Raw genomic sequence first — 144,179 nt, 5'->3', positions numbered from 1 at the left:
TGAAAGTGGGTATAGTGAGGTCTACTAATTTATTGTATTGCTGTCAATTTCTCCTTTCAAATCTATCAATATTTGTTTTATATATTAGATTCTCTGACATTGAGTGCATATATATTTGTAATTGTTATGTATTCCTATTAAATTGACCTTTTTGTCAATATAAAATTACCATAAAATTACCTTTTTTCTTTAGAGAATGTTTTTTACTCAGCTAACTTTTTTTTTTTCTTTTGAGACGGAGTTTTGTTCTTGTTGCCCAGGCTCGAGTGCAGTAGCATGCATTTTGGCTCACTGCAACCTCTGCCTTATGGGTTCAAGTGCTTTTCCTGCCTCAGCCTCCTAAGTAGCTGGGATTATAGACATGTACCACCACGCCTGGCTAATTTGTTGTATTTTTTTTTAGTAGAGACAGGGTTTCACCATGTTGGTCAGGCTGGTCTTGAACGCCTGACCTCAGGTGATCTACCCGCCTGGGCCTCCCAAAGTGCTGGGATTACAGGCAAGAGCCACTGCACCCAGCCTCAAAGTTTAATTTTTTTCTCATGTTAAGTATAGCCACTTCTGCTCTCTTTTGGTTACTTTTTGCATGGAATATCTTTTTTTATCCCTTCATTTTCAGTCTATGTGTGTTCTTAAGTCTAAAATGAGTTTCTTGTAGACATTATATCACTAGATCTTGATTTTTTTTTTTTTTTTTTTTTTGAGACGGAGTCTCACTCTGTCGTCCAGGCTGGGGTGCAGCGGCACGATCTTGGCTCATTTCAAGCTCCACCTCCCGGGTTCACACCATTCTCCTGCCTCAGCCTCCCGAGTAGCTGGGACTACAGGCGCCTGCTACCACGCCTGACTAATTTTTTTTTTTTTTTGTATTTTTAGTATAGATGGGGTTTCACTGTGTTAGCCGGGATGGTCTCGATCTTCTGACCTTGTGATCCGCCCACCTCAGCCTCCCAAAGTGCTGGGATTACAGGCGTGAGCCACCACGCCCAGTCTAGATCTTGATTTTTTAAATCTAATCAGCCTATATGCCTTTTGATTGGGGATTTTATTTTATTTACATTTAAAGTAACTCTTACTGAGGACTTACTATTGCCATTTTGTTGTTTTTTTGTTTTATAGTTCTTTTGTTCTTCTCTTCCTCTTTTGCTATCTTCCTTTTTTTTAATTTGATGATTTTTATAGTGAATTGCTTTGATTCTTTTCTGTAACACTTTGTGGTTACTTTGAGTCTTGAATAAAATAACTTATAGTTAGAATAATCTATTTAGAGTTGATAATTTAATTGCATACAAATCTGTACAGTGTTACTTCCTCTGCCTGAATTTTGTGTTTCTGTATTAAGAGTTTCATTCTCATTCTTTCAAGACAGTATCTCACTTTGTTCCCAGGCTGGAGTGTAGTGGCCTGATCTCAGCTCACACTGCAGTCTCTGCCTCTTGGGTTCAAGCAATTCTCCTGCCTCAGCTACCTGAGTAGCTGGGATTACAGGTTGCACCACCATGCCCGGCAAATTTTTGTATTAAGAATTTCATTCTTTTCATAGTGTGCATTGGTTAACAAATCTTTTTTTTTTTTTTAACCTTTATGTTAGGATTAAAACTGTATGTACCACTATTACAGTGTTACATGATTCTGTATTTGTCTGTACACCTTCACCAGGAGGTGTAGGCTTTCACATTACTAGTTAGCATGCTTCACGTTGCTGTTTAGCATGTTTCAATTTGAAGAACTTCCTTGAGTATCTCTTGTAAGGCAAGTCTAGTGGTGATGAACTCCCTCAAGTTTTGTTTATCCAGAAAAATGTAATTTGTCCTTCATTAACATTTTTGAAAATGTTAAAATTATTTTTACACTTTTAGTAGAGATGAATTCTCACTATGTTGCCCAGATGTGGGGCTCAAATGATCCTACTTCCTCGGTCTCCCAGAGTCCTGGGATTATAGACATGAACCACTGCACCTAGCCTGTCCTTCATTTTTAAACAATAATTTTTCTAGGTATATCTTGGTTGGCTGTTTTCTCTTTCAGTACTTTGAATATTTTATCCCTTCATCTTGGTCGATGAGGTTTAGGCTGAGAAATCTACTGATAGTCTTATATGTGAGAGTCTCTCTCTCTCTCTCTCTCTCTCTCTCTCTTTCTTTCTTTCTCTTTTCTTTCTCTTTCTTTCTTTTTCTTTCTCTCTCTCTTTCTTTCTTCTTTCTTTTTTTTGGAGTCTCACTCTTTCACCCAGGCTGGAGTGCAGTGACACATTCCTGGCTCACTGCAACCTCTGCCTCCTGGGCTCAAACGATTCTCCCACCTCAGCCTCCTGAGTACCTGGGGCTACAGGTATGTGCACTGCACTGGGCTAATTTTTGTAGTTTCAGGAGAGACAGGGTTTCACCATGTTGGCCAGGCTGATCTTGAACTCCTGACCTCAAGTGATCCACTTGCCTCAGCTTCCCAAAGTGCTGGAATTACAGGTGTGAGCCACTTCACCTGGCCTGTCTTTTTTTTTTTTAGACAAGTCTTGCTCTGTCACCCAGGCTGGAGTGCAATGGTGTGATCTCAGCTTACTGCAACCTCTGCCTCCTGGATTCAAGTGATTCTCCTGCCTTAGCCTCCTGAGTAGCTGTGATTACAGGTGCCCATCACCATGCCTGGGTAATTTTTTTTTTTTTTTTTTGTATTTTTAGTAGAGACAGTGTATCACCATGTTGGTCAGGCTGGCCTCAAACTTCTGACCTCAGGTGATCCATCTGCCTCGGTCTCCCAAATTGCTGGGATCACAGGTGTGAGCCACTGCACCTGGCCTCTCCTTCATTTTTAAAAGATAATTTTTCCAAGTATATTATTCTTGGTTTGACTGTTTTATCTTTCAGTACTTTGAATATATCATCCCATCTTCCTGGCATATAAGGTTTCTTCTGAGAAATCTACTGATAGTCTTATATGTGATGAGTCATTTTTCTTGTGCTACTTCAAAAATTCTCTTTGTCTGATCTTTAACAATTTAATTATAATGTGTCTAGGTATAGACTTCTTTATGTTTAACCTACTTGGAATCTTTTAGTATTCCTGAATCTGGATGTCTATGTTCTTCCCTCAATTTGGATAGTTTTCAATTATTATTTTGTTACATATGTTTTCTGCTTCTTTCTCTATTCTCCTTGTGGGACTTCCATAATGTGTATATTGGTTTGCACATTCATGTCCCCCAAATCCTGGAGGCTTTCTTTTTCATTCTTTTTTTTTCTCCTCTGACTGGATAATTTCAAATAACCTGTGTTTGAGGTTGCTGAATCTTTCTTCTGTTTGATCAAGTCTGCTGTTGAAGCTCTCTATTGTATTTTTTATTTTACTCATGTATTCTTCAGCTCCATAATTTCTGCTTTTTTTGTTTGTTTATTTGTTTGTTTGTTTTTGTTTTTTGTTTGAGTTGGAGTTTCACTCTGTTGCCCAGGTTGGAGTGCAGTAGTGTGAACTCCCCTCACTGCAATCTCTGCCTCCTGGGTTCAAGCGATTCTCCTGCCTCAGCCTCTTGAGCAGCTGAGATTACAGCGGCCTGCCGCCATGCCTGGATAATTTTTGTATTTTTAATAGAAACAAGGTTTCACCATGTTGGCCAGGCTGGTCTCAAACTCCTGACCTCAGGTAATCTGCCCACCTAAGCCTCTCAAAGTGCTGGGATTACTGGGATTACAGGTGTGAGCCACCATGCCTGGCCCTGTTTTTTTTTTTTTTTTTTTATAGTTTCTTTCTCTCTGTTGAACTTCTAGTTTTGTTAATATATTATTTCTGATATCACTGAGTGAGATGTCAGTCTATGTTATCTTTAGCTTACTACGCCTCTTTAAAACACTTTAACTTTGAATTCTTTGTCAGGCAATTCATAGATCTCCATTTCTTTGGGGTTGGTTCCTGGAAATTTATTTCATTTGTTGGTGATGTCATATTTCCTTAATTTTTTATGTTCCTTGTAGGCTTGCAATGGTGTCAGTGCATTTGAAAGAGCAGTCACCTCTTACTGCCTGCAAGGGTAGTGGCTGGGTGAGGTGCATGGTGCACTGGGTCAACATGGGACTGGAGACTTGTGGGGCACATAGGGGCATCAATTCTAAAGGGGGTGTCATGGCATTGGGTCTGATAGGTGAGTGCACAAATGCAATGCCAGGCTTGGGGTGAATAAGCAGCATTCAACCTGGTTCCAGAGGATGCAGCTGAGGCTCTGGCTTTGGAGGGGGTGCAGCAGTGTGAGTTCTGGGCAGCTCCATTGGCTGGTGTCAGCATTCTTGAAGACTGTGGGGGTCCTTGGCAGTTAAAGCTGTGGGTATTTGTAGCAGTGGGGATGGCTGCTAGAGTCCTGAGTGGCAAAGGTTGCATAGGTTTTCCTGCTTTCCTTTTCACCTTGTGAGGAAGTCACAGCTATTCCTCTTGGCATTGAGCTGTGCCAGCCTGGGGAATGGGGTTACAGAGGTAAAATGCTTTCTATACTTTTCTGCATGACCATCCTCAGTTTTTCTGTTTCACTGAGTTGCAGTAGGTTTTTAATTGTACTCCAGAACTCTCCCAGAGCTATTTTCATCTGTGGATAATTGTTCAATTGTTTTTGTGGATGTATAAGGACTGGTATATCCTAGTCTGCTCTCTTGCTGTGTCAGTCCTCTTGCTCAATATTATTAGAAGTTTATCAGTCTTAATCTTATCAAAGAACCAAATTTTGACTTTGTTAATTTTTCTAGTCTTTGTTTGATGATTTTATTAATTTTCCATTTAAAAATTCTGTCTTTTCTTCTACTTACATTGGTTTTAATTTGCTCTTCTTTTTTTAACCCTCATAAATTATAAACTTGCATTATTTATTAATTTTTTCTATTCATTTAAAGCTACAGTATTCACTCTAAGACTGTTTTAGCTGTGTTCTATACATTTTCATATTCTATTTTTCATAATCATTTAATTTAAAATATTTAATTTTTTAAAATTACTTTTTCTTTTACCCATGGGTTATTTGGAAGTGTGTGTTTTAATTTCCAAATATTTAGGAATTATGTAGTTTTTTTCTTGTTATTGATTTCATTGTGGTTATTAAATATGTCTGTAAGATTTTGATATTTTGAGATATATTATGGCTGAATATGTAATATATCTTTGTGAACATTTTATTTACACCTAAAAACATGTATTCTTTAATTGGTGAATGTCATTTTGTTGGATTAATTTAATTTGGTCAAGGTGGTTGATGGTGGTGTTGAGATATTTTTATGTTATTACTGAATTTTGTTTAATAGTTTTATCAGTTACTGAGAAAAGGTTTTTAAAATATCCAACTATGATTATAGATGTTTAATTTTCTTTAATTCAGTTTTTGCTTCTGTTCATATGTTTTGAAGTTCAAAATTAGGTGCTTACTTATTTATAGTTGTCATATGTGCTTGCTGCAGTCAGTGACTCATGTAATTATGAAATATACCTCTTTTTTTTTTTTTTTTTTGAGACGGAGTCTCCCTCTGTCACCCAGGCTGGAGTGCAGTGGCCGGATCTCAGCTCACTGCAAGCTCCGCCTCCCGGGTTCACGCCATTCTGCTGCCTCAGCCTCCCGAGTAGTTGGGACTACAGGCGCCGCCACCTCGCCCGGCTAGTTTTTTGTATTTTTAGTAGAGACGGGGTTTCACCGTGTTAGCCAGGATGGTCTCGATCTCCTGACCTCGTGATCCTCCTGTCTCGGCCTCCCAAAGTGCTGGGATTACAGGCTTGAGCCACCACGCCCGGCGAAATATACCTCTTTATACTCACCTACTTTTGTCTTATATTGGTATGACCGCTTTGTGGAAGGCTGAATAATGCCTCTCCCCATCTAAAATATGTTAATACCCTAATCCCTTGAGCCTATAATTATGTTACCTTATATGACAGATACTTCGTAGATAGGATTAAGCTAAGAATCTTGAGATGGAGAGATCATGCTGGTTTGTTCATGTGGGTTCAGTGTAATTATGAGGGTCCTTATAAGAGGGAAGCCATAGAGTCAAAGTCAGAAAACAGAGATGTAATAATAAAAGCAGAGGTTGGAATTATATATTTCAAAGGTGGCAGAAGAATCCACAAGCCAAGAAATTTGAAATTTGGCCAAACTGATTTCCTTCCGGAGGCTTTAGAGGAGAACATTTCCTTGACTTTCCCAGAAGGAAATCAGTTCTGCCAAAACCTTGATTTTGGACTTCTGACCTACAAAACTTTGAGAAAATAAATATATGCTATTTTAAGTCACTAAGTTTGTGTTAGGTAATTTGTTACAGCAGTGATAAGAAACTAACACACCACTCCAGGTGCTTACTGTGTGCATAGTATATATTTTGTATACCTTTCTTTTAATCTGTCATTATATTTAAAGTGCGTATCTTACAGCCAGAACAGACAATATCTTTTTGTTTTTTTTTTTTTTTTTTTTTTTTGAGATGGAATTTCACTCTTGTCCAGGCTGGAGTGCAATGGTGCGATCTTGGCTCGCTGCAACATTCGACTTCTGGGTTCAAGCGATTCTCCTGCCTCAGCCTCCCAAGTAGCTGGAATTACAGGCACCTGTCACCACACCTGGTGATTTTTTGTATTTTTAGTAGAGATAGTGTTTCACCATGTTGGCTAGGCTGGTCTTGAACTCATGACCTCAGGTGATTTGCCCACCTCGGCCTCCCAAAGTTCTGGGATTACAGGTGTGAGCCACTGTGCCTAGCCAGAACAGACAATATCTTATTGGTTCTTGCTTTTTCTTCTAGTCTTACAATTTGTGCCATTTATTTGGTGCAGCAGTTCATTTATGATGAATTCAATTATTGACAAGATTGGCTTTATCATTTTGCTGGTTTTTTAAAAATGATTTGCCTTATCTGTTTTACTTTCTGTTTTTTTTAAAATAAATTAAGATGGGAAAATAAAATAAATATAATTATTTATATGTACTTATATATTTACCATTTCTATTGCTCTTCAATATTTTCTGTATATCTATGTTTTCATCTAGTGACACTTATTTTCTAAGAACTTCCTTTAGCATTTCTTATAATGCTGGACTGCTCATGATAAATTTTTTATTTTCTCTGCTCTGAAAATATTTTTACTTCCTCTTCATTTCTATTGGATACTTTTTCTGGATATAGAATTCTGTATTGGCAGTCTTACCCTTTTACTTTTTTTTTTTTTTTTTTTTTTTTGAGACAGAGTTTCACTCTTGTTGCCCATGGTACGATCTCAACTCACTGTAACCTCTGCTTCCTGGGTTCTAGCGATTCTCCTGCTTCAGCCTCCAGAGTAGCTGGGATTACAGGTGCCTGCCACCACGCCCAGCTAATTTTTGTATTTTTAGTAGAGACAGGGTTTTACCATGTTAGCCAGGCTGGTCTCAAACTCCTGAGTTCAGATTATCCATCCGCCTTGGTCTCCTAAAGTGGTGGGATTACAAGGATGAGCCACTGCGCCTGGCCCATTTTACCATTTTAAAGATGGCATCCCATTGCCTTTCTCCTTTTTTGTTTCTGATGAGAATTTAGCAATCATTCATGTCGTTGTTTCCCATTATTAATGTGTTATTTATTTTCCTCTAGCTGTTTTCAGTATTTTCTTTTTATCCGTGGTTTTTATCAGTTTTAGATTATGTTCTTAGGGGTGATTTTCCTTATGTTTATCTTGATGCGGATTCAGTGAGTTTCTTATACCTGTAAAGTTGTATCCCAAATTTGGGGAATATTTGATCATTACTTTTTCAAATTCCTTTCCAATTTCATTATATGTCCCCTTTATTTTGGAGGACTTCAGTTTCACTTTTTTTATACTGTTTGGCATTGTTCATAGGTCATTGATGTTCTGTTCATTTTTTTCTTCCATTTTTCCCCTCTATTCTTCATATTGAATTATTTTTAGCAATCTATCTTCATGTTTACTGACCTTTTTATCTGCCCTCTTCTATTTGCTGTTAATCTCATTCAGGTATTATTATATAATTATTATATATTAAATCATTATATTATTATTATATAATTATATTATTGTTATTGAGATGGAGTCTCACTCTGTCATCTAGGCTGGAGTGCCATAGTGCAATCTCAGTTCACTGCAACCTCTGCCTCCTGGGTTCAAGTGATTCTCCTGCCTCAGCCTCCTGAGCAGCTGGGACTATAGGCATGCGCCGCCAGGCCCAGCTAATGTTTTATATTTTTAGTAGAGACAGGGTTTCACTATGTTGGCCAGGCTGGTCTCAAACTCCTGACCTCAAATGATCCACCTGCCCCTGCCTCCCAAAATGCTCGGATTACAGGTGTGAGGCACTGTGCCTGGCCCTCATTCAGTTATTTTTAAAAATTATGAATGCTTTTCTGTTCTAGAATAGTCACTTGATTCTTTTTTGTATTTTCTACTTCTCTGAGATTCTTCAAATTTTTATTCATTATGACTATATTTTCTTGTAAGTATTTGAACATATTTATGTGGATATTAAAGTCTTTGTTTGCTAGTTCCAGCATCTACATCACATAAGTTTCTTTTCTACTTACTGACTTTTCTTTGATCCATGACCCATATATTTTTATTTCTTTGGATTCTAATAATATTTTATTGTATGCTAGACATTAAATGTGATGCATTGTGGCTAATCTGTGTTATGGATCCCCTTTTTTGAAGAAAAGTTTTATTGGGGAATAATTTCGGATTTACAGAAATGTTTTTAAGATAGCACAGAATATTTCTTTATAACTTTCAGTCCATTTCCCCTAATGTTAGCATTTTTAAAAATCATGGCACATTTCTCAAATGTATGAAATTAATATTGCTGCATCGTTTGAATTTTGCCAGTTTCCCACTAATGCCCTTTTTCTGTTCCAGGATCCAATCCAGGATACCACATTGCATCTAGTTGTCATATTTATTGTTTTCCTCTGGTCTATGACAGTTTTTCAGTGTTTCCTTATTTTTCGTGAACTTGATGTATTTGAAGAGTATTGGTCAGATATCTCGTAGAGTACCACTCAATTTAGAATTATCTGATTTTTTTCTCATGTTTAGATTGGATATGTAGGGAAAAACTTTCTTCAACTCCATTTTACTTCTGCTTTCACACCACCACTACCACAAATATCAACACAGAAGACTTGTGTGACCAAATGTGGTAGGGGTGTTCCCCACATACCAATTAGCAGACATCAGCTGGGTGTCCTCTAATTCAATTCCAACATTATCTACATGGAGATAGTGTCAGATCTTACAGTTCAGGTGTTCAATAGGCAAATTGCCCCCACACCCTCAGACACCAGTCACAAGTTTGGGCCTCTTGGAACATCTTACCAATAAGCTTCAAGTTGGGATTTCCACAACTTCCTCTTTGAGTTCAATTAATTTGCTGGAGCAGCTCACAGAACTGAGGGAAACCCTTATGTTTTTTGGTTTATTATAAAGGATATTACAAAAGATATAGATGAAGAGAACTGTAGGGCAGGATATGGGGAAAGGGGTGCGGAGCTTCCATGCCCTCCCTGGGAAGACTGCTCTCCAGGAACCTCTACAGGTTCAGTCATCTGGAAGCATTCTGACACAATTCTCTTGGGTTTTTATGGAAGCTTCAGGACATCGACATTCCTGCCCCTGACCCCCTCCCCGTCATCACCCCAGTAAAGGGCAGGACCCTCTCTGGGGAAGGTCTTAAGACCCACAATCTGAAAGGCAGGGAAAAATTAGAGTCCTGCCTTAAGGCAGATGAAAGGAGGGCAGGAGAAGGCCAGAGGCCTTCCCCTTGAGGCCTCACACACTCAACATTATAAGAAAGGATTATAACAGGGACCATAGGAGTTAGGAGCCAGGAACTGTGGATGAAAACCAATATATACATATATATAATATCACCCTGGGGTCATGGATTTTGAGGAACAAACCTTAGTGGTTAGGTGCTTTTATCATTGCATCATATTAGGGGGTACATGATATCAACAAGACTCATCACTTGTGGTTTACGTAGTGAACCCTGTTCATGTGGTTGAGGTGGTATTTGCCAAGATTCTCTACTGAATAGTTACTGTTTCCTTTTATCCATAATTTAATCTTTGGAAGTGAGTCTCTTATCCCTGACTACCCTCGAAGGGAGGAGAGTTAAATTCCACATCCTGAATGGGGACTATCTACGTATATTATTTGGTACCTTCTGTAAGGAAGATTTGTCACTTCTCCCCTATTTATTTACTTATTTATTTATTTAAATCAGTATGGATTAGATAGTTTTTCCCCTTGTGTTATAATTCACTACTGTCATTTATTTTGTTGTTGATATTGTTCCACTGGGAGCTTTTCCAGGTTGGTTCCTGTGTCCTGATAGGCTCCCTTTTTTTTTTTTTTTTTAACTTGCTTACTTTTTAACATTAAAAGACTAGGAGATCAGGCTGGGCGCAGTGGCTCAAGCCTGTAATCCCAGCACTTTGGGAGGCCGAGGCGGGCGGATCACGAGGTCAGGAGATCGAGACCATCCTGGCTAACACGGTGAAATCCCGTCTGTACTAAAAATACAAAAAAACTAGCCGGGCAAGGTGGCGGGCACCTGTAGTCCCAGCTACTTGGGAGGCTGAGGCGGGAGAATGGCGTGAATCCAGGAGGCAGAGTTTGCAGTGAGCTGAGATCGCGCCACTGCACTCCAACCTGGGGACAAAGCAAGACTCTGTCACAAAAAAAAAAAAAAAAAGATTAGGAGATCCTCCAAGCTTATTTTGTATTTTCCCTGTTCTGGCCCTAGAATTAGCCATTTCTTCAAAGAGCCCCTGATTCCTCTGTTGCCTTCTGATATGGTTTGGATCTGTGTCCCCACCCAAATATCACATTGAATTGTAATCTCCAGTGTTGGAGATGGGGCCTGGTGGGAGGTGATTGAATAATGGGGATGGTTTTCCATGAATGGTTTAGTACCATCCCCCTAGAGCTGTTCTCCTGATAAAGTTCTCACGAGATCTGGTTGTTTAAAAATGTGTAGCACCTCCCCCCCGCCATCCCCCCCAGCCCCGCCCCGGTCTCTCTTGCTTCTGTTCTGGCCACGTAAGACATTTCCCTTTGCCGTCCACCATGACTGTAAGTTTCCGAGGCCTCCCCAGAAACAGATGCCACTATGCTTCCTGTGCATCCTGCAGAACTGTCAGCCAATTAAACTTCTTTTCTTTATAAATTATTCGGCCTCAGGTATTTCTTTATAGCAGTGCAATAATGGACTAATACACCTTCCTTTTGTTTTTAAATGATCTTAATCATTTTAAAGCATACAATTCAGTAGTGTTAAGTATTATTATGGACTGAATGTTTGTCTTCCCCAAATTCACACATTGAAGCCCTAATCCTCAGTGTGACTGCACTTGGAGATGGAGCCTTTAAGGAAGTAATTAAGGTTAAATCAGGTTACAAGGGTGGGGCCCTGATCTGATAGGATTAATGTTCTTGTAAGAAGAGAGACCAGAGCCCACTCTTTCTCCCCTTGTGCACACGCTGAGGAAAGTCCACTTGAGGATATAGTGAGAAGTCTGCAACCTACGGGGGAAGCACTCTCCAAACACCAACTCTGCTGGCATCTTGATCTTAGACTTTCAGTCTGTGGAATGATGAGAATATAAATACATTTCTGTTGTTTAAGTCACCTAGTCTATGGTATTTTGTTGTGATAGTCCAAGCAAGTGAATACAAGAATATTCACGTTGTCATACACCATATCTCCAGAACTTAATCACACTGCAAAACTGAAACCCTGTATCCATCAAGCAACTTCCTTTTCTTTTTCCCTCCAAACTTCTTTCAATAACCATTCTGCTTTCTTTGTCTATGGGTTTGACTACTTCAGATTCCTCATATAAGTGGAATCACACAGTCATTTTGTGATCAGTTCATTTCACTTAGTATAATGTTTTCGAGGTTCATCAGTGTTGTAAAGTATGACAGGATTTCCTTTCTAAGACTGACTAATATTCCATTGTATGTATAGACCACATTTTGTTTGTTTGCCTTCATATTAAGGGTGTGAAAATTTGTTCTCAGAGGCAGCTAAACTATCGGTGACTCTCTTTGGTGATGTTAAGTTTTATTTTGTTTGCTTTTGGTTGGTGCTACTAAGCAATACATCACCTCTGTTCTCCCTGTTCAGCTCTTGGCCCTGCAGGAACTCTCTCAGCTTGGACTTGCAGAGTTTTGTCCTATGTCTGCGCAGCCTAGAACTTAGCTACAGACATACGGTGAATTCCTACATAGTCTTAAGGGTGCCTCTCTCTTGTGAATTACCCTGCCCTGCAAATTCCAGCCATTTAAGCAGCTCAAAACTCCAATCTCTGCCTCCTCATTTTAGTAAGACTGCTGTTCTGTTTAGGATTCATTTTTGTGCTCTGTACTAGAAAGTGGTCCTAGATAGAAAGCTAGGGTGATCATAGCACTCACCTTTGTGTTCTCTCAAGGATCACAGTGCTGCCTGTGTGTTCCTGAAAATAGCTGCCTCGTGTATTTTGCCATGTGTAATATTTTGATTGGAGAGTAAGTCTAATGCCATTCTGTCATGACTGGAGGCAGAAATATATTTGTTTTTATTAATATGCCCTCCCTGTTTCTCTTCTTTTATCCTTATACAGTCTATCTTGATGATCTTATCCATTCTTAGAAGTTTCAATACCCTTTCTGTTTTCCTTACTTTAGGTTTTGTTTTTTTAGACGGAGTTTCACTCTTGTTGCCCAGGCTGGAGTACAATGGTGTGATCTCAGCTCACTGCAACCTCTGCTTTCCGGTTTCAAGCGATTTTCATGCCTCAGCCTCCTGAGTAGCTGCAATTTCAGGCGCCCACCACCATGCCCAGCTAATTTTTTTGTATTTTTAGTAGAGACGGGATTTCACCATGTTGGCCAGGCTGGTCTTGAACTCCTGACCTCAGGTGATTCACCTGCCTCAGTCTCCCAAAGTGCCGAGATTACAGGCGTGAGCCACCACGCCTGGCCTACTTTAACTTTTTATTAACTTTTCACCTACTAAAAATAAGTTACTAAGATGTTAGAATGTATTTGTTTACTTTGCTCTTCTTTTTAGTCGTCTTTGCTTGTAAAAATAAGACAACAGAAAAAATTTAATGGAATTTCTGATACTGTGAAGGGTAAAGATGATAGCACAATTTGAACAATGTTTTGGAGAAGATGTGGTTATGTCATATTCACAAGACATATCTGGGCAATAGTCCATTTCTCCCATGATTCCAGGCATGTACCCAACAGTCCATTTCATTATTGCTTATTACTGCCCAAAAGTTCCAAGAAATGATGAAATCAGTCTCTTTTGGCATACATCTATACATACATACAGTCTCATTTCACATACATTTTTCAGAAGGAAACAAAGCAGAGAAAAAATTCTGAGAGAAATTCGTAGCTAGTAACCACTCTCACTTTTATTTTAGTTTCCATAAGTGAAATTGCTGGACTTGAGAGCAATTTTTCCTTGCTCAACAGAATTAGGTGACATGGGGAATCAATTCAATATATATTTAATGAGCATCTAGAGTATCATGGGGCAAAAAAATAGCAACTTAAAATATTAATTTCTATAGGCAGTCTCCAAATTTGAATCATTTCCTGAAAAATTACTTCTGCTTTTGTCAAGTTTCCTGCTAAGCAGTTTAGAGATTGGGCTGTTTCCTGACTGATACATATCCCTTCACACTTCGATAATTTAACTCTCTCAACTGCATGTGAAAGATCTTAGCTGAAGATGACTGACAGTGTTATTTATTCCATGTTAGAGTTGCCTACGGCAACCCAAGCCCAGAATGACTACGGACCACAGCAAAAATGTGAGTTAACCAAGGTAGCATGGAAGACGATGCATAGTGACGGTAGGCTACAGATGAATGGGGCGTAGAATAAGTTTAAAGCAGAGGATGCAGAACAATCGAGGATAATTTGAGGAAATGCTTTTGGTTCAGTTTAAAGTCCAGAGTTGGAATATGAAAAATTGGTGTATGGTACAGGATCCGATCTTAGGCCTCAGGTAAACCCTTTTCTAATCATTCACTTCTTTGATTGCATCTTAGAAACCCAACCTAGGGCATTGCCGTTATTCCTTCTTGCTCCTATCTATAGTGGGAACTTTGTTGGGAGAACTTTATCTCTTTAGCTATATTCGGAATAACCTTGGACCAGCTGTTTAAAAGTATGGCTGTTTTTCTGACTATGGAATGAGAAGGACACCAATAGTTTTGCTGGTGGATAATAGTAAGAGTTTTGTCAGGAAAGAAACTGATTTACATATCTAGATTTTTTTTTTTTTTTTTTTTTTTTTTTTTTTTTTAACTTCAGTGTTGCACTAGAATGGTGACAGGGAAGAAACAGGGAAGAAAAAGTCTCAAGAACACTACAGATAATAGTCTCTGTGACTGAGGATTTGAAGGCAAAAGAGCCATTTTTACATAGAGCCCTGAGAGAACATTATCTGAGACAGACAGGTAATAGTGTAAATGCCAAAATTAATCCTTGATTTTGTATCTTAGGCAGTAAACTCCCACGAGGTATATTCTTTAGGGTAGTTCCTTAAGCTTTCTCTCTTTTTACTACATAGTTTTACTATTATGATTTTTAATGTCTTTTGAGAGTGTTGCCTTAATTTGCTAAATCATTCTAGTATACTTGGGATATTTAGACTTATTTCTATTACTATAAATTATACAGCATTGGACATCTTTATTTGTGTAACCTTTTCCTATTTTTGAATTATATCTGTGTTAATTTCTAAGGAATAGAAATATTAAGTTAGAAGTAATGTATATCTCAAAGTATATGTTCAAGGTCACACACACAACTGGTGATAAATTAGAACCTACTTGGAACTATTTAGAGGCTTTCGATATACACTTAAAGTAAATTTAAAAAATTTATTTTACTTCTTGAATTGGCTTGTGGTTACACAAATACAATTATGCTTTGATACCTTTTTAAAATTTAGCATAACACAAGAATGAACGTTTGTGTATTTCATTAAATGTTCTCCTGTGATGCAAATGTCTTTTTAAAAGTTTTACTAGAAATCTAATGCCTTTGGATTCATCAGTCCAAATACTTATTATGCAGAATTCTCTCTATGAAGGCATCTCTCATTATACATTTTTTTCTTTAAGAAGTTTAGAATACTCCATAGATACACACATAGATAGAATAATTTATCTAAAATGTAAACAGAAAATTGAAGCCCAAATAGGCAAGTTTAATTTCCTAATTCAAGGTTATTAAACAAAGGAATCAAAATTAGAACTTAAATATCATCTTACTTCACAGAGTTTTGCTCGTTACATGTAATTTCTACACTATCGGGCTATGAGATACCTTCGATTTTAAAATAAAGATTTGCTGAAAATACTTCCATTTTTCAAATTTAAAATTTAGATTTAGGTTGTGTGCAACATAGCTAATATTAAGTAGTGTCCTATGCTTAAACATGGCATCAACCTAAACTTACTGCTCTTTTGATAATGACAGTTTACAAAGCACTTTTGAAATGTAGATTATTTTTATCTAAATTTTATGTATTTAAATTTTGAATAGATAATATGTTTACGTGGTTCAAAATTCAAAAGGTACAAAAGAAAATAAGGTAAAAAGTCTTTTTCCTATCTTGTCTCCAGTGACTGTTTTTTCCATTCCAGAAGCAAACAATGTAATCAGATTCTTGGGTGTGTTTGCAGAGATATTTGTATACCCTGTTCTGCAGAACGTTTGTTTGTCTTGACTATATAGCTTACAAAATATTCCCTATCAGTTAAAAAAAAAAAGCCAGTCTTTATTAGAAGCTGTATATTCACTTTATGGATATATCAAAAATGTATTTGGCCTTTTACTGATAGAATGTAGATTGTATTCAGTCTTCTCCTACAAATATTGCTGCCACGAATAAATATGACATTTTGCACGTGTGAGTATCTGTAGGAAAAATTTCTTAGGGAGAAATTTCTAGGCCAAAAGGTAAATGCCTTTGCCATTTTGGTAGATATTGCCAAATTGTCCTCCAAAGAGGCACCAGTTTGTATTCTCACCACCTGAGTATGAGACAGTATAAGTCACAATTTCAAAGGAAAAAAGCATTCTTTATCTTGATGAATACAGTAAGTTCTTTGATACAGGTGTTAGTGGTTACCTTAGACTTTAGAGCAAGTTCCTGATACATCTAGAAAAGGAATCTTTATGGCCTGGATCTCAGTTTCCATTAGGCCAAACTGCTTTAAGATGAGGTATTCTTCCCTGACTTTCTCTTTTCTTTCAACCTATCTTCTGACTCAGGATTGTGCTTTGACTCTCTGTTGTTGCAGCTGCCTCTTCCAGGCCTTCTAGTTCTTGCCTTGTGGCAATAGCTTTGGGGCTTCTGACTGCAGTTCTTATGAGTGTGCTGCTATACCAGTGGATCCTGTGCCAGGGTAAGTGCAAACTTAAACCAAAATTAATCTTTCATTTTATATTATAAAAGCAATATAACATAGCAGGAGCTTTGAAAAACCAAAAAGTAATTCAAACAAAATATATCAACATCTTTATACAACTGTTTTCTGGGTATAGCCTCCTTATCTTTGACCATGTGCATTTGTGTCAGCGTGTATTTTCTTTTTGTTTTTTGAGACAGGGTCTCCCTCTGTCACCCAGGCTGTGGGTGATAGATTTGTGTGCTGCTATACCAGTGGACCCTGTGCCACTGTACAGTCACAGCTCACTGCAACCTTGACCTCCTTAGACTCAAGTGATCCACCTCAGCCGCTCGAATAGCTGGGACCACAGGCACATACCACCATGCCTGGCTAATTTTTGTATTATTATTATTATTTTTGTAGAGGCATTTCACCATGTTGCCTAGAATGATCTTGAACTCCTGGGCTCAAGGCATTTGCCCTTCTTGGCCTCCCAAAGTGCTGGGATTACAGGTGTGAGCCACTGCACCTGACCATATTTTCTTAATAGAACTGCAATCAAGTCCTTTTAAAATTTCTCCCACCTTTCTTTCTTCTAATGCAAGGCTGAGAATAGTTCTTATCGTAGTATGCTCATAATTTTGTATATTGCTTTTTAATTTTATGTTGCCAGAAACATTTTTGTACTGCCATGTGTATTGTGATACTTGAATTATAATATTAATGATGTTTAACTTTTCACATAATAGATATATCATAATGTAATTAAACATATTCTGTTTGTGTTTTTGTTTTTTTTTTGCCATTCTGGTGCTTTCACATTTTCTAAAACTAATTTTTCTAAGTTTAGTTCTTCTAGGTCCTTAAATCTAGTGATCTAGAGGGCTCAGTTTATTGTTTTACAGTCTAGAGTCCTAGCTTAGGTTTATGTTTTTAGGGGATGATAGTGACAGATTATACAGAAGTGATTTATTAGGATTCTTTTTTTTAATTAAAAAAAATTTTTTTTGAGACAGAGTCTTGCAATGTCACCTGGGCTGGAGTGCAATGGCGTGCAGTGTCTCCCAGGTTCAAGTGATTCTCATGCCTCAGCCTCCCATGTAGCTGGGATTACAGGCACTCACCACCATGCCTGGCTAATTTTTTGTATTTTTATTAGAGACGGGGTTTCACTATATTGGCCAGGCTGGTCTCGAACTCCTGACTTCATGATCTGCCCTCCTCAGCCTCCCAAAGTGCTGGGATTACAGGTGTGAGCCACTGCGCTCTGCCGATTTATTGGGATTCTAAGAGTTTAGCTCCAGGGTTTCTACCTCAGATCCAAGTCTGACCTTTGACAAAAAGGAACTCCTAGGGAAGTTGGGAATTTCTAATCCAGGCTGACTAATGTCACAGTCATATGGAAAAAGCACAAATCTATAAGGTGCCAATTTAACAGCTTGATCTCCAAAACTTACATTGGTTGTATGCCAGGTCTTCCTAGAGAACAATTATCTAATATTTATATGAAAAGTACTACTTTCCCCACTTTGTAACTCCCAAATCTAGAGTAGATATATACTCCATTCTGCAATTATGTATCTACACATGTGCTCATGGAATATAATGGCTCATACTTGCTCACTGTAGAATTGTGCTTATGGTGAGTGTATGCAAATATGTTTAAGTATTGAAACTGAAGTAGAAAATCAGTAGAATTTTGGAATCTTGGTTGGAATTACCTTGAAAGCATATTCAGTTCCCTTTCATTTTTGATTGTTTTTGAGACAATGTCTTGCTCTGTTGCCCGGGCTGGAGTGCAGTGGTGTGATCTTGGCTCACTGCAACCTCTGCCTCCTGGGTTCCAGTGATTCTCATGTCTCAGCTCCTAAGTAGCTGGAATTACAGGCGGGTGCCACCCTGCCCGGCTGATTTTTTTGTATTTTTAGTAGAGATGAGGTTTCGCCATGTTGGCCAGGCTGGTCTTGAACTCCTGGACTCATGTGAGCCGCCTGCCTCGGCCTCCCAAAATTACAGGAGTGAGCCACCATGCTTGGCCAGTTCCCTTTCATCTTAACAAAACTATGAGCCAACCATTTTAAAGGAATGCGGATCTTCCGTATTTAAAAGATCTTGGTTAGAACATTCTATCACTTTTCACTTTAGCACCTGTTATGCTTCTCTGTCAGAAAACCCTTTTAAAAAAATATCAATGTAAGTTCTTTTTGCTGAAGTATAAGTGTTTTCTTCCAGTTTTCAATGGTGAGAGTTATATCTGTGATAATAAAAAAGTAAAACCTTTCATTCTAGTTAAGTTTGCTTTTCCTAGTTTCTTTTTTTGTGTGTGTGCATTTTTGGTCGGGCATTCTGAATGATTCTGCCTGATTTAAGTAATATGCATTATGCAATTATGCAATGTATGCATTGAGCAAAGACAGTACACAGACGCATATCATACAAGCACACAGTTATCTGGTGTGTGTATATTACATGTGCACAGAGATCTCTAGCACAAGTAAAGTACTTGCTCCAGAGTTTTCAGGCAGATTGTTCTACATTTTCTTCTTTGCTCCTTCAGTTATAGTCCTATTCTTGTGTAGTGGAATACATACTTAGTAGATGATGGGGGTGGACATTATGAGGTATTCAAATTGAGACCATGCATTGTTACACATTTCTCTAACCCTTAATCTGAAAAGTGGTGGAGCAGGGAAGACCTGGGACTGCCATATTCCATTTTATCTCCCTTTTCATTTCCAAGACTGAGTGGTCCATAAATATGTGAACCAGGTCCTCTTCTTTCCTAGGCTCCAAGTACTCTACTTGTGCCAGCTGTCCTAGCTGCCCAGACCACTGGATGAAATATGGTAACCATTGTTATTATTTCTCAGTGGAGGAAAAGGACTGGAATTCTAGTCTGGAATTCTGCCTAGCCAGAGACTCACACCTCCTTATGATAACGGACAAACAGGAAATGGTAAATGCAAACATTTAGAAAATGTAGGGGTTTTGTTTTGTTTTTGTTTTTTTTTTTTTTCTTAGCTGCTGTTTAAATGGATCACGTATCCTCTTTTGAGGAACAGAAGGAATCTGTGAGGGGATACTGTATTCTTCCGTTTCCCTCTTCTTCTCTTTCCTCTTCCTCTACTTCTGCCTTCTTTCCTCTCTTCCCCACTCTTTACTCTTATGCTGTCTGCTCCAACAAACCTCAGTTACAGCAACCCAGATGCTTGCATAGCATGTAAGTATGTATGTGGGGCAAGGAGGTAGAAGGATGGTGAGTGTTTTGGAGAGGAATTAGACCTGAAATACAGCTCTAGTTAAAAGAAGTCTTAGGTCCGGAAACATACAGGTCCAACAACAAGGTAGTAGATTGTTGTTGGTTTTTGTTTGTTTGTTTTGTTTTTCTGAGATGGAGTCTCCCTCTGTCATCCAGGCTGGAGCACAGTGGCATGATCTCGGCTCACGGCAACCTCCGCCTCCCAGGTTCAAGTGATTCTCCTTCCTCAGCCTCCCAAGTAGCTGGAATTACGGGCGCCCGCCACCACACCTGGCTAAGTTTTTGTATTTTTGTAGAGACGGGATTTCACCATGTTAGCCAGGATGGTCTCGCTCTCCTGACGTGATCTGCCCGCCTCAGCCTCCCAAAGTGCTGGGATTACAGGCGTGAGTCACCGTGCCAGGCCTGGCAGCAGATTCTTATACAGTGGAACTTGGGAGGGAGGGAAAGATAGAGATCACGGGGACAGAGTGATTGTGATAAGGGCTTAAATGCCTTCTTTTAAAAAGTTTTCCCTTTATTCACTGGAATGCAGTAAGTTCCAGAATGCAGTGTCGAGAAAGTTGGGATATAAGCACGTGTATGTGTGTGTGTGTGTGTGTGTGTGTGGCCTCCACTTCCTTCGGGCCCCTCAGATCCTTCCTATCCACCCAGCAATCTCTTGGAAAAGAACTTGCTATTGGTCCTAGACCATCTCAAGGCAACACAAGGAATTGACATCCTGAGGTTGCGTAGTATAAAAATCAATCAAATTCTAATTTGTCAACATAAATAACATCTATAAGGAAAACAAGAAATCTTAGTTTCGTCTTTAGCACTAATTTAATACTGATTTTTGTGTTTTGCTATTGTTTTCTGTTTTCTTGTTTGGGGTAGAATCTAGTCACAGAGAACAGTTTATTGAGAATTAAACTATATTAACTTACCTTGGAAAAAATCCAGAGGTTACTCTAAAGCAGCTGGGGAGAACATATAGTTCCTAAATTTTATAACTACCTATACAGCTACCTATATAAAGCATACAGATTCTTGTTTTCTGTCAAAGAAACACTTACTCCTTTGGAATTCCACATAGAATCTAAATCATTCCACATAGGTGACTAACATTTTTTTTTTAAGTCTTCTCTAAGTGAGGTGGCAGAATGCATTGAGTCATACTCATTAAACATGCCATCTTAGTTTTATGGCCTCCAGCAAAATAGCCTTGCTTTCTGGACCTTGTAGCAACCCCTATTCTCATTCTGATATAGTGACTCTGAGGATTCGAGCTGACTGAAGTAAATAGCAGAAGTGAGCCATGAATTTGAAACATTGAGGGCAAAACTGATAAACAGGAGTCGTGAGTCATAGCACAAGACACTGCCACAGAAAATTGTGGTGTAGCAGCTACTATACATTTCACAGTGTGATCATGAGAGGTGAGGAGGGAAAGGATGAAGGGCACAGAACATCTGGGAAAACGGCAATATTGCTGTTTCTCTGAGGTACCCAGAGGAAGGGCAGGATCATTAGAGGAATTTTGTCCTTCCTTTGTTTCCTTACATGCTGCCGTTCCTGAGACTATTGTTGAGTAAAACCAGCAGAGTTACACTCACTGCATTTCCAAATTGAGTTTATTTTCTCTTAATGATCCGTGGGGCCAGGTCAGTGCTGGAGAGGGTGGAATGTCCCTGCTAGATGTCATAAGTTTGACCTTTGACACTCCTCTGGAATCTTACTTGATTCTCTGCTTTGATTCTTTTTCTTGCTCTGACTTTTGTCAGATTCTGTAGAACCGAATTGACTTTTACGTGACCTGCTGCGTCTCTTGTTCTAGTGTTACTATTCTTTTGTTCTCGGGGCAAGATTTACATACTATTTTGAGGTATGTACAATGTTTCTAGTATCATACTGGGGTCTGAGCCACTACCAAAAGAGCAAAAAGTAAAAATAAAAAAGAGAGCTCTATGAATCTGTTAAAACTGAAGGTTTTCAAACTGGCATTCCATTGGTGGAAAGTGCTGCTAGAGAATTTCGTTGCTATGTGTAGAATCTACAGGCCTATGGAAAATATCCCTCTCATGCTGTTAAATGGTCATCTTTCATTGAGATACTTAAGTAAAGTTCACCTCCTATCTTAGATCACTTACGGCAAAGTGTACAATAATAACAGAGGCTACCGTGGATTGAGCACCTGCTTTTTGCCAGATGTTTTATGTATAGTATTCTTTTGGTTTTTTTTTTTTTCCTTTTTGAGGAGGAGTTTTGCTCTTGTTGCCCAGGTTGAAGTGCAGTGGCACAATCTCGGCTCACTGCAACCTCTGCCTCCAGGGTTCAAGCGATTCTCCTCTTTAGCCTCCCGAGTAGCTGGGGTTACAGGCGTCTGCCACCATGCCTGGCCTTTATGTATAGTATTCTTAATCGTCACAGCAATTCTGAAAAATAGAGTTCCACATCCCCATTTTGTTGGTAAATGAATAAAATTCAGAGGAATTGGCTGGGCGTGGTGGCTCCTGCCTATAATCCCAGCACTTTTGAGAGGCTGAGATGGGTGGATCACTTGAGGTCAGGAGTTCAAGAGCAGCCTGGCTACAGTGGTGAAACCCCGTCTCTGCTAAAAATACAAAAATTAGCTGGGCATGCTGTTGTGCACCTGTAATCCCAGCTTCTTGGGAGGCTGAGGCACCCGACTCGTTTTAACCCACGAGGTGGAGGCTGCAGTGAGCTGAGACCAGCACCACTGCACTACAGCTTAGGCAGCAAAGTGAGACGCTGTTTAAAAAAAAAAAAAAAAAAATCAGAGAATTAATGAGTATAAGTCTAAGGCTACAAATCTGGCAGAGCCAAATTTTAAATTCTACTCCAGTGGGCACGGTGGCTCACGCCTGTAATCCTAGCACTTTGTGAGGCCATGGCAGGTGGATTGCCTGAACCCAGAATTCAAGACCAGCCTGGGCAACATGGCGAGACCCTGCCTCTACAAAAAAAATACAGAAATTAGCTGGGTGTGGTGGCATGCACCTGTGGTCCCAGCTACTCGGGAGGCTGAGGTGGGAGAATTGCCTGCGCCCAGGAAGTCAAGTGCAGATCACAGCACTGCACTCCAGCCTGGGCAATGGAGTGAGAGTCTGTCTCAAAAAACAAAACAAAACAAAACAAAACAAAACAAAACAAAACAAAACAAAAAAAAATTCACATCAACTCATCTTCAAAGTCATTTGTAGAAATATTGTATTTGACAGCTTCCAGAATCCATTTTGCACATGTTCAAGAAGATAACTTTTTCTACTAATTGTCTTCTAGTTTATTTTCTATTCATATTTAAATTTTTTTTTGAATTTGACATACAGAATGTACATTGTATGACCGTGGAGATTTAAATTTATTTATTGTGATGAGGTCTCACTATGTTGCCCAGTGTGGTCTTGAACTCCTGGGCTCAAGTGATCCTCCTGCCTTGGTCTCCCAAAGTGCTGGGATTATAGGCTTAAATATATTTAAAATAGTGACATGCTTAGTTATTGTCTCTTTTTTTCTCTCTGGGACCTTAAGATTACTCTTGAGAGAGAAAATAAAAGCAAAATGGAAATTAAATTGCTCTGTTATTTTCTCATTTTTGTGTTAACATTATAGCATCAGCCCTTACTCCTTCTTGCCCTTTGAGTATATCTTTAGATGTTTGGATATATTCAAATTCTTGATTTTTCTTGCCATTTTCCCCCCACCAAGCTCAGTTCATCCTGGATGTTGTTAGCCCTGATTCCTTATAGTTATTGGTATGTTATTTTAAAGTATGCATTCATTAGTGAGTTCCCAGTGAAACTGCTTTGATTTCTTTAAATCTATTCTGATGTTCCTTGCCCTATAATATCTCTCTGCCTCATTATCACAATTTGGAATTATATGATCCAACTTTACTGTTGCAACAACCTCTCATTCAACTTTACCTGTCTTCCTAAACTTGGGATTCCCTGAACTTCTGGCATGGGCTTCTCACATATTTAGGATTTACATCTAATGATACCCAAGGTTTCCTTCTTTGGGTACAGCAATACAAACACTAGGGTAACATGGTCACTTTTCTGTATATTTTTCATCGGGTAATGAAAACAGCTTGGTTTCTTTCAGACAGTCATGAGTATGCTTCGACTGTATTTCTTACTAGCTGTGTGAACTTCAGCAACTTCCTTAACCTTTTTGACTCTCAGTTTCCTCATGTACAAAGTGAAGATAGAACTTTTTGACTGGCTGGGCGCCGTGGCTCACACCTGTAATCCCAGCACTTTGGGAGGCCGAGGTGGGTGGATCATTTGAGGTTCGAAGTTCAAGACCTGGCCAACATGGTGAAACCCCATCTATACTAAAAATACAAAAAATTAGCCGGGCGTGGTGGCACACGCCTGTAATCCCAGCTACTCAGAAGGCTGAGGCAGGAGAATCACTTGAGCCCTGGAGGCAGAGGTCGCAGTGAGCCGAGATCAGGCCACTGCACTCCAGCCTGGGAGACAGAATGATACTCTGTCTCAAAAACACAAAAAACTCAAACAACAATATAAAGTCCAGAGCCAAAAATAACTTTTATTTTGCTCTTCTGTGTCCCAAGACACAATTTCAGTAAAAGATACATCACAGAATAAATTAGGACTTGTTGAATTGAGTATTTTGTTTATGAGGAAATCTGAGATGATATGTCAGAAGATTCAAAGAAATCGCTGGAAACAGGGTAGATGGTAGAGGAACGGTTTTACTCTGGAGGTCTTCACAGTCTGGTAATGTGTGTCTTTTGTCACGCTTCTTTATGATCAGATTAAGCAGCTAGTGTGAACTGCATAACAAGGGATGGGCATGATAGGCTAGGATATTTCCACTATTTTTTTTAACTTGAAAAATTGTGGGAAAATATGCATAACATAAAACTTACTATTTTAACCATTTTCAAGTGTACAATTCGGTGGCATTAAGTACATTCCTATTGCTGTGCAACCATCACTACCATCATCTCCAGAACCTTTTCATCATCCCCAGCTGAAGGTCTGTACCTCTTAAACAATAACTCCTCTCCCTCTAGCTCCTGGTGATCACTGTCCTACTTATCGTCTCTATGAATTTGCCTTTTCTGTCTTTCAGCGTCTAGCTTATTCACTTAGAATCATGTTTTCAAGGTTCTTCCATGTTGTAGCATGTATCAAAGTGATGGCTGAATAACATTCTATTTTATGGATATACTACATTTTATTTGTCCATTTATGCATTTATCCTGTTGAGAATAAGGCTGCTGTGAACTTGGATATCCATCTGTTGACGGACATTGTTTCCACAAGCTTTTAAAAGAGGAGCAAATGATGATTGATAGAGCAGAGCTTATTGACTTTTAGCATTGTGTACTTACGCAAAATTATAGGGAAAATTCTTATTGATATTAAGCTGTAGTAATTTGTAACCTGTCAAATTTTCCTTTGAAATTTCTTAATGTTATTTGCATGTTTTTAGATGATGGTAATTAATGTGTTCATATTATAGGATATCTGAAAAGTCTGGAAACAGGCTAAACTGATTTTTAAACTGTAAGTTACATTTTCAAGTAATACGCTCTATATTTTTACTCAATCTTGAGACGTGTTTTCAAGTGAAACATCTCTAAATTTAAAGCAATAGACATAATTATTTTTAGACCTTATGAGTACTCTGTATTGTAATTTTTTTCAAATTAGTAATTACATCCTTTGCTTTAAGTACTTCACCTGAAAAAGTGTCTGAAGAAAAACACAATAATGATATTATTTGAAAATATGAGGCTGTAGGGTTCCCCAGTTCCTGACTTTCTTTCTGTGCATTGGCTGAAAATCGCAGAGGGCCTTGACTGCCCTATGACCCACCCAGCTACAGGTTTTTCCCCTGCCGGCTCCAACCCAAACCCCAGCCTTGAACATTTCCAGTCACTGATAAAGGTATCTAGGTTGCAGCTCAAAACACTGAAATAAACTAGCCCCAGCCCTAAGTCAGATTCCTTAAACCTCATAAAAGCTCCATCTCTGACCCCCTTGCTGTGGACGTACGTAGGTCAAACGTTCCTTTTCTCTGACTGTCCGTCGTGAGGATTGCTGCAGCCCTCTGTAAGTTCCCGTAATAGATGCTTTGCACGGATCACCTTGACGTTGAGTGCTTTACTCTATGGTATCCCAACCAGCCCCATCTCATGATGGTTTGAGGCTCTCCCTTGTAGGAATTCTCCTGTCACTGCTTTCAGGATGATTTTAGCCACGGGTTTGGTGGGACAAAACAGAACTATACTGTCGAAAAACACCTTTATCTTCTGTTTTTAGACGTTTTGGAACCTGTTATTTTATATTCTGATTTTATCAAATAGCATTATTTCATTCTTGGTTTTTGCTAAGCATTAAATTATTCCAGGTAATAAAAAATTGCAACCAGATTTTATTTTAGTTTTAAACATTCTTTTTACACATTCTGCATCATTTCACTATTGCTTAAATCTTTTCATATTCTTAGATACAATTCTACTTATTTTTAATTGTCATGAGCTATGAGCATATTTATAGAAATCATTTTGCTTGCTGTCATTTATTTACATTATATTCCCTAGAATTAAGTTGGCTAATCAAAATATATAATTTTATAGTTTCCATGTATTATTAGTTTTTCTTAATATGGGTTGAAATAACTTACATACATTCTGTAAACCATGTTAATTTGGAAGTTTAAGGAATATGCTTTGTGCCTTAATGAGATTTTAATTTCAATTAAAAATATTACATACAGAAGTGTGTGTGGAAGTTATAAATGTTGAACTAAAAAAGCAAAAAAGGAAAAGAAAAAGTGCACCTGATTTTGTTTGTTTGGATTTTATCTTCACTTTGCTTTTAGGGTTTGCATTTTTTCTAAAATATAAGCAAACATTACAAACGCTAAGTGACATAACACCTAAGTGTTCTAGCTCACACCTTCTCTGGGTGACAAGAGTTCTCAGTTACCACCTTTACCTATACTTTTGTTGTTGTTGTTAGAGACTCTCACCCAGGCTGGAGTGCAATGGCACAATCTCATCTCACTGCAACCTCCACCTCCCAGGCTCAAATGATCCTATTATTTCAACCTCCCAAGTAGCTGGGACTACAGACATGTGCCACCTTGCCTGGCTAATTTTCATATTTTTTGTATTAACGGGGTTTTGCCATGATGCCCAGGCTGATCTTGAACTCCTGGGCTCAAGAGATTTTCCTGCCTTGACTTCCCGAAGTGCTGGAATTACAGGTGTGAGCCACTGTAGCAGACTAATTTATACTTTCATGCTGTTTCTACAGTTATACTTTCTACAATTTCTACTTTCATGCTGCTTCTATATTCTCTCTCTCTCACTCTAATACACACACACACACACACACACACACGCACACACATACACACACATCCATGAGCACATAGAATAGGTTTTAGCACTATGATTGTGAAGGCCTCTTCCAAGTGGAAGATTTTCGAGTGAAGGTGCCATAATAAACATTTTCAATATCCACCAATGAGAAGTTGTAAAAGGACTGACTGATCAAGTGACTTAGAATTATATGGGTCTTGAGGGTAGTAAATGAGCACAGGATTGGGGTTTGTACGTGGGCATTACCCAATCCTAGCTCTTCAGACTCTAATTAAAGTTTCTGAGCAAATCTTTATCAACTTCTGTGCTTCATTAGCTGCTATTCCTCCTCTTGAAATGAAAGAAAAAGAAATGGACTATTTTTCTCATAATTCCAATGGAGAAATTGGGAATTACTCTTTTATTCCTTTTGTTAATTTTAATTAATTTATTTTTTCAAATATTTAGTTTACAATTTTTGATTCACATATACTCAAATTTTATATACTTTGAATGCAGTAACATTTATTTTTGAATCTTTTAGATCGTGGCTATCACTACCACACCAATTTTGTGAAAATATTAAAAAAAAAAATCCATTCTTTTTTTCCTAATTTAAATAATTCTTTAAACAAGTTGGTTAAGAAATGCAAAAATTTTAAGCTATGTTGAAAATTACAGTGTCATTTCATCTGTCGTATACTTCATTCACTCTTCTGTCTACCTCCTTACCCCCAGCATGCACAGTTAAGAGTTTTACAGAGAGAAAGTAAAAAATAGAGTTTGTGTTCAGAGGGTTTTAACTTCTTGCAGCATAATACCTGATTGTGTGTTCTTTATTTCTATAAATACTTGTTAAACATAATTCTTTTAAAAAGAGATGGGATCTCACTCTGTTACCCAGGCTGGAGAGCAATGGCGTGATCATAGCTCACTTCAGCCTCAAACTTCTGAGGCTCAAGTGATTCTCCTCCCTGCCTCTGCCTCCCAAATAGCTGAAACTACAAGCACATGCCACCTTGACTGGTTGGCTAAATTTTTAAATTTTTGTAAAGATAGAGTGTTACTATGTTGTCCAGGCTGGTTCTGAATTCCTGGCCTTCCGAATTGCTAGTATTATAGGCATGAGCCACTATGCCTGGTCTGCATTTATTGAGTGTAATTTTATGTATTTTTCTAGGTGCTAGGGATATGGTAGTCAAGAGCTGTTGCTGTTATGATGTTTACATTTAATTTAATTTATTTATTTTTAAGGAAAATGATATTTTAAATTTAATTTTGTTATTAACATTTTTTAAATTGACACATAATTACATATATAGGGTATTTATCTGAAGGAAATAAAGTCAGTATGTTGAAGATATGTTCACTCTCATGTATATTGTAGCAATATTGACAATAGCCAAGATATGAAATCCACCTAAATGTTCAACACAAATAAATGAATAAAGAAAACTAACAGAAGAACAGAAAACCAAACAGTGCATGTTCTCACTCATAAGTAGGAGTTAAACAATGAGAACACATGGACACAGGGAGGGGAACATCACACACTGGGTCTGTTTGGGAGTCGGGGGCTATGGGAGGGATAGCATTAGGAGAAATACCTAATGTAGGTGATGGGTTGATGGGTGCAGTAATCCACCACGGCACGTGTATACCTATGTAACAAACCTGCACATTCTGCACATGTACCTCAGAACTTAAAGTATAATAATAAAAAATGAAATAAAGAAAATGTGGTATGGATATACACTAGAATACTAATCAGCCATAGAAAATAATGAAATCCTGTCATTCATAGCAAAATGGATGGAACTAGAGGACACCATGTTAAGTGACATAAACCAGGAACAGAAAGTTAAACACTGCATGTTCTTGCTTATGTGAAAACTAAAAAAAAGTTGACCTCAGAACAGAGGATAGAAGCAGCTAGGAAGGGCTGGGGAAGGGGAGGTTAGGGAGAGAGATGTTAAAGGATACAAATTACAGCTAGATAGGCAAAATAAGTTCTAATGTTCTATTGCAGTGGTCTCCAACATTTTTAGCACCAGGGACCTGTTTTGTGGAAGACAATGTTTCCATGGACCGTTGTGGGGGGTGGTTTCAGGATGAAACTGTTCCACCTCAGATAATCAGGCATTAGATTCTCATAAGGAGCAGGCAACCTAGATCCCTCACATGCGCAGTTAATGATAGGGTTTGTACTCCTGTGAGAATCCAGTGCTGCCGCTGATCTGCTGATCTGACAGGAGGCAGAGCTCAGGCGGTAATGCTGGCTCGCCCAGCCACTCACCTTCTGCTCTGCAGCCCCGTTCCTAACAGGCTACAGATTGGTACTGTCCATAGCCTGGGGGTTGGGGACCCTTGCTCTACAGCACTGCAGGGTAACTAGAGTTAACAACCATTTATTGTATATTTTCAAATAGCTAGAAGAGAGGATTTTGAATGTTCCCAACACAAAGAAATGGTAAATGTTTGAAGCGATAGGCTAATTACCCTGCTCTGATCATTACACATTGCATACATGTTACATGTGCTTTCATTGTCTTCGGAAGAGACAGACAAAACTAAACAAATGAATATGGTGATATGTGCTTTAAAGAAAATGAAACAGTATGATGTCATAGTAAATGTGAATACTGTTTTAGATTGGTTAGTTAAGGAAGGCCTCTTTCGGGAGGGAACATTTGAGTTGATATCTAGACCTGATTGGCAGCCATGTAGAAATCTCATGAAAGATATTCCAGGCAGAGGGAAAAGCTATGCAAAGACCCGAAAGCAAGAATGACCTTGGCATGTGAAAGGAACAGAAAGAAGGCTCATGTGGCTGGCACCTAGGAAGTGAGTAAATGGTTAGCAGGGGCTAGATTATGTAGGACTGTGTGTACATTGTAAGGATTTTAGATTTTATTCTGTGTGAAAAGTGAGACCACTGGAGGACATTAATCAGGGGCACAGAGTAATGAAAAGTTTAGCACTGGGAGAGAAAACTTGGATGATTATTTGATAAGGATCCAATTCTTGGATGAATTCTTTCACCCACATGACCTCGTCTTCTCATCTCTAAAGGTGAGGATAATAATAGTTGCCTACCTTCCAAGATTGTCAAGAATTTCATAACTGGAAAGAATCCTAGAAAATATCTAAGCTAAACGCTCATAAAGAAGTTGAAGCTCAGCCAGATTAAACCACCTGCTCATCTTCAGATGGAAGGACAGAACTAGGAGCTCCAGAATTTTGTTTCTGTTTTGTTTTCCTAAATGCCACAGTGTGTGTGTAGTATTTCAAATGATGTTGGGAATGAACGCAGAGGGATTTTGCAAACCTTACAGTGCAATACAAATGTAAGAGATAATTGTTTTCAGGATACTGGGTTCTGAGAGAACAAAGTCATCACAAGGAATAGATTCTTTGGGAAGAAAAGCATTGATAAACAAGTTGTACTCATTTTTCAAATGCTTCGTCTAGGAACCACCACAGTCATGTCCTGAATGGAAACAGGACCGAAACCCAGTGAAGAGAAAATAGAGGTTATTCTGACCATGAGAAATAGCACAAAAGACTCCTTTTCTCTCCTGTAGTGTCTTTACTAGAAGTGCGAAGAGGCTTTTTGCCTCTCTTTATTTTATTTTGGTTTTTTTGTGATAGAGTCTCACTCCGTCACCGAGGCTGAAATGCAGTGGTGCCATCTCGGCTTACTGCAATCTCTGCCTCCTGGGTTCAAGCGATTCTCATGCTTCAGTCTCCCAAGTAGCTGGGATTACAGGCACCTGTCACCATGCCTAATTTTTTTTTTTTTTTTACTTTTTTATTTTTAGTAGAGATGAGAGTTTTGTACCACATTCACCAGGCTGGTCTCAAACTTCTGACCTCAAGTGATCCCCTCACCTCGGCCTCCCTAAGTGCTGGGATCACAGGCGTGAGCCACTGTGCCTGGCCTTCTCTTAACTTTAGAAGAGCAACTCTATTTGTGCTCATGCAGGGTCCAAGTAGGCAAAGAGAGACAGTTAAGAGCAGAGCCCATAAATTCTTCCTCTTCAGCAACCATCTTTCAGGAGTGGAATAAAAACAACATCAAAATGGGACATCTGGTGGTATAATAATCACCATAGGCAGTTGAAATTGTGTTGCTTTCTTAGTAGTTTCTAGATAAAAAAGAATATTTTATTCCAAAAGTGTTTGACCAATTAAGCTGTCATTAGAAAATATTGAAAGTGTAATTGTTAATTACACCAACACTAAATCCTACAACAAAATTACCTTAGATTATCTTTTTAACCTTTTATTTTAATCTATTTTAATCTTTAATATTTTATTTTATTTCATTTATAGAGGCAATTCTCTTAGGATATAAATTTCTTCATTTGAATGTCAGACTTTGCAGATCGAAGCATCTTTTATCTCTGTTCTTTTGGGTAACATGGCACACGTAAATGGTGTAGTCAATATACCTTTACCTTAAACTTATTCCCTTAAGAACTGTTTTTTTCTTGCCATATACAAGATTGAAAAGGACATGGAAAATGAGACTTTGGAAAAAAACCAAGAATATTGCTATAGGTTTAATCATAATTTACATACTTAAGTATGGGAAAAATGTTTACTTCTGCAGCAAATGTGTAGCTTCTTTCTTTTGAAATAATCTGAATACCTATCAGGTGCTCCCTTTAATTAAGAAGAAAATTACAATGGAAGGTAGAGATGTAATATTATCTTATTTGCTACATTATAAGAATCCAGATATGGATAGAAAGGTCAATTCTAGGATGCTGCTCCTCTCTACAGTTAACACATCTTTAGAATTAGATGTTAAATGAGAAATTAGTTATTTAGAGTGAATAGTTGTCTTATCTTGGGCTGCTCTAACAAAATACCATAGACTGGATGGCTTAAGCAACAGATGTTTCTCTCTCTCAGTTCTGAAGGCTGGAAAATCCAACATCAAGGTTCTCTGGCTCCTGGTGAGGACCTTCTGGCTTGCACATGGTTGCCTTTTGTTGTATCCTCACTTGGCAGAGAGAGTGCTTTGGTCTCTTCCTCCTCTTGTAAGGACACTAATTGCATCACGGAGGCCCCACCCTCATGGTCTTATCTACACCTAATTACTTGTTAAAGGCTCCACCAGCAGGTATCATCACATTAGGGGTTAGGGGGTCAACATACTGATTTTAGGAAGCATTCAGTCCTTAAGAGTGGTGGTGATGGAGGTGTAAAGAATGCTAGTTTGTCTTTTAATTAACTACTTAACTTAGTATAAGGAATCCAACGCGGAAAGGAATAGTTGTTTGACCTTGACACTAGGTCTCTTTTTTGGTTTTCAACCTTTCTCTTAGAGCCTGCTCCAAGATTTCCTCAGTGAGGCCTTTCGCTGGGTTGGTCTGAGGAACAATTCTGGCTGGAGGTGGGAAGATGGATCACCTCTAAACTTCTCAAGGTAAGGGGCTTTAAAGGAGTGCCAAGAAAGAGAGAGAGGAAAAAGGAAAGCCAAATTATGATACTTGGGGAATAGATTAAGAAGAGCAGAGGGAGAGGAGAGGAAAAAGTGAAAAGGAGAGGAAATAGGGAATAAGGAAGGGAATGAACAATGGGTAAGGGCAAAAAAAAAAAAAAAGGGATAACATTTTAAAGAGGCTGATGAACAAATTTAATTCTTCTGCTGTGTGGAGGAATTAGGGGCCTGAATAGGGAGAAAGAATTTGCTCAATTTTTATCCCTTCATGCCTTTCAACTCCTTTTCTGTGCGTACGGCCTCAAGTGATTGACTTTTATGATTTCTTACAGGATTTATTCTAATAGCTTGGTGCAGACATGCGGTGCCCTCAACAAAAATAGTCTTCAAGCTTCAAGCTGTGAAGTTCCTTTACAGTGGGTGTGTAAGAAGGTCAGACCTTGATGGATGACCACTCTGTCCTGACCCTCAGATCTGTCATGTATCCCTAGTATCCCTAAAAGGAGGGAGCTGGCCACTGGCTGTTGGGAAAGCCATGAGTATGTAGTTAGCAAATACTGAACTTGCTCAGATATGGCATTAGATGCAAGACAACCTCCTGGGGATTGATGCCTAACTGATGGATTCTCTTTGAGGCTATTTAGATATTATGTGAACAGTTTAAAGACCAGATATAAGCAAATTTTTGAAATAGGTAAGTTTGTTTTGTGTATTTCTCAGTATGGCAACTAATGCTGCCACTCTCATCCCCATCCCAACCATCTCTGTCAAAAATATACCTTTTTCATATTATATTCTGAGCTAATCTGATAAAATCTATGCCAATATATACTGTTGCCTATGTAGTAGATAAGTACGTTATTGCTGTACTCCTCTAGTACATTACCGAGCCCTGATGGTATATTTCTATCCTAACAGTGACTCTTTGCAAATCAAGCTTTATTCTAAAGAATAAACCTAGCTGGCATGGTTGTGTGTACCTGTAGTCCTAGCTATTTGGGCAGCTGAGGTGGGAGGGTGGCTTGAGCCCAGGAGTTTGAGGCTGCAGTGAGCTATGATTGCACCACTGCACTCCAGCCTGGGAGACAGAGCCAGACTCCATCTCTAAAATAATAATAATAATAATAATAATAATGTGAGAATGTAAATTGTGGGAAGTGAGTGAGGGCAAGGTGGTACTTCCTCCTTCTCAGCTCTTCACACTTAATGCAAAAATCCGGTCTTAATTGATTTTGTCTTTTTTCTGAGTATATATAGATGTGGTTGAATTAACCAATGTGTGATTGTATCTTTTCCATTCTGTGACTGTTTGACCTGCATATTAATTTCAAGATAGCAGTCAATTCGATAAGGCATTTTCATAGAGGAAAGTTTACAGAAATACTTTATGTGGTTGGATCACCAGATTATCTTAGGTACTAAGGCCTCAAAAATAAGAAAAACTTTATTATTTCTCCTTAGTAGAGTTTGGACATACATAAGGAGAGAAGGTGCAGTAATGAAATAGACCATAATTCTGTAGTGTTGATGATCCTGGATTGTAATCTTTTTGTCTTTATCTTTCATAGTTTTTTTTTTTTTTTTTAAACACGGACTGTATCTTATCTACCACTGTATCCCAAATACCTAAGATAATGCTTACATTCAGTGACAAATAAATAAATGGATGAATAAAAAAAAATGAAAACAGTTCATTCTAGTTATTTCTGTTAGCCCGTAAATTAGAGGACTTAAAGATGAGAAAAACAGTATATCCTAATCCTCCCTAACTCACCAGTATGAGTCTTCAGCAGCTAACTCTAAAAAGGCAAAGGGCCAGTTAATCTGGATACAATGCTCATAGAAGGAAGTCATGGAAACAAGCTCCTGTCTCCTAGTGATCTCTTTCCTTTGGTTCTGGTGCAGGAAGTATCCCTGAGTTACGGATATGATAGTAGTGACTCTCACTTCATTAAGGATGTAATGATAGCGATTCCATGTGGGCCATGCCTTGGCCACTACAGAGTGGACAATTTCATTTACTTATTGAAAGAGAAGAAAAGGAGAACTACAGCTGGGTCTTAAATTCTCACCTGAGCAGGCAGGATGTGTGCAGACCTCCTCTGTGACTAGGGTTCAGGCCTTTTATAAGGATTTATCCACCTATTATCAGAACTGGGTGTGGTTCTTCATTGCTTTGTCTCCCTTAAGGTTGTTTCAAGAGAAGTAACAGTTTATTTCCTGGTTGCTTATTTATTCCTTAGACTTATTTATGAAGGGGTGGGGTCAGTTAGTAACTCAATTCTTGTACCTTACCTAGTGAAATGAAGTTTGGTAAAACTAGAAATGAACATTTTCTTTGATTAGCACTTACATTGCACAGCGGACTCCTTTGATGGACATTATACATTAAACATATCTGGGACATTCAGTGTTTGGAATAAGACATTTATTAAAGATAAGAACAGAGCAGTCACAAAATTAAAATGAAGAAAATCCAGGGACACACAGGAGGAGGCGGAGCAAGAAGCCTCCACTGATTTTTCCCCTGCAGGAATACAAATGAAACAATTATCCGCACAAAAAAGCACCTTCATAAGGACCAAAAATCAGATGAGCAGTCACAGTACCTGGTTTTAACATCGTATCAACAAAAGAGGCACTGACGAGGGCAGGAGAGACAGTCTTGATTTGCCAGTGCCACCCCTTCCCCATCTCCCAGCAGCACAGTGTGGGATGGAGAGAGAGTCTGTGCTTCGGGGAGGAAGAGTGCAGTGACTACGGGACTTTGCAGTGGAACTCAGTGCTGCCCTGTCAAAGCAGATAGCAACGTGGGACAGAATTCAGCCATTGCTCACAGAGGGAGCATTTAGACCAGCCCTAGCCACAGGGGAATGGCCCATCCCAGTGGTCGGAATCTGAGTTTCTGCTAGTCCCACCACTGCAGGCTAAAGCACTCTGGGATCCTAAATAAACCTGAAAGGCAGTCTAGGCTACAAGGACCACAATTCCCGGGCAAGTCCTGGTGCTGTACTGGGCTCAGAGCCAGTGGACTTGGAGGGAACGTGAGCTAGTGAGACCCCCATGTGGGTAGCCAAGGGAGTGTTTGTGTAACCCTCCTCTGAACTCAGGCAGTGGAGCTTGCAGCTCTGGGAGAGACTCCTTCCTTCCACTTGAGGAGAGGAGATGGAAGACTAAAGAGGACTTTGCCTTGCAATTTGGATACAGCTCAGCTAGAGAAGGATAGGGTACCACCATGCAGAGTCCTAAGGTCCCTATGCTGGGACCTAGTTTCTGTATGATATTTTAAGACATACTCTGGACCAGAAGGGAATATGCTGTCTTGAAAGGAAGGACCCAATCCAGGCAGGATTCATCACCTGCTGACTAAAGAGCCCTTTGGCTCTGAATAATCAGCAGCAGTACCCAGGCAGTATTTGCCATAGGTATTGGGTGAGATCCAGTGCCATGCTGGCTTCCAGTGTGACCCAACACATTCTTAGCTATGGTAGCCATGAGGAGAGACTCCTTCTGCTTGAGGAAATGAGAGGGAGTTTGGACATAGATAAGGAGAGATTTAACCTAAGACTAATGGGGACTTTATCTTGCAGCGTAGGTATTGGCTTGACGACAGTGGGGTAGAGCACCAAGTAAGCACCTGGGGTCTTCGATTCCAGGCTCCTGGATAGCATTTCTGGATCTGCCCTGGGTCAGAGGGGAGGGAGCCCATTGCGCTGAAGATAGAGACCTGGGCCTGGCAACACTCACCATAAGCTTACTGAAGAGCCCTTGGGCCTTGAGGGAACATCAGTGATAGCCAGGTAGTGGTCACCACAAGCCTTGGGCGAGACCCAGTGCAAGCCTTGGGCGAGACCCAGTGCTATGCTGGCTTCAGGTCTGACCTAGTGCACTCCAAGTGGTGGTGGCCACAAGGGTACTTGTGTCGCTATTCCCCCAGCTCCAGATAGCTCAGTATGAAGAGAGACACCCTGTTTCTTTGGGGAAAAGTAATGGAAGATAACAAGAGGCTCTGCCTGGTAATCTAGTAAATTCTCTTCTATCACACCCAAGACCACCAAGGTGGTACTTCTATGACTCTGCAAGAGTCATAGTGTTACTGGGTTTGTGGTGCTTCCTAATGTAGATGTAGCTGCAGTGATCAAAGACTTAGATCACAACACTCAATTCCCTTTGAATGCTTGGAGAGTTTTCCCAAGAAGGATGGGTACAAACAAGCCCAGAATGCAAAGACTATAATAAAAACCTAACTCTTTAATGCCCAGACACAAATAAACATCCATAAGCATCAAGACCATTGAGGAAAACATGACCTCACTAAATGAACTAAATAAGGCTCCAACGACCAATTTCAGAATGCAGAGATATGTGACCTTTCAGACAGAGAATGTGAAATAGCTATTTAGAGGAAGCTCCATGAAATTCAAGATAATTGTATTAGTCCATTTTCATGCTGCTGATAAAGACATACCTGAGACTGGGCAATTTACCGAAAAAAAGAGGTTTAATGGACTCACAGTTCCACGTGACTGGAGAGGCCTCACAATTATGGTGGAAGTTGAAAGGCACATCTTACATGGCGACAGACAAGAGAAGAGAACTTGTGCAGGGAAACTCCCCTTCATAAGACCATCAGATCTCATGAGACTTATTCACTATAAAGAGAATAGCATGGGAAAGACCCACCCCCATGATTCACTTGCCTCCCACCAACTTCCTCCCACAACATGTGGGAATTGTGGGAGCTACATTTCAAGATGAGATTTGGGTGGGGCACAGCCAAACCACATCAATAACATAGAGAAGGAATTCAGATCCTATCAGAAAAATTTAACAGAGCAAAAATTTAACAAAAATAATTTTGAAAAAATCAAGCAGCAATTCTAGAGCTGAAAAATTCAATTGACCTACTGAAGAATGCATCAGAGTTTCTCGACAGCAGAATTGATCAGTCAGGAGGAATTAGTGAGCTCAAAGACAGGTTGTTCGAAAATATGCAGGCGGAGGAGACAACAGAAAAAACAGAAAAGAATGAAGCATGCCTACAAGATGGAGAAAATAGGCTCAAAAGGCCAAATCTAATTGTTATTGACCTTAAATAAGGGGTAGAGACAGAGATCAGGGTAGAAAGCAAAGGGATAGCAACAGGAAACTCTCCAAACCTAGAGAAAGATATCAATATTAAAGCACAAGAAGGTTATAGAACACCAAGTAGACTTAACTCAAATAAGACTACCTTTAATAATTGAACTTCCAAAGGTCAAGGATAAAGAAAGTATCATAAAAGCAGCAAGAAAAAAGAAACAAATAACATACAAAGGAGCTCCATACAAAGGAGAAGTTTGTCTGACAGCAAACTTCTCAGTGGAAACCTTACAGGTCAGGAGAGAGTGGCATGACATATTTAAAGTGCTGAAGGGAAAAAAACTTTTACCCTAGAATAATGTATCCAGTGAAAACATCCTTCAGGCATGAAGGAGAAGTAATGATTTTCCCAAACAAACAAAAGCAGAGGGACTTAGTCAACACTAGACCGGTTGTATAAGAAATGCTAAAGGGAGTTCTTCAATCTGAAAGAAAAGAACATAAGGTGCAATAAGAAATCATCTGAAGGTACAAAACTCACTGGTAATAGTAAGTACACAGACAAACAGAATATTGTAACACTGTAATTGTGATGCATAAACTACTCATATCTTGAGTAGATTAACCAAAAAATTAATAACTGACACAACTTTTTAAGACATGGACAGTACAATAACATAAACAGGAACAACAAAAAGTTCAAAGGTGGTGACATGAAGTTAAAGTGTAGAGTTTTTATTAGTTTTCTCTTTGCTTTTTTGTTTAGTCAATCAGTGTTAAGTTGTCGTCAGTTTAAAATAATGGGTTATAAGATATTATTTGCAAGCCTTATGGTAACCTCAAATCAAAAAACATACAACAGATACACAAAAAATAAAAAGCAAGAAATTAAAACATACCACCAGAAGAAATCACCTTCACTAAGAGAAAAACAGGAAGGAATGAAAGAAGGAAGAGAAGATTGCAAAACAACAAGAAGACATATAACAAAATGGCAGGAGTAGGTTTTATCAATAACAATATTGAATGTAAGTGAACTAAACTCTCCAATCAAAAGATACAGAGTGGCTGAATGGATAAAAAAACAAGACCCAACAATCTGTCACCTACAAGAAACATATTTCACTTATAAAAACACACATAGACTGAAAACAAAGGGATGGAAAAAGATGCTCCATGCCAATGGAGACCAAAAAAGAGCAGGACTGGCTATATTTATGTCAGATAAAATAGATTTCAAGACAAAAACTGTAAAAAAAGACAAGGTCTCTTTGACCTTATGATAAAGGTGTCAATTCAACAAGAGGATATAACAATTAATTGTAAATAAATATGCGCCTGACACTGGAGCACCCAGATATATAAAGCAAATATTAGAGCTAAAGAAAGAGATAGACCCCAATGCAGTAATAGCTGAAGACTTCAACACCCCACTCTCAGCATTAGAGATATCATCAAGACAGAACATCAATAAAGAAACATCAAACTTAATCTGTCCTATAGACCAAGTGGACCTAATAGATATTTACAGAATATTTCATCTAATGGCTGCAGAGAATGCATTCTTCTCCTCAGCATATGGATCGTTCTCAAGGATAGATCATATATTTGACCACAAAACAAGTCTTTAAAAGTTCAAAAAAGTTGCCGGGCGCGGTGGCTCCAGCCTGTAATCCCAGCACTTTGGGAGGCCGAGACGGGTGGATCACGAGGTCAGGAGATCGAGGCCATCCTGGCTAACACAGTGAAACCCCGTCTCTACTAAAAAATACAAAAAAATTAGCTGGGCATGGTGGCGGGCGCCTGTAGTCCCAGCTGCTCGGGAGGCTGAGGCAGGAGAATGGCGTGAACCTGGGAGGTGGAGCTTGCAGTGAGCTGAGATCCGGCCACTGCACTCCAGCCTGGGCGACAGAGCAAGACTCCGTCTCAAAAAAAAAAAAAAAGAAAAGAAAAGAAAAAAAAGTTCAAAAAAGTTGAAATCATGTCAAGTATCTTCTCTGACTACAATGGAAAAAAAACTAGAAGTCAGTAACAAGAGGAACTTTGAAAACTATATAAACACATGGAAATTAAAAATATGCTACTGAATGACAGGTGAGCCAATGAAGAAATTAAGAAGGAAGATAAAAACTTCTGAAAACAAATAATAATGGGAACATAATACCAAAATCTATGGGACACAGTGAAAGCAGCACTAAGAGGAAAGTTTATACCTAAAACCGCCTCCATCAAAAAAGTAAAAATGCCTCAAACAAACAACTTAACAATGCATCTTAACTAGAAAAGCAAGAGCAAACCAAACCCAAAATTAGTAGAAGAAATAATAAAGATCAGAGGAGAAGTAAATGAAATTGACATGAAAAAAGATACAAAAGATCAATGAAACCACAAGTTGGTTTTTTTAAAAGATAAAATCAGCAAACCTTTAGCCATATTACTTAAGAAAAAAAGAGAGACGATCCAAATGAGTAAAATCAGAGGTTAAAAAACGGGGACATTACAACCAACACAGCAGAAATTCAAAGGATGATTAGAGGCTACTGCAAGCAACTATATACCAATAAATTGAAAAACCTAGAAGAAATGGATAAATTCCTAGACAGATACAACCTACCAAGATTGAACCATGAAGAAATCCAAAACTTGAACAGATCAACAATAAGTAATGAGGTTGAAGCTGTAACAAAATGTCTCCCAGGAAAATAAAGTCCAGGACCCAGTGGCTTCACTGCTGAAATTTCCCAAACATTTAGAGAAGAACTAATACCAATCCTACTCAAATTATTTTATTTTATTTTATTTTATTTTATTTTAAGACAGTGTTTTGCTTTGTTGCCCAGGCTGGAGTGCAGTGGCACAGTCTCGGCTCACTGCAACCTCTGCCTCCTGGGCTCAAGTGATTCGTCATGCCTCAGCTGTAATCTCAATGTAGCTGGGATTACAGGTGTGTGTCACCACACCTGGCTGATTTTTTCATTTTTAGTAGAGATGGGGTTTTGCTATGTTGGCCAGGCTGGTCTTGAAATCTTGACTGCAAGTGATCCACCTGCCTCAGCCTCCCAAAGTGCTGGTATTACAGGCACAAACCAACGTGCCCAGCCCTCAAACTATTTTAAAAAATAGAAGAGGAGGGAATGCTTCCAAACTCATTCTATGAGGCCAGTATTACCCTGACACAAAACCAAAGACACATTAAAAAAAATTTCAAACAGGGAGGCCAAGGTGGGCAGATCCCAATGTCAGGAGTTCAAGACCAGCCTGACCAACATGGTGAAACCTCATCTCTACTAGAAATACAAAAATTAGCCAGGCATGGTGGTGGGCACCTGTAATCCCAGCTACTCGGGAAGCTGAGACAGGAGAATTGCTTGAACCAGGGAGGTAGAGGTTGTAGTGAGCCGAGATCATGCCATTGCACTCCAGCCTGAGCAACAAGAGTGAAACTCTGTCTCAAAAAAAAAAAAAAAAAAAAAAAGCCAAAAAAATCCCAAACAAACAAAAAACCCTACATGTCAATATCCCTGACAGACATTGATACAAAAATTTCCAACAAAATGGCAAACTGAGTTCAACAACACATTATTTAAAAAGATCATTCATTATGACAAAATGGGATTTATCCCAGGGATGCAAGGATAGTTCAACATACACGTATCAATCAATGTGATACATCGTATCAACAGAATGAAGGAGAAAAACCATAGGATTATTTCAATTGATGCCAAAAAAGCATTTGATAAAATTCAACATCCTTTCATGATAAAAACGCTAAAAAATTGGGTATACAAAGACATACCTCAACACAATAAAAGCCATATATGAGACAGACCCACAGCTAGTATTATACATAATGGGGAAAACCTGAAAGTGTCGCCTCTAAGATCTGGAACATGAGGAGGATGCCCATTTTCACCACTGTTATTCAATATAGTACTGGATGTCCTAGTAGAGCAATCAGAAAAGAGAAAGGAAGGAAGGGCATTCACACTGGAAAGGAAGAAGTCAAATCATTCTTGTTTGTAGATGATGTGATATTATATTTGCAAAAACCTAAAAGAATTCACCAAAAAACTATTAAAACTGATTAAAAAATTCAGTGAAGTTGCAGGATACAAGATCAACCTACAAAAAATCAGCAGCATTTCTATATACCAACAGTGAACGATCTGAAAAAGAAATCAAGAAAGTAATCCTATTTACAATAGCTACAAAAAAAAATAAAATTACTGGGAATTAACCAAAGAAGTGAAAACCATACAGTGAAAACTATAAGACACTGATGCAAAAAATGGAAGAGAACACAAAAACAGTAGAAAGATATTCTATGTTTATGGATTGGAAAAATCAATCCATAGTACCTAAAGCATCACATGAGATTTAATACAATTCCTATGAAAATACCAATGACATTCTTCACAGAAATAGAAAAAGTAATCCTAAAATTTATATGGAACCACAAACCCAGAATAGTTAAAGCCATCCTGAGCAAAAAACCAAAACAAACAAACAAAAAACTAGAGGAATCATATTACCTGACTTCAAATTATATTACAGAGCTATAGTAACTAAAACAGCATGGCAGTGGCATCAAAAACAGATACATAGACCAATGGAACAGAATAGAGAATTCATAAGTAAATCCATACATTTACAGTGAATTCATTTTCAACAAAGTTATGAAGAATAAACACTGGGGAAAGGACAGTTTCTTCAATAAATAGTGCTAGAAAACTGGATATTGATATGCAGAAGAATGAAACTAGACCTTTCTGAGGCTGAGGTGGGAGGATCACTTGAGCTCAGGAGTTTGAGACCAGCCTGGGCAACACAGTGAGACCTCATCTCTATTAAAAAAAAAAAAAAAAAGGAAAGAAACTAGACCCTCCTCTCTCTTCGTATACAAAAATTAAATAAAATTAACAACTTAAATAAAAGACTTCAAATTATGAAACTACTAAAAGAAAACGTTGAGGAAACTCTCTAGGACATTGGTCTGAGCAAAGATTTCTTAAGTAATACCCCACAAGCACAGGCAACCAAAGCAAAAATGAATAAATAAGATAGCATCTAGTTAAAAACTTCTGCCCAGCAAAGGAAACAATTAACAAAGTGAAGAGATAACCTACGGAATGGGAGAAAACATTTGCAAATTATCCATCTGACAAGGGATTAATAACCAGAATATATAAGGAGCTCAAACAACTCAACAGGAAAAAAATCTAATAACACGATTTAAAAATGGGCAAAACGTCTGAATAGACATTTTTTGAAAGAAGACATTGAAATGGCAAACAGGTATATGAACTGTTTCATCATACCTGATCATCATCAGGTCACATGCACATTAGCCTAGGGCTACACAGGGTCAGGATCATCAGTATCACTGTCTTCCGCCTCCACATCTTGTCCCACTGGAAGGTCTTCTTTGGAAGTAAGGCATGGAGCTGACACCTGCGATTATAACAATGCCTTCTTTGGCAACACCTCCTGAAGGACCTGCAGAGGCTGTTTTATAGTTAACTTTTTTTTTTCTTAATAAGTACAAGGAATAGACTCTAAAATAATGATTAAAAATATAAGAAATAGCTGGGTGCCATGGCATGTGCCTGTAATCCTGGCTACTTGGGAGGCTGAGATGGGAGGATCCCTTGGGCCCAGGAGGTTGAGGCTGTTGAGTGATATGATTGTGCTTGTGAATAGCCACCACATTCCAGTCTGGGCAACATAGCCAGACCCCATCTCTAAAAAAACAAAAGGATACTAAATACATAAACAATAACAGTTGTTTCTTATCATTATCAAGTATCATGTACTGTACCTAATTGTATGTGCTATACTTTTATGTGACTGGCAGCACAGTGAGTTTTTTTGCACCTGCCTCACTACAACAGTGTTTGTGCAGTGCCTTGAGTTACGGCTTCATGGAATCATGAGGCAACAGAAATTTTTTAGCTCCATTACAGTCTTATGGGAACACAGTGTATATATGGTTCATTGCTGACATAAACATTGTTATGTGTGCATGACTATATATATTTTGTCTTCCTACCATTTCCTGACATATAGCTTCTAGAACCCTTGGGATCTCCAGAGTGATAAGAGTGTCTTATGTATGCTAATGAATGACTGGTGGCTGGGGGCTCCTAGATAGTTTTAGGATTGGGGTGGTCACCAATAAGACCAAGGCATGATTAGAGGGCTGGAATTTTCAGCCCTACCCCTCAACTCCAGGGAGGTTGAAGGTTGAGTTGATCAACAGCCATCAATGATGGCCAATGATGTTATCAATTATGCCCATGTAACGAAGCTTCCATAAAAACCCAAAAGAACTGGTTCCAAGAGCTTCTGGACAGCTGAACGGGTGGTGGTTTCTCGCAGGTGGTGCACCTGCGTGGGGCCTGGAAAATCTGTGCACCTTCTCACATGGCTTACCCCACGCATCTCTTCCATCTGGCCATTCCTCCGTATCCTTTGTAATATTCTTTAAAATAAATGAATAAACCTTAAGTGTTTTCCTGAGTTCTGTGAGCCATCCAGCAAACTGGACCTGAGGAGGGTGTCAGGGATACCCAGATTTAAAGCCAATCAGTCAGAAACTCAGGCCACATCCTGTGCTTGGGACTGGCATTGGAAGTGGGAGACAGTCTTGTGGGACTGAGCCCTGACCTTGTGGGATCTGATGCTACCTCCAGGTAGATAGTATCAGAATTGAATTGAGTTAGAGGACACTCAGCTGGTGACCTCTGGAGAATTCAGTGCAGAATCGATGGCTTGCTTGGCGTGTGGGGAAACATCCCTATGCATTTGGTCACAAAAGCATTCTGTTATGAGAGTATAGTATGGGAGAAACAGATTTTGATTTTCTTTTCCTATTCAATCTTTTGCATTCTAGCTTACTCTTTTTGTACATTGTTAAGGAAACTTTTGCCTAGTCCAAGGCCACAAAATTTGCCTTAACGATTTTCTTCTAGAAATTTTATAGTTTTAGGTTTTACATTTAGGTTGGTAATGTATTTAACTTCTTTTTCTTTTTTTTTAAAGAGATGATCTTGCTGTGTCACCCAGGCTGGAATGCAGTGGCATCATCATAGTTCACTGTAGTCTTAAACTCCTGGGCTCAAAATCCTCTTGCCTCAGCCTTACAGCTAACTGGAACCACAGGTGAATGCCAGCATGCCTGGCCAATTAAAAAAAAAAATTTGTAGAGATGGGGTTTCACTGTGTTGCTCAGACTTGTCTTGATCTCCTGGCCTTAAGTGATCCTCTAGCCTTGGTCTCCTGGGCTGCTGGGATTACAGGTATAAGCCACAGCATCCAGCCTGTTTTTTTTCTGTTGAGACAGTCTTGCTCTGTTGCCCAGGCTGGAGTACAGTGGTGTGATCTCTGCTCACTGCAAGCTCTGCCTCCCGGGTTCATGCCATTCTTCTGCCTCAGCTTCCTGAGTAGCTGGGACTACAGGCGCCTGCCACCGTGCCCGGCTAATTTTTTGTATTTTTAGTAGAGAGGGTGTTTCACCATGTTAGCCAGGATGGTCTCGATCTCCTGATCTTGTGATCCACCCACCTTGGCGCATCCAGCCTGCTTTTTTATAACTTTTATACGTGGTGTGAGGTATGGGTTGACATTTTTTTTTTCTTATAAATGCCCAATTATTTTAGAGCCATTTATTGAAATAAGTATCCTTTTCCCATTAAATTCTATGTTGAAAATCAATTGATCATGAACACACAGATTTTTTTTTCAAGCCAGAGTCTCACTCTATTGCCCAGGATGGAGTGCAGTGGCATGATCTCAGCTTACTGCAACCTCCTCCTCCTGGGTTCAAGTGATTCTCCTGCCTCAGCCTCCTGGGTAGCTGGGATCACAGGCATGCACCACCATGCCTGGCTAATTTTTGTATTTTTAATAGAGACAAGGGTTCACTATGTTGGCCAGGCTGGTCTCAAACTCTTGATCTCAGGTGATCTGCTTGCCTCAGCCTCCCAAGGTGCTGGGATTACAGGCGTGAGCCACCACGCCTGGCCAACACATGGGTTTATTTCTGCATTCTCTTCTGTTCCTTTTCAAAGTATATCTATCCTGTCACTTCTACCCCATTGTAATTTTATAGTAAGTCTATAAGTAAGACTATAGGGTAATGTAGTCCTCCAACTTTGTTTTTCTTTTTAAAAATTGTTTTATCTGTTCTTGGTCCTGTGGGTTTTACTATAGATTTTAGATAAATGTTCTTTTTATACATTTTGCATATGTGTGAATATGTTGGGGGAAATCACTGAGTTAATGGCAATATGCATTTTAAATTTTATGGCAGCTTTAAATGGTCCCACCAATTTAAACTCTCCAACAATGTATAAATTTGGGTGCCTATATCTTTATACCCTCACAAGGCAGAGATCAGGTGAACCAGGCTCTTCATGATTATGATGACTTCATTTCTGGCTCCATTTCTGAAGGATAATGAGGGGTTTTTACTTAGAAGGAGGTCTTTCAGATTCTTCACATTGGGACATCTACAATACACATCTTTCCCTTGCTAGTAATGCTCTCACATAGCAAAGTTTTGGTGATAGTAAAGTCTTTGTTTCTGTATTAGCAATGAGAAGGGAAAGGAAATAAAGAGGAGAGAAGAAAACTCGTGGCACAGAGGAAAGAGCATAAAAATGATGTGATGAAAGCTAAAGAAGAAGTGGTTTTCAAGGGGGAGGGAGCACTCATTAGAACACAATGTCAAAGAGTTGTAAAGTAACATAATGAGAGGAGAGTATTCAATGGAAATGGCAATATGAAGGTCATGTTTATCATTCTTCACTGGTGTGGTGGTGACAGATGAAATTTTAGCAGGCTGATAATACAAGTAAGGAAGTGGAAACAATGAGTTTAGATGGTTCACAGTTTGGTTAAGACAGGAAGGAAAGGGATAATATCTAAGTAGAGTCATATGTTGGGTCAATATACCTTAAAATACAGATAGAAGAGAATAGCACATTTTGTAACCTGAGGTAACAAAATTATGTCAAAAGGGAGATATTAAAAATGCGTGTGGGTGTGGCCGGTTGCAGTGGTTCATGCCTGTAATCAGCACTTTGGGAGGCCAAGGCAGGCAGATCACTTGAGGCCAGGAGTTTGAGATCAGTCTGGCCAACATGGTGAAAACCCGTCTCTACTAGAAAATACAAAAATTAGCTGGGCGTGGTAGCACATGCCTGTAGTTCCAGCTACTCAGGAGGCCAAGGCACGAGAATCACTTGAACCCAGGAGGTGCCGTTTGCAGTGAGCTGAGATGGCGCAATTGCACTCCAGCCTGGATGACAGAGTGAGACTTCATCTCAAAAAAAAAAAAAAAAAAAAAAAAAAAAAAAGGCATGAGAGAGGATCCTTTAGAGACCAAAATTCTTGAGTCAGTGGATGAATATGAAGCTGACTGGACAACTGGAAGAAGTAACCTTGGGTAGAAGGAGTGCCCCTTTCCCATGGAAGAAGGAGAGATGGGTTTATTACAAGTGACAGGGAAGTAAACTGTTCTTGCCTCGTGAACTTCATTTTCTCAGTGAAATCAAAGACAAGGTCATATATAAGAAGGAGAGAGGAAATAATAGTGTTGGGGGTCTGTGGACAGCGGAATTTTTGAATAATCACAAAGGGCAAAAAGAGGCATCTGCCTGGAGACACGACATTGCTGGGCAGGTCTGCGAGCTTGGGTGAGGCAGGAGGCCATATATTTTTAGCGATTTCAGTCTGTACTATTGCATAATTTTTGGCAGCAGGCCACATGGGATTAGTCATAAAAATAGAGAAATCAAATAGCAAGAAGGATGGAGGGAGAGGATATTACAGCATGGTTTCAGGGGAAGAGAAAAGGTGTCAGAAAAGAGAAGTAGGCAAGAAAACCAAATAATAGGGTCTCTGAAGTGAGGGACATTTATAGGAAAAGATTTGGGAGTAATAGTGCAGGAAACGAAATAAAACATCACAGCGAACATTTTTGTACATGTATTCTGTTTTCTCATGTTTTGAAATCATGAGCCAAAACAAATGCCAAAGCAAAAGTGTTAATAATACCAATGGATTACTTTTCAAAAAGGCTGGAGCAATTTTACTCCCACTGGCAACAGATGACGGTACCCGACCTAGGTCCTTCTCAGCTCCATGTGTTCTCAATGTTTTAAATTCTGGCTAATTATTATTATTATTATTTTTGTGGGGAAAGAGGGATGTTATAGCTTTGTCATCATTTGTGCTTTCCAGACTACTACTGGCTTTGAGCATCTGCTCAAGTAAGTTAGTTATTTGTATTTGCTCTGAGTTTCATGTTTATATCCTTTGGCTATTCACTCCATCAGGGTTTGCTTTTTTTTTGTCTTTTTTCTTATCAATCTGTAGGCACCCTTTGAGGCACATGCCACCTGCTTATTTGTCAGTCATATGTGTTGCAAATATTTTATATTATTTGTTTTCTTAAAACATTGTGAAGCATTTATTTTCTTTCTATTCATGCATTTTAAGTTTTTAAAAAATTGTGTGTGTGTCTGTGTGTGTGTATCTGTGTGTGTCTGTGTGTGACTGTCTGTGTGTGCGTGTGTGTGTGTATTTTAGAGACAGGTGCTCACATTTTTTCCCAGGCTGGAGTGCAGTGCTGTGATCATGGCTGACTGGAGCCTCGACCTCTTGTGCTCAAGTGATGCTCCTGCCTCAACCTCCTGAGTAGCTGGGACCACAGGTGTGCATCACTGTGGATGACTTGTTTTTTTTTTTTTAATTGACAAATAAAAAGTGTACATATTACAACACATAACATGTTGTTTTGAAATATATATACATTGTGGAATGGGTAAATGAGCTAATATATGCATTACTTCACATATTTATGTGTGTGGGGTGAGAACACTTAAAATCTATTTTCTTTTTCTTTTTTAAAAAAGACGTTTATTCAGCATCACGATCAGACTATTCCATTTAGCAATCCACAGCATGGGTGCAAAAAAAAAAAAAGTCTACACTAAAACCCTTGGTTGAATGCTTTTATACTTTCCACAGAACAGAAACTAAAATAACCTGTTATACAATTAGTCACGAATACAGTCCTCAAGTTTTGTGCGGCCTTGCATTCATGGCTGCCTCCACCTCCTCCACAGTGGCATAGGTGACAAGCCCAAAGGCCCTGGAGCGCTTGGTGTTTGGGTCTCTCATTACCACACAGTCCTGAGCATTCCCCATGCTCACAGTGGCTCCTCAGGCTCTCATTGGTTGTTTCAAAGCTCAGCCCTCCAATGAAGAGCTTCCTCAGCTGGTCAGGCTCTCATTGGTTGTTTCAAAGCTCAGCCCTCCAATGAAGAGCTTCCTCAGCTGGTCAGGCTCTTTGGGAGACTCTGGCTTAGACATGACGGCAGGGAGAAGAGAGTCTTTAATGATGCTTCCTCGGTGGCGTCCAAGGGCAGAAAGGCAAAATCTATTTTCTTAGCAATTTTCAAGAATACAGTACATTGTGTGTGTGTGTGTGTGTGTGTGTGTGTGTGTGTGTGTGTGTGTGTGTGTGTATTTATTTATTTATTTATTTAGATGGAGTTTCACTTTTGTTGCCCAGGCTAGAGTGCAATGGTGCGATCTCGGCTCACTGCAACTTCTGCCTCTGGGACTCAAGTGATTCTCCTGCTTCAGCCTCCCAAGTAGCTGGGATTACAGGCGTGCACCACCAGGCCTGGCTAATTTTTGTATTTTTAGTAGAGACGGGGTTTCACCATGTTGGCCAGGCTGGTCTTGAACTCCTGATCTCAAGTGATCCATCTGCCTTGGCCTCCAAAAGTGCTGGAATTCCAGGCGTGAGCTGCGGCCCCCGGGCTGAATACGCTGTTATTAACTACAGTTACTTCGTTGCACAATAGACTTCTTGAACTTATTCCTCCTCTCCAACTGAAATTTGGTATATTTTGACGAATATCTCCCCAATCCCCCCTCCTCATTTTAAGTTTTAACAAAGTCAAAACTGTCATTTTTTTCCCCCTTATTGTGGATTTTGGTATTCCATCTAGAATTGCCTGCTTGGGATTTTACTTGTATTTTCCCAAATTTTTTTTCTAATAAGTTTATATTTTTAATTAATTAATTCATTTGAGACAGTCTCGCTCTGTTGCCCAGGCTGGAGTGCAATGGCATGATCTTGGCTCACTGCAACCTCCGCCTCCGGGGTTCAAGCAATTCTTATGCCTCAGCCTCCCAAGTAGCTGGGATTACAGGCACGTGCCATCACACTCGGCTAATTTTTGTATTTTTAGTAGACACGGGATTTCGCCATATTGGCCAAACTCCTGACCTCAGGTGTTCCACCCGCCTTGGCCTCCCAAAGTGCTGAGATTATGGCATGAGCCACTGTGCCCTGCCCTCTCTTAAACTGGCTTTAATTATTATTTTGTTTCACATTTTGATCTGTAGTTAATTTTTACAGTTGTGATATCTAACTTGGAAGAGAGAAGATGGACTGAGTTCTGGGCAAAGTCTTGGGTTGAGAGGGAAGGAAAAGGTTTGAAGATGAAAGTGATGAGAAGGGGTAGTGGATGGGGTGGGCAGGTGGCATGTGCCTCAAAGAAGCCATTTTTGGGGGGTATTGTTTTTATTGTGATAAAGTGTACATAATATAACGTTTATCACTTTAACCATTTCTAAGTATGTAATTCAGTGACATTAATTACGTTCACCCTGTTGTGCAGCCATTATCACTATCCATTAAAGGAACCATTTTTTTTTTTTTTGAGATGGAGTCTGGCACTGTCGCTCAGGCTTGAGTGCAATGGTGAGATCTTGGCTCACTGCAAGCTCCACCTCCTGGGTTCACATGATTCTCCTGCCTCAGCCTCCCAAGTGCTGGGATTACAGTGGCCTGCCACCACACCTGGCTAATTTTTTGTATTTTTAGTAGATTTTGTAATTTTTTGTATTTTTTGTAATTTTTTGTATTTTAGTAGTTTCACTATGTTGGCCAGACTGGTCTCGAACTCCTGACCTTGTGATCTGCCCTCCCCCCCCTTGGCCTCCCAAAGTGCTGGGGTTATAGGCATGAGCCACTGTGCCCAGCCTAAAGGAACCATTTTTCTATGATGAAGAAACAATGGTCTGGAGTCAGCAAGGGAAACACCAATAACAAAAATGCTGACTTTCCTCTCTTCCACTACTTCCACTCTCCTTGCAACTTAGCAGCCTCATTTTGTGAGGGCATAATTTTTAAGAAACAGTTGGTTTGTAGTTAAGGCAAAGAGGAATGGGGATGTTCTGTGTAAAGGCTGACAAGATAGGGTGACCTGTTTTCAATTGAACAGGTATTGCAGTGAGCACACCAGATGGGATCTCCCAGCAGGGGGTAGTGAGAGAATGGTCAAATTGTGGAGGCCTAGGTTGCAACGGCATGAGAGTGTGGGCAGAAATGAATTTTACAATTTTAGAATTAATTCTTTTTGGGGATTTCCCTGCAGGGCTGCTGCACATGACGAGGGCTCAACCCCCCAGACACTCCTGTGAGGCCCATGGTGAAGGCTCAACCCCCCAGACACTCCTGTGAGGCCCCTGGTCACCCAGGGGCACCTTTCAGCTGGGAGGAGCAAATGCCCTTTCTCTTCAGAGCTAAAAAACTCAGTCTCTCATTTAGCTATGAAAACAACAGTTCAGTTCCTCACGCAAATGCACACAGACAAACTGAATCAAGATAAATTTTAGGAGAAAAAGCAACAGAGAACTCCCTTTGGAATGCATCTCTGAAGTAGAATTAGGATCCTTAAACAATTTCCTAGGAGAAAACCAGCTCAGAATAAATCAAGGACCCTCAACCAAAGGGAGGTCTGGGGCTCGGGAGGACTTACCAGTTCCACCAGGAGAGAAACTTGAACTCAGTGGGACTTCAATGGGCCCCTGCTGGTACCTTAGCTCTGGATCCGGGCTACTCTTTCCGGGTCCTGAGTCTTCTCTGAGACCCCATGTATTTGGGCGCCAAAATATTGTCAACAAAAAGAGTCAAACTCTGTAAAATATTTTAAGGGATTTATTCTGAGCTACATATGAGTGACCATGGCCTGTCTGGAGCCATGAGGCCTGGAATTAGCCGACCTCTGTTGCTTGATCTCCGCAAAGCGGAGACAAGACGGCACATTTCCGGGTTCTTTATTGCGGACCCTTCCGGCGCGCGCCTAAACTGTTCCCGCGGGAGCCTAAGTTTTTCCCGCGCGCGCCTAAACTGTTCCCGCGCGCGCCAACCTTTCCCGCGCGCGCGCAAACATTTTCCCGCCCAGGAAGATATGCAGCCTAGGGCACAGGCGCGATCCCGCGCCCGGGAAAAGTACAAACCCACGGCGCATGCGCGATTGTAATTTGAGTAAGCCCAGCCTCCTGTCACCGCCCTGGCCCAACCTCTTCCTCTGCCAGCCTATATAAGGCATTGCACTGCCACCATTAAATGAGACTTGATCAGGCTATTTGTCTTGTCTCCATTTCTCGTGTTTTCTTGTCTCCTCCATTCCCACTCCCCCTTCCAGGGCCCGTTCGACTGTCCTGAAGGTCGGGACAATGGCCCATGACACAGACCTCAGGAGGTCCTGAGAACATATGCCTAAGGTGGTCGGGACACAGCTTAGTTTTATATATTTCAGGGAGGCATGAGACATCAATCAAATACACTTAAGAAATACATTGGTTTCATTCAGGAAGGTGGGACAACTCAAAGTAAGGGCTTCCAGGCTACAGGTAAATTTAAATATTTTCTGGCTGATAATTGGTTGAATTTGTCTGACCCATATTAATTTCCTGACAAAGCACCATAAACCTGGCTAAAGCCAGCAGAAATGTATTGTCTGACAGTTCTGGAGGCCCAAAGTCAAGGTGTCAGCAGGGTTGGTTCCTTCTCGGGGAGAATCTGTTCCATGCATCTCTCCCAGCTTCCAAGAGCCCCATGTATTCTTTGGATTGTAACCGATCACTCAAATCCTCTGTCTTCAAATGGCGTTTTCCCTGTGTCTTTTCTCACATGATTGTCTTCTTATAAGGACACCCGTCATATTGGATTAGGGGCCCACAGTATTCCAGAATGACCTCATCTTTAATTATATCTTCAACAACCCAATTCCCAAAGAAGGTCACATCCTGTGGTACTGGGGGTTAGGGCTTCAACATATCTTTTTTGGGGAGACATGGTTCAACCCACAACAAAGACCTGAGATCGACAGAAAGGAGTGTTCAGGTTAAGATAAAGGATTGTGGAGACCAAGTTTTATTGTGCAGAGGAATCTCTCAGATAGCAGACTTCAGAGAGACAGCAGGTTGTGAAATGTTTCTTATCAGACCTAAAAGGGTGCCTGGCTCTTAGTTGATTATCTCCTGGATCTGGAAAGGAAGGAAGGAAAACAAAGGGGAAAGGGGATTCTCTATAGAGTGTGGATTTTTCCCAGAAGAGACTTTGCAGGGCAATTTCAAGGTATGGCCAGTAAATATATTTTGGGGTGAAATACTTTTTCCTTGTCTTGTAATGTTATGCCAGAGTCAGACTGAAAAGTAAGTCGTGATACATAGGGTCAAATAAAACCCATCTGATGAGAATTTATGGTTTGTAGGGCATGATTCTCTAGACCCCTTAGGTAAGAATTTGGGCAAGATAAAAAATCAGAGCTTAGTCCTCTGTACCAAAATCTATATTAATCAGGGTTCTCCAGAGAAACAGAATCAATAGGATATAGAAAGAGATTTATCATGAGGAATTGGTTCATATGATTTTGGAAGCTGAGAAGTCCCACAGTCTGGTATCTGCAAGCTGGAGACTCAGGAAAGCTGGTGATGTAGTCCAGTCCGAGCCCCAAATTCTGAGAACTAGGAGAACTGATGGTGTGAGTTCTAGTCTAAGTCCAAATGCCTGAGAACTAGAGGTCTGATGGTATAAGTTCCAGTCAAGTTTGAAGACCCGAGAACCAGGAGTGCTGACAATGTAAGTCACAGTCCGAGGGCAGAAGAAGACTGGTATCCCAGCTCAAACAGTCAGCAGAGAGAGACGAGGGGCAAGAGAGAGAGAGAGAGAGAGAGAGAGAGAGAGAGAGAGAGAGAGAGAGAGAGAGAGAGAGAGAGAGAGAGAGAGAGAAAGAACTGTCTCTTCCCTTGTCTTTTTGTTCTGTTCAGACTTTCACTGAATTGGATGATGCTCAACCACGTAGGGCATCTGCTCTAGTCAGTCCGCTAATGTAAATACTAATCTCTAGTGGAAACACCTGAACAGACACATTCAGAAGTAATACTTAACCAGGTATCAGGATATTTCATAGCCCTGTTAAGCTGACACATAAAATTAATCATCACAGAAGCTCACCTATGATTAATTGATTTTTTTGAGGGTGCAAAAAGCTACTCAGTGATGAGTATAATAAAATATTAGAAAGAGGTTTTTTTTGGTTGACTCAGAATTTTGGCTAAAATCTAAAGCTGAGAACAATAGGTGTTAAGAAATCCTATATTCCAAAGGGAGTTCTTAGCATACCCTACAGGACTTTCCAAAACTGGTCTAAGGACAATTACCAACAGCCTATATGAGGAAATGATAGAGACTCATTGAAACCACCTTTGCAAAATTATGACAGTAAGAGAAAACTGACATTTTGCTTCTAAGCTACAAGATGTCTTTGGTGATTCCTCAGTGTAGGCCAAACTAACTTCGGGAGGCACTTAATTTATACTTTAACCTTAAAGCAAAGATGATAATAGCCCTTTCCTAAAACTAAACCACCTCTGTACAACTAATGAAAGGCCACAGGTTAGGATTATGAGAGGGCCTGAATTCTGCTGAAATGTAGGCAAAGTTAAATGATAACCAGCCGTTGTTCTGGAGGTCACAAGATTTGTAACTTCCCCAATTACTCCTACAGATAACATCTACTATTATAGAACCCAAGATTGGCCTTTTGAGGTTTTTTTCAGACTGTTAACATTTCTCAAGACCAGCTGACTCGAGCCAGATCTGCAACTCATGAGTCAATCAGTCCTGTGGCCCTACCCAGAGGCAACTCAATGGTGAAGACTATTTTCCATGCCCCTATGATTTGACCCCAATCAATCAATATTCCCCATTCTCTAGCCCTCTGACCACCAACTATCCTTTAAAACCCCTAAACTTCTAGCCTTCAGGGAGACTGATTTGAGTGATACTTCTGGTTTTACTACATGAGTTAGCCTCCTGTCAATCAAACTCTTTCTTTACTGCTGTGCCGTAGTCTCAGTGAATTGCTGTTGCCTGTGCAGAGGGCAGGAAGAACCTGCCGGTGATTACATGATTGCAGAGACAAATTATTTGAAAGAATTTGTGAATTGAAAGATTGCTGGCATCTGGTGTGGTGGCTTACATTTGTAACCCCAATACTTTGGGAGGCCAAGGGGGGAAGATTGCTTGAGCTTAGGAGTTCAAGACTGGCCTGGGGAACATAGCAAGTCGTCATCTCTAATAAAAATAAAAAAATAAAAAAGTTAGCTGGGCATGGTTGTGCATGTCTGTAGTCCCAGCTACTAGGGAGACTGAGGTGAGAGAGGATTGCTTGAGACTGGGAGATAGAGGCTACAGTGAGCTACAATTATACCACTGCACTCCAGCTAGGGTGACAGAATGAGACTCTTAAAACAAACAAACCAAAAAGGATTACTGGGGTATATCCCCTCCCACCCTGATTCCAAGTGAGAGGTGAAACAGGAGGGTGCTTTGGAGAGATTGGGCACTGCTTGCTGAAGGTGGACAGAGCCTTACTCCTTGACTCTATGCTTGCTCGACTATGGGAGCTTGTAAATTTGAGACAGCATGGAGAACAAAAAAGTGTTTGGAAGAACCTGACCTATGTCCCTTATTGAAGAGGACAAAGACACTTCTGTGTGACTATTGTTTAGAGAGGCCCAGTGGTGAGAAGTTAGCACAAGTTGCGCCTGATGACAGGGTAAGGTGGGGTGCCTTCAAGGTGCAGCTTTATTATTTGGTGAGCAGGTATATGAGCTCTCCTCATCCCAGAAGAAGCAGATGTGGGTTTGAGTCCTCTACAAAGGGCTTTATCCAAGCGGACTCCCTATTGGTGAGGAGAGCCTACAAGAAAAAAGCCATGTTGGATGCTTCACTAGAAGTTGAGAGCTAAGGTAGAGTCACGGGAGGCCTTCCAGAGAGCATCTCACCTGTATGGGGAATGATGCCATGCAGAAATTCCCCAGGGATGTATCTCTGTGTAGGATCTCCTAAGACCCATCAAAGGACACCATGAGAGACAATTGGTATTTGTGTATCAGTCAGGTTTCAACCAGAGAAGCAGAACCAGGAGAACAGATACACACAGTCATGCACTACCTAATGATGTTTTGGTTGACAATGGATCACATATCTGACATAAGGATATCCATAAGATTATAACGAAGGTGAAAAATTCCTAGTGACATCCTATCTCTAGGGACATCATAGCTGTCACAACATCACAGCACAACAATTGCTCATTACTCATGTGTTCGTAGTGATGCTGGTGTAAACAAACCTACTTCACTGCCAGTCGTGTAAAAACTATAGCACATACGGTTATGTATGATAAATAAACCTGACGACAATACGTGCCTCTGTTATTGATTTATGTACTTAATATACTATACTTCTTTTTTTTTTTTTTGAGATGGATTTTCACTCTTGTCACCCAGGCTGGAGTGCAATGGTGTGATCTCGGCTCACTGCAACCTCTGCCTCCCGGGTTCCAGGGATTCTCCCGCCTCAGCCTCCTGAGTAGCTGGGATTACAGACATGCACTACCATGCCTGGCTAATTTTTTGGGTTTTTAGTAGAGACGGGGTTTCATCATGTTGGCCAGGCTGGTCTCAAACTCCCAACCACGGGTGATCTGCCCGCCTCGGCCTCCCAAAGTGCTGGGATTACAGGTGTGAGGCACCGCGCCTGGCCATTATACTTTTTATTGTTATTTTAGAGTACGTTCTTTGTATTTATCTATAAAAAAATTAGTTAATTGTAAAACAGTCTCAGGCAGGCCCTTCAGGAGGTTTTCCAGAACAAGGCGTTGTTATCACGGGAGAGGACAGCTTCATGAGTGTTATTGTCCCCGAAGACCTCCCAGTGGGACAAGATGAGGAAGCAGAACAGTGATATTGATGATCCTGACGCTGTGTAGGCCTAGCCCAATGTATGTGTTTGTGTCTTAGTTTTTAACAAAACTATTTAAAAAGTTAAAAAAAATTAAATAGAAAAAACTTATATAATAAGAATATAAAGAAAGAAAATATTTTTGTATAGCTGTACAATACATTTGTGTGGTAAACTGTGTGTTAATACAAAAAAGTGAAGTAGTTTGGAGATTTCTCAAAGAACTTAAGACAGAACTACCTTGGAACCAACCCGAATGTCCATCAATGATAGACTGGATAAAGAAAATGTGGCACATATACACCATGGAATACTATGCAGCCATAAAAAAGGACAAGTTCATGTCCTTTGCAGGGACATGGATGAAACTGGAAACCATCATTCTCAGCAAACTGTCACAATAACAGAAAACCAAACACCACATGTTTTCACTCATAAGTGGGAGTTGAACAATGAGAACACATGGACACAGGGAGGGGAACATCATACACTAGGGCCTGTCGGGGAGTAGGGAGCTAGGGGAGGGATAGCACTAGGAGAAATACCTAATGCAGGTGACGGGGGTGCAGCAAACAAACATGGCACGTATATACCTATGTAACAAAACTGCACGTTCTGCACATGTACCCTGGAACTTAAAGTAAAAAAAAAAAACAAAAACGAAAAAGACAGAATTACCATTCAACCCAGCAATCTCATCCCTGAGTATATACCCAAAGGAATATAAATTGTTCTACCAAAAAGGCACATGCATGTGCAGGTTCATTGCAGCACTATTCACAATGGCAGAGACATGGAATCAACCTAGATGCCCCTCAGTGGTGGACTGGATAAAGAAAATGTGGTACATATACACCATGAAATACTATACAGCTGTAAAAAAATAAAATCATGTTCTTTGCAGCAACATGGATGGAGCTGGGGGCCATTATCCTAAGCAAACTGATGTAGGAACAGAGAACCAAATACCACGTGTTCTCACTTATAAATGGGAGCTAAACATTGGGTATACAGGGAGGCAGAGTGGAACAAAAGACACTGAGGCCTACTTGAGAGTGGAGGTTGGGAGAGAGTGAGGATGGAAAAACTGCCTGTTGGGTACTGTGTTCATACCTGGGTAACGAAATCATTTGTACACGAAACCCCGGCAACATGCAATTTACGCATGTAACTAACAAACCTGCACATGTACCCACTGAACCTAAAATAAAAGTTAACAAAAAAAGGAAAAAGTTCATTAAGTAAAAAATATTAGAATAAGCTAAGGTTAATTTACTACTGAAGAAAGAGACTTCACTTCATGGCAGGTGCGGCCTGACTGTGAGCTGGCTGGGCAGCCTCAGCTGAGAGTGGGCTGGTGGCCGTGGCCCTCCTTAGGAGACCACCAGAACACCTCTTACTGTGGCCTCACCATGGCGACCTACGGGCAGACCTGCATGTGGCCAGTGTATATTTCTTCATCATATATCAACCTTGGTAAAGCTGCCAGAGATATTTTTAACAAAGGATTTGGTTTGCGGTTGGTAAAACTGGATATGAGAACAAAGTCATGAAGTGCTGTGGGATTCTCAACATCTGGTTCATTTAATACAGACACTGGAAAAGCTTTTGGGGTCTTGGAGACCAAATATAAACAGTGTGAGTATGATGAGACTTTCCCAGAAAAATGAGACGCTGATACTACTCTGGGAACAGAAATCACAATTGGACCAGGTTTGTCAAGGTTTGAAACTAATATTTAATACCACCTTCTTAGCAATCACAGGAAACAAAAGTGGTAAAATCAAGTCCTCTTGCGAGAGGGAGTGCAGAAACCTTGCTTGTGATGTTAATTTTGATTTTGCTGGACCTGCAATCTATGCTTCAGCCGTCTTTGATTACGAGGGCTGGCTTGCTGGGTACCAGATGACCACTGACAGTGCCAAGTCAAAGCTGACAAGGAATAACTCTGCAGTGGGCTACTGGATGGGGGACTTCGAGCTTCACCCTAATGACAATAATGGGACAGAATTTGGAGGCTCAGTTTATCAGAAGGTATGTGACAATCTTGACACTTCAGTAAACTTTGCTTGGACATCAAGTACCAACTGTACTCATTTTGCCATTGACACTAAATATCGGTTGCATTTCACTGCTTCTGTTTTTGCAAAAGTCAACAACTCTAAGTTTAATCCGAGTGGAAAGAAAGAGACTTCATTTACACTCAGACTCTGAGGCCTGCTGTGAAGCTTGCACTTTCTGCTCTGCTAGATAAAAAGCACAGTAATGCAGGAGGCCAAACACCTGGGTTTGTCCTGGAGTTGGAGACTTAATCCAGTTGAAAGAAATGGCAATGGATATCAGAAGATTTGGCTTTAATACATTTTCATTATGACCAGCAGACTCTCCCCACAAAGAAGGTGATCAAAACAAAGGATCTAAACAAGAGCTATATTTAAAATATTTAAACAGCTACTCGTTAGCTGGTTTCTAGTTGAATTGGTTATGTATCTAGTTACCAATATGCTGCAACCATGCAGCCACCTATACATTATTTAAGTATATTTAACTGTTAAATGCACTACCCACCAATCATGAAATAAACCTTTATGAAAACTGTAGAAAAAAATTTTTAAAATGAATTTAGTGTAGCTTGAGTATTACAGTGTGTATAAAATCTACAGTAACGTACAATAATGTCCCAGCCTTTCACATTCACTCACCACTCCGACTCACCCAGAGCAACTTCCAGTCCTGCAAACCCCGTTCATGGTACGAGCCCTATCGTGGTGTACCATAAATATTTTATACTGTATTTTGATGGTACCTTTTCTATGTTTAGATACATTTAGATACACAAATATGTGCCATTTTGTTACAATTGCCTACAGTAACATCCAGTCCAGGTTTGCCGCCTAGGAGCAATTGGCTATACCTCACAGCCCAGGTGTGGAGTAGGATATCCGATCTAGGTTTGTGTAAATACAATCTGTGACCTTTGCACAAAACAACGTTGCTTAGGGTTACATTTATCAGAACATATCCCTGTAATTCAGTGAGACCTGGCTGTGTTAAATGATGTACAGCAGTGGCTCATGCTTGTCATCCCAGTGCTTTGGGAGGCCAAGACAGGAGGCTTGCTTGAGGCCAGGAGTTTGAGACCAGCCTGGGCAGCATAGTGGGACTCCCCAGTCCTTAAAGAAATAAAAAATTGGCTGGGTGTGGTGGTGCTTGCCTATAGTCCTACCTATTCAGGAGGCTGAGGCTGGAGACTCGCTTGAGCTCAGGAGTTCAAGATGGCAATAAGCTGTGATTGTGCCACAGCACTCCAGCCTGGGCAACAGAGCAAGACCCTGCAAGGAATTGGCTCACGGCTGGGCAATTCCAAAATTCATAAGGCAGGCTGCCAGGAAGGGCAGACTGGGACTCTCTAGCAGAAGCCGAAGCTGCTGACGCTGCTGTCTATAGGTAGAAATTCATCTTTATCAGGGAAGCCTTAATTCCACTCTTAAGACCTTTCAACTGATATTGAACCAATTTCACCTAGATCATCTAGGATACTTTCCCTTCCTTAAAATCAACTGATTACGGGCTTTAACAAAAACTACAAAATACCTTCAATAAATATCTAGATTAGTGTTGGATTGAGTAGCAGGGGACTATTGCCTAGCAAAGTTGACACATCAAAAAACCATCCCAGGTATCTTCCACACAAAATCATGGCCAGATAACAATAGTACCAGAGCAAGACTTTTCCCTTTTCTTCGAATTCCGTATCTCTTGAGGCTGGAGGGCAGCAGCACTTCCCCACTGCTGGTTTGTGAGAGCTGTATGTAGAGGAGAACAAAAATTAGCCGGGAGTGGTGACAGGCAACTGTAATCCCAATTACTCATGAGGCTGAGATAGGAGAATCGCTTGATTCTGCACGCGGGAGGTGGAGGCTGCACTGAACAGAGATCGTGGACTGTACTCCAGCCTGGGTGACAAAGTAAGACTCTGTCTCAAAAAAAAAAAAAAGAAAAAAAAAAAAATCGAAACAGAGAATGAATTGGTTATAAGAATAACATTTTGATTTACACTGGATTAAACTTTTTCAGATAGTCAAATGAGACTGTTAGAGTAGCTTGAATTTATTAGAAGAGCTAAATGATTTGTCTGATAAGTTGTCCAAGGGTATGGAGGCTCTGGTTGGAGAATAAAGCTCTTTCCTGATTGTAATATATAAATTCTGTTCATTCAATAAGTTGGTCACGCGTACAAAGTAGATGATTGCTAAATAAAACATTAGTTATTACATCCAAGGCTTATCTCTTTACCTCCGCGTCTATTCTCTTTGCCCTCTCTCATTTGTTGTTTTTGATGGTTACTCTCTGCTTTTACCGAGAATAGAAGAATGCGAAAACCAGCTTAGATTGCGTATGTGAAATACTAGGAAGTGAGACTGTGTTTTCCTTCTCTGATGACTTTACAAATAGAATGATTAAAAAGTATTTTTCTCTAATAATTTGTGCACACAGAAACTTAGGATTGACCAAAAGATCTCATTTGTTCTTGACATATGTATAATTTTATGTTTTTTTAAAAACTTTTTTTTTTTCTATTCATGACCTTTTCCTCTGTTTCTTCTTCCTTATGACACCACTTTAACAACTGATGTCTTACTACACGGTGCTCTCATTATCTCATTATAGGATTTAACTGCCCTCTTTTGGTCAATGCCAGTAATTGCACTACTAATGACAGTTACTAAAGCAGTGTCCAGTGACTTTTCAGAGGGTGCTGAGATGACAGATTCTCTTCCAGGATTCTTTCTTTGTTTGTTTAGTAGCCAATCAAGGGTAAAGTCTCTTCTATTCAATCACTAGAGGAAAAAACATTTTCTTACTACCTTGATTCTAGAAAAATTTGTGCATTCTTTTTATAATACTCAGACACAAATAGTTCATTAGTGGCCATTCAATTATTTCCTTTGTTACTGTACATCTCCAAGATAGATTATTTGATTAGCAAAAATGCCTGTGCAATGCATTCAGGTTATTGCCAGGTATGGACACTACTAGAATGACAGTGAGTAAGAAAGAAAAAAGAAATGATACCTTTCAGTAAGAAGGAAAATGGAACTATCAATAATAGAAGGCTAATTAGTGAAGAAAAAGACAAGAGAAGATAAGACTGAGAAACACTTCAGATTCTTAATAAAAAGAAGGTACTCAATTATAGGAAAGTAAACTTTCTGAAAAGTAAGAGAGAAGTAGGATCGTGGTAATTTTGCTACCATTTTGAAATGGTCCATGATCATGAATATATAATTTCAGTATACGGCGCAGACTCACCACAGAATCACACAGTGCTAAGTTCCTAGACCTTGTCTGTCATCAAACAATAATATATAATTTAACTTCTCTCACCTCATCTTGACAGATAAATACCATGCTATCCATTTTTCTGTTTAAGTGCCTTCTGTGTTGGGCTATACAAGTAGGGAAATCTTTCCTCAGAATTTTGTAGGACTCATTAGGCTACAAATCAGGAGGTTTTTCACCATTGATGGTTTGGATCTATAAGAAGGATACTTTTGTATTGTTCAACCTAAATATTTATTGTCCCGTCATGAAATAGCAATGATATATTTGGAATGTTGGCTAGCTTTTCTGTCCACTGCCTCCCTCCCATCTTCGTCTCTGATATTAAGTTTTACTAAAACTTACTTTTATTTAGAATGTCATTCTTCTGAATCACTTTCAGATTCTCTGTTTTTATATACGGTTGTGTGGTCTGTAACATCACAGGACGTTTTCTAAAAGGATGCCTCGCTGTTGTCTCTGGGGCTGTTTTGCAAACTGTTGAAAACCATTCTGCAGCTCTTCATGCTCAAAATGGTTTGATCTTACAAGAACTTATTGCTGATAGATTTCAAGCAACAACTAGAATTCAGATTCCTTTTTCAACTGCTTATTAAATGGTTTGTTGATTGGAACACTGAGAGATGGTAGTTGTTCAATGGGAATGTCAATGGGAAAACAACTAAGATTAGGTGTGAACAGGGAAAGGCAAGTAAATCATGACCACGGCCCACCTGACAGCAACTGTGCAAAATGCTGTGGCAGACTGTTTCCAAAGATGCATATCACTGCATATCTTCCAACAGACATACCCTTTAAAAACAACTTTATTGCTGGGCGCAGTGACTCATGCCTGTAATCTTAGCACTTTGGGAGGCTGAGACGGGTGGATCATCTGAGGTCAGGAGTTCAAGACCAACCTGGCCAACATGGTGAAACCCCGTCTCTACCAAAAATACAAAAATTAGCCAGGCGAGGTGGCTCATGCCTGTAATCCCAGCTACTCAGGAGGCCGAAGCGGGAGAATCACTGGTGAAAGTGCGAAACTCCATCTCAAAAACAAACAAACAAACAAACAAAACAAAAAACTTGATTGAGATGTAATTTATGTACCATAAACTGCACCTGTTTGACATGCATATTTTAATGCACCACAGGAATTTTTGCCATGTGTCCTTGACACTGCTTCTCCAAGAATTCCAGTCTATTTTTACTATTCTTGAATCCAGCCCAGCCCTGTGACTCACTTGACCAACAGAGTGCTGTGGAGCTGGTGTTGTGTGTCTTGTAGAGCTAGGTTATAGAAGCCTTGCGACTTCTACTGTCTCTTGACACATTTGCACTTGGGATGCCTGACCTGCCTTGTAACAAGTGTTACTGGAGTACTTGCTGGAGAGACTAGGTAGAGAGGACCTAAGTCTATTTGGAGGGTGAGAGAGGTCAAGTTGTCCCAGTATCCTAGTCAAATCTTCAGGTAATTCCAGCTCTAGGTATTCTCTAACTGCTTGGGGTACCCCATGGGAGACATCTCACCTTACCCCAGTCAACCATAGAACCATGAGAAATAAGAAAATGATAATTGCTTTAAACTGCTAAGTTTTGGAGTGGTTGGCATGCAACAATTTATCACCAAAACAGAGACTGGTACTATGCAAGGCTGATGATTTAACAAAAATCTAAGATATGTGGTATTGGTTTGGGGACCAGGTGATGAGAAGAATCTGGAAGGGCCTCTAAGAAATTCTTTGTAAAGGCTGGAAGGACAAGGATTATTTTTTATTGGGAGCTAGAAAAAAGGTCGCTTGTGTAATGTAGTGGCAGAAAGTTTAGCAATGCTTCAGCCTGTGATAAGGTGACTAAGGAAGTATCCACCTAGGATGTTGAATGTACCAGCTGGTTTCTTTCAGCTGCATGTGATAAGGTAAAGTTGGAGATGAACTAAAGAAGTAACTGCTTAGTTTTCAACTAGAATCTAGAGAAAACACATTTCTTAGCCAGATTTTTTAGGATTGAAAAGAAAACTGTTTCTCATCTCCATTCTCTTCCAGTAAAAGATGATTGAAGTAATAAATGACAACAGAGCAAAAGAGCAAATTCAGGGCACTGTCACTAAAGTATGGCCTCAGGGTCAAGATTTCAAGATCACAGCTGTAGACCTTTGTTTAGACCTCAGAAAGATTTAAGATAATGCCTCCTGAACCCTCTCAGCTAGGCAAAAAGTCTACTAAAAAATCCCAAGGACGTGTTTCTTAGACCTTTTCTGTTAGAGGCTTCTAAAAAACTTAAGAGCCCCGCTTTTCTTCTCAGTGCAAGGTAGAGAGGAACCTGTCTTAGAGTGATTTATCAGTGTGGCTTTTGTTTACTGGAATGGGTTATAAGTTGATAGAAAAGAAGTCCATACAGTTTTTAATTAATTAATTAATTAATTATTTAATTTATTTATTTTAGAAGGAGTCTTGCTCTTTTGCCCAGGCTGGAATGCAGTGGCACGATCTCGGCTCACTGCAAGCTCCGCCTCCCGGGTTCACGCCATTCTCCTGCCTCAACCTCCCTAGTAGCTGGGACCACAGGCGCCTGCCACCACGCCCGGCTAAATTTTTGTATTTTTAGTAGAGACGGGGTTTCACTGTGGTCTCGATCTCCTGACATCATGATCCACCCGCCTTGGCCTCCCAAAGTGCTGGGATTATAGGCGTGAGCCACCAGGTCCGGCCAGTCCATACAGTTTTTAAAAGAATTCTGCTACCTTGTACTGAAAGGGAGAGACAGTTGAAAATAAAAAGAGGCCTCTGAGTCTTCAAACTTTTATAGTCAGGAAGCAGTTTGATACTGACCTGCAAGTATGGGCAATGTCTTATAGAAAAGAAAATATAACTTAAAAGGAAGAGCTTAGAACCCAGAAAGTAGAGGGAAGCGGAACGGAGAAGCACTTTGATGAGTGCAGGACTGGGCCCTCATTGAGGAATGGCGGCCCAGCCAGAATTGCTATGACAAGTGACTGCTGTGTGCTTCCTGTTCTCTCAATTTTTTTCAATAGGAATATTTATGCCCGTATCCTTTCTTTGTCTCGCCATCTTTTTTGGGTTTGTGTGCATGGCAGATATCTTTTTTTTTGAGATGGAGTCTTGCTCTGTTGCCCAAGCTGGAGTATAGTGGTGCACTCTTGGCTCACTGCAACTTCGGCCTCTCGGTTTCGAGCAATTCTCTCTGCCTTAGCCTCCCAAGTAACTGGGATTACAGGCGCCTACCACCATGACTGGCTAATTTTTGTATTTTTAGTAGAGATGGGGTTTCACCATGTTGGCCAGGCTGGTCTTGAACTCCTGACCTCAGAAGATCCACTTGCCTTGGCTTCCCAAAGTGTTGGGATAACAGGTGTGAGCCACCACGGCTGGCTGATACCTTGTTTCTTAAGTTCAAATGTCTTCAGGTTGAGATATCTTGTCTCCTGTGCTCAAGGAGTAGTACCTAAGGAACTTCACCCAAAGGACTCCATTCACATCTGATTTAGATGATGAAATCTTAGACTTAAGAAGACGAGGCTTTTGAGGAAGAGGCTAAGTGCATTTTGTATGTAGGAGAGAGATGAAATTTGTGGCCAAATGGCAGCTCATAACAATTTGTGTTTCCAAAGGTGGCCACAATAATATCTGCAACCACATGCTCTTTTGTAATGTGATCTTGCTGCCCCTCCCTCAGGAGGTGAAGTCTGTTTCATTCTTCCTGAATCCTAGCTGACCTTATGATGTACTTGACTAATCAAACGGAATGGAAGTAATACATGACTTCTGCGGCCAGGTCAAAGACACCTTGCAGCTTCTTCCTACAGTTTTTGAAGCTCTTGTTCTTGGGAGCTTTGAAATGCCACATAACAAGTCAAGCTAGTCTGTTGGAGAGACCAGAAAATGAAGTCCTGAGACTACATGCAGAGAGAGAGAGAGAGAGAGAGAGAGAGAGAGAGCAAGCAATCTCTCAGAATCCCAGTGGAGTCTCCACATGACTCCAATCCCAGCTGCCATCTGGCTGCAATTTCATGAGAGACTCTTGGCAAGACCATGAGAAAAATCATCCAGCTAAGCCATGTCAACCCATGGAACTGTGAAATATATAAAATTGTCGTTTTAAGCAAATTAGATTTTGGGGTGGTTTTTTATACAATAGCAGATAGATGAAACAGATATTAATTCATTGTATTATGTGTCCCAATTTCAAGGATCTTAAAATGTAAACAAAGCACAATTTAGAATTGATGAAATACAAACAAAGAAACATATGCAAATTATATGAATAAGTAATTTGTAGAAAAAGAAATCCCAATAGCTACTATGAAAAGACACTTTACTCCTCTAGTAATCAAAGAAGGAAAAGTTTAAAGAATCAAAACATAGTAATTTTTACTCAAAAAAAAAGTACAAACAGGCTTGGTGTGGTGGCTCACACCTATAATTCCAGCACTTTGGGAGGCCGAGATGGGTGGATCACTTGAGGTCAGGAGTTTGCCACCAGTCTGACCGACATGGTGAAACCCTGTCTCTACTGAAAATACAAAAATGAGCCAGGTGTGGTGGCATGCACCTATAGTCCCAGCTACTTGGGAGGCTGAGGCAGAAGAACTGCTTGAACCCAGGAGGCAGAGGTTGTAGTGAGCCGAGATTGCCCTACTGCACTCCAGCCTGGGCAACAGAGTGAGACCCCGTTTCAAAAAAAAAAAAGAAGAAGAAGAATAAACAATTAGAAACCTAGATAGTGGTAAATATTGGCAAGAACATAGGGGAAATGAGATGCCCTTGTATACTACTAGAGGGAGTATAGATTTGTGTAGCATTCTGGTTGAATACTAAATTTAAGATAGTATATATCATTTTATTCAACAATTCTAATCGTGGCTTTATAACCTGGAATAATTATCACATAGGTTGACAAATTGACATATATTAGGATATTCAGAGCATTGCTGTCTACAGTAGAAGTATCATAAATATCTGTCACTAAAGGAGTGAATAAAATTTTGGTGGATGCAAATTATTTTAGTAGAATACTATACAGAAGTTAGAAGCAAGACACAAAATATGCAAACAGCAACACAGAAAGAGGTTGAAAAGTACTTAAGGACTTCTGGTTTCTGGCATGACTTACAAAGAGCTTGGAAGTCACCACTGCCACCCTCACAACAGGGAAAGAAACTGAAATACTGAAAATCAACACCTTTCCTTAGATCCACCAAAGAATTGAGGTTATGGGCAAACCATCACTCAGAAAACTGATAGAACTACAGTTTTGTGAGAGAAGTTACCACTGCTGTCATCTGACCTGTGAGGCTTAGATCCTGTTTAAGAAGTCTCTAGAGAATCCCAGAGACAAAAACAACAACAGAGGAAATTTTCGCCTCTAAAAAGACACGAAGAAAGTAAACACAACCGAACTCCTAGCTAGATAAACATAAAACCTCATGATAACTTACTTCAGTTTCTTTTACCCAATATATAATAATCTAGATTTCTACAACAAATTACACAGCACTTTAAAAGGTGAAAAGCACATTTTGATGAGGCCAAGCAAGTACAACAAGATTAAGATATGACAGAGATTTTGGAATTAATAGCCTGGAAATTTAAAATAATGATTATTACGCTAAGGGATCTAATAGAAAAAGTGGACAACATGCAAGAAGAGATGGGGGAATATCAGCAGAGAGACTGAAACTCTAAGTAAGAGAAAGAAAGAAATGCTAGGAATAAAAGTAGAGTAATTCTATTCTATTATAAAGATACATGCACACGTATGTTCATACATCACAATTCATAATAGCAAAGATATGGAATCAACCCAAATGTCCGTCAATGATAGACTGGAAAAAGAAAATGTGGTACATATACACCATAGACTACTATGCAGCCATATAAAGGTGGATGAGATCATGTCCTTTGCAGGGACATGGATGGAGCTGAAAGCCTTTATCCTCAGCAAACTAACACAGGAACAGAAAACCAAAGACCACATGTTCTCACTTATAAGTGGGAGCTGAAGAATGAGAACACATGGACACAGAGGGGAACAACACACACTGAGGCCTGTGTGGGGTGGGTGGGAGAGCATCAGGAAAAATAGCTAATGCATGATGGGCTTAATACCTAGGTGATGGGTTGATAGGTGCAGCAAACCACCATGCACACATGTACCTATGTAACATGGTCTGGACAAGACTGAGGAAAGAATCAGTGAGCTTGAACATATATCAGTGAAACTGAAAATTTCCCAAACTGAAAGCCAAAGAGAAGAAAGGCTGAGAATAAAGGAACAGAATATCCAAGAACTATGAGACAATGATGAAAGGTATAATAAACACATAATGGGAATAAACCGAAGGAGAAGAAGATGAGGGAACAAAAGGAATACTTGAAGTAATAATGACTGAGAATTTTCCAAAATTACTGACAGACACCAAACTACAGATCCAGGAAGTTCAGAGAACACCACCCAGGATACATACCAAGACATCTGCATCTAAGCATGTTATAATCAAACTGCAGAAAGTCAAAGACAAACAGAAAATCTAGAAGGAAGCTACAGTGAGGGAATGCCTTGCTTATAGAGAACAAAGGGTGAGAATTACAGCAGATGTCTCTTCAGAAACCATGCAAGCAACAAGAGAGTGGAGTGAAATATTTAAAGCATTGAAAGAAAAAAGCTGCCAACCTAGAATTGTATATTTAGGTAAATTATTCTTTAAAAATAAAGGAAAATAAAAACTCAGAAAAACAATAATTGAGAGAAATTGTTGCTTTTCAAGAAATGTTAAAAGAAGTTCTTCATAGAAAAGAAAAATGATATAGGTCAGGAACTTGGATCTATGTAAAGAAAGGGAGAGCATTTAAAGTCTTTCACTTTTCTTATTCTTGTTCTTCATTTTATTATTATTATTTTTAAAAATTTTTATTTATTTATTTTTTGAGACAGAGTCTTCACTTGCCACCCAGGCTGGAGTACAGTGGTGCAATCACAGGTCATTGCAGCTTCAAACTCCTGGACTCAAGTGATCTTCCCACCTCAGCTTCCTGAGTAGCTGGGACTACAGGCACATGCCAACATACTCACCTAAATTTAAAATTTTTTCTAGAGGTAAAGTCTTGCTATGTTGCCCAGACTGTCTCAAATCCCTAGCCTCAAGTGCTTTTCCTGCCTGGGCCTCCCAAAGCACTGGGATTCCAGGCATGAGACACCACACCTGGCTTTATTTTTCTTATTCTTAATTGACCTAACAGATAACAGTTTGTTCAAAAGATTAGTAGCCATAAAATATTATTAGTAGCAATAAAACTTACAGATATGTGAAATGGGTAACAGGAATGTTATAAGGGATGGGAGTGAGGTATTGGCAGTTCTCTCTTATAAGGTATGTGTACCACCTGTGACTCAGTGCAGTGTTATTTGAAAGCAGACATAGAGTAGTTGCAAATGTATATTGCAAACTCTAGGCAAGCACTGAAAATGTTTTTTTGAATTAAGTACAATTGATATGGTAAGAGATGAGACAAAATGAAATAGTATAAATTTCTCAATTAAAATCTGAGAAGACAAAGAACAAGGAAAATGAATAAAAACAATTAAAATAAGGTAGAGATTAAATCTAAATATATGAATGATAAATTAGAATGTGAATAGTCTAAAGACATCAATTTAAAAGACTGACTATTAGAGTGGATAAGAAAACAAGACTCAATTATATGTAGTCTACAGAAAACTCACTGTAAATATAAAGGATAGATTGAAAGTAAAGGATGGAGAAAAATATGCCATGTTAACACTAATAATAATAATAAGGTTGAAGTAGCTATATTAATTTCAGACAAAGCACATCTTAGAGCAAGGAAAAAGGGGCCAATTCTCCAAGAAGTCAAAACAACCCTGAGGTTTTGTATACTTAACAACAGAGGTCAAAATATGTGGAGGCAAAAATCGATAGAACTGCAGGGGAAAATACACAAGTCCACTATTACAGTTGGAGACTTCAATACCCATTTATCAGTAACTGACAGATTCAGCAGAAGGAAAACTAATAAGCATATAGTTGAATTGAATAGCACAATCGATCAATTGGTGCTAATTGATATTTATAGGATATTTCACCCAACAACAGTAGAATACACATTTTTCTCAAGCTCACACGGAACATTCTTAAAGATGGGTCATATCCTAGTTCAAAAACACACCTTAATAAACTTAAAAGAATAGAAATCAAACAAAGTATGTGCTCAGAAAACAATGGAAATAAATTAGAAATCAATAACAGAAAGATAGCTAGAAAATTCCAGAATATTTGGAGATTAAATAACATACTTTTAAATGACATATAGGTCCAAGAAGTCTTATGAGAAATTTAAAAAATATGTTGAACTAAATAAAAATGAAAACAAGTAACTAAGAAATACTTCCTAACCCTTTCTATGAGAACATTACCCTAATACCAAAACTAGAGAAATACATTACAAGATGAGAAAAGTACAGATTATATTTCTAATGAACAAAAATCCAAAATCCTCAACAAAATATTAGAAAACCAAACCCAACAATGTGTAAGAATAGTTAGGTGCGATGAAGAGTGGGATTTATTCCAGGTATGCATGGCTGGTTCAACATTCGAAAATCATTTAATGTAATCCATCATATTAAAACGCTAAAGAAAAAAAAACTTTTGGTCATATGAGTAAATGCAGAAAAAGCATTTAACAAAATTCAACACTCATTCCGGATAAAAACTCTCAGCAAACTCAACTGTATATAGAACATCTACAAAAAAAAACTAGAGCTAACGTTATACTTAATGATGAGAGACTAGATACTTTCCCCCTCAAATCCTGAACAAGATGGGGATGTCTACTCTTACTACTCCTAGTCATCATTGTCCTGGAATTCCTAGCTAATGAAATAAGAGAAGAAAATAAAATAAAAGGCATACAAACTGGTAAGGAAGAAATGAAACTGTTTTTGTTCACAGATTACATGGTTGGCTATGTAGAAAATCTTGAAGGAGCTGAACGTTTGGGGCAGGGTTACCTGGCTTTTAATCTTAAAAGAATAAACAAGAGAAACACAGAATTTGAGAAGGAAGAAAGTCAACTAAGAGACAGAAGTTTATGCTGAGAGGGACTTTCCCAAGGCTAAAATGATTCTTTTAGGCTGGACAGAGAGAGGTCAGTGAGTCCCTTAAGAGCAGGGACCTTCTCTAGCTTCTGGTACTCTCTGAGTAAGTATCAGGGCTTCAGAAGGAAGGTCTGACTGGAGCACTTGGAAGGTTGGGTTCCAGGCCCAGCCTCTTGTTGTTGGTCAAAGGTTGCTACCGCCAAGAATGATAATGTGGCCACAGAGTGGTGGATCTAAAATGGTCATGTGGACTACAGACAGATGCCCGTGGTGGAGTGGGTGCAATATCTTGATCCTGCATTTGGTCACCAGGTATGAAGGACCCAGAATGTCTGAAATAAATTTCCTGTCAGTCCAATGGAGCTGGGGTTTAGAGTCATATTTTATTTACGAAAAATAAAGGGATGTGCTATTTCTTGTAGAATATATTGTTTCTAAGAAAACAAAGCTTAAAGCAAAAATCAGCTATTTCCAGGGTGGTGAATGCAATTCTACCCATAGATAAGGATGATTTGTGCTAGCACCTTATTTTATCTTCTCATTTCTGGTTTCTATGGTTATTTTACTCCTCTCTTCTGTTCCCGTTGCCTAACTTTATTTTTATTTTTATTTTGACAAGATTTTTAATAAAGTAGCAGCACTCAACTTTTTTAACCTTTGCTGCCACCCTGTGGCTATCTTTTATTACTGTATATGAAAAGGGCATCTTGGAGCTTCTGCTAAGCCATCCAAACAGGAACAAGTAAGCGTAGGGGAAGCACATTAAAAATGTATTTGAAAATAATACTGCTCGGTATCTGGGGCATGAATCTTGTATACACTATATGTGTCTTATGTATCAGTATATGTCTTTCAGAATCCTATTAGTCTGTGTCTAACTTTATAGTACTCCCCCATTCTTCACTTCAAATCAAGATGCATAACTACTCTGGGAACACAGTAATTGTTGATCCTGACTTGCCACCTAGTGTCAATTATTGATTTTAATAAACTCCAGAAAAAAATCTTCGTAGGAAGCTGAACCTGAAATCTATAGTAGACTCAATTATTAAAATAGAGCTCTTTGTAAGCTTTCAGTTGGTCTAAAACTTGTCACATTGGTGCAAAGCATTTTGGCTTTCCCTAAGTGGTAAGAAATACAGTTTTAAGAAGTAGAATATACTTATAGCCCATTTTCCAGGAAAATTTTCCATGAGAAATAAGAATTACTGTAATACTCTCCTTGGACCTGTCTCTCTCACACTAACTCTGCCACTTGTTATCATCCTAAACAAAATCTGATCTTGCCACTGTGTTGTCTCTAAGAGATTTCATTAGCTTCCTATTGATGGCAGTGGCTGCTGCCATCGCGCCCCCTGCAGCTGGGGCTGCACACTCCATGGAGCCAGTGGGAGCTCCGCCTCTTCTGAGTTGGGATGAGGGCTCCACCAGGTGCTGCTGCAGCCCTGCAAACCTCAGTCCTCCAAATCTCAGCTGCAGACCCAGGCCTCCTGCTCTATGGAGCAGGCAGAAGCCCCGTCCTCCTAGGTGGGGCTACAGCCGTCCAAATACGGCTGTGGATATGAGCCTCCCTGTGCTCTTGGAGGGGGCCAGGAGTAGGCAGGATCTGCTCTTCTGGGTGCAGCTGCAGCTGCCCAATCCACAGCTGCAGACCTGGGCTTCGTACTCCACGGAGCAGGCAGGAGCCAGGGACACATGGGAACCTTGCCTCTTCCAAGCTGGTGAGGCGGGAGCTTCCCTGGCACAGGACCTGGGCATCTCTGCAGTGTGCACCCTCATGGGCCCAGAAAGGTCCCTCCCACACTCTTGTCTTTGCAAGCTCAGGGGTGTCTGCTTGCACTGCCTAGCCTCTCTCTGCTCCTGGCACTGGCTTGGATCTTGGAATGGGGACTTGGGGGCCATGAATGGCAGCAGAAGGCAGAGTCCTGGGAGGAAGGGGGCGGGTCCTCAGTAAGGCTGCACCTTCAGACCAGGAGGGGCCTGAAGGCTGGGGGCCAGGCTGCCAGTCCCACCAGCTGGAGTGGGGACTTGTGTGCCTCTTCCTGCCCACCCATGGATGCCCATGGACCAATCAGCACACACTTCCTCCTCTCCAAGGTCCATAAAAGCCCCAGGCTCAGCCAGAGCAAGAGAGGATGGAGAGAATGGAGAGAGACTCAATGGAAAGACCAGCTGCAGAGAGGAACTATGGAAAGACCAGCTGCAGAGAGGAACTACCCTTTCTGCTGAGAGCTTCAGAGACTTCCAGAGATGGGACTACCAGCTGCAGAGAGGAGTAACTCTCTCCAGGAGGCCAGCTGCAGAGAGGAGCAGCCCTCTCCAGGACTTCCTCTCTGCTGACAGCAGATGTCAGGATGACCTGTCTACAGAGAGAACACAGCTGCAGAGAGGAACTACCTTCTCTGCTGACAGCTTCAGAGACCTGCAGAGAGGAGCAACCCTTCCAGGAGGCCAGCTGTGGAGAGGAGCAATCCTATTGCCTTTTAAACAATCAACACTTCCACCTCTTTTGTGCTTCTACATTTTTGAAATCTCCTTAGAAAACGTGTTCCTATACAGCAGGTCCTCCAGTAAGATTGTTCTGTTCAACCTCGTTTTGTTATAACGTTGATGAGAAAAAAAAATTTCTTCCCAGTCAGGGCCACTTGTCTGTGTGGAGTTTGCATGTTCTCCCATGTCTGTGTGGGTTTCCTCTGGGCACTTCAGGTTCCTTGCAAATCCCAGAGATACGTGCTTTAGGTTCACTGGCACATTTCCATGGTTCCAGTCTGAGTGTGAGTGTGGGTGTGAGTGTGCCTGCGATGGAATGTCCTGTCCAGGGTTGTTCCCACCTTGGCCGTGAGCTACCAGGAAAGGCTCTGACCACCTGTGACCCTGAACTAGAATAAGTAGCTTGGAAAAAGAAAGAAAGAATGAATACAAATTATTGTGAAGTAAAAACTTCACAATAATTTGTGAAATTAATGGCTGAGAATGGGATCCATCAGATGTCTACCCTGTAAAGTAGATGATAATCATACAAATACATGGCAATAAATGAGGCAGGATGAAAATGCTTGGCATTTCATGTTGAACTGCATGCTGGTTGGTAGGAGGTGCTACCTCCTACCAAAATTTTGGTTTGTAAACATTTCTTCCTTGACTTACCCCATCACCACTATGGAAACCATCCCTATAAACTTTATAAAAGTAATCAGGAAGAAGGAAGGTGGAGAAATGAAAATAAACCCAGCTTGCAGCACACTCAGCAGTAAGCACTAGGTCAGCCTGTGCTTGGACCTGCTTCCTCCTAGTTGTTTGCTGCCTGTTGCCCTAGAATCACACAGACCCTGGATCGTAGTTCCCCTTAACTGCTCTACAGCTAACAACTTGAACATTATAAAATGTAAACTTTTCCATTTGAGATATCCTTTCAGGTCCTGTATACTAATGAAACTACTGACATCAGCTGGTCTGAAGGACCCCATAGGAGCTGACTCACCAAAGAATGCAGTTTCCATGTCCTGATGAATTCATTCGCCTTACCCCAACCAAACAATGATCCCGATTCTCCAGCTCCTCACCCTCCATGATCCCCTTAAAAGCTCCAGTCCAGAACTCTTCAGGGAGGTGAATTTGAGGGTCTCCTCATATCTCCTCACTTGGTGCCCTGTGAACATTAAACTCTTTCTCTGCTGCAAATCCTGCTGTCTCCATGTAATTGGTCTGTTATTGTGCACTGGTCATACGAATCTGTTGGTCACGTAACACCACGAATGCTGTCACTCAGTGATTCACCATAAATTGGGGAGTTGCCTTGTTTTTATTTATTTATCACATTTAATTCAATGTTCAATATTAGCAATGTTTTGGGTCTTCATTTAGAAGTTTGGTGATGTTTCTGTGATCAGATATATGCTGTAGAAACAGCTCATTTTATTTTTTAAATTTAAATATAATTTTTATCACCAAAGTTATGTACAAAATTTTAAAAAGGCAAATTTTCCTATGACTTTTTATGAAAAATAATCGTTCATTGACTTCTTTAATCTTTAATTTTTATGGATACAAAATAGTTGCATGTATTTATAGGGCACTTTTTTTTTTATACAAGCATACAATGTGTAATGATCACATGATAAATGAGATATTCATCACATTAAACATTTATCATTTATTTGTGTTAGGAACATTCCAGTTCCACTATTCCAGTTATTTTTAAATGAAGAATAAATTATTGTTAACCATAGTTGCCCTACTTTGCTACTGAACACTAGATCTTATTCCTTGGTTATATTGATTAGCCTAGGGTAAAATTGGTTTTGTTCTATGTCATGTCACTTAAAGTTGTAGTTTCTGAGAACAAATCAATGATATTAAGAGAGGATATACTATACAGGTTGAGCATCTCTAATCCAAAGTGCTCCAAAATGTGAAACTTTTTGAGTGCTAATGTGATGCTAAGAGGAAATACTGACTGGAGCATTCTGAATTTCCAATTTTTGGATTAGGGATGCTCAACTGGTAAGTATACTTCAAATATTTCAAATCCAAAAAATTCAAAATTCAAAACACGTCTGGTCCCAAGCATTTTGGATAAGGGATACTCAACCTGTACTTATTTATACTTCTCCAGTAACACAGGATTCTCTCACACACGTAAAACTGATATCCAGAGGTTTTTCAACCCAAAGTCATACAAATGGTCAGTGGCAGATTTTGGACTAGAAGTTAAGCTAATTCATTTCTAATTCCATGAAATTGTCATAATATTATGACTCCCACCCAAACATAACTTATTACTTAATTGATTGATTGATAAATTTTCATCATTCTGCAATACAGAGCTTCTATCTAGACAGGCCAGTCATTTTACCTGGTGCTAAAATAAACCATTTCTTCTGCTTTTGCAAGAAATGTTTCCACTCAGATATACTCTACACTCCTGTCACTAATCTTCTGTTTAAAATTGTTTTCTTGGAGTGAAACTTTCCCAGATTGCCATTACATTGCTTTGCGTATTCTGAGGTTCTGCAGTATTGAGGCTGTTGTGAATTGCTCCTAAATTTATGCTAGGTGCTCTTACCTCAATTTGGATGTCATTATTTGTTTATTGCAAATACAGGGTACAAGGAAAAGCAGCAAGTGAGCATGGAGCAAATTTGCACTGAGTGAAGAAGGAATCAATTAGAGAGACTTTAGAAGTAGATACTTATTTACCAACCTCATGCAGTATCTGTATTGCAGAGACAAAATATCCTTTTAAAAAGTCCTGGGTCTGGGGTTTCCAGCAAAGCCTTGTTTATAGTCAAACGTTCTCTTGCTCTGTGTCTGTGGAGAAAAGAGGAAAGCAAACAGAGTGACTTAGGGCTTGCCAAGGACTGAATATAATTCTAACTGGATATGGACAACAGCAGGGCTTGCTAAAGGAAACCAAACTGGCTATGGCTGAGAATGGAATCCATCAGATATCTACCCTGTAATAAAATTACGAGGTAATTTTATTTACATTCTTCTGATAAGAAAAGTAGGAAGCCTTTCAAGGAGTTAGTGTCCCTGTCCAAAGATGTATATTTCTGTGTTATCTTGCGGTATGATAAATCTGGTATCAACTAATAAAGACGAAGATGATTTTGTATTTAGGAGGACCAGTTTTGAGAGCAAAATGAAGGCTTGGGATATGGAGAGCAAACTGCCTATCTGGGACTGCAGGGAATACTGTATTCAGTAAAAGTTGCTTCATCTGAAAGACACAATGGGAGAAAAGCTTGAGAATGGGAGCTTCAGTGGGACAGAGCTACATGGAGAGGCTTTGACCTATTAGGACTGCAAACCATACCGAATCAGGGCCTGCGTGATGACAAAAATGTCAGCCCACTGGGGAAATATATAGACGTGGTCCAGGAATTTCCACTCTTACTCTGGTGGAAAATCAAAGGCTGCTCGTGCTACAGTGTTTAAGCAAAGTACTGGGGGGGGGGGGTCATGCAGGTATGTATTCTTTCAGTTCTTATTCCATATTTGCTTCTTTTTTCTGGCATGATATTTCTTATATCTTTTCCTCATCTGAAAGACTTAGCATAATTCTCCCCATAAATCAGTATAATACCTACAATTTTACTTGGGGTGTGTGTATGTATATATGTGTGTGTGTGTGTGTGTATGTATGTATGTGTGCGTATGTATGTGTGTGTATGTGTGTGTGTATGTGTGTGTGTGTATGTGTGTGTATGTGTGTGTGTATGTGTGTGTGTATCTGTGTATGTGTGTATGTGTGTGTATGTATGTGTGTGTATGTGTGTGTGTATGTGTGTGTGTGTGTGTGTGTGTGTGTGTTTTACGGATGGGGTCTCACTCTCTTGTTCACTGCAGACTCAAACTCCTGGGTTCCAATGACCGTCCTGCCTCAGCCTCCAGAGTAGCTGGGACTACTACAGGTGTGTACCACCATGCTGGCTGATTTTATTTTTCAATGTTTTTTAGAGATGGGCTCTGGCTTAGCTGCCCATACTGGTCTCAAACTTCTAGCTTTAAGAGATCACTCTGCCTTGCCCTCCCAAAATGCTGGGATTATAGGCATGAGCCACTGTGCGCAGCCTCTTCATTTGCCGTTTAAAGACCACTCAGGCTATAGTTCTCTCTCCTCTCTTAGTTTCTACTACAATTATTTGTGTAGTTCTTGGGCTCTTCTTTATTGCTCTCCATTGCTGTACTACCTTTTTAAGGAGATTTATGTATGCCTTTAATGATAAGCACTTCTTTGTAAAACTCTTGGTCCTTTGGATTATTTTGCATGATTGATAGGCTTACATATCAATATATGTGTATATTACAGGTAGTTTTTGCAGTAATCTTGTGGGCCAAGGAGGAAAGAATAAGATATGGAGACAGATTAAACTGAAAACAAGATGTAGAAGGGTTTACCACACCTTAATTCCTTTAATAATTGAGGTTTGGCCTCACCTCCACTCATGTTGCTACTATCTCAAGAGAAATAACTCGGAAACAGAAGGTCAAATACTTCACATTCTCACTTATAAGTGGGAGCTAAATAATTTGTACACATGGACATAGAGAGGGAGATAACAGATATTGGAGACTCAGAAGGGTGGGAAGTTGAGATGGCATGAGGGATGAGAAATCACTTAATGGGTACAATGTACTCTAATTGGGTGATGGCTACACTCTAAGCCCAGACTTCACCATTATGCAATGTAGCCATGTAACAAAACTTTATTTGTACCCCCTAAATCTATAAGAAGTAAAAAAGAAAAAAAACCCAAACAAATTGGCTTTTATTTTTCCATCAAAGACACCACGCTGGAGAGAACTGAATTTATCTAGGATTCTGTTTTGCTCACATGTCTCATAGTAATCATAGGCTTTCACAAAAGCAGGTTCCAGCTTTCCTACGGGGGTGTCTTGCAGAAGAGTGAAAGAAAATGTCAGTATTTGATCTGTAACCTAGGAAAGCAAGGAGTAAATATTCGGAGCCAGGGAAGCCTCATCTCTTTTTCTTTAGCATCAGTCTTCATCCTTTGTTTTTTTTTGTTTTTTTTTTTTTTTTTTTTTTTTGTTTTTGTTTTTTGAGACGGAGTCTCGCTCTGTCGCCCAGGCTGGAGTGCAGTGGCCGGATCTCGGCTCACTGCAAGCTCCGCTTCCCGGGTTCCGGCTATTCTCCCGCCTCAGCCTCCGAGTAGCTGGGACTACAGGCGCCCGCCACCGCGCCCGGCTAGTTTTTTGTATTTTTAGTGGAGACGGGGTTTCACCGTGTTAGCCAGGAGGGTCTCGATCTCCTGACCTCGTGATCCGCCTGTCTCGGCCTCCTAAAGTGCTGGGATTACAGGCTTGAGCCACCGCGCCCGGCCAGTCTTCATCCTTTGAAAGACAATTTTTTAGTGGGCTGATAGGATTCATTCTCCAATTCATTGTGCTCCCTAACTTCTCACATAGGTAACAGTTGGATGGTGATGTGGATTTTAGAGTAGGAACCTCAGGAACTTGAGCAGAGGCTCTTGAGAGTAGGTTAGAAGTTTATTGGTCTTTTAAACGATTAAAATAATATATATTCCCCCATAATATCCAACACATGGCTCTGCCTATAGTGAGAGATGGATTATTTATACCGGCAAGTTGACTCTATCTATATTAATATTAATATTTCCAAATATTCAGGAAACAGACACACATCAGGTGTTGTTCTTGTGCTGCTAATGAAGTTAATGAAATTACACTATAAGACTGACTGTGATTAATATATCTAGACTGATAGCATATCTATCATCTGTATCTATCTAATCTACCATCTACCTTATCTATCTATTATCTATTTATCTATCTATCATTTATCTAACTTCTCTCATACATGTATGCTAAGGTAAGCTTGACTTAATCACTGACAACCCTTGGAAACACTTCTTATCCTTGATTACCAACTTTCAACATGGCTTCTGGATTATGAGGCTTATTTAAGGAAAAGAGTGTTTATCTGAAGTACACAGAAATATTCATTTTCTCATTTTAATATAAACAAATCCATATACACTGGCCTCCCCCAACCCTCTCGTCTCTGACATTCCAAGTCCCAGGAAGCTTGCGACGAAGAATGAGGATGTAAATATCTCATGTGAACAGAAAGGATGTGCTTTTCCAAATGGTCTTCCTGATGACTGCTCTTCTCGTACCACGTGCTTCCCTGGTAATGAGCCCCCCTGGAAGGACTGTTCACCTGGGTCTGTCTAGCAAGGCTGGCAGGGGCCCCATCTGGTCCACAGAAATCGAGATATGGTTGTTGTGCACTTCTGTCCTCTCACGTGGCTAGATCTTTCAAGCCGAGGAAAATAAGAGAAATCACCAGTGTTACTGAATAAAGAAAGCCTGTGGGGTAAAAAGAGACAAATAGACTGTGAGACTGAAGAAGTCTATATATAAAAAAAGCTGGGGTTACATTCATTTAAATGAGTTCGAAGGCACTTGTCCAGTAAGATGAAAACATATACAGAGTATTATGAACACCACCGCATTAGATATAAGATTGAATATTCATATGATTAAGTAATAGGCATCTTTGGCATTTGTTTGAAGGTGAGGGAGAAGGATCCTCACATTGGATAGCTAGTCATCTGAGCTGATCTGTGAAAACATCTGTCTCTACACTGCCGTTCATCTCAGCTTTCTTTACATTTTCACAGTACTTAAAGACTATGCCAATGATTTTGGTACTTAATTATATCTTGCCCTGAAATGTCATTTGACAGTTTTGGCTACTCATGTTTAATAATTTTATCTAGAATGTAGGCCCACCTTCCTTATATTTCTTGTATCAGCACCTAGCACAATGCTAAACATATATTTGGTACTATATGAATTCAATTTCCTTAGATTATGACCAATGTTGCTTAACATTATTAGGATACTGCTGCTATATTCTTACATGGGATTAAAAAAAATCCAAACACCTAGCACCTATTTACCGTTTTCACTGTGAGTTTCAATGGATAAAACCAGATATCATCTTGGATATATCCAAGACTAGACAGCTCCCTGTGTAACTACAGATATAAGAAAGAAAAGAAATAAGCCTCACTATCTTTTGAATCTTGCTCTCTGTTAAGGTTCCACATAAGCCCTGACATCTTTATTTATTTTTATTTTTAATTTTATGCATGTATGTATGTATGCATGTATGTATGTTGAGACAGGTTCTTGCTCTGTCACCCAGGCTGGAGTACAGTGGCATGATCACTGATCACTGCAGCTTAGACTTCCCAGGCTCCAGCTATCCTCCCACCTCAGCCTCCTGAGTAGCTGGGACCACAGGTGCATGCCACTATGCCCGGCTAATATTTGTGTTTTTGGTAGAGATGGGGTTTCACCATGTTGCCTGGGCTGGTATTGAACCCCTGAACTCAGGCGATCCACCTGCCTTGGCCTCCCAAAGTGTTGGGGTTACAGGTGTGAGCCACCATGCCCAGCCAGCCCCGGCATCTTTAAGTAGCTTTGCTAACTATTCCTGTGTCCTCAGTGATCTTTTCATTGCTGGAAATAAATCGCCTTTACTGTCATTGTGAATGGTTCTGAAAACTAACTGCATAACAGAACCACCTACAGAGTTCATTAAAAACATAGATGCCTGTTAGCTGGATGTGGTGGTGGGTGCCTGTAGTCCCAGCTACTAGGGAAGCTGAGGCAGAAGAATTGCTTGAACCTGGGAGGAGAGGTTGCAGTGAGCTGAGATCGCGCCATTGCATTCCAGCCTGGGCAACAGAGTGAGACTCCTTCTCAAAAAACAAAAAACAAACAAAAAAATACAGATGTCTGAGTACATCTCAGAAATAATAAATTAAATCTTTATTGATGAGACCTGGAAATCTGCATTTTAAAATAAATTCTACAAAGGACGCTAACCAGATTTTAGAATTGCTGGTATATGTCGCTTCTTTATAACTTACGTGTTTTGGATTAATGATGATCCTTTTCCGTCATGTGAAGACTATCTTCACAATTAGACTATAAAATTTCTCTAGGTAAGAGACAGTATCTGTATTTATATTTCCTGTGGTTACTTGAATATGATTTTGCTTAATTCATACGTCTTGCTTTTATGAAACACATTTAATTTGTCTATTGATGATGGATCAAATTGTGAATATTATTTCTTCTTTTCATCCGAGAAGCTGGTATTAAATTCCTTTAAACAAGTTTGAAGGATTTTGTATTTATAACCAGAGTCATGGGTTCTATTCCAAGTAAAACTTTTTTTGTTTTTTATTTTTTTATGAGATAGTATCTCACTATGTTGCCCAGACTGGTTTTGAATTCCTGGGCTTCATGTGATCCTCCCATCTCAATCTCCTGAGTAGCTGCCAGATAAAGTTTCTGAAGAGTGTTGTTGAATTGGGAATCTTTTTTCTGTTAGAAAAATAGAATTTTTGTTTTTAATAGAGATGGGGTCTTGCTATGTTTGCCAAGTTAGTCTTGAACTCCTGGCCTCAAGCAATAGAGATGGGGTCTTGCTATGTTTGCCAGGTTGGTCTTGAACTCCTGGCCCTCATCAAGGGATTTCAGTATCTCTCTCCTCTTGCCCTGCCAGGGCAAAAGCATAGGCCGGCAGTGCCTTGGTGTAGACATGGCTGTCATGGGCCCCTTCCCTTGCTGACTTTCAGGCTGACTCCAGGCAGAATAGGGCATTACTGACTACAGGGTGAAGACAGAATGATGGTATTTTGACTTATATAAAAAGAGGTCCTGCCAGGTCCTAGAATAAACATAAAGACTATAAGATAGGTGATACCAGTGCTTTTCATATCTATCTATCTATCTATCTATCTATCTATCTATCTATCTATCTATCCATCCATTTATCTATTCCCTGACCATCTTTTTAGGAATCACTCCTTTTTAAAAATAAAAAGAATTGCTTTCTGATTAAAATGTACATTGACAAAAGCAAGGCTAAAGGCCATGTGCTTTGGATGGATTAGTTTTGGCACACAATCCAGGGCTTTATTGAACAAGTGGATCCTCCTGAAGGAACGACAAATATGATGCATAGTGTTGTGCAAAAGAAAAGCTGTCACTTGACTTTTAGAGGAGTATTATTAATATTATAACCATAGGCAATATGATTATAACCTCATACCAACCTCTGGTAATATTATAACCATAGGTCACTGGGTTTCATAGCAGCGTAGGAAGCTAGGAAATTAATGTGGTACCTACAGGGACTGGGAGAGGAATCTCCAGAAGGGAGATGGTGATGTAGGCAGAGAGGGTCATTTCATCTTCTACTCTTCCTTGTGAATATAAGAGAGAGAAAGAGAAATTAGCTCTACATCAGGAAACCTTTAAAGATGTCTTCTCTCTTCATGGTTAATCTGTTTTCTTCTATGATTCCTTGACAATTCCTCTCATCTATATTCCCACTGTTCCACTCTCAACCTAGATTCCATTTCTTTTTCCTTGGTGAGTGGCTTTTTTCTCCTTTGCTGTTGCCCTTCCATATTCTCCAGTCCCTTCCTTTAGGAATTTTCTTGCACCTTCTTCTTACATGTCTTCACCCTTAGAGAAATCGCCATGGACTGGTGAGTCAGCAGGTTCATAACTAGCGCACAAAAGAGATGATCTTCACGGCATTGTTGAACAGTGATCTAGAAGTCCTGAAATAGCCATTGTCCTTCTGCTTCTGGGAGAGCCATGTGAGGGCTTGGGTAATGTACACTTCATTGATGAAAATGAAGTGTCGAGTTTGAGCAAGGGTCTCACTCAAGGCCTTCAGTAAAATTCAACACCCCTTCAACACATAGCAAGATCTCATCTCTACAAAAAAATAAAAAAATTTAGCTGAGTATGGTGGCACGTGCCTGTAGTCCCAGCTACTCAGGAAGCTGAGGTGGGACGATCACTTGAGTCCAAGAGTTTGAGGCTGCAATAACCTGTGATTGCACCGCTGCACTCCGGCCTGGGTGGCAAGGCAAGACTCATTATTATTGTCTTTCCCTTTACTCTTTATCAGTAAACCTAATTACATGTCTATCCTTGCCATTCGATCATTTGAGAAACACATGTTCAAAATCTGTTTCATCTTCTGCTTGAAATGCATTTTATAAGGTTATGTTTTGGAAAAAAAGGAATGCTGCTTTGAAAATGGGTTGGCTGTGCCATGAGTTTATAGACTAGTGCTTTAATGTTGCTTAGAAATCAAAGACTATAGGGAAGTAGTCATTATGCTGGAAATGCGTTGTTATAACATCATATCTCATATGAATATCTCAATCATCATTGTTGTATAATACAAGAAGGGAATTTAGAATATTATTGTATAATGTAAGAAAGGAATTTAGAAAACAATTATGTTGACTCTTTCATTTTTACTAATGAGATTGAGGCCTGAAGAAGAGGCCTTTTAGCTCCTAATTCAGTCTTTTTAAAAAATGATGGCAATAAAAATAATCTATTGAAAGATGATATTTCAAAGAGTGTTGAACGGGGGAGGGGGGGTACAATCAGAGGGGAAAATATTTGACTGTGGACTCTGAAAGTAAATAGCCTAAGAGCAAAATTGAAAGTTTAAAAAGGAAGGAGTTAGCCAATAGAGTAACTATACTTTATTTGCAGTGTAATTTGACTTAAAAATGATTTTCTTTCTCTTGGTACTCTTCCCTTTGCTTCAAATGGTGTTTTTTCCCCCTCTGCTACCTCTCATACATGTGTCAAAATTCTCTGTTCCACGTGATGCATCTTCTTTACGAAATATTTTTATATTCCACAGAAGCGTTATCTTCTTGTGTGTACATTGTATACCTATTGTAATAATTATTACATTTTATCTTATTGTCTTTTTATTGTTGTTGTTGGGTGGCAATGTTGTGTCTAACACATCAAAAGAAGTGGCTTCAGTTCTGGTTCTGCCTTACCATCTACATGACTTTGGATGATTAATTTGGCCCATGCAATATTGGATTCTGTCTCTCTCATACGGGCAATAGGCCTGCTGCACCATTTCATTTTTATCATCTTTGCTAAACAATTAGCATTTATTCTAAAACATAAACTGATTTCTTATTTTACCTAGATCATGGAACACTATATAGTAAGGATATAATTTGGTATGTTTGATCTTCAAGTTGGTGAACACCTCTAAGCCCATGTCCTGGAAAAAGAATGATTACCCAATCAAACATAAATATTTAAAAATTATATAAAAGTAGAATACCTAAGTCATGACATTACAGTTTTACCTAACCAAGAAGAGTTACAGAATACTCAGTGCAGTAGTGGAATAGTATAATTTTATTCTTTGAAGACTTTGAATTTTGTTTCTCATACTCTTTAGCATAGCAAGGCTGAATAGTGCAATGTATTTACTATGTACTATATTTACTATATATAAATGTATGTACTCTATTTACCAATATAGTATCCTATTAATCCTAAATAATTCACAAGGCATATTAATGGATAATATAGGCTTTACCTTAATAAAGTTGCAAACATTCTCTTCATTGTTGTGTGACATTAAGTACGTGAGTAAAGACGTTATCCTATTTGATACAGTCTTTTTCTTCTCCCTCCTGCTGAAACTTGGAATGAAGTCAGTGATGTCCTTCATACTTGGCAGATTATATGCCCATAAAATACAAGAAATAAAGGGAAATATTTTTTCTCTTCTTTCTTGAATGATCGCCAGTGAAAAGAAAATAACCGATGTGATTACTACAAATTATTTCTTGCATGTGTTTATGATCTATAAAAAAGACTATGTGGGTATTTCCTTTTAAACAGTGTCTTGTCCTAACGGTGTGTTTACCATGTTCATGAACAGACCCAAAATACTCCAAATACCCAACAGTAACAGAAACATCAAGAGAGTTCAAGGATAAACTTTGGACCTTATATATTGAGAGAGATGATACTTAGAATACAATTTAAAATAAAATACCTTTATATAATTATTAAGATACTATATATTAAATGTATAATATATTAATTCCAGTTTGGGTGACAGTGAGACTCTGTCTCAAAAAAAAAAAAAAAATACATTGACTATACCTAACCTGTAGAACATGATAGCTTAGCCTATCCTACCTTAAACATGCTCTGAACACTTGTATTAGCCTACAGTTGGGCAAAATCACCTAACACAATAGATGTATAATATAGCTGATACATTTATATATTTGTTTATTTTTTATATTTATATTTTATATATTTAGTATATATAATATTATAGTATATTATATTATAATTTATATTTATTATATTATATTATATTATCACTTATAATAAATATAAATTATTTATTATGTTATATGTTACATGATATATATATAGCAGATATACTAAATATCTATTGTGTTAGGTGATTTTTTATACAATATATAAATACATCAGATATACATTTAAACAATTAAACACCTAAATTTTATGTGGATCAGTACTACTAATGGCTTAGGGTAAAATGACAGCTATGGCATAACTAGAATGTTAAAGTGCCATGTCTCAGACAACGTGGATGGACATAAAGTATTCGAGAGAATACTCCATAATAGAAAAAAAGGTTGTAAAGACGAAAAGACTAAATAAGACCTTTTTTTCTTGAGCAATGATTTGCCCAGGCTGGTCTCAAACTCTTGGCCTCAAACGATCCTCCTGCCTTGGCCTCCCAAAGCATTGGGATTACAGGCGTGAGCCACTGCTCCTGGCCAGAATTCTTGATTAAACAATAAGGTCTAAATAAATTTAAAACCCTTTTATTCTTTTTATTCTTGCAGGGTAAACTCAAATATTCTATTTCTTTCCAACTTTGTATTCTTGTTATAACATCCCAATATTCTATGAGGCAAATGGATGCTTATGACCAACTGGCTTGAAATGGGAGAATATAGGGTTGGTGGTGAGTCACATATAACAAAATGCAAGAGAATAGCACCATATCATATTTCAAAATAAAATACAAACTCTATATAAAACTGACCCCAACAAGTCTCCATTTCATTTCCTGTCACGTATCCATATGCTTTCCTGGAAAGAATAAATTTCAGTTCACAAAATCAGATGTAGAAGATACATTACTTTTTAAAATTCTACGTAATTTTAATTCCAAGATTCCCATGCCACCAGGCTGGTGGGAAATCCATTTTTAGTTGTAATTAGGCCCTTTCTCCAGTATCACATATGAATTTGAGTGTAATACCCCAAAACTTGAGAAGGCCATTGTATCTCCAGTCTACCGGGGCAATGAATAACTTGAGCACCTGATCATTATAACGACCCAGTAGTGTATCTTTTTCTTTTACTCTACGGTGAGTTTTTCTAAGGGAGGAATCCTATTTTGTTTAATTTTGTATTATAGCATGGGATATTGTGCCTGGCAGATAGTAGACAATCAGTTAGCATTTCAGGAATAAACACTCTTGGTCAGTGATACAGCTAATGATTTGCAACAAGCATATCCTTAAAGTACATTTTCAGTAACGATTTCCATATGAACAAAGAAATAAACTAGAACTAAGAGGTAAAATTTATTATAATCCTGTTGTCTTGTCCTCATAGGCATACTCTGATTTCTTTTAAATTCTGTGGCCTGGATTGACACTTAAGTTGACAGCTAATTATAATATTTATTAAGCTCTGAAATATGCTGTCTCCTGGCCTTTTTGTCTGAAGTTGTTTGAGGTGTCACCATGGTTGGAAGTTAAGAGCATGGAAGCTAGACTTCTTGGTCTTGAATTCTAGCTTTGTCACTTACTAGCTTAGTAACTTTGGGCAAATTACATGTCTCTGCTTCAATTTCCTCATTTGTTAAGGTAGTACCTATTTCACAAGGCTGATGGTGGCTGCAGTGGGGCGTCCAGAGCTGCCACTGCCATCACGCCAGCTGCAGCGCGGAGGGGAGGGCAGCGGCGGCGGAGCAGCTGCGGGAGCCGCAGTGACTGCTGTGGGACGTCTGTGCCTCCGTCCCCTGTGCCTTGAGATCCCAAGGCAGCCGACTCCGCCGCCACCATCCTCGCGTTGCCGGATGGGGGGACCTGCTCCCAGGCCCGGAGCCTCCGCGGCTCCGGACCCTGGCCCTACGTCGCCGCTCCCCCGAGCCGCGGTGGGCGTGGGGAGGAGAGGAACAGTCCCTGGAGCCTGCCGCCCTGGAAGCCGCCGCGATTGACCGGGCTGAGTCCCCCGCTGGAGGGGGAGCAATGTAGTCGGGCACGGAGGGGCAGACAGAGAGGTGCCCCAAGGCGGAGCTGGGCGCGGGGCGGTGCGGTGCTAGCATACAAAGCGCGGGGGCTGGGCCCAGGGCGCGGAACTGGGCCAGCCTTCCGGGCCGGGGTGGGAAGTGGGAACGGGGCCCGCTTTGGGGACCCGGCTAGCGGTGTGGCCACCGCGCACATCCCTACAGCGCCGCGTTCCTGCGCCTTGGGAGGAAGCTCTGAGTAGGGCCGCCCGGGGCACGTCTCCAGGGTCCGCCCGGCATTGGGGTGACCGCCGAGCTAGACGCTCCAGACGGCCAGGACCCAGGGCCCGCGATCTGCTCCCGCAGGCGCCCCCCAGGCAGGGCCGTGAGCCGGGCGAGGGAGAGTCCTGGGCTGCCCCTGAGCCCCGGGACCACTGGAAGAACTTGCAGCAACGTCACTCCTGCTCCGGACGCCGACCCGGACCCAAGGAGGACCTGGAACTCCCCCCTCCTCCCCGCCCCGCTCCCACTCACCACCCCAGGCTGCAGGGAGGTGCCACCGGAGCTGCACACTCAGAAGCAGGTGAACTAGGGACAAGCACGAGCCCTGCCCCTTCCGAACTGGTGGAGCAGGAGCTCCCCGGGTGCAGCTGCAGCCACCCTGCCGCGGCTGTGGACATTTCTGTGCTCTCGGAGGCCCAGCAAAGCCCACTGCCCACTGCGGGCTCGAGGGTGCCTGCTCCCGCTGCCTGGCTTCTCTCCACTGTTAGCACCCGCTCTGTTCTCAGGGCAAGATCGGGCCGAGCCTGCGTACTGTCACAGCCTCGCTGAGTGTGCACACGCTCAGGACAGCACTGACACGCCAGTCCGCTGCCGTCTCGGCCCCCTCCGGAACTTGGGCACCAACAAGCATGGGAGAGAGGCCGAGAGGGGGCTGAAGATAGCTGGGCACTGGCTTACAGGCGCCTCTTGGCATGAACAGCCTGGCAGCAGGAGGCTGACAGGTTCCTGGGTGGAAGGGGGTGGGTCCCCAGTGAAGCCCCACCCTCAAGCCGGGGAGGGCCCGAAGCCTGCAGACCAGAGAGAGAACTTGTGGTGCTGTTCCCTGGGCCCACCCGTGGCTGCCCATGGACCAATCAGCACGCATTTCCTTCCCTCTGAGGCTCATAAAATCACGTGGACTCAGCTAGATTGGAAGAGAGGATGGGAAGACAACGGATGACCTGCCTGTGGAGAGAAACTACCCATTCTAGGACCTCCTCTCTGCTGAAAGCTGAACACTCAATGGGAAGACCTGTTTGCAGAGAGGAGCCGCTCACTCCAGGGTCTCCTTTCTGATAGAAGCTAAACACTCGTTGGGACACCCTTGCTGTGGAAAGGACACCCTGGCTGTGGAAAGGAGCTACTAACTGCGGTTCTCCTTCCTCTTCGTCTTCCTCATCCTTCTGTTCCATTGCTGAATAATGCTCCTCTTCATCTGTCTCATTCTCCACTTGTCTGCTTGATGCAGGAGCTGAGGAGCCGCACAGCAAGGCTAAAAGAGCCGTAACACAAACAGGGCTGCAACATGCCCCTTTCTCCCCACAGGGAGAGAAGAGCTGTGGCCCTCTGGAGAGCCCAGACCTGGGAGCTCCTTGAGCCCGGGCTGTGACTCTCTCTTTGGGGCCCTGGTTAATGTCACTGCATTCCTCAGTGCCACTGTGGGAAGCTGCTTGTGGTGCACCTGGTCCAGGGGGAAGCTGTTTGTTGTGTGCCTGGTCCAGCCGCCTCACGGAGAGCCTGTACTGGTGCCTGGAGCTGCCCAACCCAGGCAGCAGCTGGTGTGTGTGACTGCACGGTGGCCACGCTTGCTCACACACCCCTAGCACTCCCCTCACCGCTGCACCCCTGTCTCAGTCTCTCTTGGATCCGGGACCCAGGTTGCCAGCAAGTGGGAGTGGGCGGAAGTAGCCCAGTGGGCCCAGAAAAAAACTCAGGCAAAAGTGCCACCAGACTGGCCAGGAAAGTGACACCTCAAGGATCCCATGATGCTGATATTTTAATATCTGTGTGGTGCTTACAGAATAAGCACCACACAAAAGTGATAGCTTTTATTTCTTCTTTTGTTTATCCTGGAGACAGAGCTAAGGATTGCTTGAACTTCAAAGTCCTTTCCAGTTCTTAGTTTATACAATCCATACTCACCTTCTGCCTAACTAAACATTGTCATTTTTGTGCCAAATGAAGAGTAGGACTCCTAGGATTGTCCTCAGACTCTCTTGGCTCAATCCTCCTGCTTTAATCTTTCCAACTTCTTCAAAAACTCCTGAAGCTTTTGCTTCTCCTTCCATAGAATGGAAATATATGTTGCAATACTTACTGCAAAGAAAATTATCTATTTTAAAAATAGACTAAAGAAATATTGTGAGACATCAGACATCAGTCAGATGTTGTGAGAACTGATTTCTGCATCAGAGTATCTCCTTGACTTTACAGCTATCCTTTCGTCCTGGCTCAAAGTTCCAGAAGAAAGATGCTCCAATATAATACTCCTGTTTGGACTTTGAGTCATACACATTCCTTCTGCTGAGAAAACTTGCTTCTGCATGAACCCTCCCTTCATTATTTTCAGCTCATCTATTATTGAATCTTAGACCCCAGGGTAACTGACTGATGAATCTCATTAGTGGCAGATTTTGGTGTAACACAGGACACACAACTCCCAATTCAGGTCAGGTCCCAATTATCCTGCCTCCCATTATGACCTGTTCAATGTTGTATTCCATTCTACTTCATTTTAATGTAAAAAGTCTTTTCTGGTGAAGCCAGTCTTGTTTTCTCATAAAAATTCACTCTTCGGGTTTTTCATAGGGTATTTCCATAACCACCTTCCTAGTATATAACCCAATACTTTCTTCTTTCCCCACAGTCCTTACATGAAGCCTACTCATACCAACATGACTGTATCTTTTTTTTTTTTGTATTCTGAAGTCCCTCAGCACTTGATTCCTTTAAGTTTTATCTTAGTGTTCTATTGGGAATCATATGGAAATGTAAAAAGATATTTATTGAATGAACAGGAAACAGGGAAAGACATAGACCAGAAAAAATGTTTATTCATCAAGTCTTTAAAGATACAAAAACATGTGTCTTCTGTGGAGCTCAGAAAACAGGACTCCAGCAAAGCAGTTTTCAGCCTTGTGGTCTTCAAGCATTTCCAAGATCTGTGACATTGGAAAGAAAAAAAATTAAGACAGACTTGGGTCTCCATGAGCAGAGAGTATTCTTTCCCTTAGTTCTGAGTGGCATAGTGCCCAAAGAAACCTAGTCAGTACAGTGGGAACCCAAATCTATTACAAATCTTTACCCATAAGCAATCCTACGGACTGTCTGAGGTTTGACAGAGTCAGTGGCCCTCTCCAGTAAATGTGTTTTTCTATAATAATGTGCGGTGTGAGTAATCTGATGTTTTTGACAAATATTTACCCAGGGTTTTATGAAGGAGAAAGTTTGGGAGACAAGCTGAAGGAGCTCTGACTGCCTTTTGAAGGAGTGTGAGTGACTTACCTTTGCTGCAAGGAGCATTGTATTCAGCAATTGCAAACTCATCTGGAAAAGAAAAAAACCAACAAAAAACCAGAAATCATTACATGAAGTGAGAAAGAAAGCAAACATCTGTGGGATACAGACCAAGGAAGGAGTTTGCTGTGGGAAGAACAGTATTGTACCAGAAACATTAGCATCACTCATTTGATGCATTGCTTGCTACCTTATATTCTCCTTTCAAATACCATGCTTTATATTTTCTTTTATCCCAAACTCCTGAAGGACTCTTCAGATGTTCTACTTACTTAAATCTCATGGTCATACAGTCTATTTATCTGATGAAAAGGGAACTGAATATCCCACAGGTGTTTCATATTATTAGTTGATATATTTATAATGTAGGTTGTTTCTACAATGTGTGTATAAGAGACAAAAAGAGGAGCATCAGACTCGATGGAAACAAAGTGAAGTGATAATGTAATTACTTAATGTAATAAATAGCCCCAACACATCTCCCAAATCTGAATTTCTGTGATCAGGAATTAAATATTTCTATGTGAAAATCACTCTCACTCACCCGTCTCGTAGTAATCATAGACTTTCACTATGGCTGGTTTCAGATCTCTTACTGGGACATCTTGCAGAACCGTGAAGAACAAGCTCAGTGTCTGATTTGACACCTGGAAAGCAAAAGTCAATTAAATGACCTTTCAGGAAGCTTTCTTCTCTCTTCGAATTAGTTTTAAAGTATTCACCTGTTTTTCGGGGAAAAGCTTTATCATCCTACAGCACACTATAGGGTCCTTAATTAAATTGTGCAGAAATCTCTCAGAGGGGATGATAAATTCTCCAGATTATTTCTTAAATAACTAACACAACACATATATTTCTGTCAATGCCGATACATAGCTCCTTTCATGGGGTGAATGATACATACTTTTTATTGGATGACTGTGTTCATTTTTAAATATCCAGAGATTTGGTATAGCTTCACTTCTCTGTCTTGCAGGAATACTTGTGTAGACTCAAGGAGGCATCTAAAAGGTTGATCTTTCCAGGCTTAAATTTCATAAAATTTGTAAACCATAATTCCCATCAACATGTGCATGAACAAACTCTCTTACCACACGTATCTATAAAATCAGATTGGTTTATTGGTGAACTAGTCTTATTATTTTATGGTTCAAGTCCTCGTGGAGATTGACAGTTTTTTTTCCTTTCATATTGTTGTTATGTTGATAATTAACTAATAATTGACTAATCACAAGTGCTACTTCCTTATATTACTGGGTATCAAAATAACCTGTCAGCATAATAAACACATTCTGTGAAGATTTCTTGCTTATGGGGTTTTAGGAATATTCATATCCCAAGATCCTAATAAGCCATTTCTATCCATAATGCCTGGTGAAGTACAAATAAAGGAGAGGAGAACATTCTTTTAGAGTTAACATTAGAATTCTGAAATTTCTAGCATGGAAGTGATGTTTCTAAAATGCATTTACCTTCCCAGATGTTCCCTTGGAGGATTATTATCTACGTTTTTTTTTTTTTTTTTTTTTTTTGCAGATAGACTGGAAGGTCTCTTACCTTATCCAGGTAAATCAAGACATGGTTGTTGCTGACTTCCGTCCGGCTCACATGGTTAGATCTTTCAAGCTGAAGAAAATTGAAACACCACAAATGTTAATAAATAGATGAAACCCCTGGGGAATCCACAGAAAAAATATTTTGTATTGCCAAAATAACCCTGAGGATAGAATTCTTCAAATGTTTTTTGTAAGCAAAGATAAAATGTAATACAATTAAAAATGAAAGGCATAACGGGTTCAATATCAGGATGACACAAGACCAATGTGTAAAGTTATTTATCTGACGAAAAGACAGCTAAGTATTCTAAACTTGGTAGTCACTCATATTTCAAAGTTCAATTCAGTTTCTATTTCTTCATAAGGAGTTTTTTTCCTGTTTTGCTTGCTCTATTATTCTTTTAACTTCTGTAATACTTATAGTTTATGCCAGTCATTTTCATATTTTTCACTGGTTCATGTTCACATGTTTTATCTTCTTAACAAAATTCTGAGCTAAGAAGAAACTGAAAAACACCTGCTGACAATCTTTTTCTTGTAGTCACGGGTCCTAGCGCAGGGCTCTGCACATGGTGAGCATTCATACCAACACGTGATTATATTTCTGAGCTTGGAAAAAGCGTAAGGCTTTGATATTGATTGATTTTCGTAGTATTTTAATAATTAGTATTGTCTTATGCTCGGGATACATACAACATTAAATCAAACAGGGCATTCTGAGGTTATGATAAACCTACCATTTTCACTGTTGGCTTCAGGGGAATGAAGCCAGAGACCATCTTCACATCAACGATCGCCATGTTGGAGGCAGAGCGGCTCCCGGTATAACTGAGGATCCATGGAAGGAAAGGATTAGTGTTTTCTGTGTTTTTAAATATTTTCTTCTTCTATGTCCATGTTAAGCATTCCACAGCTCTAAAAGGTACATGTAAGTCTTCCCAAATATCTTATCCCAGTGGTTTGTAAAAGTGGTGTGTATAGAATTTTAGGAAGCCTATTGAAGCCACCGAGACCAGGCCCTGCTCTAGACCCGATGAATCAGAATTTCTACCGTGTGGAGGCTGAGGATCTGCATTTTTTTTTTTTTTGATGGAGTTTTTTGCTCTTATTGCCCAGGCTGGAGTGCAATGGCATAATCTCGGTTCACCACAACCTCCGCCTCCTGGGTTCAAGCGATTCTCCTGCCTCAGCCTCCCGAGTAGCTGGGATTACAGGCATGTGCCACCACACCCGACGAATTTTGTGTTTTTAATAGAGACAGGATTTCTCCATGTTGGTCAGGCTGGTCTTAAACTCCCGACCTCAGGTGATCTGCCTGCCTTGGCCTCCCAAAGTGCTGGGATTATAGGCCTGAGCCACTGTGCCGAGCGGAGGATCTGCATTTTAAGAAAGCTTTACAGGTGAGGCACAGGCTGTTTGTGACCTCTAATCTATGCCCATTATTTTATTTATTTAATTTTATTGTCTTTCAGCTGACAAAATGATGTATATTATGAATAATAAATTTCAGTCTACATTATTTACAAAAGCAGCAATAATTTATAATGTTTACTTAAACACTGGCTTTCAACAAAACACTTAGAAACACCTAGCGTCTTGTCCCTGAGAGTTTGCATCTGAAATTTGGACTGCTTAATTTATTTTTTGGCATATATATATGCCAAATTAAATGAAAAAAATATATATATATTTAACTTTTAGGTTCAGGCGTACACGTGCAGGTTTCTTATCTAGGTAAACTCGTGTCATGGGGGTTTGGTTTACAGATTACTTTATCACTTGGGTACTAAATTTTGTACTCAATTGTTATTTTTTCTGATTCTCTCCCTCCTCCCATCCTTCACCCTCAAGTAGGCTCTGGTGTCTGTTGTTCTCCATTTTGTGTCCATGTGTTCTTATCCTTTAGCTCCCACTTACAAATGAGAATGTGCAGTGTTTAGTTTTCTGTTCCTGTGTTAGTTTGCTAAGGATAATGACCTCCATGTCCATCAATGTTCCTGCAAAGGTCATGATCTCATTCTTTTTGATGTATGCCAGTTGTTTGTTACATAGATTTTGTCTTAACTGTTTTCCTCAATAGTATCCCCAACCAAGTTATATGTCTGTGGAGAGATAATTTTTTGTCAGATCTGCAGCTATTTAAATATTGATGCATATAAGTATGTCTTCCCCCAAAATTAATTATATCATATATAACCTGAGATTTATTTATTGCCAGTAGGAATTCTAACTAAAGAGTCACTACTTCCTTCTAGTCAAACTTTTCAATAATTTTTCATCTCTGTTTTCAATAAAGCAAGAATAATATAGGATTTCATTACATAACAAGGAATTCAGGTCAGAGACAATGCGTAATATTTATTTAGTTGTTATTGAGGGAAATTATTACCCTTTAAACAATGAGGTTGCACAATGATAGATCCTGGATGGACAATGTAAACCCCATCATTGAGAAATTATATTATACCAACTTAAGAGAATACATTGCATTTTTAACGAATAGGGCAAACATCTACTATTGTACTGCTTTACTTAAAGAGGAGTTCCAGTACGAAGATTGGTGGTTATTCTTAGGATTAGGTGATACAGTCAGAAGGTCTTACCTGACATTTAGTGAGATTTGGAAGCTGGTGTGGGCTTTGGGTTCATCACAAGTTTCAGGCAGAGTCTGCACCCCTAACGCGAATGGGAACGCTTCCTTTTCTGGGAGAATATTGTATTTCAAGGATGTCTATGGAACATCAAAGACAAAATCAGTTTTTTGCCCTTTCCTAGAATTCCTCTCAACTTCCCTAACTCTTTCTCTGGTTTGCCCCATTGCTTTCTGAGTTAGGATTTCTCAGTAAGAACAGCTGCTGTCCTCATCTGTCCTCTGTCCTCACCTGCCCAAGAGTCTTACCTGGAGGTAGACACATCCTTCTCCTGTCACTTTCATGCTGTATTCCCCAGGCAGCTCTGGCAGTGAGACCTGCTGCAGTAACAGGCGGTTGCTGTTGTCCACTTGGAATTTGTTGGAAAATGTCCCTGAAGACTGGATAGTCACCTGTGCAGCCTTCCCAGTTCTGGCAAATGTGGCTGCTCCATATTTGGACAGAGCATGGAGAGCCACCACTGTGTCCTGGAAGAGATAGATGAGTGAGAGAACCCATTGGGTATTTTAAAGCTTTGAGGACTGAGATATTTTTCAAAGACCCATGTGAGGGACTTTGATTTCCTGCTTCCCTCACTGCTTAAATATTGGAGTTCTAATTTCAAGATTGATTCTAATCTTTAGATAGTTGAAGAGCCATAACATTCAAATATCTACCTTGGGCTGTATGCCCTACACGTCTATTTTATTTATCAGAAAATTGATCCTTTTTTCTCTGTAAGTATATGTGGAACATGGAATGTGGAAAATATATGTGAATGATAATCAGTTATTGGCATCAGCTATTTGCTAACATGTCTTTCTTGACAACTGTGGTCGTATCTGCCATCACCCAAGCAAAGTTCAGTCTGGCTCTCTCCCATATTAAACTGCTCAGTTGCTGAGGTCAGTGTCCTGGAGAGAACCCAAGGTTCTTTGCAGCCATGAGCAGAGTCATGCTTCAGTTTCTCCAAAAGAAATAGAAGATGAATATTATAATTATCTTATGGATTGAATGACACTTTTATTTGGCTTTCCCTTTTTATTGGGTGATTTCCTGTTCCCAGTGAATGTCTGCTGGTAGGTGTCCTCATCAACATTGAACCTGGATGGCCTCCTTCAAATAATGTATTTCTAAGAAATGAATGATAACCTTTAACAAAATTACTTAGTTTTTTTCACTCATATGATGAAAGATTAATACAATGGAAATAGGATGGGATGCCATTTTGTCACACTTTTCCTGTTTTAGGGTATATAAGCAAACATCTAAATTCTCTGAAGATAAAACTTCCTGCTGTGTACATATCGATGAATTGTTCAGATACATGGTTATATAGCTAGACTTAGGAGGTTGGATGAATCAAGACAGTTCTTTACGCTCCTGATGAACAAACGTTTGTGTATTATGAGGTGAACAGGGGGCTGGACGCAGTGGCTCACACCTATAATCCTCGCACTTTGTGAGGCCAAGGTGGGTGGATTGCCCGAGCTCAGGAGTTCAAGATCAGCCTGGGCAACATGGTGAAACCTCGTCTCTACTAAAAATACAAAAATTAGCCAGGCATGGTGGCACATGACTGTAATCCTAGCTACTTGGGAGGCTGAGGCACGAGAATTGCTTGAACCTGTGGGTGGAGGTTGCAGTGAGCCAAGATCGCACCATTGCATTCCAGCCTAGGTGACAGAGAAAGACTCTGTCTCAAGAAAAAAAAAAAAAAAAAAAGGTGAATAGGGGAAGCACAAAATGTGTAGTTTTGAAAAAAGCTTATTAAAGGGGATCGAAGAATGGAGAGATTTGTGAGGAGAGGTTGTTGGAGGATTTTGAGTAGAGTTCCTTTGAACAGTTTGAAAGAGACCCTATAGCTTCCAGGAGAATGGCAGGAGACATCTCCTTCATTCTGCTAATGTTCCACTGCTGCTTGAGGAAGGCAGTGCTGTTAGGGGAAATAGAAGGATAACACAGTGATGGGGTGCCGGAATTCTGAGCATTTCCTTTGGGCCCTTTTTGACTTTCATTTGCTTTTATTTCCCATTATCCTTGGATACTGAAAACTTTACCTCATTTCAAGTTATTGTCGTCTTTATTTTTTTCTTCTTGGATGTGTTTGTTTCTTTTTTGTTCAAATCTTTTGCTGCCTGAAGGTGAAATCAAAGGTTTTGGCAAATCACCAACCTGGGTGGAGGAGAAACCGCCCTGGGAATTCTGCTGCTTCGTGATCCACTTCACAATGCTGGTTGCAGAGGTCAAGTCCTCCGAGGTTGGGGCTGGCTGGGCCGTGAGGTAAGCCAGGAGCACATAGGATGTCATCTCCACCTCAGCAGAGGGAGCCTGGGGTTCGTAAAAATGCCCCACTGGTGCCTTAGGTTTCTGAGGGCGCTCCCAGTGGACTGAGTTGTCTTAAAGGTGAGAAAAAGATATTTATAAGTGACTACATATTTATATTTAAATATAAATATAAAAGTACCCAAGCCAGTGCTGAAATGAGAATTGCATGCCCATTATAATCCCCTGAACTGTATGTAGATGCTTTTCCTTCTATGTAAATCTGAATTTGGTGTGTTTCAGCCCAGCTAAGGCAGAGATTGATGCTGGAGTCAGAAGCCTATGCCTATCTATGTTTTCAAATAGTTACTATAGTTGGGTTGGTGGGAGAAAGAAATGGCACAGCACTTGTCTCACTGGGTGTGGCTGTTTCCTATTTATGATGTTATATAATGTTATATTAGACCATAGCTGGAGTTTGTTACATTTCCTATAAAGCCTGTCTTTAGCAGTTTCTTGTGAGGATCACAGATCACATGAAATAGTAGAGTTTGTACTCATTCCATTGAAAAAAACAATACAGTAATTCTTGAAATACCAAAGGCTGACATGAATGTGAAACAATGGGAACCGATATACACTGCTGTGGGAAGCCAATTGCTCTTTGGTGATATTCAGCAATGGGGAAGATATGCTTAGCCCACTAATCAGTCATTATGCTTCTCAAAGTATAATTTGGAGAAACACAGATGCACAAGAAAACAGGCACATGAGTATTCATTGCAGCATTGTTTTTAGTAAGAAAACATAAAAAAATTCATGAGAGAAACTCGATGTGTAAATTATGACTAATTTATAGACTGTAATGTATTACACAGCAGTGAAAATTAATGAGCTGACTCTGATGTACTTGTATAGGGGTCTTCATCAACATAATGTTGAACTTAGAAAATGAAAAGCAAACAAAAAACTAAGCTGCTGAAATATTCAAAAATGTTTCTCTTGTTTCTTGAATGAGAGAGAAAAAAAATCTTGTTTCTGTCACGATGAAACACATGTAAAGATTCTAAATATTAGTTAGGGACACATATGCAGAAAAATATAAAGAAATCCATGGAATTGTAATGACAAATTCAGGATAATGATTGCCTCTGGAGGTGGTAGTGATACACAAGGGATTTATTTCTCCAATATCGGTAATTTTCTATTTCTTAATCTATGAGATAGTTATACAGTGTTTTCTAATTATGCCTTTTTGTGTATCTATTATAAAATATTTCTCAATACATTTCAAGAAGAATTAATGGCTATCAAAGGAAAAAGGTAGACTATTTTAATGGACATCTTATGATTTGCATTTTATTTTCTATGTTTTCAACCCCTCATATAGACCATGGTATATGTAGAAGTATTGTGTGAATATGAGTAGACTGGGCAACACTATTGGTCTTATGAAATGGGCTTAAAATACCAGAATTCACTTTGGGAAGCTGAGGAGCGCGCATCACAGGGTCAGGAGATTGAGACCATCCTGGCTAACACAGTGAAACTCCGTCTCTACTAAAAATATAAAAAAATTAGCCGAGTGTGGTGGTGGGCATCTGTAGTCTCAGCTACTTGGAAGGCTGAGGCAGGAGAATGACGTGAACCTGGGAGGCAGAGCTTGTAGTAAGCCGAGATTGCATCACTGCACTCCAGCCTGGGTGACAGAGCGAGACTCTGTCACAAAAAAAAAAAAAAGAAAAGAAAATACCAGAATTCATTCAAGTAGTTACTTCCATGATTATTTTCTTATGTTTAAGGTTATACAATGTACCAGGTAAGAATTGGGCACATATTGAGAACTGATATGTTAGTAGTAATAACTAGTACTTTTATAGGATTTGCTGTGTGCCATTTACTCTACTGTTTTATGTATACCAATTCATTTAATACAACAGCTCTGTGAGGTAAATACTATTTTTATCCCCATTTTACTGATGAAGGAACTGAAACACAAGGAAGTTAATGACTTTCCCAAGCTCACATAGGTAGCACATTTTGGAGCTAGTCTCAGAGAATGCTCTTCTTATTAGCATACTATACAGATGGTCCCTGACTTACAATGGTCCCACTTAAGATTTTTCAGACTTTACAATGAGTTTGTCAGGATATAATCCCGTCATAAGTTGAGAAGCATCTGCACTACCTCTTGTCTTTTGATTTTTGATTTAAGAAATCCTAGATTTTATAAAATCACAATATGGACAAAATGCATATGATATATAGAAAAGAAGCGAGGAGACAGGGATCACAGGAGGTAGGAGTGAGGGATTTTTGCCATGCAGCTCTTGATACAGAGGATGGGCCAGGAGAAGGATCTCAGGTGTGCTCTCACCTTTCTTCACAGCTTCCTCATTAAGTGACTCGAGTACTTCCTTCCTCTTTTCCTGGTTACCTGCCAGGGCAAAAGCATAGGCCAGCAGTGCTTTGGTATACACATGGCTGCCGTGGGCCCCTTCTTGTGTCGTCTTCCAGGCTGATTCCAGGCAAAACAGGGCATTGCGGACAACAGGATGCTGTGAAGGCAGAACAAGAAGGGAACCGAGCTATGTAAACAGACATGCTAGTATTCCCAGGCAAATACACAGATCACAGCACAGAAGTTTTATAAACGCATTTTTCCAACTATTCCTCATTCTTATCGACAGATAAAACAGTATTTTTATCTGTTATTCTCACATTCAAAAGACATATCTTTAAGATTTTTTTTTTTTTTTTTTGGAGTGGTGGTGGTAAATAGCCTAGGGGAATTACTGGGAAAATTTAAACCTTTCTTAAATGGGTTGACCAAATTCTCTGTAGATCTGGGAAGCACTGGCATTGCATAGAAGGAAAACTGACGCTTTGCTGTTAATAGGATAGTATTTCAGACAGCAGGTCAGCAGTTTCGTTGCATCCAGAACTCTCCTTCAGCAGAGGAATGAGGTGGTACCTACAGTGACTGGGAGAGGAATCTCCAGAAGGGCGATGGTGATATAGGCGGAGAGGGTCACTTCATCTTCTACTCCTCCCTGTGAATACAAGAGAGAGATTTGAATAATTCAACTTTTGAGAATGCCATTGATTAGTTATTTCTATTCTGCTGTGTCATGGAATTCATCCTTACCCATATCCATCCCTATAGGGCAAAGTATCACAATCCACTTTTGTTCTATCCCCTCTTTTTTGGTGCCATCCAGGTTTTATTTTCTTCTGATGCTTTCCCTTAGAAATTTTCACATTATCACTTCCCTCCTCATCCTTGCCGGTATCATAATGGACAAATCAAAACTAGCTCCAGAATGATTCACCTTTATGGCATTGTTGAGCAGTGACCCAGAGCTCCTGAAACAGCCATTGTCCTTCTGCTTCTGGGAGAGCCATATGAGGGCTTGGGTAATGTGTGCTTCATCGATGAAGATGTAGGCTCGAGCTTGGGCAAAAGTCTTCAGAACAAAGGCTGTGAGCCTGACCAGGGAGGAAGCGATCATGATATTTATGTTGTTACGATGGTTTTATAACCACTTCACAGCAACAGGCTTCATATGATGTCAGTTAGCTAACAAAAATTCTTGTGTACTTAGAGATCTCATCTCCTTGATTAATCTTTAGTCTGCTTGATTAATCTGCTAGATTTAGTATTTCCTTGCTACCTCTCTCTTTGCCACAGGGAGTCTAAGTATATTTTATTTTATTTTAGTTCCGGGATACATGTGCAGAACGTGCAGGTTTGTTACATAGGCATACGTGTGCCACGGCGGTTTCTTGCACCTATTGACCCATCCGCTTAGTTCCCTCTCCTCACCCACCACCTCCCAAAAGGCCCTGGTGTGTGTTGTTCCCCTCCCTGTGTCTGTGGGTTCTCATTGTTCAACTCCCACTTATGAGTGAGAACATGTGGTGTTTGGTTTTCTGTTCCTGTGTTAGTTTGCTGAGGATGATGGCTTCCATGCAGCTTCATCCATGTCCCTGCAAAGGACATGAACTCATTTCTCTTTATTGCTGCATAGTATTCCATGGTGTATATGTACCACATTTTCTTTATCCAGTCTATGATTAATGAGCAATTGAGTTGGTTCCACTACTTTGTTATTGTAAATAGTGCCACAATAAACATACGTGTGCATGCGTCATTGTAGTAGAATGATTTATATTCCTTTGGGTATATACCCAGTAATGGGATTACTAAGTCAAATGGTACTTCTGGTTCTAGATCCTCGAGGAATCGCCATACTGTCTTCCACAATGGTTGAACGAATTTACATTCAAGTACTTTGAATTTACTTATTTTTGTTAGTTACTCAAGTAAGGCTTTAAATCTCTCTTATCTTTAGAGATTTCCTTCTGCAGATGACAGAATCTTCTCACATGCAGCTCTCATATGCAGTAACTTTTGATATTGCTTTACTTTAGGGATTTAAAAAATGTTTTATATTACCATTTCCTTCTCAATTGTTTCCTCCTATTAATGAATTCATTCTAAATCAAGCTGAATGACTTAGAATGTGACACAATATACACTGAAGTTAACATGGTTTATCTGGAAGTTATATATGTTCACTGGCAATATCATTTTAAAACTCATGGTTATGGTAGCTGCTTTAGAAAGAATAGCCATTTCAGAAAGAAAACCTTGGTATATTATTAATAGGATCAATTTTGGAAACAAGCCTAACATACATGTATTTGGATATCAGGTTTTCTTCTTGTTACCTTGCTACTCTTGGTGGATTTATCTAGTATAACAAACCATCGGTCTGATAATACATATCTGATAGTGTTGCTGTAAATATAATTGAGGTAATACATGTAAAAGAGCTGGCACACAAAAAGGAGCTCAAAAAATTGTTCTTTCCTTACCAGGTGTTGCCCTGGTTCCTGCCATATTGCTCCCCAAAGGTGCTGTAGGAGCCATCATAGTGTTTGTAGTTCAACTGTCTCTGGTAACCTGGAAAGGAAGATTAATGAAACAGCACAATGGATTAATGTACATGCTGAGGGTGGAGAAATTACTAAAATACCTTGGCTTCCCTTGTGACATTTCTTAAATTTTGTTGTCATAGATAAGGAGTTTCTGAGCCTTAAACATTTTATTGGAGGTTGGAGAGTGGATAGTTTCCATGAAATTAACTATCATAGTTGCTATCATAGTTGCTATCATAGTAGGCTAAGCTAATGTATCATGGTATTCATAAGTAACTGAAACCTACTGGGAAATCCAGTTGGAATAACATTCAAGTTTTCCCTTACTCGAGTAATCACTCACCAGTGTTGAGATAGCCAATGGCCTTGGACTCGATCTCTGGAGTAAGCTGCTGTGTTTCATTTAGATAATCCAGAACATAGATGTTAGGAGCAAAGAGGACCATATTCTGCTCTCCACAGCCATAGGGCATCTGGAGAAGATTTTGTATGTTTTGCATGGCAGAGCCTAATATGTCTCCTAGAGAATGGGAGAGATGGGAAATCATAAAGCTTGGAGATTATCATCTATCAAAATCATTAAGCAGAAATAATTAGTTGAGCTTAGAATTTGAGAAATTTTAGGAAGGATGATTCTTCAGGGATAGAAGTATGATTGAAAGCAATAAACAAGCCCAAAGAAGAAGAGAAGAAAGAAGTTAAAATTATAGTGTTACTTTTAGTAAATATTTATGGCAAAGAAAAATAGTATAATAGAAGCTGTTAATGCCCAGATCCATTAGGGGCTGGAGACTCACCCAGAACTGAGACAGAAGCTCGGGCAGATTCTTCTACGACATTTGGTGGCAGTTTCAGGGATAATTCTTCAGATACCTCACCACCTAGAGAAATAAGCAAATCAGACATATGAAAATTATTTCTGCATTATATCTTTCTAAACAGCTCTATGACCCAGAAGCTAGGACTATGCCTTATATTAAACTTCTCTTGAAAAGTTGTCCTCCTTTAATACAACAGTAATATACATATCTTAAAAATGGGCTACTGGTTTCCTGTGATTTTCAGAATTTCTTCTTCAATGATCTTTTCAGTAACTTACGTAGAATTGCATCCCAAATAAGACAACAAATTGTAACAGCCTGGTGATGCTGTGATTCAGCTGCTGTCATCTGATGGCTGACACAAGATGGTTATCACAAGATGGTCATCACAAGATGGTCTATTTAGTCCCCACTGCCAACTTCCTTACTCAACAGTTGTATGGAGAAAATACCAACAACAAAACCCTATAAGTATGCATAGGTAAAGGAAAAATTACCCACAAAGTCCTGAATTCTATAATAATGCTATGTTCTTTCTTCAAATTTTGGATATAAAGATAGTATTTTTATGGAAGACCTAGAAAATTGAGGATAAGAAAGTGAAGATGAACAGTATTTGATGCGTTGAAAATAAAATAATTACTACTGATGAACATACATTTACTTCCATTTTAATCTTGGTAAATTATATGAAATGAAAATGAGAGAAGCATAGTATTTATTTTCACACTGAATTCCTTCCTCATAAAATTCATATCAAAATGTTTCTTAAAAAAAGCCATTTACTTAAGGGACAAATGGCCAAGCAAAATAAAATGTTTGACTCACTGAAAATAAAATAACCGCTACTGATGAACATACATTTACTAAAATTTTAATATTAGTGAATTATATACAAATGAAAAATGTAGCAATTATCTTCCCTTTCTCATAAAATTAATATTAAAACTTCTGTAAAAAAAATGCCATAAGCAAAGTTAAAAACACAAACGACCAAGTGAAAGAAAATATCTGCAACATATTCAACAGATAAAGAATTAGTGTCATACAACTGAGTCAGAAAAAAACTACTCAAAAGACAAATGGCCAAAGATTATAAAGGCAATTAATAAACATGCAAAACTAAGGTCATGCTTGTAAATAAAAAAATATAAATTAAAACAACAGCAAAAATTTTTTTCTAAATTTTTGGCAAAAATTAAAATTAAAAACTTTGATGGTAACAGATGATGGCAAGTATAACACTATGGTAATGTATACTGGTGGAAGTATAAATGCATTTGGGTAATAAAGAGGAGGATTTTCTTTTTGTAGTTCTATTAAAACTCAGAATAAAGCAAGATGGTGGACTAGAAAGTCTCAGGATCTTCTCTCCCTCCACAGAAAGTCCAACTGGCTACTATCCACAGATCAGAAAATCTATTTTGAAAACCCCAATACTTGGAAACAAGTCTAGGACACATACATTGTTCACAGAACTGAGTGAAGACAAATTAGAAGGGTAGGAAGAATGGTCTCACTTTGACCATGTCACTGTTCCCACTCCTTTAGGTTAGCACAATGCCAGATAGAGAGGATTCCCCTGGGGTCACAGTTTCTACAGAGGGGAAAGAGAACCAGAGGTAGACATCAAATTCTCAAGTATTCAAAGACACTTCTCAGGAAGCCCACTCCGGTCTCATTTCACTGGGAACACTGGAAGTAATGGCATGACTAGACTACCTGAGGTCAGGTAGAGACAAAGAAGGACAGAGCTCACAGTGACCAGCATGTGGATTTTAGTAGCGCTTCTGTGTTTCTGCCAGCTATGGCACTCATTCAGAGACACCAGCCAACTGCATAGCCCATCTGCAAAACTGAGCTGGTCACTTTCAGAAGCATGGTGCGAAGTTCAACCTAGCTTGAGTTTCCAGATGACCAGTCTGTAAGCCCAGCTTCAGAGCTTATGCCAGTGACCCCACCCAGGTAGGAGACACCACCTCTGTGAATTTCATAGAAGTGTAGGGGTTAAATATGCTTGACCTGGGAGTCTAAAGGGTGGCTCAACTCAGCCAAAACCTCACTCCATGGCTCCATTCACAAGGGTGGGGTAGCAGTCCTCTATTATGCACATCTAAGAAGTATAGTATTTATTTCTGTCCAACCCAAGCAACAACTCCACCTAACCTCACAGCCCAGATTGTGACCCTGTCTACCTTAAGGTCCCAAATAGCAGAATCATCCAGCCAGGCAATATATCTTGTGACTGGCCTGACCAGAGGCCCTTGCAGTACCCAGCCAGCAGCTTCACTAGATAGCAGAGACCAAACAGTGATCTTGCCAGACAGCAAGGCATAACCAGTGGCCCTACCGAACATAAGAGCAAAGGCAGTGGCCCAGCCAACTAGGGAACCCATGAAAAGCTCTGCCTGCTCAAGGTTGTCACCAACTGATCTTTCCAGAATTATAGGCTAGACTAAATAGCAAATGTTTATCCCTGCCAAAGAATACCTATAAAGGCCAGAAGAAGTGGCTTCCTCCTCAAATGCACAAACAATGCAAGGACAAAGGATTATGAAGAATCATGGAATCCTGACACCTCCAAAAGAAACTGACAAAGCTCAAAAAATTGACCTCATAGAAATGAAGATCTATGAAATCACTGACAAAGAATTCTCCTCTTGAATAATCCTCTTGAAGAAATTCAGTGGACTACAAGAATATATAAATACAAAATTAAATGAATTTGCAAAACAATACACCAACAAAGTGAGAAGTTTGACATAGAAATAGAAACAACTATCTGCAACTTAGCTAATATTGTAAAATAAAAAATAAATAGAAACAATTAAAAAGAAACCAAATAGAAATCCTAGAAATAAAGAATACAATGACTTTATATAAAAATACAATAGAAAGCTCAACAGTAGACTTGGTCAAGCAGAAGAATCAGTGAGCTCAAAGACAGAATATTTGGAATTATCCAGGCAGAAGAGCAGAAAGACAAAAGAATGACGAAAGCCTATGGAAATTATGGGACATCATCATGAAATCAAACTTTTGCATTAAAGAAAGTCCAGAAGAAGAGGCTATAAAGCATATTTAAAGCAATAATGAAAAAAAAGAGTACAGAATCAGGAAAAAAAAAAAAAGAAAAAAAAGCAATATGGCTGAAAACTTCCCTGATCAGGGGATAGATGCCAGCATCCAAGTACAGGAGGCACAGAGGTCTCCAGTGAAATTCAAATGAAAGAATTGTTCACTAAGACACAATAATTAAACTATCAGAAATCAAAGACAAAGAAAAAATTCTGAAAGCAGAAGGTGATAAGAAACATATCACATACAAAGGAATTCCAATACAACCATCCATGGGTTTTTAGCAGGAACCCTGCAGGCTGAGGGAGAGTGGAATAATCTATTCAAAGTGCTGAAGGAAAACAAAAATAAAAACAATGTGTAATCAAGAATTCTTCATCCAGCAAAGCTGTCTTTTAGAAATGAGGGAGAAATAAAACATTCCCAGACAAACTACAAGCTAAGGGAGTCGTCAACATTAGTCCTACCTTCAGGAATTACTGAAGGGAGTTCTTTAAGCTGAAACAAAAGGCTCCTAATTAACAATACAAAAACACAAAAGCACAAAATTTAACGGTATAAGTAATGCAGAGCCATATTCAGAATACTCTGTGACTGTAATGATGGTATTTAAAGTACTTTTATCTCTAGTACAAGGGTTAAAGGACAAAGTGTTAATAACAAGCATAGCTAAAAATAAATGATCAATAAATACACATTACAAAATGATATAAAGTCTGACATCAAAGACATAAAATGTGTTTGGGGGAGTGAAAGAATACAAAGTTAAGTTGTTATCAGCTTGAAACTGACTGTAAACATCATAGTAACAGCAAGGCAAAAATCTTTAATAGAAGCACAGAACAAAAATTTTAAAAGATTCAAATCATACCACTACAGAAACCATCAAACCACAAAAGAAGACAGCAAAAGAGGAACAAAGAAGCAAAACAACCGGAAAACAACAAAATGGTAGTACCAAGTAATTTTTTAAATTAATAATTACCTTGAATGCAAATGGACTAAATTTCCCATTTAAAAGACATAAAGTGACTGAATGGATTTAAAAAAACAGGACCCAAACATATGCTAATTACAAGAGACTCACCTAATTTTTAAAGACACATATAGACTGAAAGTGAAGAGAAGGAAAAAGATATTCCAGGTAAATGGGGACTAAAAGAGAGCAGGGGTAGCTATACTTAGATTCAACAAAACAGACTTAAAGTCAAAAACTGTACAAAGAGACAAAGGAGAACATTATATAATGATAAAAGGGTCAATTCATCAAAAGGATATAACAATTGTAAATTTATACATATCCAACATTGGAGCACCTAAATAGATAAAACAAAGGTTGAAGGGAGAGACAGATTGCAATGCAGTAATATCAGGGAATTTCAACATCTCACTTTAAAGAATGGATAGCTTATCCAGATAGAAAATTAATAAGAAAATGTTGAACTTGACTAACACTTTAGATCAAATAGACCTAATGAATACATACAGAACATTTCATCTCAAGCACACAAGAAACATTCTCCAAGATAGATCATATTTTAGCCCACAAAACAAGTCTTAGAAAATTTAAGAAGACTGAATCATGTCAAGTATCTTTTCTGACCACAATACTATGAAAACTAGAAATGAGTAACAGGAAGAATTAGAAAAAATTCACAAATATATGAAAATTAAACAACATGCTCCCAAGCAGCCAATGGGTCAATAAAGAAATTTAAAAGGAAATTCAAAGATATCTTAAGACAAATGAACACGGAAATGGAGCATAACAAAACATAGCATAAAGTAAAAGCAATTCTAAGAGGAAAGCTTATAACAATAAACACCAAAAAAGAAGAAAAATTTCCAGTAAAGATATTAATGATACTCCTCAGAGAAGTAGGAAAAGAAGACCAAACTAAGTTCAAAATTGGCAGAAGAAAGGAAATAATAAAGATTAGAGCAGAAATAAATCAAACAAAGACTAGAAAAAGAATACAAAAGATCAATGAAACTGAGTTTTTTTTTTTTTTTTTAAAGAAAGACAAAAACTTCTAGCTAGATTAACTAAGAAAAAAGAGGGAGGCCTTAAATATATAAAATCAGAAATGAAAGAGGAGAAATGATAGCTGATATCACAGAAATACAAAGGATCATAAGAGACTACTATGAACAAGTATACACAAATAAATTGGATAATTTAGAAGAAATGAATGCATTCCTAGACATATACATACTACCAAGACTGAATCATGAAGAAATAGAAAATCTGAACTGACAAATAATGAGTAAGGAGCTTGAATCAGTAATAAAAAGTTTTCCATTAAAGAAAAGCCTAATAACTGTTGGCTTCACTGCTAGGTTCTACTTATCATTTAAAAAGAATGAATACCAATCCTTCTCAAACTCTGCCAAAAGACAGAAGAGGAAGGAATACTTTCAAGCTCATTTTATGAGGCAAGCATTACCCTGATACCAATGTCATAAAAAGACATTACAAAAAAGAATTATAGGCCAATATTCTTGATGAATATAGATGCAAAAATCCTCAATAAAATACTAGCATACCAGCTAAGCATGGTAGGATTGCTTGAGCTCAAGAGTTCAAGTCCAGCCTGGGGAACATAGCAAAAGCTCATCACTTAAAAAACTAAACCAACCAACCAAACAAACAAAATAAACTAGCAAACTAAATCCAACAATACATAAAAGGATCATCTACCTAGTCAAGTGGGACTTATCCCTGAGATGCAAACATTGTTCAACATATGCGTATCAATAAATGTGATACATCACATTTACATAATGAAGGGTAAAAACCATATGATCATCTTGTTAGATGGAGAAAAAGTATTTGACAAAATTCAATGCTCTTTTATGATAAAACTCTCGCCAAATTAAATATACAAGCAATGTTCCTCAACACAATAAAGGCCATATATGATGAACCTATAGCTTACATACTTAACAGTGAAAAATTGAAAGACTTTCCTTTAAGATCTGGAACAAGACAAGGATACCCACTGTCACCATTTATTTTCAAAGTAGTACTGGAATTATCAGCAAGAGCAATCAAACATGAAAAAGAAATGAAAAATATACAAATTGAAAAGGAAGAAGTAAAATTTTCACTGTTGGTGATGACATTATCTTATACATTGAAAGCTCAAAAGACTTCAAAGGGTTGCAAGAACTTATAAATGAATGCAATAAAGTTGCAAGATACAAAATCAACACATAAAAATCAGTAGTATTTTCTATACACTAACAATGAATGATCGAAAAAGAAATAAAAACAGTCCCATTTACAATATCTATGAAAAAATATGTAGAAATAAATCTAATCAAGGAGGTGAAGTGTACACTGAAAACTATAAAACACCGATGAAAGAAATCAAAGAGAACACAAATAAATGAAAAAAGCATACAATGTTCATGGATTGGAAGAATTAATTATTGCTAAAATGTCCACACTACCCAAAGCAATCTACATATTCAATGTAATCCCTATCAAATTACTGATGTCTAGTTATGGAATCGTAAGTGTCATCAACAGATGAATAGATAAAGAAAATCTGGTATATATACACATGGAATTCCATTCCATTTTAAAAAAGAAGAACATGCTGCCATTTAGGGCAGCATGGTTAAATCTGGAGGAGATTATGTTAAGTGAAATAAATCAGGTACAGGAAAACAAATATTGCATGTTCTCATTTGTATGTGGAAGCTAAAACATTCAAATTCACAGGAGCAGAGAGTAGAATGGTGGTTATGGAGCATGAGGCTGGAGTAAAAGGAAGATTGTGTTCAAGGGACACAAAGTCTCAGACAGAAGGAATACATTTTTTTCTTTCTGGGATCTATTGCGCAGCATGGTGAATATAGTTAATAATAGAGTATTGTATGTTTCAAACTTGCTTAGAGAATTTCAAATGTTCTCACCACAAAACATAAGTATTTGAGGTTAGCTTGATTTAATTATTTCACATTCTATTCATAAATCATAACATCACTTTGTATGCTGTAAATATATACAATTATAAATGGTCAGTTTACAATGTAATTAAAGAATAACAACCACCAACCAAACAAATAAAACTATGCATATCTATGCATATGCTCTCTGACGCAGGAATTTTTAACATTTTGGTATGTACCCTAGCTGTACTTGCATATGTTCATAAGGAAGCTATTATTATAATTAATTAACTAATTTTTTTAAAGCTAGCAAATAGTTGAAAAAACCAATATAGGAAGACTAAAACACTAAGCAGAATTGTGATGTATTTATATTATAGGATTAAAAGCAATTAAAAGGAAAGACCTAGATCTACAATTTGACATAGATAAATCTCCAAGACAGGATGCTGAGTAAAAAACAAGCAGTGATTTATACAATGAAACTTATACAGTTTATTATATGTAAATCACACATCCACAAACATATACATCTACACACATTATTTCTAAAGATAAATGGATGACAGTTAAATACTGAAAAATGTTCAGGGGGTTAACATTAACCTTTAATATGATGTTCTTTTTTGTTTTTTTTTAAATAAGAATATATTTTTGTATAATTAGGTAAGCAAATTTGATTATGTTGGTAATTAAAATGAAATTAAATAAAGCTATTTGATGATTAGCCCTTACACCCAAGAGATAAATCAAAATAAGGAACGCAGAAATGGAGAAGTCATGATAAAAGGATTGAATGATAGGTACTCAATTCACTTAAATGTAGAAATAAGGCTAAAAGATGAGGAAAGTATGGTTTTAGGATACATTTTATATGTTACATCTTGGCCACAGATGAATAGGTAAAGTATTTAGTATTTAGTATGAAAAACATACTAAATAGAAATTTGTAGGTAGTCAGAGAAAGGCAATGAACATATGTATGGTGTTGATTCAGTGTTGGTTTGGGGTGAGAATGCGTTGTGCTGATACATTTCTTAGTGTATTAAATTTTTACTGTAAGTTTCTTAGTGTATTAAATTTTTACTGTAAGTTTTACTGTAAGTTTCTTCTCAAATGATCGATAGAGCATTAAGTACAGGATAGGCATCAAACAAACATTAATATGACAATAATGGTAAAGGCCATGACAACTTTTTCTTTGGGAAATAGCAATCCCATTATCAAATACGTTTGGCTATGCAAAACTCAGTGTTAGAATGCCCCAAATTCAGCCATCCAGATTGCATTACTAATTATTTGAGGAAACATCCCCTTTGGTAATATTCATTTTGGTTCTACCCACTTTCTACCTATGCCCATACCATACACTGGTCAGAAAGTCATTTGATGTTTGCATAGGTGCTACAATAGATCAAGACTCAGAATGCAGGCCTAGGGATATTCTGATCAAATTACTTGGCCTTCCTAAGAACTGTTTTCCCCATTTGTCAAATGCATTGATGCTCCTTCAAGTCTTAGATCACAGAGAAAGTGTAGGAATAATATATAAATGTTCTTTGAACTTTAAATGTTAGACTTTAATGTTTTTTAAATTATGATGGTTGACTCTTACCTGATGGACAAAGCAGGGAGTTGAATGTTTTTTCCTTCTCTAGTCCTTCAGGCTTTAGATAAAAGAAAGAAAAGTTAGTGAGAATGGACGGACCTTTAGAACATGTGTGTTAACGGAGGGACCACAGATATCTGGATAGTGAAGAGAAGGATTTGAACTGTATTATCTAAGAAAATTCTGTACATATAAGCAATATATGTAGGAGGTAATTTTATGCAAGAAAGTAAATCAAAGGGAGCCTGGGCATGGTGGCTCACATCCATAATCCCAGCACTTTGGGAATCTGAGGTGGGTGGATCACTTGAGGCCAGGAGTTCAAGACCAGCCTGGCCAACGTGGTGAAACCCTGTCCCTACTGAAAATACAAAAATTAGCTGGGTGTGGTGGTGCACGCCTGTAATCGCAGCTACTCAGGAGGCTGAGGCACAAAAGAATTGCTTAAACCCTGGAGGCGGAGGTTGCAGTGAGCAGAGATCCTGCCACTGCACTCCAGCCCGGGTGATGGCAAGACTCTGTCTTGAAAACAAAAACAAAAACAAAAAACACCCCAACAAAACAGAAAGTAAATCAAGAGACAGAGAGATACATGAGAATAATATTATAAAATATCTATATATTATTATGTTACCCATATATATTCTTATATATTATTATGGACTATATATTATTTAGGTTTCCTTACTTCAACCAACAGAGGCTTGATGATTGTGTCTTTCCTTCCATATTGAGGGACTGAAGCCACCTCAGTTCCACACAGCTCTTGAGACTCTAGCGCCTCTGCACTCACAGTGAAATTCACATTTCCTGAAAAAAAAAAAAGGCCAATAGAAATGAATGCCATCTTCCCCTTCCTCCATGCCTCCAAACTCAAGATTTATAAATGTTCAATGCTCTGTAAACTTTTGTTTTATTAAAACACAGAAGCAGGAATGGAAACATGCAAATGAGAGGTGAATGATACTGGGAATTCAAGGTGGAGATGTTGAGGGTATCTTTATAGGTATCTTAGAATAAAAGACAAAGGAAAAAAATCGCAGCATCTAGCGGTCTTTTCCTGAAGGAAGTAGCACTCAGTATAAGGTTCCCACTGCCATATGCAATCTTTGAGTAGAGAATTACCTCTAGGAGTTTTTTGCTCACCTAATGATTTTGGGGTTATTGCCCAGGACACAGTTTGCCGCCCGTTTGCACAGATGCAGTGAGGCTCTTGTTCCTTCTCCACTGGGACAGCTAGGAAGGCGGGAGAGGCTTCTAGCTGCACACTGACCTGAAATCACACATAAGAAAGAGAGTAGAGGGGGAAGGAGAACAGAGGGAGAATGGGTTTGAAATAAAGATCTTGAGGAATTGGTTAGATTTCAGGTTGCCTCACATTAAAGATGATATAAATGAAGATCAAATACCTGAAATACATTTAAGTGGATCTGACATGTAAATCTGAGTTATTTTGGAAGCAACCTGCTCTGTCACATGATGGGGCCAGGGGAAGGGAAAGGTAATGATGGCATGCTGCTCTACCTCTTTGGTCTGGAACTCTGACCATTCCCTCAGATCTCCCAGCAGAGGATACAAGACTTATAAACAGTTATGGTTTCAGCAGAGGTAAGATGCTCACAAACAGCTTTTAAAATTAGGTTTAATATAATGAATGAGCTATGAAAAGTTAAATATATGAGATCGTAGAGGTTGAAACCTTATGGAATCTGTCAGGAGAATAAAGTACTGACTTTTGTCATCCCTGTCGGAAGTCTTCATACCACACAAATACTAACTTTGAAGCGTTATAAGGGCTAGAAACTTGCTTTATGGTGCAATTTGGTATTTGGAGATCTCACAACCTGCAACTTATACAATCATGAATATCTAGTAAGCATATTTTGCATACAAGAGTTTGTCAGTACTCCTAGGAATGCAACTTTTAATTTACTTGATGGCTACCTTGTGTTTAACTGAGGAAAGAGATCCTTACCCGGATGCATTTGGGAAGGTAATTTAGGACCGTGGCCTTGAGTGTGAAGGCCTCTCCACGGATCACAGAGTAGGGCATTGTGAGCTCCACAAAGAAGGGCTGGAAGGCTCGGAGAGAGGCAGTGGAAGAGATACCAAGTCCAGCGTCTTCAGACAGGCAGAAGGCCCCTGCCTTCCACTCGGTGATGGTGTCAGGGACTGTTACTCCTACCTCAGCCACACCTGCCGAGCTGGAGAGGAGGGAAAGTGAAGGATAGAAATTAAGCAGTTAAATACATCCTCTCTAGGGAGAGGATCCCTAGGAATGATTCTACTGTCATGACTTAAAAACACTCAATAGAAATACCAATAACGGAGAGTATAATCAAGGATTGAGATGGGGAATATAAGGTCTTTTCTTCCAACTGTTTTTAATTGTAGTATATCAGAATTGTAGCATAATTTTTTACAGACAATATAGTTATAAATGTAATATGCAGTGTGAGATTGTTCTTAAGTTCTCTTCCCAAAAATGCTGTTCCACTGAGGGCTGCTTTATAATTTTAAATTCTACTACTATTGTGTATAGTGGGCCTGACTGAATCTGTATTTAACTCAGGATTGCCAACCAATGAGGGATCTCTTACAGGCATTAATCTGTGCAGTACTTGGTTATATTTGGTTCTTATGCCCATTTTCTGGAAATCTTAGAATTAAATTTGCACAAAATTTTTTAGCTCTGATGCAATTAGATTAGTAAGACTTCTTAGCTGATGTATTTATGTTAAACATCTCCTGAAATTAGCAATGCGTTTGAAAGAAGTACTTCAGTACTGAAAAATTAGCTAACAGCTCCTAGTTAGGCTTCGTCTACCCACTTCCTCAGTTGCTGACTGAGTGTTGGGCTTCTAACTAGCCTGCACGGGGAAGCAGAAGGGGCAGGGAAACGATCGACTTACAGGAAGCCTGAGAAGCAGCAACGGCACTTCCCATGCCTCCTTCCCCCGGCTCGCCCCATAGATAAAACTAGGTCTCCAGCATAACCCTGGGAATAATTTGTCTATGCATCAAGCACCCCAGTGTTTACAGTTCCTACCTAAGGGTCTGGCTCCTAAATCACCTAGCTCCAGGAGTAGATGGAGCTCTGCAATCAGGAGTCTCCCTAGACCACAGTGAACACAGAGGTGGTTTTAAATAGGCCTTTGAGCAATGCCAGTGGCTACCGGCCCCCAACCACCCCTTGGCTCAATACAGAGAGAACAGGCAAAATCTCCTAGCTTCCGGTTTCTCCCTCGAAGGAGTTTGTCTACACACATTTCTGGCTGCCTCCTAAGGGTTGGGCTTCTAAACAGTCTGCATCTGGGAGTGAAAGGGAGAGGTAGACAAGACTCCAGGAGCCTGAAAGGGAGCATATGGCCATTCCCACTCCTTCTTCCCACCTGCCCCACTGGCTTGTTTCAGGGATAAAACTCCATTTCCAGCATCTCTTTGGAAGGAGTTTCTTCACTCTCCTTGGTACAAATGCACATTGCCACAGCCATTATGGAAAACGGTATGGAGATACCTCAAAAATTTTAAAATGGAAACTACCATATGTCCCAGAAATCCCTCTTCTGGGTATACTCCCAAAGGAAATGAAATAGGCACCTTGTAGAGATATATGTGTTTTGGTGTTCATGACAGCATTATTCACAGTTGTCAAGATATAAAAACAACCTAAGTGTCTGGGTGAATGGATAGATAAATTGTGGCTATGCATAATGGAATATTATTCAGCCTTAAGTGGAAGAAGATCCTGCCATTTGCGACAACATGGATGAAGCTGGGGGAGATTATGCTAAGTGAAATAAGCCAGACATAGGACAAATACTGCATGATCTTACTTGTATGTGGATGCTAAAAGAAGTTGAATACATGGGAACAGAGAGTAGAACAGTGGTTGGGGTTACACGGATGGGAAGAAGCAGGTCAAAAGGTACAAAGTTGAAGTTATGTAGGATGAATAAATTTAGAAATCTAAAGTACAGCATGAGGACTATAGTTGATAATATAGTCAACTATAATGACTATATAGTTGGATACTGAAACTTGGCTAAAAGGATAGATTTTAGGTGCGCTTGCCACGCACACAAAAACAGGTAACAATGTGAGCTAATAGATGTGTTAATTTGCTTGACTGTAGTAATCATTTCACTGTGTGTATGTGTATGTATATCAAAACATCATGTTGTACATCATAAACAAATAAAACAATAAAAACAGAAAAACTAGCAAAGAATTGAAAATAGTGAGAGACCTCTATCGTTGCGTATTGCATATGCAGGAAGTTACTTACTTTACCACCACCAAATCCCAGATCCATGTCTCAGGGAAGTACTTTCGTACGGTCTCTGTGTGAGGCTCTTCAACTTGCAGCTTGCGTGCCTGGCCTCTTCCCATTGCATCTGAATCTATGTTAGGTAAGGGATAAGACACTACAATAAACATACAGATAAAGCTTATGAGAGAATGTAATAGTTGCCACCAAAAAAAACCCAAATCGTCTAATGAAATAGAGAGGAACGAGGAGACGGCACTTGGGTCATTAGGGAAAGCTTCTTTGAGGAGGAAATATGTTGGATGTTGGATGACTTATGAAGTATCAGAATAAGCTAGGAGTGGCCAGGTGCGGCGGCTCATGCCTGTAATTCCAGCACTTTGGGAGGCCGAGGCGGGCAGATCACCAGGTCAGGAGATCAAGACCATCCTGGCTAACACGGTGAAACCCGGTCTCTACTAAAAATACAAAAAACAATTAGTCAGGTGTGGTGGCGGGTGCCTATAGTCCCAGCTACTCGGGAGACTAAGGCAGGAGAATGGTGTGAACCCGGGAGGCGGAGCTTGCAGTGAGCGGAGATCGCACCACTGCACTCCATCCTGGGAGACCTGGGCGACAGAGTGAGACTTCATCTCAAACAAACAAACAAACAAACCCATCCCCCTCCAAAAAAAAAAAAAAAAAAAAAAAAACAAGAATAAGCTAGGAGTGAGCTGGGGGAGGAGGATCATAAGCAGAGGCTATAGAGACTTTGGCAGACAGAGGCTTGGATTCTCTGTGGGGCACAAGGACTTTGTGGAGTCCTTCGTGGCTGCTGCCGCTGTGCTAAGTGGAGAGTGCTATGACACAAGGCGGTGAAGAGGGCAGGAATCTCAAGTTTCCATTGGTGTGCTCCTCTGCAGGAGCAAGGAAAAACGAACACAGATGTTATGACAGTGGCTTTGAGAAACAGTTTACAGGAGGGAAAAGTTCAATGATAATAAAGACTATTCTCTATCGTGTCAGAAGATTACAGTTAGTTTCTTTCACTCTATTCACCTTCTATTAAGGGTGTGCTGGTCAATATTTCACAACCAGCTTTCTGGAAAAAAATTGTGCATATATCTAAACCTATACATGCATAAATTTACTATAAACCTTACTGATAAAGGATTGTACAATATAATCTATAAATAATAAAATACGCCATAGACTTCATAGTGAATTCCGTAGAGCCAACTGATTCTCCCTAAATGCTTTCCTTGATTTTTGACCCTCTTTTCTGTGTACTCGACTTATCCTCAATCATGATATGACAATATGGGACTATAAATAAATGCTTGGTTACTATTCAGTTCATCAAAGAAGTAGCTCGTGTCATTGATGAATGTGTGTGGTTCCAACATCAATATTGGCTGATGTTTTGGGGAAGTTGAACAGCGTTTTTACCTGACTGATGGAGAATGTAGTCCTGTTTTGTGAACATTTCTATTTCTCTTTACACTAATCCTACGCTTGGAAACTTTCTCTTTCCTTTTCAGCCTAATACATCTATCTCCGTTTACTAGAATTTGAGTTTATATTGCTATGTGACCTTGAGCAATAACCATAATATGTGTGACTCACAAGTCCTTTTTTTTGTTAATTTTTGTCACATTGTATCTTTAAAAAAAAGTAAAAGCCAGTGAATATATTAGGTAATACATATGTATTAATTTTTTGTTTACCATAATAACCTACACGTAGACCTTCAGGTCGATGCATTTCATACTGTTGAAGTTGTGGACATATTCTGGGTTTACGAATCTTTGAGTTGGTGAATGCCTTTAAGCCCATGTCCTGCAAAGGAAATTATTATCTAATCAGTAAATATATATTATAAAATATACATAGGTGGATACTTCTTTTCATTGAATTTGACAAGCAATCCAGTTAACTTAATATTAAACTTTGAACATTCACATGTGTAGAAGGGATATTCATATACTTAAGAAGGTAATTTTATTCTTTTCATTAAACTCTTTCAACAGTAATTATTTTGTATATACGATATTAATAAACATCACAGAGCAATTAATTTCTGTGAAAAAAGAAAACTTGAATAATATTCCAGAAAGTTCCAGCTTAGTTCAGCAGCTTTTAGTAGATCTGCTGCTATTAGTGGAGAAGCCACTTACCTCTTTATATCCCATTACCCTCAACTAGGACATGAAGGCATTCAAATAAAGACTCTTTTCCAAGTGTAATATTTTAAGAACCTTAAGATCAGACCATCTACAACATAAGGAGTTTACCTCTAGGAAGCTGTATATATCCTTTTCATTTGTATTTGATACTGGAGTATATGTGATTCCATTAATATAGACATTATGACGATTGACGCAGTCTTCATCGTCCTGGTCATTCAAAGGCCCAGGAAAGCCAGTGAGGTCCTTTACTGGTAGCAGGTTATAAACCTGTACAAAATCAAAAGACAAAAAGGCAAACTTTTCTGTGACTTTTTTTAAGTTCAAGGAGAAAAGAATAGGAATAATGAACATCAGTCTTTCTTTGAGTGCTCTCATTGCTCTGATGATTTATGGTGGGTATGGATCATTTTCTTGACACAGTGTTTTCATTTTGAAGATGTTTAACAATTTTAGGAAAAATCAAAACACTCCATCTAAGTACTCAAGGGCTATACTACTTCATTACACAGTTCAGAGGCCAACTCAACACTGGAATGAAATGAAATTTTATTGATTAAAAAATCGAGGTCTGTTGTATATGTGACATTGCACAAAGCTTTGAGATGATAGAAGGAAATGATAGTTTTGTGCTTATCTTGTGGCGAGAAACAAAGTTAACGGGTGCATATCCTTGCTCTGAGCCCCTGGCATGGCCCTTCTTGATTCCTGAGGCTGCTGAGAACTCACCGAGGACGCCGAGAGCTCAGCGTCAGGCTTCATGAGCAGCACGCTTTGGTCCACAGCACGGAGGGCGCAGAGGGACTGAGGAGCCGCTGTGACTCGCAGGTGGGCGTGTGAAGCTGGGAGGCTTTGTGATGGGCTGAAGCTCAAATCCACCTGTGAAATTGGAACAAAAGGTCAGAAAAGCAAATTTCCCGGTTTACCCATGCATTCACTTGCATTTGCAGTGTTCCTCATGTACAACGTATAACCACTCTGCTTGACTTCGTGGAGAGTTGGCATTATGTCAGTCCTGAAGCCTTTTGTCCCCTACACTTCTCTTTCATTCTCAAGAATCACTTGAGCCATTATAATTATTTCTAATTATTCTTATAAACTACTAGTCATGAAATGCCATTTTTATCTTTGATACACGGCAAGGTGCTTATTAATTGTGGTGGAACATGCATGGGTCTAGGTGCTCTTGCATTTTTTCTTTTGGCTCCTTAGTAGTCTTAAAAACATGCTTACATATTTCCCAACATTTTATCATAGAAGAAGGGAATAACGTACTCTGAACTGTGTCATTGGTAAGAGGCAATGCTAGGAGAAGTTTGAGAGTTTTGTACCAGGAATCAAGTGATTCTGCTTCTTAGTATGACTCTGCCACTACCTCGCTGAAAGTCTCTGGGGAATTTGTTTAACCCTTTTGACCCTAATGTTCACATGTATAAAACAAACGATAACAGTAGTAACTTCTAGTTTAAAATGTTGAAGGTTTTATTATGTAAAGCACCCACCTTGTTGTCCAGACAATTTTCGACCTTGTATTTTGCAGAATCCCCAATCACGTCCCCAGTAGGTAAAACGGCATATAGGAGCAACCGAGCGACAGGAGCAATGTCTGACTTTACAGGGATTGAGATGGAAAAATGGCCCTTCACTGGGGCACAAAGAGAATGAGAGGAAGCGATCATAGGTTAATGACTATTTCCATTAGTAGATGTAAAAGACATAATAAGCAGGAGATGTAACAAATGGAGGACTGCCTCTAAGGACTCTAGCTTTAGAAAAAAACCTTATTGAAGCCCTCTCTCCTCTCATAAATCCTATACTATATTGATTTTTCACCAGCTTTAAGCTTCAGATCACCTACATAATGTTCTGATACTCGTTAAGGGTATGAAGACATCCAGTTCACTACCATTTGATCTAGGCCTCATACTAGAAGAGGGAGATAGAACCTGAAGTTATGAGATGTAAGAATAAGAGTTTAATACATTGTATTCATGCTACATCCTCTTTAACCTTCTATGAGCCAATATTTGATTCTTTCTCCATAAGAGGAACACCATGCTCCTTCAGGAGTTATTTTTTGATGCCTATGTAGATTCTTGAGAGGTTGTATTACGTTTCCTTCAGTCTGCTATGGTGCTTCTGTGTTGCTACAAGAGCTAATGAGAGAGTCGACTCCTGATACTTTTTTAGCAAGTTATCTTTTAGAGTCTATTAGACTAGGAGCAACCTTCAAAGGCTTATATTATGACATATTTGCTCATGGTGAGAATCCAGTTCAGTGGTGGAAGTACCCAATTTAATGCTTCATAATTCATAACTATCTTGAAGAAAAAAAGATATTTATAATAATATAAATGACGCTGAGCATGGTGGCTCACACCTGTAATCCCAGCACTTTGGGAGGCTGAGGCAGACGGTTCACGAGGTCAGGAGTTTGAGACCATCCTGGCTAACACGGTGAAATCCCATCCCCACTAAAAATACAAAAAATTTGCCAGGCGTAGTGGCGGGCACCTGCAGTCCCAGCTACTCGGGAGGCTGAGGCAGAAGAATGGTGTGAATGCAGGAGGCGGAGCTTGCAGTGAGCCGAGATCGAGCCACTGCACTCCAGCCTGGATGACAGAGCAAGACTCCGTCTAAAAACAAAAAAGTATATATATAATTATATATAAATTTATATATATAAATAAATAATATATAAATGACTCAGCACAAAACCTGGTATGTACAACATACCCTGAAATCTTACATTTTCTCCACCCCATTCTCTAACATAATTCTCATTTTGAGAAGAGGTTCAAGAATATTTATGGTTTGAAAATTTGGAATAAGCACAAATTATACACAACAACATTTTATGTATTTTATTTTCTTATTTATTTATTTATTTACTTTTATAGAGATATGGTCTCACTATGTTGACCAGGCTGGTCTCAAACTCGTGACCTCAAGGGATCCTCTCATCTTGTTCTCCCAAAGTACTGGGATTACAGGAGTGAGCCATCACAGGTGGCCCACACCAACATTTTAAATAACCCAAAGAAAATAGGCTAAAAAGAAAGACAACACATATTTGATAAAGGGTGAGAAAAAAAATTATTGTTTTCTCTCCCTCAACTTTCTTTTAATTGATACTAGATGGAAATGGTCTCTCATTACTTGAAAGTATTCCCAATATTTCCAGGTCAGGAATGGAAAACCAAACATCATATGTTTTTACTCATAAGTAGGAGCTAAGCTATTAGGAAGTAGCAGCTAAGCTATGAGGATGCAAAGGCATAAGAATGATACAATGGACTTTGTGGATTCAGGGTGAAGGGTGGAAGGGGGTGAGGGATAAAAGACTGCAAATTGGGTACAATGTATACTGCTCAGGTGATGGATGCACCAAAATCTCAGAAATCACTACTAAAGAATTTATTCATGTTACCAAACACCACCTGTTCCCCCAAAAACCTTTGGAAAAAAAGGGACAATATTCTCATACTTTCGTGGTGTAAGGCTGAATGGGTCAGAATGGGGTAGCAATGCAGAGATGATGGAAATACTCACTGTGTTCCTGCTTCACAAGCAGTCCATGAGTCCCAGCTCGGACAATGCCTCCCTTTGCCATTATCTGCAAAAAAGGAAATAAAAAGAAACTGAATGTGCCAAACAGAGAACATGCTTCAGTCTCACTTCAATATACTTGTTTTATTGAGTCCCTGCTGGTAATAATCCATCTCAAGAGAAGTCAAACTTTCAAAAGGAACATGGATAAGACGTCGAAGTAATGACATCTACAGAACTTCATGATCACTTGCTCCACAGACAGCTTTTGTCTACAGAGAAGTCAATGCAGTAACCTCCCTTCTCACCAGATAATAGAAGGAGAGCTTCTTCAGTCCCTGCAGGGCGCCTCCATTCAGAATATAATGTGCCTGGACTGTCTGAGTTTGGCCACACGGTAGTTCATGAGGCAGGGGCTCAAGGTGGACAAAGCTCTTGCTTGGGGAGAACACAAGATAAGCAGTGTGATGGGCCTCTTCGTGTTCTTCTGACACCCACTGGTAGCCGTAACAGGGACTACGATCCTTGTGTTTGACCTAATTAGAAAAATTATGTTATTTTTAGATTATACGTCATAAAAATTAATGTTCTCACAAAACTGTGTAAGTTTGCTGTGCTACCTTAACTAGTAGCTAGAAATCTTTTGTTCTACAATGAAAAGTGGGAGAAAGACCCTGTATTTTGTTTCTCTGCTTTAAATGCAGGCGTGCTTTGTGACTTTACACTGCAGAGCCTCCTGGGATTGAGATGTATATTTCTTAAGAGGATAAAAAGAAGCATCCTTTGCTCTGATTAGCTTGCCAGAAATTTATCTGGCTGCTTTACCTGTGCAGTTAGAGACACTGGAGCTGTGAAACTTCATTGAGGAGAGTAAATAATCTCTAGAAATGGAAGAACTGTGCTTTCAGAAAGCAGCTGCCTCTTTTAGGGTGGATTTTGAGTGGGTATTATGAATAAATAAAATATTGTAACTTTAGGGGTCTGAGAAGACATTGGTAAAAAGCATTGGTTTAAGAGCTGAACTGGGCCAGGCACGGTGGCTCACGCCTGTAATCCCAGCACTTTGGGAGGCCGAGACGGGCGGATCACGAGGTCAGGAGATCGAGATCATCCTGGCAAACCCGGTGAAACCCTGTCTCTACTAAAAAATACAAAAAACTAGCCAGGCGAGGTGGCAGGCACCTGTAGTCTCAGCTACTCGGGAGGCTGAGGCAGGAGAATGGCATAAACCCGGGAGGCGGAGCTTGCAGTGAGCTGAGATCTGGCCACTGCACTCCAGCCTGGGCGACAGAGTGACTCTCTGTCTCAAAAAAAAAAGAGCTGAACTGATGAATTAGCTGAAGTCTACCTCATCTGGGCTATCTTAGGCTGATTGCTATTATTGTTATTTTTTCGAGACAGGGTTTTGCTCTGTCGCCCATGCTGGAGTGCAGTGGCACGATCTTGGTTCAGCGCAATCTCTGCCTCCTGGGCTCAAGTGATCCTCCCACTCAGCCTCCTGAGTTGCTGGGACTACAGGTGCATGCCACCCCACCCAGCTAATTTTTTGTATATTTTGTAGAGATAGGGTTTCACCACGTTGCCCAGGCTGGTCTCGAACTCCTGGCCTCGAGCAATCCACCCACCTCAGCCTCCCAAAGTGCTGGGATTACAGGCGTGAGCTACTGTGCTCCGCCTAGGCTGATTATTTTTAATACTCCCTGCGGTCTGGATTCTAATGCCTCAGAGGCCCTATTTGGGTTATATTTCTAACTTTTCTTGCTGTAGAAGTTATTCCTTAGCTCCTTCCAGGCTTCCTCTGCCTTCATCCCCAGCTCCCAATAGCACTAGTGAATCCTTGAGCAAAACATTTTGTTCATATCTTAATATATATTTTGGTGACAACACATATATGATCACCCCAAACAGGGGGCATGTAGAAATAATAATTTCATTGTCAAGACTGGCACAGTGCCTGGCATGTAGAAAGCATTCAAGACACTTTTTGAAATGAGTAAACGTTCAAATTTGAGTTTATTAGAGGTAGGTGCTTTTATGCCATCTATTAAAGCTAAATAAATACAATGCATTGTTTATTTCTCTATAACAACGTAAGGACTCTAAAGAGGCAGGGGTTTTCCATTACCATGATTATGTAATATATATTGAATATGTATTGTATATCCATGTATCTATAGACATGTCTATGTCTTTCTTGATCAATAGAGGACTGCATGTTATACTGACCAAGTTATATTGGTATGAACAGGTCATCTGGAGAAAATTAGAATAGCAAAACAAAATAAAGTAAGGTAATAATTTTTGGAGTATACATTTTTAAAAGTAAATGCTAATTATGTTAGAATTGGCTTTTATAGTAAAAGTATCTAACAGTTAAAGGGGGCTTACTAAATGCTTCAATATGTATTATTTCACTTAATCTTCGCAACCACCCCAAGAGGTAGGTGTTAATATTGCAATCATTTTACAGATAAGGAAATGAAGCATAGAGATTTTAGTTAATTCCTTAAAATAGGGTTGAGCCAGTATTTTTAACCACTTTATCTGATTCAGATCCTGGAATTCACACTTTTCAAAAAAGTATTATACACACACACACACACACACACAACATAAAATTACCATCTTCGTTATTCTTTAGTGTACAGTTTGGCTGTGGTAAGTATATCTGTTGTGCAACAGATCTCCAGAACTTTTCATCTTGTAAAACTAAACCTGAATACCAATAAGAGCAATTCCCCATTTCTCTCTTTCCCTAGCCCTTGGCAGCCACCATCCTGTTTTCTGTTTCTATGACTCTGACTACTTTAGAAACCCCCATATAAGTGAATCATATAGTATTGGTCTTATTGTGACTGGCTTATTTCACTTACCATACTGTCCTCAAGGATCATTCACGCTGTAGCATGTGACAGGATTTCCTTCCCTTCTCAGGCTGCATAATATTCTGTTGTATTTATATACCACATTTTGTTTACCTGTTCATCCCTTGATGGACATTTGGGTAGCCTCCATCTCTCAGCTATTGTGGATAGTGGGGCTATGAACATGGGTGTGCAAATATCTCTTTAAGACCCTGCTTTCGATTCTTTTGAATATATGTCCAGAAGTAGGATTACTGGATCATATGGTCATTCTATTTTTTAATTTTTTCAGGAACTACTATACTGTTTTTCATAGTGGCTGCACCATTTTACGTTCCCAGCAACACTGTTAAAGTCTAACCTGCACTTTTAATCACAACAATATACTGCCTTCTTTTCATAAACTTTAAAAAAGTTAACCTTAAATTGGTTTCTAATTGCCAGTTTTTTCTCTCCATAGAACTAAATACAGTTTGGAAATTTTCTCACCCTTAGGTTGCAACCTTGTTTTCAAGGCTACTTCATGTTATTGGTAACTTCTTTCCAAACTTACCCTAACAGTAAGAGTGGTACCCATAACGTTGGTGGTGTTGATAGAGAACTGTACAAGGCCATGCTCATCCGTGGTAGCATTGGAGTAATAGTTTGCTTCATTTCCTCTGATGAATATGACTTTATTTGGTATAGGGACGCCTTTCCCATCTACCAGGCGCACCTGAAGATTAAAAACTATGGATGAGTTATATCGGTAATAACGAATAGGCACCAAACATATTCATTTTATCACATTTTTAAGTGCCTCCTCTATGTTGAACATGGTTTCAGGCACTGAGGACACAGTAGTGAAAAAAGAAAACAAAAAACAAAGTTTCTTCCATCACAGAGCTTACTGGCTGGTGAGAGACAGATGCTAAATAAATACATATATAACATACACTAATTTAGTAGTAATCAATCCTAAGAAGAAAAACAGAGCAGTGTGAAGGGATAGACAGTGATAGAGATAATAACAAGAGTGACCTGAAAAATGTATTCTAGATATTTTGGAAGTGCTGTGTATTATTACAGATAACTCTTAGAGAGTCACAGAGCACTAGAGTAATATGATAATGAAATATCTAAATCTATTAACTAAATTTATTTGTGCCCCAAACACCTATTTTGGGGTGGACCATTAACTTCCTATAGATTAGTGTTTGAAGTCTCGCAAGTGCACAAGTAAACAACTGCCAATATATTGTCCCGTGTGTTTCTCCAGCTGTCTTAGACATGGTCTCTGCTTCTCAACCTAGATCTTCAGCCTTTTGGAAGGCAGGTAGATTTTATGGCAGACTTCCCAAGTGAAAAATGTAAAATTGGAAAGAGGCACACAGTATTAAATCAGTCGCCAAAGCTAATTGACTGCTAATATTGTGTCGGCAGTTGAGTAGTCCAGTTCAGATTGTAAAGGTGGTGATTCTTTTTCAGTATAAGCTACATTTGGTAGCAGGAAGAACACTAGGCTGACCCCCATCAGTACCCATAATTGATTTACAAAATCTAAGTTTGCCAATGAAATGTTGGCTGCATGTACAAAGTCAAGAATAGGCACATAATTCTGATTTTCTTCTAGCTAGAGGCTCTTCTGACAAATAGGATATTTAACAGCAATAAAATATACTTAAAAAGTACACTATCTTTCTGAGAAATTTACAAATGAGCTGCCCTTTCATTTTAGGAAGTTGAATACATTTTGGTGTCATGACATAACGAAGCCTTCCAGAATGTACGCTACTTTGTTGAATTTATGCCTCTTTTACACCCTTCATAGCTGAAATCCTATAACATTTACATTAAGAAAATGATACACAGTAAATACACATTAAGGCACATGTAACTGTCATCTCAGACTTCTAGAGTCATAAAGATCCATTTGTACATCTGCTGACAACAGAAATATTGTAAGAGAAGATTTTTTTTGGTAGATACTATGAAAAGTCATAATTCAAAAATCTGAGAACCTTAAATAGCAGTGTTTTACCCCATGTTCACTGTTTTAGAAATATACTTGTTATTATAGAAAAATAGTGTAAATATACTATCCATGAAATAAACATTATTGTAGAATCTTTTCTACTTCAAAGTAAAAATTAAAATCACCTACCCACCTGTTTCCATACAAAGTTAGTGTTAGCATCATAATGAAACTGGTCAGCATGAATTTTGAGATTCTTGTGAGAAAATGTCATAAAAACCCGAGACTGCCTGGTAAGCCATGAGAAACAGATTGTGTGACTTGTACAATGCTGTTTCAAAAGGAGGGGAAAATCTCTACTAATTTTAATAAGGCTTTAGGACAATTACATACATTTCATATACAAATTTACAGAAGAATAAATCTATTTTTATGTAGTTTTATACCTTTGGTTATACTAATCAACCGTGGTGATATTTTATACCTTTGGTTATATTAAATGATGACATTAACCAGGCATGGTTTTAGCAGAAACCATAACTATTGTGCTAATTAGGTAACAGTACATGGGTTGATGAGTGAACTGGAAAATACTCCACCTGCCCAAAGAAGGGAATCCCTTGTCTAAAGTTTGAGTCCACTTTCACAAATGAGAGTTTGGATATGGTTCTTGTGATTTCACTGGACTCCTTTCCAGTCAATTCCACTACTGGAAAAGAAGAAAAAAATACGTTCTTTTTGGGAAGAATGATGTCTCTAAAATTCTATCACCTCCCCCCAACTTACAATTCATTATTTGGCTAAGAAAATCAATGTCTACTGTTTTTTCTCTTACACCCATGTAGTACACAAACCTGTTCCTTCTTCTTGGATCTTGGCCTCAGTGTGAAGTTTCATTTCATACTCCTTCCTCTTCAACTGGAAGACCTTGGTTTTTACTTGCTGATAGAAGCAGCCATGGCTGTTTAGCTAAGAAGTGAGAAAATAAAATACAAAAATACAATGCATATTATACTAAATAGATCATTGGTCAGTTAACCTGGTGTGATTTTTGTGGGGGTACAACATCATGTAGGCATTTTCTATGACGAGGACATGATAAATATTCTCTAGCAACTAAATATTAAATTTCACAACAATGTCTCACATATAATTGACAGATGTATTTCTTGGTATCTGAAATTCCCTAGATAGAATGCGACAGAAATGTCTTAACATTTGGAGAGTAATCTTTTTTTGTACAAAGAATGCATAATATTTATACATATTTATGGGGTACACGAGATATTTTGTTACATGCATAGAATGTGTAATGATCCCATCGCGGGATTTAGGATGCCTACCAACTGAAGTATTTATCATTTCTATGTGTTGGAAATAGTTCAAGTCCTGTCCATTTGCTATTTTGAAATACACAGTACATCTGCTCTTGACCATCAGAACTCCTCATCAAAGTCTGGTTCCTCCTCCATAATATTCAGCTGTGGCTGGGAAGTGGCCTCCCATATGTGGACTGTATCTGTCTGGCATCTTGGTGGGGCCATGTGTTAGGTTCTTGCTCAAAGAGAGAGCAGAACTGATGCCCTGGCCAGCTAAGGCAGTTAAGAGGTGTATGGTTTATCTCCTTCCTTTGTAGAAATGAATGCCCATGGAGGCTCCGGATGGCTCAGCGTCTATCATTCTGAAACACTCACAATGGGCAATTATAAGAAATAAATAATTCCCATGGTGCTCAGTTCATGATTTTTTGGAAAAATTACAATAGCCAACATGGAATTCTCTTCTAGATTGTTCTCTTCCTGCATCAGAAAAATGCTGCAACTCACTGCTTTTCAACAATGCCTTTATTGTCATTCTCTAGAAAAAACAGTGTTCAACCTACCTGTCCACTGAATTTCTCACAGAAAGCCTGTGAATCTTCACCAAAGCAGTCAGAAGGGTCACTATACTTTCTGCAAATGCTCACAGTCACATGTCCTGGGACAGGCTTCCCGTATGTGTATCTGTCATGAGAACATTCCCAAAGGAATCAGAGCAGACACTGAACCTCCCCATTTTCTAGCTATTTATATCTCCCTTTTACCTACAGTATATTTTCCCTCTGCTGTACTTCCCTCTGCACTCTGCAGGCTCACACAATACTGAAGATAAGAGTCACTAACTGCTCTTACAGAAATCTCCATTGCAACATGCTGAAATTTACTAGATTCTTCTTTTATTATTTCTTTTTTTCCTTGATTTTTTTTAGCTTTATCTTAAAAAACTTCCTTATTATAAAACTTAAACCTGTACTTAAAAGAAAAAGCAATACAAGCAAAATGAAACAAACAAAACAAAGCAGAACAAAGAAAGCAAAGAGAAGAAACAAACACCCTCAAGTCTACCTAGGAATACAACCTATTAGTACGATAGTGTCTCTTCTTCCATCATCCTCTCCCCATGTGCAGCCATCCCTATATCGAGTTTTACTTGTTTACTTTTTTACAAAAGTGGGATTGTGTCATAAATATGTCACAGACGATTGCTGGGTTTCCAAGTGCATTTGTCTCCTTGCCTATTTGAGAATGTCCTCTGTATCTCTATTTACAAGATCACACTAGTTATGAGGAACCAGGAACTTGGCCGTTACTGTGAGACAGAAATGGAGCAGGGGCCCAGCTGAATAGCAGGTGTATTACATGTGTGATCTTTGGGCAGGACTGATTCCTTCACTATACCTGCTCTTTCTGCTACTGCTACTGTGTGCCACCAAGGTTAGGAGCATAAGACCCAGGACACAAAAGTTTTCAAGGTTGGAAGAGACTGTCTTGAGAGATCACGTTCAGTCTCCTCAGTAAAAACGTCAGTGCAGAGAGGTATGTAGACCAGCCTTAGGTTGACCAGTAAGTTAGATGAGATTTCAGTTGTATGCCTATCTCTACAAATTCTGAATCTAAGCGATTTTTCCAGTAAGCATGCAAGGTCAGGTAAATGATCTGTTGATGATTGAATTTCCCCTATAGCCATGTGTTAATTATCTCCCTAATATATGTTTGGTTATTTTTGGTTAAGGCAGAGCCAATACCCTTCAACACTATCCACCCTTCCCATTTTGTGTGTGTGTGTGTGTGTGTATGTGTGCAGTTTTGTCACTTTTAGAACCAATCCTATTAGCATAACCTCTCTAGAAACAGTTTCTTACCTCATGATAGAATAATGCTGATAAGAACGTGAAAGAAAATAAAAAGGAAAAATAGAAAAGCAACAGGAGAATAACATTCTAGAGAGGAGGATGCTGTCAAAGCACTTAAAATTTTTGTGTTGCCACTGCTCCTAGAGAGAGTAGCTAAGTATCCCAAATAATGAGTCTCTTTTAAATAATCCCCCACAAAAGATTTTTACAAAATGAACTCACAGGCCACACACTGATACATTCATCTCTTCTTCCAAGATGGTGATTATCTTTGGCACTGTTACTTGTACTTCAAACTTGGGAAGAACTGTTGATTGGTGATAAAGAAGGTTGGTGATTGGTTTTCAACTTTGGGGGAATTCATATTTTCAAGCTCCCTGTAACGGTTCCCTAATAATATTTTAGGGCTCTGAAAAAGGTAGCTCTGCTCTCCAATATACTCTTATCCACCCTCCTCTCAAATGAAGATTTCAGTTGAGGGACTATGAGAGATCACTGTATGCTTAGTTATGGAAAACTCAGTTAAAACAATAATGTTTTAATTTTGGGGATTGGTATTAAATATTGCTACAGAAAATAACCAAGCTATGTGAAGTCCTATTCACAAATCACTGATGTCCTCGTTGGACTTAGGTGTAATTAGTTCTACTCCAAGCCCAATGTCACCCATGGGAAATGGAAAGACTCCAAATGAGCTTAAATTCCAGGCTCTAAGAGTTTAAATATGAAGAAAAATCATGTTTGATGACTTTTCATGATCCATACCAAATTCCTCCACGGTGAAAGGGTGCTCTGTCCTTCTACCTGATTTCTTCTGTACCACCACCTTGTAGGAGCCCTGGAAGGGCTCTGATGAGAGGGGAAAAGACAATTGCTTGAGGCCACCCTCTAACTGGAAACTCTGCCATTGTGCGATGCGATTTCCTTTGGGATCCTATGAGTGAATTAATTATAACTTACAAAAGCACCTGGAGCATTGGAGCTAATAAAGGATATCTATGGAAACCCTAAGTTATCTACAAAAAGGACAAATGGGGTAGTAGTAAAGGGTGAGGAGAGGAGATTAGTTAGAGCCATCTAGCTCTATGGGAGTTGGAAGGCTTCTCCTTTAATGACAAGTTTCTAAGATACTGCAAAAACCTCTCAAATAAGAACATTTTCCCTATATGTATTGCTTTCCTTCTAATATGGAATGTTTCATGTTGCTTACCTGAATGTACACTAGTGGAATCTGAAAGACAAAAGAAAAAAGAAGTTTATACTTATTTTCAAATATTCTTAAATCTCATTTATAAGCAAAGCGGCTAGTGTTTGCTAGCACAACAGGGTGAGTATAGTAAAAAATAATTTAATTGTACATTTAAAAATAACTAAAAGTATAATTGGGTTGTTTGTAACACAAAGAATAAATGTTTGAGGGGATGAGTACTCCATTTATTGATATAGGCATGCAATGCATGATAATAATCATTATCCATATCATGGATATCCATATCATGGATAATGATATAGATAATGAAAATAATTATCCATAATCATTATCGTGCACTGCATGCCTGTATTAAAATATCTTATGTAACCCATAAATATATACACCTACTGTTTCCACAAAAATTAAAAAATAAAAAAATTAATAAATCTAAATTAGTTTTATGTAGAATAATTCCCTCTATAGTGAAATACAGAAATATTCCAGATTAAATTTTATAGAACTTTTCATTAATCTATTTTAAGCAATTAATAAATGTTAAAAACTTACTAGGCCTTCAGCAACAAATATACATGTAAAGTGCTATTTACTAAAAATGGATTTATTAACCTTTCTTAAGTGCTTATAGCATCCTAGTGAAGATCAGTCCTTTGCTATGCAATTTTACAGGTTAAGAAATAAACACTTATGTAACTATAGGTAAATATGTTCAGATGTAATCATTAAGATGGGTCATAGAATTCTTAGGTAGTTCTAAGAATGAGGAGGAATGGACATATTTCATTAATAAATATTAGTTTAATAAATATTACTTTTAAAAATGAATAAACATTGATAAAGGAGCTACTATCAATGTTTACTCATTTTTTAAAACTAATATTTATTAAGTAGCTTCTCATGTGCTATGTATCATTCTAGGTATTGAGAATATAACCACGCACAAAAGAACAATGTGCCTGCTTTAATGGAGCTTATGTTATAATAGAAATGGGCAGATTTTTAAAAACCAGTATGTATAGGATGGTGGTAAGTGCCAATAGAAAAACAAAGCAGAGTTAGGCTGACAGAGTGATGGAAGTGGTGCCTCATTTTAGATAGAGGAGTGAAAGTAGAAGCTGGGAGACCACTTTGAAGGTTACTGCAATGATCTTGTTTAGAGATGATATTGGCTAGGACTAGCTTGCAGCAGTAGTTCAGATAATGAGAAATTGTCTGAATATATTTTAAGCCAACATGATTTTCCAGTGAGGTGGATGTGGGTATGAGAGAAAGAGAAACAAGGACTAGGCCATAATCTTTTGTCTTTGGAGCTAGAAGAGAAGAGTTGCCTCTTTTTGAGATAAGAAAATGTGAAGAAGTTGATTTGAGAGAGAAAAATGAAGACTTTGGGTCGATGTCTGCATTACAACAGAAATAATTGTTTCTTATCACAGATACCAAGGGTTAGTCTTGAGGAACAAATTAATTACCCTGACTTTCCTTTATAGTGAAGATTTTGGTAGGTGTGTATAGAAAAAGTCTAAATCTTTAAAATGTTTTTGGAGCTTAGGTTCTTTGAGGGTTTATCTGTGTCTGTTATTTAATGTAGCTTTCTAATTGTCCTAATTAAGAACAATCTGAAAAATAAATTTAATTGTGTGACAACTGACTGAGTACCAGCACCAAGAGAGAAAGAATTACCTACTTTCTTTACCTGGAATGATGTTTTAGATTAGGATCTTGTGCTGTTGTAATGCCAGAAGTTACTGTTAGTGATACCAGATTCTTTCTCTCCCTGGTCTTCCCCCAACACAGAAAACAGGTTCCCAGCCTGTTTATACAGATAATCATTTTATGTAGATAATAGAAAACTCACCAACTCATTCACAGGGTGAAAGTTTTCATCCAAGGAGACAACACGAAATTTCACTGAAACAGAAATATTTTTCATGAGCCCCTAAACCCAAAGTAGGCCTGTAGGTTGGTGAGACAAGCTATCAAGGAACCACGATTATAGGAACTTTGCCTGAGGAACATCCAGGGGAAGAAGATCTTTCCTTTTTGAAATTGTTCTGTCTGTAGGCTTCTTCCTACCTGTCTGCTCTGGTTTGTAGATTGATTTGTCCGTCTGGACAAAGACCAGACTTTCCTTGTTCTTAACCATCACTGTGGTCCGCTTCTTAAATTCTTGGGTTGGTCCTTTCACTTGGACAGTGAGGAACATTACCTCCTCATTGGATGAAGACTTTGGGACCTGAAATATAGGACAGATCCTGAAACCCCACTCAGCACCCGCAGGTCTCCCCTATTTGCTGTTCCACTCTTCTCTGGAGATTTTGCCTTTCTTACTTAACTTCACTCCCTTGTTCTCAGCAGGGAAACTTGTCAGGGACAGGAATCACTTCTGCCATTTTACAAATGGGGAGACAGGACACAAGGTGGAGGAAAATACATCAGTAAAGAGAAGTCATAAATGAGATTCACATCTTCATACAGCTCAGAAAAAAACAGTCTTGATTTATACACTGAGCTTTACCAGGTTGATGTTACATGCTAAAAGGGCATGGTCGAAGCGTGTTTTAAAGGCTATGGAAAAAAACCTGTATTTTACTGACACTAGGCTGTAAGCATCTCACATGTGGACAACTCTGAAGAGATATTATACCTTTGCTCAGGGCAATTTCTACAATTTTTACTCTTAGAAGTAGTGTGGAGTGATGTGTTCCCGTCAGTCCACCACTGGTGGCTCATGTTGAGCCTTGGCCTAGTTTGCTTTATTAACACTTTTTCCATCTTAATTTTAAGAAGTCACATTTTCTTTTTCTTTTCCTGTCTGGCTAGTAGGGTTTCTATCTGATTATTAAGTGGATTTTTAGTGTGCCTGTAAATATTTGTCTCCCATGGCTGGAGAGTCATGCATTGCTCCTCAATTTCTATACTTAGCTTGCTACATTTGGATTCTTTCCTGAAGTTCTTACCAGCCTCCCAAAGCCTCATCTTGACAGAATACTAGATCCCTATGACTCTGACTAAAATAACCAAGTATATTAAGTCAAACAGCCACACTCACAGCGAAGGTGACGCAGTGGAGTACATCGTTCTCTGCCTCCAGGTCAGTGAAGAGGCTCCTGTTTCCCCTGACAGACTCCAAGGAAGCACTTACAGTCACTGTCTCGTTCAGGTAGCTCAGAAGGACACAGCCCTTCTCAGGGGTCTCAGTGTGGAGCAGGGAGGGGACCAGAACCACATACTGCCTGGGAATGAGACAGTTCAGTTAGAGGAAAGTGAAGGAAGAGAGGCATTGATATCAACAGCACTTTTTCCCATCATAATAATTGTCATCATCAGTTCTACATCAAGAGAAGACATACTGATGAGCATGAAATTTGGCTGTTGAAGGCCATGCATAAGAATTATTTCCTCTTTCCTTCACATGCCATGGCAGTGAACATTTTACTTGAAGTAGGTATTAACAGATTAAAATTTGTAGGCATGTTTCACTTTAAGGAACAATTTCTGAACATCTGAATTCAAATAAAAATATGTAGTTACATTTGTTCATGTTGTAAATCTATTTTACCTTCAAGTTGCTGTAAAAAGTAAGCAAGCTCTCAGTCATGTGGACATTACAAAAGCTAATCAAATTATAGAATCCTCATTAAAATATATATACACACATACACACACACACATATACACACATTCAGCAGCCCTATGAAAATTGTATGGTAAGTACTCGCTCCCACTCCACAAATATGGAATCTGAGCCTCAAAGAAAGTGAGCCATTGCTTTACAGTCTCAGTTGTGGTAAGCAGCTAATAAAGTCTTAAGAGTGTTACTTAACCATGGATGTTTGCATTTTAAATATTTGCCTTTCAGCTCATGATCAGACAACGGCTCCATACAAAAACGGTCCTCTGGTGACTGACTTTAGACCTTGGTAACTCATGTGAAGTACAGAAACTTTCTCAGTACCCTGACATAATTTAAGATTAATCCTGTAGTTTTATACATTTTTACTCACAGAACTCCTAAAATAATTTTTGGACACTGTGTGTTCCTTACATATTTTCAAGTAAACATATTTTTATCATGATTTTAAATAATAGCAAAAGATATTATTTTTGATGATATTTTAAATTAATACTTAGATTAACTTTACAATTTTCTCATGGAATAATAAACACTATAGTATAAGATACCTACTATCACTATTTGAAAATACATTAAAAATTCTTTTAATGATCTAATATATAATATCTTTCTCTTCTTTTTTCCTTTTCTAATTTGAATTTCCATGACAATTACCATACAGAAGTTTATCCTAAATTTTTATATTTCAAAAAATTTTGTGAATTATCCTTACCTCTTTATTATCAAGCATCTATACATATATGTATGTATACACATGTTCACATATATACATATATGTATACATATACATAAATACATACATATGCAACATATGTGGATAGGTAAATTTAACTTTAACTCCTCTTTTAAATAGAATGTGACCATAAATTTATAAATATTAAACATTTCCTTCTGATTGAGCTATTTTAAAAAATACTTGTATATAACTGATCAAAACAAAATAAATACATTACAAAATATGATTCATACATATTAGATATAAAATTAAAATACTTTTGAAGCACATCTTTAATGAGAATGATGAACTGCTTTTCCCCCCAGTGAATTTATGTATCCATGAATGAATAGTCCGTATTGCAAGAATTAAACAAGATCTAACATTAATTCTGTTACTATTTTGTTTTGTGTCGATATAAGTGCTAAGAAGAATGGTTCACATAAAAGTACGTAAATGGCAGGTAAAACAATTGCATCACTGTCACCACTTCTTGCAACTTCTGCATTACATGCTAAAAATCACCCAGTACTCTATTATCAAGAATTGCTTCTCATCACTCATCAGCTGGTATTTCCTTTAGCTCCTCCTTCAGTTGTGTTGAAACAAAGAATTCATCACCACCTCATCTGCAAAAGGATTTTCTCTTCTGACATTAGAATCTCTTGCTTTTTCAATATCAACACCAGTATTTCAAATTGTTCCTTTATTTGTCAGTCTACAGATTATTACACTCCAGGGCATTATTCCATGTTTGGTTGTGGGAGAGAATTGTCTTTATTTTTATACAATAGAAAATGGACCCTTAAGAAAGAGGAAGTAAGAAAAGATACATAGCATGGTCTCAAGTAGATCAATATGAACAGGAAAATCTAAATATTATTCTTAAAAAAAAACTAAAAATTTCTGACACTCCTTAGGAAAGCTTTGCATATTAGAGATTCAGAGAGTTGGGGAAGAATGATGAAAAATAAGCAAGTAATGCGTAAACTAGATTTATAAAATGTGGAAGGAACCTTAGAGATAAGAAGGCAACAGTATCATAGGAAAGAAAAAGAAATGATAGAAAAATCTGCAATAAATGAAGGACTCTAGGTTCATGCTTTATGCTCTCTGTGTGGAACTCACGGTTTTCCAGAGACTGAGACATCTGTGGGCAGGAGGACCAAGAGGAGAAGAACAAGGCTTGGATGAAGGAGTTTGTTCTTCCCCATGTTGCAGAAAGAAGGAGCTGGAGGAGACCAGACTGTATTGTACCCTACTCCCTACAATCCATCTGGTCCCAAACACTCCCCAGAGCAACTGGACTTTATGCTGCTCTGTGTGCAAACAGGAAGTTCCACCCACACAAGATCTCTAAACAAAGTTGAGGTCTCTGAACATTCTCTGGAAAGGTCATTGATGGCCTATTTATAGTCAAAGTTAATTCCTGGCGGGCTGAATAGAATCCCTGGAGGGCTAAAGCCACATTCCCGTAAGAGCTCACTTTCTCTGGGTTTTACCGTAAAGCAGCTAATAAGCTTTTCAACCTCTTCTCTCCCTCACTCCCCCACAACTCCTCACAACGCCTTTTATGGTGCTTCTCACATCTCTCGTATGAATAGTTGGCAAGGGAGACTACAATTTAAGCAACACTGGGCAGGCTCAAAATAGATATTTCACTACAAGTGAGCGTGGCTGCAAGTTCTCCATTAGATATGCCTACCCTAAATGTTTGAAGCCACATCAGAATTCTGTAGTCCTCTTTGAGAATGACATGAATTAAACCAGTAGCTTTTTGACATTAGGGATATTACTGGATTGCAGATGAAGAGCCAGGCCCTGCAAGAATGGTCATAGAAAAGAGTTTCCTGTTTTAAGAAAGTGAAACAAAGAAAGGTGAAATAACAGGACTTCAAAAACAAATTTTGACCTATTGTGCCTAACAGACTTCCCAACTGCCTTTACCATCAACCACACAAACTACCTTACTGCCTTCCAAATATGATACTCCTCTGCAAACTTTAAGTCACATAAACAGTTTCATTAGTCCATCCATCCATCCATGCATTTATTCATCCATCTATTCATGTAGCTATTCAGTTGCTTTGTAAGTATTTTTTGATCCTACTAGGACTAGACATCATGCAAGATTCTAGAGATAGAGTGGTCAAATAAGTATGAAAACAGGCACTTAAAGGTTTTTACATTCTTGTGGAGGCAAAACCAGGAAAACAGAAAAACAACTACTGTATAAAATATAGTATAAAATACAATATAACAATACTGTCTAAAATACAGTATAAAATACAATATAACTACTGTATAAAATACAGTATAAAATACAATACAACAACTACTGTATGGGATTGTAAACTAGTTCAACCATTATGGAAAACAGTATGGCAATTCCTCAAGGATCTAGAACTAGATGTACCATATGACCCAGCCATCCCACTACTGGGTATATACCCAAAGGATTATAAATTATTCTACTGCAAAGACACATGCACACGTATGTTTATTGCGGCACTATTCACAATAGCAAAGACTTGGAATCAACCCAAATGTCCATCTGTGACAGACTGGATTAAGAAAATGTGGCACATATACACCATGGAATACTATGCAGCCATAAAAAAGGATGAGTTTGCGTCCTTTGTAGGGACATGGATGCAGCTGGAAACCATCATTCTTAGCAAACTATCACAAGAAGAGAAAAGCAAACACCGCATGTTCTCACTCATAGGTGGGAACTGAACAATGAGATCACTTGGACTCGGGAAGGGGAACATCACACACTGGGGCCTATCATGGGGAGGGGGGAGGAGGGAGGGATTGCATTGGGGAGTTATACATGATATAAATGATGAATTGATGGGTGCTGACGAGTTGATGGGTGCAGCACACCAACATGGCACAAATATACATATGTAACAAACCTGCATGTTATGCACATGTATCCTAGAACTTAAAGTATAATAAAAAAAGAAAAAAAAATACAATATAAAACTACTGTATAAAATACAGTAGCCAAACATATTATTGGAGAAGTTCAGGATGCTCTGGGAGCACATAGAAAGGGCACATAACCCAGACTTGGAACCTTTTAAAAAAATTTTGAGGGAAAGCAAAATGTAAATTAAGATCTGAAATATGAGTAGTGGTTGTCTAGAAGAACAAGGAGATGAAAAGAGCTTTCTAAGCATAAAGAATGACAGATGCAAAGGTCTGGGAGGGAGAAGAATCATAGCACATGCATGAAATGAAAACTATTTGGTATGGAGGAAATACTCCTTTCTGATGCTTCAAATCAGAAAGAAACTTGTCGACAATATTAAGGTATTCAGAGGAGTAATCAGTGGATTGACTTCAGATTTGTTTCCTGGAAAGCTTGCTCTTATTGAAATTTGAAAGGCCCGCTAGAAAGAGGTGATCCAGGATGCAGGAAGACCAGATGGGAGTTGTTGTAATAATATAGGTGAAAGCTGATGGCATTTTGAACTATGGTATTGTGGTGGTATTGAAAAGAGTTTTCAGATTTATATCACATTTAAGAGGTAATTATAGTGCTCAGTGAATATATGAATGGAGGAATAAAGGAAAATGTGTCTTTCCATTTTCCTGGCTTGTCACTGAGTGAATTGTGTTGCCTTTAGCTGAGTGGGTGAAACAGAAGAAACACAGATTGGTGGGAGCAGAAGGAGGACAAAAGGGCTGAGGGTTGGGAAGATGAAGTAAGTGTCTGTGGGATATTCACATATTAATATTCACAGGAGTTTGACATTTGAATGCTGAGCTTAGAGCAGTGTGGTCTACTAGAAATATAATGTGAACCCCCTGTGTAATTTTAAATTTTCTAGTAACTACATAAAGAGAAACATTAAATTATTTTTAATAGTCTATTTTATTTCATCCAATATGTCCAAAATATGATTATTTCAACATTTAGCCAATACAAAATTTTTAATGATATCTTAAAAACTTTTTTTTCATAATTTGTTTTCACAAGCTGGTGTGAATTTTATACTTACAACATAGATCAATTTAGGCTAGCCATACTTCAAGTGACCAATATTAGACATAATATAGGTAATAATTTTCAGATTATGGTATCACCATCTAAGTAGGTTATAACATCATGACCTGAGAGTCACGACCAGGATTTAAAAAAATGAAATAGAGTATAATGAAAAATACAATGTACCAGACAGAATAAGTGAGACTAGTGATTTGGGAAACATCTGTTTCATATACATGCAGCAGAGGCTGGTGGTTGTTCCTGTTACCACTTCTCCAATTCTGCTTTAATAATAGAATTCCTGATCCTTTGCTGGGTGCAGACTGCCTAGTTGACTTCTATTTCTTAACCCACTCCCTTGAAGCTGGGTATGGCGTATGACTAAGTTCTGGTGATTGGAGGGCAAGTGGAAGTGATACATGCAACTTTCAGTTCATGACTTAAAAAGGAAGGTACAGTTCTGTGCTTCCCCTTTCTTCCTTGCCCAGGCTGCAATGTGGACATGCTGACTGTAGTGACAGGTACTGCTGTAGCTCATCAGATGGAAGCCATGTGTTAAGGAAGGCAGAACCACAAACAAGACACAGCCTGAGCACTTGAGTCATCAAAAGGCTACTCTACTTGGGACCTTCATGTGACAGAGAAATGCATTCTCTTAGTTAAGCCATTGCATTTTGAGGTCTGTTTGTTACAGCATTAAAACCTATATCCTAACCTTATTTTTCTTTGTCACTATTTCTGTCTCAATCATCTGTATCCTTTACTATGTGTCCTAGATCACAATTGTGAAAATGTGATTACAGTGTTACATTGGGAACTGCTTATTGAACATGTACAAAATCCCTTATTTTTGATTAAAGCTAAAGCAGTCTGAATGCCACTAGCTTGATGAGATCTGTTCTAATTATAGAGGCTATGGATATATTAGTTTATTGGGAAAGCTGATGCCATGGAAATGGATGATAATACCCAGGCAGAAGACGTTGATGAAAAGAGAAAAAGAGCCCAAGACAGAGGTAGAGGGAAAGATCTTGTCTACGCAATGGGCAGGAGCACCCAAATGGAGCAAGAAGGGCCAGTTAGAGAGGAAGAAACACAGGCAGGAGAGTGTGAGGTCTCTGAGTCCCAAGGAAGGGACCGCTTTAGTAAGAGAATAGTCAATAGAAGATTACTACTAGACCAGAGTGGTCATGACTTTATACCAAGGCATCAATGTTAATAGCACACAACATTCAAACAAATTATTACAAATGATTATATGATTTTATAATGTATTGATTCAAAATGTAACATAATTTAAATGATTTCTAAGGCGCTAGAAATAAGTGAGTATTTACTCGGATTAGTGACTTAAAATAGGAAGGATTAATGTTAATAATATTCATTTGATGCCTCATCATAAGTTGCAAAGATAATGATCTATAAAGGTTGTTATTGATACATTCCTGGCTACCCATGTCAAGTGCTGCTGTGAAATCAAATAATAAATTGATTTTTTTTTTTCTGCTGGGTTTAGGGACAAGGACATTGGGATTCAGTTGTTTCCGTGCCAGTGTGGGGCAGAAACTTGCTGAGGAGGGTGGGGAATGTGAGGAACTAGAGCCAGTTTGGCAGTTTGTCTGAAGGAGAGAAAAACAACAGGGCAGTACCTGATGGAGATGCCAGGGTGAAAGGAATATTTCTTTAGGTGGAGATAAACTTGAAGAAGTTCGAATGAAATATTGCTTCTAAAAATGCAGAGTGGGAGATGCAAACGACAGGGGAGAGGTTGAGCTTTTTCGAGTGAGAAGGGATGATCCCCGAGGAAGGTCTCTGAGGGATGCATGCAGCAGATGTATTAAGAATGTGGTGGAGGAGGCCGGGCGCGGTGGCTCAAGCCTGTAATCCCAGCACTTTGGGAGGCCGAGATGGGCGGATCACGAGGTCAGGAGATTGAGACCATCCTGGCTAACACGGCGAAACCCCGTCTCTACTAAAAAATACAAAAAACTAGCCGGGCGACGTGGCGAGCGCCTGTAGTCCCAGCTACTCTGGAGGCTGAGGCAGGAGAATGGCGTAAACCCGGGAGGCGGAGCTTGCAGTGAGCTGAGATCCGGCCACTGCACTCCAGCCTGGGCGACAGAGCCAGACTCCGTCTCAAAAAAAAAAAAAAAAAAAAAAAAAAAGAATGTGGTGGAGGAATGATCCTTAATGAGAAAGATGCCACATTCATTATAATCACAGAGAAAGAGGAAAGTATCATTAAAATCCCCTTTCACCGTGACAGAGCCTCATATTCTTTAGGAGAGGGAAAATGAGCTTGAGGGAAAAAATAACTGGACCAGTTAGTTGCCAGGACACCTGAGCCCTACTTCTAACTTAGCTGTGTGGTTCTGGGTAACTCAGTTAACTGCTCTGAGCCTCAGCTTTCATGCCAATAGTGGGGCAATAACATCTGTGGTCTCATCTTCATGAGGTAGTTTCATGCAAGATGCTAGGTGTAACACAGCTTTAACATTCTGATCCTTACGATACCAATGTAAGTTAATTTTTATAGTTCGAATTCTAATGGCTGAGGATGACATCTATTTCATCTCTGTTCTGGGTTTTGCTATAGGAACAGCATCCATCAGCATTTCCAGGAAAAATCACCAATCGGGTTACCTGAATAGCAAGTTCTTGACAGAAAAGGAAGCACACAATTTGAACAAGTTCTATACAGTTTTGAAATATTTAGCAAATACTGCTAGAAAGCTGAGGTAAAGGGGTAAAGAGAGAGAAAAAAAAAAAAAGGAAGGGAAAAAGATAGTTCATGGAAAAGAAAGTAGAGGAGCAAAATACAGGAAAACACATAACATTAAGAACAAGCAAGGAATGTTTGGGAAATGAGAGAAATTAGGATCAGGAGGTAGATGGGCCTTAATGAAAATAAACAGAATAAAAATTTCCCCTTGCATTGCTGTAGTGCTTCCCAGGAACTGAATATAACGTATTCAATTGTACCAATTGTACACTTCGTGCACATTGTCCTGGAAAAGAGAACACTTAAGCTTCCTGTAGTCCTGACAGTGACGATAATGAAAATTTCAGCTGGTTACATATTAACTACCACCAAAATTAGAAAGCCCAGTAGGTGGCATAACCATATTCACCCTATTAGAGGGTTTACTGGCTTTTTCTTTGCCCAAGTATCTTGGGCAAAACCTGGAGTGAAGGAAATATGTATCTACAGAGACGTACTCAGAGATCAAAGAGCAGAGATTTTCTCATTTGTGCTATCTCATTAACATATATGTGTGTGTGTGTGTGTGTGTACATACTTTTTTTTTTTTTTCAGAGACAGGGTCTTGCTCTGTTGCCCAGGCTGGAGTACAGTGGTTAGATCATAGCTCAACTCAGCCTTGAAGTCCTAGGCTCAAGCGATCCTCCCATCTCAGCCTCCCAAATAGCTAAGACTACAGGTGCACTCCACCACGCCCAGCTAATTTTTTTCTTAAGCTTTTTGTAGAGACAGGGTTGTACTATGTTGCTCAGGCTTGTCTCGAAGTCCTGGCCTCAAGTGATCTTCCCACCTCGGCCCCCCAAAGTGTTGGGGTTATAGGCATGTGCCAACATACCTGGCCTTTCTGATTTTTAATGAGAAAAAATATTTGAATATACAAAGACAAAAGCACATCCTCAGTTTGTTTTCATTCTAATATGCTTCCATCGTTTTTCAAAATTATCAAAAAGCACTTTGGGAGGCTGAGGTGGGTGAATCACGAAGTCAAGAGATCGAGACCATCCTGGCCAACATGGTGAAAACCCATCTCTACTAAAAATACGAAAATTAGCTGGGCGTGGTGGTGCATGCCTGTAATCCCAGCTACACGGGAGGCTGATGCAGGAGAATTGCTTGAACCCGGGAGGCAGAGGTTGCAGTGAGCTTCGATTGTGCCACTGCACTCCAGCCTGGCAACAGAGTGAGCCTCTGTCTCAAAACAAACAAACAAACACAAAAAGAAAAAAAAAGCGTTGTATCTTTTTCATCAGGATACACTTGCTCCAGAGGACTAATTTCCACGCATAATCCATTTTACTAGATCCTGTGTTTTGCTACAGAGGAATTAGTGTTTGGACTAAAACAATTTACTACAAACAATAGAATTCAATGGCTGTCCTAACATATTTATACTTTTGGGCATGTAGAAATATTTTTGTGTAATGAATCTGTCCCCACTGTGAATTTGCTATGTCAAAGAGTATATACCTTTTAAACTTACAGATACTATCTCATCAACTTTCTAAAATGACTGCCAACTTACCTTCTCACTAGCAATGCTTACATGTGTGTATTTTCCCATCACTTCTAAAATTTTACCAATCTGATGGGGAGGGGAGCATGATCTATTTTGTCTTTTCTTTTTTAAGCTCACGATTACTAGTGACGTTCAACATCATCGCCACTTATAGGAACTCTGTTGCTTATAATTTATCTTTGTTTAACTTTCTTTTTTTAATACTTTATCTTTGTTTATTTTCT

General features: G+C 39.2%; 2 protein-coding genes and 2 pseudogenes across 5 annotated transcripts; 2 read left to right on the top strand and 2 right to left on the bottom strand.

Annotated features, from left to right (window-relative positions):
* Nucleotides 1–13,629: 13,629 nt before the first annotated feature.
* KLRG1 (killer cell lectin like receptor G1) lies at nucleotides 13,630–34,149 on the top strand. 3 transcript variants are annotated; one of them, XM_030939753.1, is made up of 6 exons: nucleotides 13,693–13,814; nucleotides 14,320–14,465; nucleotides 16,320–16,424; nucleotides 19,196–19,365; nucleotides 32,353–32,453; nucleotides 32,801–34,149. In XM_030939753.1, the coding sequence occupies exons 3-6, from the start codon at nucleotides 16,388–16,390 to the stop codon at nucleotides 32,910–32,912; spliced, it is 420 nt and encodes a 139-aa protein (XP_030795613.1). In that variant the 5' UTR covers nucleotides 13,693–13,814; nucleotides 14,320–14,465; nucleotides 16,320–16,387; the 3' UTR covers nucleotides 32,913–34,149. The 3 variants fall into 3 exon arrangements, with proteins under 3 accessions (XP_010375007.2, XP_030795613.1, XP_030795614.1); XM_010376705.2 differs by lacking the exon at nucleotides 14,320–14,465 and having other exon boundaries at nucleotides 13,630–13,814; XM_030939754.1 differs by lacking the exons at nucleotides 13,693–13,814; nucleotides 14,320–14,465 and adding an exon at nucleotides 13,825–14,011.
* A 23,936-nt stretch (nucleotides 34,150–58,085) lies between these two features.
* Nucleotides 58,086–59,111, top strand: LOC104672868 (annotated as a pseudogene).
* A 28,373-nt stretch (nucleotides 59,112–87,484) lies between these two features.
* LOC104672867 lies at nucleotides 87,485–90,722 on the bottom strand (annotated as a pseudogene).
* A 133-nt stretch (nucleotides 90,723–90,855) lies between these two features.
* A2M (alpha-2-macroglobulin) lies at nucleotides 90,856–137,276 on the bottom strand. Of its 2 annotated transcripts, XM_010376703.2 has the most exons (36): nucleotides 136,807–137,276; nucleotides 134,379–134,562; nucleotides 133,403–133,562; nucleotides 133,185–133,237; nucleotides 131,330–131,350; nucleotides 130,885–131,053; nucleotides 130,342–130,426; nucleotides 128,830–128,950; nucleotides 127,802–127,916; nucleotides 127,547–127,656; nucleotides 125,547–125,708; nucleotides 122,438–122,665; nucleotides 122,133–122,196; nucleotides 120,083–120,225; nucleotides 119,310–119,459; nucleotides 118,689–118,850; nucleotides 118,122–118,233; nucleotides 116,434–116,548; nucleotides 114,121–114,349; nucleotides 113,292–113,418; nucleotides 112,834–112,955; nucleotides 112,152–112,203; nucleotides 103,535–103,618; nucleotides 103,081–103,257; nucleotides 102,675–102,762; nucleotides 101,126–101,282; nucleotides 100,772–100,846; nucleotides 100,171–100,351; nucleotides 97,704–97,927; nucleotides 95,798–96,016; nucleotides 95,502–95,629; nucleotides 93,636–93,726; nucleotides 92,900–92,968; nucleotides 91,887–91,989; nucleotides 91,331–91,372; nucleotides 90,856–90,987 (listed from the first exon to the last, which is right to left on the bottom strand). In XM_010376703.2, the coding sequence occupies exons 1-36, from the start codon at nucleotides 136,890–136,892 to the stop codon at nucleotides 90,971–90,973; spliced, it is 4,425 nt and encodes a 1,474-aa protein (XP_010375005.2). In that variant the 5' UTR covers nucleotides 136,893–137,276; the 3' UTR covers nucleotides 90,856–90,970. The 2 variants fall into 2 exon arrangements, with proteins under 2 accessions (XP_010375005.2, XP_010375004.2); XM_010376702.2 differs by having other exon boundaries at nucleotides 90,860–91,372; nucleotides 136,807–137,244.
* Between the last annotated feature and the right edge of the window lie 6,903 nt (nucleotides 137,277–144,179).

This window comes from Rhinopithecus roxellana, chromosome 10 (genome assembly GCF_007565055.1).
Source record: "Rhinopithecus roxellana isolate Shanxi Qingling chromosome 10, ASM756505v1, whole genome shotgun sequence".
In the NCBI taxonomy this organism is placed as follows: domain Eukaryota; kingdom Metazoa; phylum Chordata; class Mammalia; order Primates; family Cercopithecidae; genus Rhinopithecus; species Rhinopithecus roxellana.
Note: the sequence above shows the minus strand (reverse complement) of the source record. Positions and strands in the feature narration are given on the sequence as shown.

What these genes read in the sequence shown, in the direction of transcription:
- KLRG1 (XM_010376705.2), top strand. Translation starts at nt 13,733, where the DNA reads ATGACTGACAGTGTTATTTATTCCATGTTAGAGTTGCCTACGGCAACC. An exon ending in CCAGTGGATCCTGTGCCAGG is followed by an intron (nt 16,425 to 19,195) that starts GTAAGTGCAAAC and finishes CTTCTTTCCTAG; the next exon opens with GCTCCAAGTACTCTACTTGT. An exon ending in TCACCTCTAAACTTCTCAAG is followed by an intron (nt 32,454 to 32,800) that starts GTAAGGGGCTTT and finishes GATTTCTTACAG; the next exon opens with GATTTATTCTAATAGCTTGG.
- A2M (XM_010376702.2), bottom strand. Translation starts at nt 136,892, where the DNA reads ATGGGGAAGAACAAACTCCTTCATCCAAGCCTTGTTCTTCTCCTCTTG. An exon ending in TGGGATTTGGTGGTGGTAAA is followed by an intron (nt 114,350 to 116,433) that starts GTAAGTAACTTC and finishes CCTCCTCTCCAG; the next exon opens with CTCGGCAGGTGTGGCTGAGG. An exon ending in CAAATCTCACTAAATGTCAG is followed by an intron (nt 93,727 to 95,501) that starts GTAAGACCTTCT and finishes ATGGATCCTCAG; the next exon opens with TTATACCGGGAGCCGCTCTG.